The 144,179-nt window shown below is 42.4% G+C and overlaps 1 protein-coding gene and 1 long non-coding RNA gene across 2 annotated transcripts; one reads left to right on the top strand and one right to left on the bottom strand.

The window, feature by feature from the left end:
- Nucleotides 1-635: 635 nt before the first annotated feature.
- On the bottom strand, nucleotides 636-1,804 carry LOC119784040. The gene is made up of 2 exons (XR_005280888.1): nucleotides 1,718-1,804; nucleotides 636-947 (listed from the first exon to the last, which is right to left on the bottom strand). It is a non-coding gene; the product is annotated as an uncharacterized LOC119784040 (long non-coding RNA).
- A 38,988-nt stretch (nucleotides 1,805-40,792) lies between these two features.
- Nucleotides 40,793-139,474, top strand: phf14 (PHD finger protein 14). Its single transcript, XM_038285903.1, has 17 exons — nucleotides 40,793-41,069; nucleotides 43,089-43,199; nucleotides 44,208-44,929; nucleotides 46,981-47,113; nucleotides 72,076-72,235; nucleotides 72,826-72,937; nucleotides 76,966-77,103; nucleotides 79,823-79,969; nucleotides 80,077-80,347; nucleotides 84,455-84,561; nucleotides 88,159-88,254; nucleotides 104,910-105,016; nucleotides 106,402-106,533; nucleotides 112,998-113,163; nucleotides 128,550-128,612; nucleotides 129,153-129,274; nucleotides 138,732-139,474. Coding segments are annotated over exons 1-17 (2,595 nt in total). The 5' UTR covers nucleotides 40,793-41,068; the 3' UTR covers nucleotides 138,739-139,474.
- Nucleotides 139,475-144,179: the final 4,705 nt, after the last annotated feature.

Here is a 144,179-nt window from a genome sequence, read left to right as displayed (position 1 = left end):
ATATAGACCAGGGGTCTGCAACCTGTGGCAAGTGGCTCTTTGGACCTTCCACAGTGGCTCTTAATAACTTTGGCTACACATATTTTTATTGTGGTAATTAAATGTAATAATGATAATAAATACAGGTTTTAGCAGTTTTTTTTTTCTTGGAATAATTGCTATTAATTTTCACAACAGAATGATGGTGAAAGTGCCAGAAATATTTAATTTTAAATCCATATTTTTCCATTATGTTGGAAACTATGATTTATTTTACATCCTTATCCACAAATGTCAGCATCCCATCCATCATCTTTTTTTAAACCTCAAAATAGACATAAAAGGGCGTTTCTTTAACAATGACAACATATTTCCTACAGTAGATCTTTATCTAAAATATAACTTGTCCTTTTTCAAAAGGCCAGGCAACATTTGGGGCTCTGAACAAGTTTAATTCAAGTGGACTGAAGGCAAAATGGCTCTTTAGACTGTAAAGGTTGCGGCCCCTGATATAGACCAATAACAGTACAGTTAAAATTTTGAGTTGAACAATAATTGCTTTGTATTATCTAATCACATTAGGAATAAGGTGTAATTTTATTCATTTATTGAAAAATAAATTATACTGGGGAAAAGCAGATACTGGCAGATAAAAATAAGAAATTATATCTTTATTTATGTAACAGGAATTTCCCAACAGGGAACAACGGTCATATAATGATTACAAGGATACAAAAAAAAAGATTACAAGAAACACTTATATGTTAACTTATTCTTAATATATAAAAATATATATTATATATATGTATTATATAAATATACAGAGTCTTTACTCTGAGAATATTCGAGCCATTTATATCTGCTGTACCACTCTTTAGAAAAACATCTTTTCCTGTCCCCATGACAGGTTCTAGGGAAGATGTTTAGTTGTGGCTGCTTGGGCTGTTCTGCTCTTGACTGGGAGATATCTGCAATGAAACAGGAGCAAAAGTTCGTTATTCTGAAATCAAAATGATGACACTAATAATAAATGATAATAATACCAGAATCTCCACCGTAATGAATAATTATAGCTGTATTAATTGCCTACAGGCATTTTGATTCAGAAAAATGAAAACTAACCCATAAACATTTTTTTTTTATTAATCAAAATTAATAAAAAAAAACTTTAAGTGAGTCCTTATTGATTTGTGATTTAATGGAAACACAAACAAAACATACATTTCTTTCGAGGATATTGTTTTCTAGACAATTCACTAATTTCATTTATTTCATTTTTATGGCCACATGGTCATAACTTCACCTGTTGGTCCAGGAACACCTGCTTTTGCTGAATCCTACCATGTTTCACTGATCAGTGGTGCTGGCTGTTCCTGCTCTGCTGTCTGATGCTTTTCCTCATCACTGTCTACTATCTCTGACTCTGTTTCCTCGTCATGCTGCTCTATCTGTTGCTTCCCTCCATCCACCTCCTCTTTCTCCTCCTTCTCACTCGCTCTCTGTTGATCCCCTGTCATCTCTTTATCTGTTTCCACTGTTATTTTCTTCTTAAAATAAGAAGATATATCTCTGGACTTTCTCTTCATTGTCTGGAAATTGACAAACCATACATAAGCACAAACAACGTTAGCTACGTAACTCTGTCAAAAAGACACTCAAAGTCGCTGTAACAGGAGCTGATACAGTTCATTTATGCCCCTCTTCTTTTACAAACGAACGATTTGACTTATTTACTTACCGTTAGTCTTGTTCGCTTTCTCTATGACTTATTTTAATCACTGTTGAAGGCGGGCACGCGCTAAACTGTAGCTGTCGGAGAACGCAACTGCTGCTCGATGGGACGGAGTGGTGGCGGGAGGGGGAGGGGAGCGGCTGGTGAGCTACGGTGCGTGAGAAGGTCAAGAAGAGCGGCAGTGTTGCTAGCTCTGCATAATGGGATAAACCGCTAAACTGACACTACTACCATTTACACTGGTGAGTGGGGTGGCCAGGGGTGGCCAGGGGTGGCCGTGGCCACCCCTGGCCACCCCCTGGTGGCGCCCCTGTGTTAAAGGAACTTTGAGTTTGAATCCACTGTGTCAGGTCTTGAATTTGAGTCATACTAACATAGCATACCTATTACATTCTGTGAATGCATAGGACCTGGTATTAGTAATATCAGCCATGCACCAACAGACCATTGGCCCAGAAACCACAGATATGTGACAATTAGCCTCCAACATGCATAATTATTAACCTCTGGCATGAGACACATTGATACAGTGTAGAATTCAACTTGAACTACACATTTTGATCTGGGAGGGAGGAACATTCAGTACGGTTCTTTCAGCTCGCATTTTTAGCCAATCACAGTCACTAGAAGAGGAGCAAATCAAGCTGCACATGTATATTGGCAGCCATTGTAAATGGGCCTTCCCAGTCAAATGGCAGCCAAGTCTCACAAACCCATTGGAGGTCCACAAAAATAGAAAATTAGTTTTCTAAAGATCAGCCACCCAAGAAAAGAACAACCAGGTTTACAAGCTAAATCAATGGGAACTACTAGACACATCTGCAATCAACAACAATTATTGAAGATTTCCAGAGGACTTCACCATTGAAATTCACCAGAGCTATAGTGAAACTGACAATGCCCACGTGCATGGCAGCTGGATGCTGGAATACATCGGGTAAAAGTGAAAAAAAGAGTTATTCCACCTTTCTGATTCCTGATCCTCCACGGACGGGTTGGTCGTTGGATCGCCAACTTGAAGAGGGAGGATTTGCCATCGAACTTCTGGCCAGAGAAAAAACCCGTAATATGTAGCCAACATTTGGAAGAAGAATGTTTTCAAGATGACTTGGATAATAGCGCGTTGTGACAAACACCAGATACAGCACTGGGACTTGATCAACAGCCGATACCGCACCGTGACGTCACTAACCAGTAGGTGGCAGTAGTGTTCTTTGACAAACATGGATGCCTCCAGTAAAGCACATTCACATGAAAATTACTCTGAATTAAAAACACTGATCATTTATTGAACAGGATGGAATCATTTCAGATTTAAAGAACTTTCATTTTCATCTCTTCTTATTTTAATTGAATATTAGGGAATAATGTCTTTGTCCATCAGGTCAGGGTGCAGACTGGGTGAGGTATTTAACAGGAATTTAGCAACAGAAAAGCAGATTCTAACAGATGTAGTCATAGTAGTCACTGTTGTTGAACCCCAGCTTTTTTCTTTAGTACCAAATATTTGAAAAGCCTCCTTAACTCCACCTTTTCTCTTTTTACAGAGAATATATCACAATGCTTTGCAGAAGCTAACTCACCATGTCGCAGATACCCTGCCCTGTCTCACCTGCTTTAACATCAATGTAAAATAGCTGTGTTCGAGCGCTTGAGGATATGATTTTTCCATACAATTTTCGAGTACAACAGATCGATTTTCCCTTCCAGGAGCAGAATGAAGCAAAAGATCATTTACTCTGTTATTACCTTCCACAGACACAGACAGAACTGTCAGGAATTCAATATACAAACCATGACGCTGGCATTGTAATGCAAACAGAAATAATGTTTGTTTGGCTTTGTGGCGGAGGGCAAGAAGTACCTCAGCTGTTCATCATAGAAGCATTTTAATCTACTGCTTGATACCCAGAGACGACTCAGTACATCAACAAGTTCCTGCAAACAGCACACACCACACACACTCCTTCAACCAGTCCCTTCTTATGTGGAATTTGTAATGGCTGTGTGACTTTGTCACAATGTATTTTTTTATTCTTATTAACTGCATGGGTGCAATTTATTTTCCTCTGGGGCGATGGAGGTGGTTGTGAGTGAGGGCGACTCTGGCTGGAGCTGATAAGCTGCTGCTTCCACACAGGCCTGCTGGAAGGACCAGATCTACCAGGAAGACAATGTCCACGAGGTCAGGAACACACACGCCCTGACAACACACACGGTAGACGACAGCCCTACGCTCATCTGCTATCTGCACTTAGGAGGACATTTCCAGCTTAACCTCTAACCTTTATGTCTCTGAAATATCTTTTTATAAGAAAAGCTAAGTTGGAATAAATAACAGGCAGTTCCAACTGAACTAGAAGATTTACCCACATGTATATAATATTGTATAGGTAAGATTTAATATTATGAATATTATGTTATATAATACTACTGAAGCCCAGAGCGGTCCTGTTTTTCACAGTAGTTTTCTCGAGAAAACAAGTTAATTTTCTCATTATCTAAAGATAACAAAGACATTTTCTAGTCCTAACGCGATGATTGGTGTTTGTTAAAAAATGATTACACCACAACAGCTGGAGAACATTTATGAGTCATGTCTGCCTGTGTGTAATTCTGTAAATAATCCTGTTTTTAACTTTTAGGTAACGAGACGACGTTGTTGGTTTGCTTCCACTTCTGATTCATAAGCAATCAGCCCTATGCCTCCGGGTGTTTTCTGAACAGCCCAAGTGTTACGCCTGCAACAGCTATAAGATGCATTAACCCCCAAAATGAGTCCAGATCAAAGATTTTCAATAAAAAACAGTCAGATGTGTTTCTACTGTATTCCATGCAATCCAATCATCCACCACCACCTGACAATTAGTGAAAAGAAAAAGGAAACAAAAAAACGGATTATTTGCACACAGGCGGTACCGCGACTGCGCAACTACGGGCCCCACAGGCATGGATGGACTGGTAATCCAGGGCTGATGGCCAGCCTCGTTCATTACTAATACAGGTTAATCAGTTCGTTATCAGTAACTGTTTCCTCGTGATCACAAGAATGTCATGCAACTATTTTTGGCATTTACTTAATCATATTTAGTTAATTTAACATAATTGTTTTATGTCCTACCCTGCTAACATGGAACAATTGTGTTAAAGTAACTAAGTATCATTAAGTAAATGCCAAAAGCTGTTGCATTTGTCAGGACTCCTGTCTGTGTTGTTTGTGTTTTGTGTGTTTGTCTTCCTTCCTCCACCAGGTGGCGCCTGATCCCGATTCACCTCCTCACACACCTGCTCTTAGGCTGCTGACTGCCACTACCTCGACACCAGAGTGTTTGCCAGTTTCGGGTACTCTAGCCAAGCTGAGTTTTGCTGATTTAAACTGAGTTTTTGTCAACCTGAGTTTCAATCTTGCTATTTTTGTCTTTGCTTCTCAGGAAGTAATCCTGCAAACTGGACGTTTCGGACCTTCTCTCCCTGGAAGGATCAACTGAGCCTCAAACTGAGCTGGGGATTCAAACTGGAGGTTTGGATCCACTTTCCTCCAAGGGGTCATTTGAGTTTCACACAGAGCAACGGATTCAGCTGCACCACAGTCTGCATGTGGGTCCGAGCACTTGATAAATTCATGACAGCATTACTTTTTTCAGTGTATCTCAAGAAGGCAAAGGAAAAACACCACCTTGGCTTCCTTATAATACTGTTTATATTATATGAATATTTAAATGTGGTGAAATACTGAAAAAGAGGCCATATTTTATTGATTTGTGCGGAGTTGACCGAAGACTAAAGTAAACAGACAATAGAGAGCACCTTTAAGCCACACCCACTAACTAGAAAAGTAAAATGGAAATGTATATGCTTCTTTTCACAGTCCAAAAACATGACTTTTAGGTTAATTGGCTTTTCTAAATTGTCCTGAGGTGTGAATGTGTGTGATCAAGGTTGTGTTTACTATAGTGTTGCCCTGCGACAGAGTGGCGACCTGTCTAGGGGATATCCCGCCTCTCGCCCATAGACTGCCGGAGATAGGTACTGGATGGGGGGAGCTCTACATCATTCCTCGATCAGGGACGAAGAAGACTGAATGCTCTTGTTAGCTTGTTGGCTTGTGGCATTAAAAGTTGCGCACAGACCAGATGAAGCTACTATGAGAAAAAGCAGAGAGAGCAGAAAGTTAGAGATTGAACTAACAATCTAACTAGAAGCTTTATCAAAAAGGAAAGTTTTAAGCCTAGCCTTAAAAGTAGACAGGGTGTCTGCCTCACGGACTAAAACTGGTAGTTGGTTCCACAGGAGAGGAGCCTGAGAACTAAAAGATCTGCCTCCCATTCTACTTTTAGAAATTCTAGGAACCACTAGTAAACCTGCAGATTGAGAGCGAAGTGCTCTGTTAGGAACATAAGGAACAATCAGATCTCTGATATCAGATGGAGCTTGGCCATTTAAGGCTTTAAAGTAAACTTTTGAAACAGAGGCCTCCTTATTTGCAGTCGATCTGCAATCAGCCAAGCAATTATTATCACTCTTAAGTTAAAGCTACAGTGTGTAATTTTCAGCGACATCTAGCGGTCAGACTGCAGACTGCAGCAACATGAACGTCTCCCCCCCACCGCTTCTCCCCCCCAACAGTACGGCGAGCGTTACGGGACAAAATGTCTTCCACGACGTCCGCATCACCTACCTTCTCAAGTGATGAGGTTTGTTTACATAGATAATTTTACAGATAGTATTTCATTAGTCTGTGTAGGGTATAGATTTCATGTAGACTTAAGATAATAAATATACCCGTTATTTTTTCTACGTCGTTGTGACGTTTTGGTGAGCTGCTTTGCATGGTGATATAAACAGACGAAGTAATTGTAGTCATTAGTTTAACAGCGAGATTGTGTTCGCTGGAAGAATATATATTCCCCGTTTACAGAGTCCAAGTCTTGTTTGTGGCACGGGGGTTACAAGGCAAGGAAGAGGGCAGAGAGGCCGGGGTGAGCGTGCAGCTGGGGCCAGGCGAGAGAGGGGAGCCAGCGGGGTGAGAGCAGAGGAGGAAAGGCTTGAAGATCTCCAAAGGAGCCGGAGAGAAGTAAGGTATATATCCAGAAAATTATTTTACAGAAAATTACTGAATCATTACCTGTGAAACGTCAGGGACGTTGCTGAATAAGTATACTGGAGAGTAACAGCATCATCACGCAGCATGTTATTGTTTTAGACAGGTCTGAGCATCCTGTACTCCAAAAACTGCAGTGATATTAGACAATTGTGTGTATAGGATTAATTACCTGTCCAAGAGAAAACTGGCAACTTGAGCGTCACTTTGAAAACCTTTTTCCTCCATCAGTGACTTCCATCGTGGAAATGCCGTGCCAATGTTAATCCGTGTTTTTTGTCGTTTCTTGTCACTCTTGCGTTTATTCTCGTCGTGTTTCCGCTTCTTAGATGACGGGGGTTCGTTGTCCGCCGCTTTTCGTTGTGATACAGAGTAGGCATGATCCTCCATTCGTCTGATGTTTGGCCACACAGTGCCAAACAGTTTGCAAAGTCACTCACGCCTGCCGCCTTGTTCACCTTTCTTGTTACTGAGGCGCAGTATACCTGCTTCTTCTTCTTCTTTGGTTTCAGGCAGACTAAACGCTTCTCAGGCATAATACTGCCATCTACTGTTCAGTACCGTCTCAGTTCATCTCTCTCAACTTGCCGTAGTTATTTTCGAGCGTCATGGGAGATCTCGCAATCGCTAGTTTGTTGCCTCTGCGCTGCCGTAGCGCAAAGATGTCAGCCTCCATGGCTGCGAGACCCGCTCCTATGTAATTATAAATAACGAATTCTAAGGCAACGCAAATGTTATGGTTAAAAGGCTGAGCTCATAGGTGATGATAAATAACATAGTTATGTATAATATATTAAATTTCTGAATTTATATGCCTGTAATTATTACACACTGTAGCTTTAAAACCTGATGGAGAGCAGAGGGAAAGGTGCACTGATGCCCCAAGGCTTGAAAGAAACAACGGCAGCTGTGGCCGTGTGTATTGGCTGTTTAGTTTTATAGGAAAACAAACTGTGCTCCATCTGTGGGTTGAAAATAGAGCGCACTAATTCCTGTTTGTTCTTAAGCTCGTCTTTTCCCTGAATGGGACGTAGCATTTGGTGCTTCTGTTGTCATATTCTCTGTTTGAGCATGACGAGGTCTGCATTGTTTAGCTGTCTGATCCTGGTATTAACCACCAGTCTCTCATGCATTTGCAAAACTGAAGAGGTCTGGAAGATCTTTTTAGACAGACAGAGACAAATAGGATCTAAACAGAACATTGTGACTTGTATGCATGGCATGGTTAAAAGGGAATGGATAGGAATTTGTTAGTTTAGAAACTCGGGAAGCTGTACAAAAAGCCATACATTTATAACATTCTGAGTAGAATTCCTGTCTTTGTGCTTTTTCTTTCTTTCAGCTGGCGAGACGGGCTTCAGCTTAACTCAGTAAGCCTCAGTAATAGCTGGCTTTTTAATCCAGAATGAGGAATAGTCTCCAACAAACTGCTCCAACGCTAAAAATCGTCCGGCCTCAGAGGGACCGTCACAGCCAGACACCAGAGCTGGGCTCAAATTCCCCCATTTCCAGAGCTGATAAATCTGATAGGAGTCACAGTCAAGGAATGAGCCAATTAGAAAATGCAGAAAAAGTAAAAACAACAAAAGGGGCTGAAACACAGGGCATATTTACAACAGAAAAAATAGTATTAGGCACCTAGTGACTGATACAGTGATACATTCAGACGGCCATTTTTTTTGCCACTCCTGCCGCTTTCAAGTAAAAATAATAATAATACAGATTTAGCATTAATGTAATGTATTTTCATTCATCAACATAATTTGGAGTTCATAAAGCAGTGAAGGAAATGATGTCAAAGCTGCAGTGTGTAATAATTTCAGAGATTTACTGACAGAAAGTAACATTGTAACATAACCACTATGTTGTTTTCTTTTCCTTTATAAATACATTAAAGGAATAGTACACCCAAAACATGATTAGCCTTCATTTTCTACTCACCCCCATGCTGAACAACACTCTGGAGTACTTTTTTGATATCTCAAATGCATCTGGAGATCTGGGAGGCTTCTTGCTGTCTCCTGACATTCAAATAATGGAGGTCTATGGCGCCCAAGGCAGAAAGGTCCATAAAAGTCCACAAAAAACGTGTCAATATTCCTCCATACTGCTCGTCCAATGTATTCCAAGTGTCCTGAGTGGGTAGCATCCAGAATTTACTCGAAACGAAGTCATTTAGAATGTTTTTAGAGCATAAACAGTAGTGTATAGGATTTCCTGAAAGCGAGTTCACGAGTCTACGGAAACCGGCAGACCAAACCAGATGAAAGTGCGCATTCAGCGTCTGCTCTGCCGATAATGCAAGCGTAGAAGAAGAAATGTGCTGTTTACCTGTGCAAAGAAAGAAACAACGAAAGAAAAATGTCTGAGGACTTCAGTGTTGAGGAAGAGCATGAGTTCTTTGCCGAGCTGAATGCGCACTTTCATCTGGTTTGGTCTGCCGCGGTTTCCGCAGACTCGTGAACGCGCTTTTAGGATACTCAGTATTCAAGGTGAGACAGCCAGTAGAAAAATTGAAAATGTTTATTAAAATTAAGCAGGATCCAGACTTCCAGAAATCCACAGAGCTTTCAGGCAGGTTCAGAGTCCAGAGTCAGACAGGTGCAGAAGCGTGCCCACACAGACACGCACAGAATCCGACAGGGAGGCTCAGTGGTAGAGGGAAGCAGAGACGAGATATTTTTCCAGCATTTATGCAGGACTTTAAACTGGTCTCCTCCTAGGAGCCAGGCTTATTGGCGTAAAACCGGCCTTCCTCACGTTCCGAGCCAAAACCTTGTTGGCTCCTCAGAGGAGGACAAGGACAGGATCAGAAGATGAGACAAACACGAAACCTCTCAACCTACTGGCCACCAGGAACCAGGACATGAACTAGAGAATAAAACTGAAATTACCAAACAGGAAAACAAATAATGATCTGGCCCCGATTGCTTGGGCTGAACCGAATATAAAGCAGGAGCTGCAGGTGGATGAGATGAGTGATAATTAGAAATCAGGGCAGAATTAGGCAGGTGAGTGAAATGAACAATTTAAGCTGAGCCATCAGGGCAGATCGTGACAGAAGATGGCCCTGATGAAATGGTTCTTGTATATTTTGGTGAACAATGCATCAGCATAGATAAGAACTTATTTTAGTGGTGAAAAGAACAGAAATTTAGACCATCATTGCTATGCCAAAATCAGTTTCCACAAAATCACCTCCATCTAAAAGTCTCTTTTCAGGCAACATTGTTACAAAGCAGAGCAAGTCTTCCCTCAGAGCCTGTAAACATGCTGATTACTTCACTCCAATGTTTAGGGAAATTGTTTTGCAAGTGAGTAATCATACTGCAGAGAAGTTCAATTTATTTAAAAAACGTGACTTTTACTTGAATACTCTGAATAATGTCCCAGGTTTAGTTAAAAAAAAGTGTCAAATCTGTATTTTACAAAGCAAAACCTGCTGTGCAGGTTTCCCTGACATTGTTTTATTTCTTTTAATTGCAAAATGTGATGCTTTTATTGCTTTTGACTGAATTATTAACATAGGCGGATCTACTGGGGTGGCATAGGGTGGCAACTGCCACCCTAAATGACAGCCTTGCCACCCCTGCTGCCACCCCAGTTAGCTGTAGGGGTGGCGAGGCTTATAAATTATGGATCATTTGAGAATTACAACCGCTAATTTCTAATGTCGGACTGCAGTGAATGCAGCACGAGATGACGCGAGAGCGACTGAAGGCCCATTCATACCTCACGTAAAAGACGGATATGGATACGTGTGGAGTGTTTCATACGTTCTAACCGTCGATTTCGTCCGTACTTTGACACGAAAATTGGGAGCTTACGCTTACGGACGAAACGGATCAATATGGAGCAATACTACCGGAAACGGTGGGGGCGCTATTGAGTTTTTACTACAAAATGTCAACAAAATCACAAAGAAGGCATCGCCATGTTTTGATCAATGACGAATCATTGGCGCCCAGCACTGCCACCTAGAGGAAATACGGGTTATTGCGCACCTCAACGGACGGAGGTATGAAGGAGTCAACGGATAGAACGTACGGACAGAAATACGGATGTGCAGGCCAAACGTGAGGTATGAATGGGCCTTGAGACTGATTAGTTTTGAAAACCGAATGGGGCAAAGCGAGGGAGCCAGGGGTGATGGGGAGAGGAGAAACGGGATGAAACAGGTAAAAACTGATTTATCGAGAAATTAAATCATAATGAAAGCACAATGTTGCTAGCATAGCTGCAATGCTGATTTACAGATGATAAAAATCAGGTTGCAGAACGTTATTTCTCTATCTATGATGTTAGTTAGGCCTGACGTCTCAGCCTCTGAAAGACATATTTGCGGTTAACTATGACAGAAAAGAGACTATCAAGTTTGATTGAACTCAAATCAAAACGCACAAAGGTATTGGATCTAAATAAAGTTGTGAAGCATTTTGCTGAGCAACATGGAAATCACTGCATTCAGCTGTTATAGTCATGTTAACTTTATGTTCTGCTCTCTGGTGAGCCTTTACAGAGCTGCTACATTTTGTTTTGGCACCTGAGAAAATCTGATATTTCCTTTAATAAAACCAAAAGTGTTAAAAGTTAAAAATGTGATACTGGTGTGAATCCTGCTTAACATGAAGCAGTGTTGTTGTTTCCTTTTTGTATATATAGTATGAAATTATCCAGAAATGACCTGTATGAACCTACTCACAAGCAAAATGTATTTTTATTTTGCTTCTTTTCAGATTTGTGGAGATTTTGATGTAACATACAGAATCCGCCTTTTTGTTGATTTGTTGATACAGCAGTATGGAGGACCAACTCTGCCATATTTAAAAATAAATACAGAAATAAATAAATGCTCAATAAATAAATAAGCATACAATTAATTGCCACCAAAAATACAAACAACAAATAAATGTAAGTAGAAATTAAATTATACAGCTAGTCATAAAGGTATATAACTCTTTTTATTTCTTTGCCTTTTTAATATTTACCTTATTTATTTTTTTGTCATTTATTATCTTCAACTTCATTTTTTCATTACTTATATTTTTAAGTATTTATTTATGTGCATGTTATCATATTTTTGTCTGTTTTATTCTTCCTTTGTATTTTTTTACCCTAGTTATTTCTTCGCTGCTATTTCTTTCTGCCTGCCCTTTTTACATTTCTGCCTGCCATTATAATATAATTTCTAATTACATTTATTTGTTGATTGTATTTTTGGTGGCAATTAATTGTATGCTTATTTATTTATTGAGCATTTATTTATTTATGTATTTATTTTTAAATATGGCGGAGTTGGTCCTCCATATACAGCTCTATCTACAGCATATTTACATGCATGAAATGTCCCTTTCATGTTGCCTTAACTGCTGTATGTCAAGTTACTGAGGAACAAATGGGGCAAATGTGTGTTCAGAGTAAACATTACATGGATGTCCAGTACCTTGTTCGGGTGCCTTGACCCATTTATTTCTACTGTGTAGTTCTGCTCACTTTAGTCCAGCTCAGTCCATAGATCTATGATAGGTACGTTTTTCTTTCTATAGTTTCTACTTGGTCAAATGCTGCAAAGCTGCCTCTCTGACAGTCAATCTCACACATCTGCGACTCAGCACCTGTGTCTTACCTTAATACCTTTCCTGTCATAAGGTCCCTCTAGAAGTAGTGTTATCATTCTTCTCTCTCCTATTAAGTGAGATCTCATTGTACGATGTAATATGAACTGTTTCACATGAAACACTAGTACTGTACATACTATTCTCACCAAACTGTGATAACTGTGATTAAATTCAGTGTAAACAAATGTCATATGTTGCCACCCCTAAAAAATTCCTGCCCCCCTCTTGCCACCCCATAAATATTTTTCTAGATCCGCCCCTGATTATTAAATATCTTTTGGTTGAGATTTTACATTTGACTGTAAAAGTTATTTTAAAAACTCTTTGGCCAGTTTGTCGGAAGCATCTTGCTAACCAGTTAGCAACTTAGTGCTAGCAGGTTCCCAATGGGAAATTCCATTGGGACCAAGTAGCACTAAATTGGTGACTTAGAAACGACGCTGTCAAGGAACGCTATGGACAGAGGAAACATGCAAGAGGAGGAGAGTTTAGTGTCGGAGGTCGTGGATGAGTCTCCTCCGTCATCCATTTTTTATTTAAAGGAGGAAAGCGGGGACGAAGATGTTGTGGAAGAGGACGCCAGGGCGGCAGAAGCTTGGTTTGGTGTAGAAGGCTTCCAGCCGTACATGTTTGAGCCCTTGCCTCGCAACGCTGCCAGTTCTGTTAGCTCTACGCCTGCCGAAGACACAGACGTCCATCCCCGTGAACACTGGGACGGAACTCAATGGGAAAGGAAAGGATTCTGGTTTCAACCGTTGCGTATATTAGCTGCGACACATGAATCAAGATGCTATGACCGAAAACATTTGATTGACAGATGACCTTTGATATATGATTGGCCGAATTTAGGTGTTCAGGCTGACGTAGAACTAACTGGCCTGCAGAAGATAACGGAAAAAACACAGATTTTAAGACAGGATTTTTTTTTTAACATAGACATTTTCCAAATATTTGGACAATATCGTCTGATAAAGATAACATTTATGTACATGTTTCAGCCAGAATGATTTCCATCCATCCATCCATTATCTGACACGCTTGTCCCGAGTGGGGTCGCGAGGGGTGGATCTCCAGCAGTCAATGGGCGAGAGGCGGGGTCCACCCGGGACAGTTCACCAGTCCATCGCAGGCCAGAATGATTTGACATTTAAATATGATTTTGTTACAACTTTAACAGAGCTCTGCCTTTTAGTGCACGCTATGCATTTAATAAAACGCCATTGAAGACAATTTTGCAACATTAAAGAATTGTTTTTTTTTTGTTTATTTGTTTTTATTTTGATGGGAAAAAAAATATTTCCAGTACATTTAAAGACGACTAAGCTAAAAAGTAGTCTTTACAGTCCAAAGAATAACCATAAAGTCAACAGAGGAGTAGTTCCCTGACGTTCCCTGAGAGAATCTGACTGTGATCCGGAAGTGTAAAGTTTTCAGGGGGATTTTTTTTTTTCTTCTAGTAGACAGTGTTTGATGGATAGTACAAAAGAGACACCAATGTTCAGTAATTTTTTCTGTCTGTTACACTTGGTAACCTATGAGGATTTAGGATCAAACCATTCTGACCTGAACAAAGAAATGTTTAATTTGTTTTCCTCTCTGTGCTGATCTTTTTTTGGAACAAATTTTGCAATTACAACACTTTTATCAGAAAACAGCCTGTTCTCAGTTTCTTATCAATGTAGAGCTGGGCGATATGAAAAACATCTAACATCACGGTATATTTGGGCTGTAATTGCTATGCACGATATATATCTGTCATGATGGGTTCTCAGGTGGAGACCCAATAATGCAGAACACCACTGACGGACACAAGGGTGAAAGTTTAACACGTTTATTAAACACAAACACTGAATGTACTGTTGACTGGTTCGGGCCTGGGTTCAGGTTTCATCGGAGTCTGCGTGAGAGACAGAGCTGTTATTGACTGCTGACAGGATCTTGATTTGCAAGTGAACTCTGATAGTACCTTGAGGGTTCTTGAGGTTTGCCTTGGGAGAGTCACTGTTGGTTCTGGAGAAGGGTTTATCAGCAGAGTCCGTTTGCTGCTTCAGCGTCTCACGTCTAGCTTGAACAGACCTTGGCTTTGTTTTCTCAGCTCTAGTCCAGAGCTGCTTGAGAAATCTCAGAGAGTCTTCAGGGTTTGGCTCAGAGGGTCGGCTCGGCAGGTTAGCTCTTCCTGAGCTATCACGGAGGAGACTCGGGCTACCTGGGAACACAGAGAGACAGGTTAGAATCCAACCTGGATTCAAAGTCATGGAGATAACACAAGGAGCTAGGCTTTAGCGCTGACCAACTGGAGCAACACTGCGGCGTTGAGGCAAGGTCTGAAGACAGCTTATATAGTGGATCCTCTGATGATCTAGATGAGCTGCAGCTGTGCAGGAGGCTCCCTCAGAGGATCCACGGCGGACTCTGCTGGAGAAAGATGGGATTTTCTCCAGCTCCCAACAGTACCCCCCCTCAACGACCGCCCCTTGGCGGTGCGGAAGAGGTAGATGGGCAGGAACGCTCGTACTCCTCGATAAGTGTAGGGTCGAGGATGTACGAGCCTGGGACCCACTGACGATCCTCCAGTCCGTAGCCCTCCCAGTCGACGAGGTACTGCCATCCGCGACCTCGTCGACGGGAGTCTACAATGCGGCGCACTGTGAAGGCCGGATGGCCATCGACCTCCAGGGCGGGTGGTGGGGAGTCGGACGGTGGGCACAGAGGGCTCGAAGAAACGGGCTTGATCTGGGAGACGTGGAATGTAGGGTGGATTCGGAGGGACTGAGGTAACTTGAGACGAACAGCTGAGGGGTTGATGACTCGTGAGATTTTGAAGGGTCCAATGAATCTCGGGGAGAGTTTTCGAGACATCCCCTTGAGGGGGATGTCTCGAGTAGAGAGCCACACTTCCTGGCCTTCAGAATACTCGGGGGCGGGACGTCTCTTGGCGTCGGCGAAACGTTTCACTGACACGGATGACTGGTTGAGTGTGGCGATGGTCTCCCTCCAAATCCTCTGACAGCGACGGATGTGTTGGTTGACGGACAGCACCGATATCTCTCTCTCATCTGCGGGGAAAAGAGGTGGTTGATATCCGAGACTGACCTGAAATGGGGACTGTCCAGTTGATGCAGAACGGAGTGAGTTGTGGGCATATTCAATCCACGGGAGGTACTGACTCCAATCCACGGGGTTGTTGGAGGTGAGACAGCGGAGGGTGGATTCCAGTTGTTGGTTCATGCGTTCAGTCTGGCCGTTAGATTGAGGGTGGTAACCTGACGTGAGAGATGGTTTGCAGCCGAGAGCAGAACAGAATGCCTTCCATACCTGCGAGATGAATTGTGGTCCTCTGTCCGAGAGGATTTCCTGGGGTATGCCATGAAGCCGGAAGACATGCTTAATGAGTAGCTGGGCTGTCTGGAAGGCCGTGGGGAGTTTCCTGAGGGGAACTAGGTGGCAGGACTTCGAGAAACGATCAACAATGGTAAGAATGGTGGACATACCTCGGGAAACAGGGAGACCGGTGACAAAATCTATGGCTATATGGGACCATGGACGCGAGGGAACAGGTAGTGGTTGAAGCAGGCCTGAAGGAGGTTGGTGTGAGGCCTTGTTGCATGCGCATGTGGGGCAGGCCAACACATACTCCTTAATGTCCTTGTGAAGCGTGGGCCACCAGAAGCGCCTGGAGATGAGAGCAACTGTCCTACTCACTCCAGGATGAGCGGTGAATTTGGCGGCATGCATCCACTGGATAAGACGGGACCTGACAGAAGATGGGACATATGAACGATTAGGCGGACCGGTACCTGGGTCTGGTTCAGTGGCTTGGGCAGAGTTGATTAGATCCGTTATCTCCCAGTTGACCACTCCAATGGTGCATGATGCTGGGAGGACAGGTTCAGGTGTCTCAGGATGATCGACGGAGTAGAGACGAGAGAGAGAATCGGGCTTCACGTTCTTGGATCCGGGCCTGTATGAAATGATGAGATTGAAACGAGAGAAGAATATTGACCACCTGGACTGGCGAGGATTTGCCTGCTTAGTTGACTGGATGTAAGCAAGGTTCTTGTGGTCTGTCCGCACGAGAACCGGATGCTCAGCTCCCTCCAGCCAATGCCTCCATTCCTCCAATGCCAGCTTAATAGCCAGGAGTTCTCGGTCACCCACGTCATAGTTCTGTTCGGCTGGAGAAAGCCTACGGGAGAAGAAAGCACACGGGTGAATTCTTTGATCTGAGTCGAGCCTTTGAGACAGAACCGCTCCAACCCCGGAGTCTGAAGCATCCACCTCTAGGATGAACTGTTTAGTTGGATCTGGTTGAATGAGAACAGGTGCTCTGGAAAACAAGGATTTTAGTTTTTCAAAAGCTGCTTGAGCCTCGGGGGTCCACTGAAAAGATCGTTTGATGGAGGTTAGTGAGGTTAATGGAAGGGCGGTTTGACTGTAATTCCTTATGAACCGGCGATAGAAGTTGGCGAACCCTAAAAACCTCTGTAGCTGCTTTCGGTTCTCAGGAACTGGCCAGTCCAAGACAGCCTTTATTTTGTCCTCTGAAGGTTTTACCTGGCCGCCCTCGAGCACAAACCCCAAAAAGGTGACTGAAGGTTGATGGAACTCGCACTTCTCGGCTTTCACGAACAGTTTGTTTTCCAGTAGTCTCTGTAAGACAAGACGAACATGTCTCTTTTGCTCCTGGAGGTTCTTGGAATAAATGAGAATGTCATCAATGTATACAAAGACAAACACGTTGAGGAAGTCTCTGAGAACATCATTAACTAGGGCCTGGAAGCAGGCAGGAGCGTTTGTTAAACCGAAGGGCATCACTAGGTATTCGAATTGACCCAAGGGTGTCTTAAAGGCAGTTTTCCATTCATCGCCCTCTCGTATCCTAAGGAGATGATAGGCGTTTCTTAAGTCCAGCTTGGAAAACACTGTTGCACCCTGTACCGGTTCAAAGGCAGAGGCGAGAAGAGGCAGTGGGTACTTATTTTTAATAGTTATCTGGTTCAAACCTCGATAATCAATACAAGGTCTCAGGGAACCATCCTTCTTGCCCACGAAGAAGAAACCGGGGCCCAATGGAGAGGATGAAGGGCGAATTATTCCAGCAGCTAGTGATTCGTTGATGTATTTTTCCATAGTTTCTCTTTCGGGCTTGGAAATGTTATACAGTCTGCTACTAGGAAGAGGAGCACCAGGTAAAAGTTCAATGGCGCAATCGTATGGTCTGTGTGGAGGTAGGGACGTCGCACTGACCTTACTGAAGACGGGGGCTAAGTCATGGTACTCAGGAGGAACTGAAGAAAGGTCAGGAGAGTCCATCTCCCCCCCACCTCTAGGAGGCCCCACCATAGGGGCAGCAGAGCGAAGGCAGGTTTCGTGGCAAGTAGTGGACCATGATTCCAAAAGACGTTTAGTCCAATTAATGTGAGGGTTGTGCTTCTCCAGCCACTCGAACCCGAGGACCAGCGGGGAACATGCAGAGGGAAAAACAAAGAAAGTTATTGTCTCTCGGTGGTTACCTGACAGAAGTAGCTCGAGGGGCTGGGTTTGGTGGGTAACACGGTGGAGTCTTTTTCCGTCTATGGCGGACACACTGAGAGGCTGAGAGAGAGGAACGGTTTTAATCTGGAGTTGCTGGACGAGGTTTGAGTCAATTAGGTTACGCTCACAGCCTGAGTCGATGAAAGCGGAGAAAGAGAGACTTTGGTTATCACAGAAGAGCGTGGCAGGCAGCAACAAACGAGGAGATTTAATTGTGTTTATTTGACCCGCCAGACTCCTCAGATCCTCTGGCGGGCCCCGACCTCTTGATCTTGCCGGGCAGGAGGCGATGAAGTGTCCACTCTCACCACAGTAGATACATAATCTACTTAGAAGACGCCTCTGTCTCTCCTCCGGAGTGAGCCTAGTGTGTCCCACCTGCATTAGTTCAAAATCCCTTTCCCCCGAATGAGAGGCTTGAACAGGCAATGGTAGAGACTGGGACTTAGACCTCTGAGTGGGCATCTGCTCTGTAGAGGGAGAACACACAGTCACGTTAAGAGAGGCAGGAGAGATATTACTCTGCTTCTTAGAACTGTTTCTGGCTCGAATCCTATTATCAAGTCTAATGGAGAGGCAAATTAAATCTTCGAGGGAGGCTGGTTCGTCGAGGGTTGCGAGTTTATCCTTGATCTGATCATTTAATGCCATGAAAAAGGCTCCTTTCATGGCGCTTTGGTTCCATCCGGAAGCTGCCGCCTTAACCCGGAAGTTAACTGAGAATTCAGCCACCGAAGAATTTCCCTGTTTTAAGTAGAAAAGAGCTCTGGAATCAATTGTTTGGTCGGTTTCTTGGTTGAATACCTGGTTAAATTCTGAGATGAAGTCGGAGAAAATGCAGTTTAAGCTATCGTCGGAGGCAAATCTGGCCTGAGCCCATTCCAAGGCTCTTCCTGTTAGCTGAGAGAGAACAAAAGTTATTTTCTTGTGGTCCGTGGGAAAACTATCAGGGGAGTTCATAAAAATCAGACGACACTGAAATAAAAATCCTTTGCACTTTTTCATCTCTCCAGAGAATTTTTCTGGTAGACTAGGGCGGAACTCAGATGACGTCACAGCTGGTGACCTCGGAGGGGGAACTGGACCCGGAAATGGTTGTGGAGAAGGGGTAGCATTAGCATTGTTCAAACGACTGGAGAAATTACGGATAAGATGATCTTGGAATTCGATGCGTGAATTTAACTCACTCAGAGTTTGAACTTGTCCGTGGATTTGGGCATCCCGCTCCTCCAGAAGTTGACGGAGATGTTCTGCTGGGCCTTGAGTTTGGCCGCAGTGTTCTGTCATGATGGGTTCTCAGGTGGAGACCCAATAATGCAGAACACCACTAACGGACACAAGGGTGAAAGTTTAACACGTTTATTAAACACAAACACTGAATGTACTGTTGACTGGTTCGGGCCTGGGTTCAGGTTTCATCGGAGTCTGCGTGAGAGACAGAGCAGTTATGGACTGCTGACAGGATCTTGATTTCCAAGTGAACTCTGATAGTACCTTGAGGGTTCTTGAGGTTTGCCTTGGGAGAGTCACTGTTGGTTCTGGAGAGGAGTTTATCAGCAGAGTCCGTTTGCTGCTTCAGCGTCTCACGTCTAGCTTGAACAGACCTTGGCTTTGTTTTCTCAGCTCTAGTCCAGAGCTGCTTGAGAAATCTCAGAGAGTCTTCAGGGTTTGGCTCAGAGGGTCGGCTCGGCAGGTTAGCTCTTCCTGAGCTATCACGGAGGAGACTCGGGCTACCTGGGAACACAGAGAGACAGGTTAGAATCCAACCTGGATTCAAAGTCATGGAGATAACACAAGGAGCTAGGCTTTAGCGCTGACCAACTGGAGCAACACTGCGGCGTTGAGGCAAGGTCTGAAGACAGCTTATATAGTGGATCCTCTGATGATCTAGATGAGCTGCAGCTGTGCAGGAGGCTCCCTCAGAGGATCCACGGCGGACTCTGCTGGAGAAAGATGGGATTTTCTCCAGCTGCCAACAATATCAAAGTATGTTTAAATTAACTTAGTAAACAAAAGAATTCATAAAAGTTTACTGATATACTCCTTCAAACTTTTGGTTTCCAAATTAAGAGATTTTTCAAACTTAAAACAATTGTTTCAGCACCAGCTCCTCTAAGCTCTGCCCTGTTTCCAAACAGCCTCCGTCAAATCCACCTGCTCACCTGGCTGTATAACCGGCTCTCAGGCCAGTCACTAGTGCCAGACTTTATCACAAGCCTTTGGTGAGTATACTCCATCGTTCCTGTCTGCCTGATTCTGACCTGATTCTGCCTCTTGATTCTCTGAGCTTCCCTGAACCCTATCAGAGATGTCGTGGTGCGTTTTTGGATCTCTGAACTGTTTTCTTTGCCCTGACCTCGCTCCATGTCTCTGGATGTCAGATCACCTGGTTCTGACTCTGGATCAGCTCTCGGATTCCGTACTCCGGTTTATCCCCTTGATCCTTCTGCCTGTCTTTACTCTAACTGATGTGACCCTCTGCATTCCCTGGACCAACAATTAAATGACCAAGAAGGATTCCTCCAAACAAACCTGGATGGATTCAGGAATCCTCAGGGATTAACCAGTGATGTCATGTCATACGCCAACCGCTTCCTCAGAAACTCTCACAGTTTGTCGTCAAACACGGAGATGGTTAGTGAACCAGAATCCAACATTGGAGGCATTGATCTCTGTTTCTGTGCGGTTGCTCAACTCTCCAGTCTCTTTCCAGGAACTCCGGTTGCTGACTCCAGTGAATCTCTTTGGACCTGCAGCACTTTCATATCTTAACAAACTGTTTAAAGATCAACGGCTGCATCTGGTTAATTCTGGGTCTTCCATTTTCTGGTGTTTTTCCGTGTTTCCGTTCTTTTTGGTCATTACAAACTGTTTTTTCTTCTAGTTCTTTAAATTGCAAAAGGAGCCTTCTGTAAAAATGCTTTTTACATTTCTAGTATTTTAATATATGTTATATTTTGTGTATTTTTCATGTGTGTCTCTTGTTTCTGTTTTTTTTTCTACTTTTTTTTCTCAATTTGACGATCTTTTCATCCTCCAGCAGTAAATATAAATATTATTTAGTTCTTTCCGGCCTTCCGATCTTGAACAGGAATGTACTGATAATGTTTGGGGTTTTTCAGTTGTAGACAACATTTTAAATGAGTTTTAATGACTTTAAAGTTTATTTATATTGCTTATTATTTGATCTCATTGTTGGAGACTTCAGGCGGTGTTGTCTGAACTTTTAACTCTGTGGGCCACTGTCGAAATGATTCATCATCTTATTTCCCCCTCATCTAAAAACCCAAATCAATCCTGTTGTAAATTATTCCCTTTAAATCTTTAAAGCATGAGATTAAAGATGGAGTGTGTGTCATGATGCTTTGAAGGGTTCTGACCCACATGCAGAAAACCACTTAGAGATCCCATGGAAAGTTTAACAGGTTTATTGATGAGGACAACAGGAGGTGGAATCTTGAACTCAGAGAGAACTGTTGAACCGGAACTAGAAGTGGAAGGGAAGTTCACAGCGGTTAGTTCAATGGCCGTAGGAAACAGAATAGAGTTCTTGAGAATGGAGGAAAAAGGGACTTGCGTAGGAGGGGATGTCAATCAAAGCCTTGAATCCAGAATGTGTGAGTTTTCCAGAGGGAGAGCAACTCGTTGGAGGCTGGACAGGTTGGTGGAGTCAGACCCTGAGGAGTATGAGAACGGACTGCCACTTAGATTTCCGACGGTACTTGAACGGATCATGTGGAACTTTTCCCCAGCTCAGCGTGAACACAAAATATCCTTCCTGGGGGAGAAGGCCAAAACTTCCAGTCAGCGGGAAGGCTTTCTGCCAAAAGGCAAAGACAAAAACACGGTTAGACTCCGAGAAACGAAGCTCAGGTTAGACTCAGCTAATCACGGCTTGGCTAGAGGACCCAAAACTGGCAAACACTCTGGCGCCGAGGTAGTGGCAGTCAGCAGCTCAAATACTCCCCAGTGATGAACCAACGAGCCGCAGGTGTGCAGGAGGGCCAACGAGGACAGGGCACCACCTGGTGGTGGAGAGAGAGACAAACACAAAACAACCCACACAAACGGGAATCCTAACAGTGTCATGAAACAAAGTAGAAAACAAAAGATTTAGAACTTGGAAAATATCTCTGACTTTTTCCACAGAATTATTAAGTTATGTCTTTTCCAGAGTTTCTTATTTCTATTTTAGACTTAAACTGATTTTATTTGTCATTTTGTTTACACAAGTGTAAAACAAAAAGAAATTTCGTTTGGAAACAGCTCACTCGATAACTTCGTCTTTTAAAAGTGCATCCTTGAAAAATAGTAAAAATTACTGTAATTTTACAGTTCTAACATTTTTTTTTAATATATAAATAATGATAAAATATAATAAATATAATAGTAAAATACAATACAATAACCCAGTTTTACACAACTGTTCATCAGTGTGATGGCGGTGGGGAAGAAGCTGCTGCAGAACCTGCTGGACCTGCATTGAATGCTGTGAAGCCTCTTCCCAGAGGGCAGCAGGGAGAACAGTCCGTGGTGGGGGGGTGAGGGGTCACTGATGATGTCACGGGCTCGGGACACGCAGCGCTGGGATGAAATGTCTTTAATGGAGGGAAGAGGAGCCCCCATGATCCTCTCTGCTGTTCTCACCTTCTTCCAGTCTGAGGCGCTGCAGCCTGGAATATAAAAGCCACCTGTTTTTCTCCTACTTGCCGTATTAAATGAAATACTCTGTGTCCTCCCTATCATTTTCCATTTTAGAAGATCTAAAAATATATTGTGTCTTTGCATGAGGTCCATGTGCTGCAGGGCCAAACGTGTCCTTCTCTTGGTGTTACAGTATGATTCTAGCCTGTCAGCCTGCTCTGCTCTCCCTGTGAGCAATCTACTCCAGCTGCTGCCCGCTGCCCTGCAGTGCAATCAGCAGCATGTCTCTCAGCTGTGTCTTATCAGTTATAAGGCAGCCTGTGGCAGGCAGACAGGGCCAGATAATTGCAAGCCAAAAAGCAAGCAGTATCCAGCACTTCAAGTTACCTGACCAAGAGCCTGACCAAGGCCGTTTCTCAATTCACGAGAACGCGAGTACGTACTCGTTTTCTCGTCAAGTCCGTTCTTGGCAAGAACGCAGGAAGAACGGACTTGACGAGAACGCGAGCACGCAAGCACGTATGTGTATTGGAGCAGAAGCGTACTCGTGACGTCATCACATGCAACGTTCTTTAGCATTTCTTTAACAGTCAAAACTATTTATTCCCTACACAAAACATTTTGAAAACAATATCTTTAATTTCTAAAGCTTAAAAAACATTTTTTTTAAATTACCGAACCGTGGATATAAAACCAGCAATCGCGGGCCGAATTAAAGCAAAAAACTGCCATCAGAACGAGCGGTAGTTCACACATAACTAGACACAGAGAAGTGCACTACAGATGGGGTAAATTTAGCCCTGGCTGCGGTTACCCTCGGAGGTCTGCTGGTCACTCTGGTCCGCTCAACGTGGGACTTTTTTTTTTATTTCGCACTAACTCTGTAAACAGGCCACACAGGGAGGCTTCAATGTATAATGTTATCGCCTCAAACGATTTCAAAACGTACTTTTGAAGAACAACAGCAGCAGAAAAGGGAATGTTTAACTTAACACTGTGAGCGCTGTCTGGAATCAAGCTGCGGCCGCGGGGCATTCTGGGGAAGCGGTCAGTCTGAAGAACGCACAAGTCTGCTCTGATGCATGCTCGATAAAGAGGGCGGGGCGAGAACAACATCCGGGGATTTGATGCGTTCTCGAGAATTGGAACGGTACTCGGGCTGAGGCTGATGACGTGTCACGAGTACACGAGCACACGAGAACGCTCAAGAACGCATATTGAGAAACGGCCCAAGTCTTTGCTTCACGGATTTTCCCTCTTGCCTAGCCCTCATCGGATTTCTCTGCCTTCTGGACAACGACGCTGTTTCTGCCCCTTGACTTCTGCCTCCTGTCAAGCCCCCTGATCATCAAGCCTGAGTCTGGCTTCCAGGACTTAGATCCCGCCTCTGTGCTCCAAGCTGTTGGCCACCCAACATCTGTTTAAAGGAGCTGTCCGCTCTGTGCAAGCTGCTGATTCCCGCTGACGGGGGACTCTTATAGATTAGTGGTTTTGTTGGTTTCATGTATTCATTATTTGAACTCCTTAAAGCCACTAACCTACATCTCCCTTCTTGGTCCTCGGTGGATGCGCTCCTGAAGTCCTGAGTTTTGAATAAACTGTTTAAGTCCTTATCCTGTGTTCCGGCTGAAAATTTGGGTCTTCTGTCTGGATCATTACATCTGGACAGCTGTTGGGGCCACAAAATGTTTTCTAATGCTGCTTATTTCTCAGAGAATTAACTTTTGCATTATGTGTCGTATTTATAAAATCTTGTTTTTATTAAATTATCCTCATTCGTTCTTTAAAAACTACCACGTAAAAATCTGTTTTATTGCCTAAATCTTTTTAGCTCCTCAAACAAATGATTTAAACATTACTTTTAGTTTTGGTACTTAATAGAATAATAAAACAGTCTCCAAAGTCAGTTTAATAGTTTGACTGTGTGTCTGTTTGCTGTAAATGAGAGCAGCTTAAGCACCAGTGTCAAGATGAGGGAGAGAATCTACAGGCTGAGAGGAGAGATGTCTAAAAGTGAAAGAAGCAGTGAGCTGTCGTGACATGACAGCCAATCCATCAGTGAAATGGAGACTGTGTCTGAAACTTTTATAAATAGTTATGCCTTTTAAAAGGAAATTGGAAATATTCGGCTGAATGCCATCTGCATTATTTTAGAGAATATCTCCAGTATAAGCACTCTTTGAACATGACTGAAGCGTTCTGGAATAAAAAGCGACGCGGCCAAAAAAGCTCTCTGAAAACAACTGGAGCTTCTGCTGAAATAACGAGTTTATTCCCAGGCTCATGACACTTCCAACGCATCACTGTTAATAAGCCGAGTTTGCATGACATCTATTAACCTGTCTCACCCGCATGCTCTCTATGAACATGAGAGCCACTCGACTCTGGGAGCAAAGTCATAAAAATGTCCGAAATCCATCACATTTAGCAGATATGCTATTAAACCTTTTGGATATAAAGCAGAAATGACTAATTAGCTGCTAACAAAGATCCTGGGTGTTAATTGAGACAATATACTGTCAACGTTACAGCATGATGCAGAAAATACCCAGATACTTCAATAACCTACAGATCATCTGACTGCCTGGAAAAGATGTGTAAAAAAATATTCTTTATTGGCTAGTAGACATCAAAGATCAGAATAATCCAGCATTGTCCAACGTCCAGAAATAAGCCTAAAAATGAAGGTTTTCTGCAAAACGACGTATAGAAATGAATAAATGAGGGACCAAAGCGTTAACCTCTGATCAGTTCTTACAAAGAGCTTCTACTAACAGATGTCAGAATGTCTTTTGTTCATAAGGTACATCTACACCGTATGGACAAAGGACATTCTTTGGAGGACCAGAATGTTCACATTTTGGACAACCGTGGACCCGTTCATCCGTTTCTATTTCTATGTTTTCTAAACTAAAACCAGGCTTTTTTGGGCTGCTGGATAAAACCTGGAACTAAGCGCTATTTCTGACATTTCGGATTGAAAAAGCTTCCTGGATGGAAGAGAAACGTCTTCAAACGTGGAAACAAAGTCCAGTGGATTTTTTTACCTTAAAAGGAATAGTACACCCAAAACATGATTAGCCTTCATTTTCTACTCACCCCCATGCTGAACAACACTCTGGAGAACTTTTTTGATATCTCAAATGCATCTGGAGATCTGGGAGGCTTCTTGCTGTCTGCTGACATTCAAATAATGGAGGTCTATGGTGACCGAGGCAGAAAGGTCCATAAAAGTCCACAAAAAACGTGTCAATATTCCTCCATACTGCTCGTCCAATGTATTCCAAGTGTCCTGAGTGGGTAGCGTCCATAATTTACTCGAAACGAAGTCATTTAGAATGTTTTTAGAGCATAAACAGTAGTGTATAGGATTTCCTAAAAGCGAGTTCACGAGCCTACGGAAACCGCGGCAGACCAAACCAGATGAAAGTGCGCATTCAGCTCGGCAAAGAACTCATGCTCTTCCTCAACACTGAAGTCCTCAGACATTTTTCTTTCGTTGTTTCTTTCTTTGCACAGGTAAACAGCACATTTCTTCTTCTACGCTTGCATTATCTGCAGAGCAGACGCTGAATGCGCACTTTCATCTGGTTTGGTCTGCCGCTGTTTCCGTAGACTCGTGAACTTGCAGGCGCGCGCTTGTAGGAAATCCTATACACTACTGTTTATGCTCTAAAAACATTCTAAATGACTTTGTTTCGAGTAAATTATGGACCCTACCCACTCAGGACACTTGGAATACATTGGACGAGCAGTATGGAGGAATATTGACACGTTTTTTGTGGACTTTTATGGACCTTTCTGTCTCGGGCGCCATAGACCTCCATTATTTGAATGTCAGCAGACAGCAAGAAGCCTCCCAGATCTCCAGATGCATTTGAGATATCAAAAAAGTTCTCCAGAGTGGTGTTCAGCATGGGGGTGAGTAGAAAATGAAGGCTAATCATGTTTTGGGTGTACTATTCCTTTAAGCCTTAACAGTAAATTAAATTTATGTGCCAAAAGAAGACTTTAAAATTTCAAAAATCAATACATAAACCTCCTAACAGGTGAAACCTGCATTAACTTTGCATTAATAACCCTGAGTCCAAGCTAACCAATCAGTTTTAGAGGCAGTCTATCAGTAAATTGAAGCAAAGCGGACCAACTCCACCCCACCCTCAGCACACCATCCACAGACCCTCCCCATCCAAGATCACCTTCAACCAAAGACAGCTGGAGTTTAAAGCATTCTTCTCAAAGATCTTTAAGATTAAATGATCAAATGTATTTTAAAGAGACACGAACATAACACTTCCTAAACTCCAATTTGTTCTGCCTGCTTCAGAAATAATTGGTTAACAGAGAAGATTTCACTGCATTTAGACATCATCAGGCGGTGCCACTGGGATGCTCATTTCATCCACTTCCAACCGATTGGAAATGAAACGTAAAGGCAGTCCGTGAAAGATAAACGGAGAACAGGGAGGCATAAGATTTACGCCATGTGAATGAATAAATATTTCAATTTAAATGCAAAACCCTGAGGTGGAGGGTGGCTGTAGATCACACAGACATTTCGCTACTTTTTACCACCGGACTCATAAATTACACCCAATGCAATTACTCCTCTTCAAATGAGGTTTTAAACTGTACTTGTCAAAGCGCTTCCTTACAGTAATGTTTTTATTTCTTAAAGCGTGTTTTATTTTGGCTCCCTGTGTAATTGCTTCTGTCCTTTGGCCCATCGGGCTGACTGATATCTGCGCTCGGATGCTTTCTCAAGATCTACGCTCCCATTACTGAATCTGCACAACCCAACCGGGCCTGTTGGATCAGGTAAACATGCAGAAGGCTTCACTTTTTCACTTTTACAGATTCATTTTCTCTTCCTTCCTATTTTTGGTTCTGCTCTAATCGTCACGGTGAAGATTTTCAGAACGCCTAAAAGTGATCGATGTGGTTTTCTGGATTTCTGTTATTGTGAAAGTACTGCAGCTTTAATCCTATTTATTGATTGATTGAACAAATGAATTAATTAATGAATGACAGGAATTTATTTCAGGCAATTAACATATAATAAAAACAGAAATACATTTCAGAAAATTCTTCGAACTACCACAAAAAAAAATTAATTGGTTAACATTAGATTATATCACATTTTCAGTTCCATATAAATTACATTCATTTGAACATAAATAGAACCTAATAAGAAAAAAAATTCCCTTAAATAAACTTGTTGGTATATATAGCCTGAGATTTGACATTATTGATTATTTATTCTATTGATTATCCTAAGTATTTGTCTCTGGACATAGTTGTTATCCTCTAAATGTCCTGTGGTGTTTCTCTGGTTTGCTTGTTTGTAAATTTAAGAATTTGATGCCTTTTTATAATGATTGTATGTGAACAGAGAAAAACGGAGAAAATAAAGAAAACTGATGCCTGGTTTCCAAAGATTTTTATAAACCAGTGTGATGTGACTCAATTCTTTGATGGAACCAGCATTCCCATTACAGGTGAAGGTTTGTTTGTTGCATGGGAGGAGATGCCTGTCAGTAAAAATAAAAATGTGTGCATGCTGCATGTCAATAATGTATTTCTTCCTTGTCAGGAAATCATATGTCTCTGATCAGATGTAGTACAAATGACTATGGCCCCGTCCACACGAAGTCAAACCCTGGCCTAAACGCACAAATTTTTCACCAAACCAGCCTCTCATCCATACGAAGCCGGCGTTTCGGGGGTCTGTAAACGATCTTTTTTTAATTCAGCCTTCAGAGTGGGAAGATTCTGAAACGCCGTTTTCTCGTTTCCATCTTTACGCTCTAACCGCATTTTTTTTTCTTACACGGATGCGTCATAGCGTCGCCTCTAAACACGCATGCGCGACATAGTATCACAACAACAATGGCGCTGTACTGTGTTGAATGGTTGCTGCTCATGCTACTCACCCCGCTGTCGGGCTTACAACAGAATCTTCTTCTTCTGGAATATCTCCAGGAAGAACAGAGCAATATCGACCACATAGTTCAGCACCTGAATTTGACTGAACCACCAAAATGGACCCGCTGGGCAACCATGTATAAATATTAGTGCGCATGCCCAACATTTCGTCGCCTATTTTTGCTTTGGCACCACAGCGCCACTTACAGGCCTGGCATACATTTTGCAGCGTTTTCATGCATTCGTGTGGACGCTCACATTTATTTTACGTCTCCGTCTTTACAACAAACGTTCTGGAAAATATTAGCGTTTCGTGTTCGTTTTGACTTCGTGTGGACGGGGCCTATATAATAGAAGAAGCTGTTTCACTCGTTACCAGCTGGTGGCAGTGTTGCACCTGAAGGTTGTTCAAAACCACAGATAAACGAGAAGAGAATGAAAGCAATTCCAAAGGTCAAACAGTTCATCTTTGCTGAATTGTTTTGAGTTTAAATTGATGGTTTTGATCAGATGATATTGCATGTCAGTTTGACGAGCATCTTATTAAATAATGATCGGCATTAAATCACAGACAAATATTTATAGGGAGAGGATCTACAACTCTACTACTTCTACTCTTCACATACAATCATTATAAAATAAGGCACCAAATTCTTAAATTTACAAACAAATAATTCTACTCTCTACTACTTGATAGGATATGAGATTTATTTGTTTTTAGTTTGTTTAATATGAGCAACATTCTGATCATTTTACTTTCATATATTTATTTTTACAGTACATGAACTCACAGAAATAGATTGATTAATTCCGCGGGCAGAAGGAATGACTTAAAGGAATAGTACACCCAAAACATGATTAGCCTTCATTTTCTACTCACCCCCATGCTGAACAACACTCTGGAGTACTTTTTTGATATCTCAAATGCATCTGGAGATCTGGGAGGCTTCTTGCTGTCTGCTGACATTCAAATAATGGAGGTCTATGGCGCCCGAGGCAGAAAGGTCCATAAAAGTCCACAAAAAACGTGTCAATATTTCACATGCGCGCTCACGACGCTACGGAAGCCGGCAGACCAAACCAGCGCATTCAGCTCGGCAAAGAACTCATGCTCTTCCTCAACACTGAAGTCCTCAGACATTTTTCTTTCGTTGTTTCTTTCTTTGCACAGGTAAACAGCACATTTCTTCTTCTACGCTTGCATTATTGGCAGAGCAGACGCTGAATGCGCACTTTCATCTGGTTTGGTCTGCCGGCTTCCGTAGCGTCGTGAGCGCGCTTTCAGGAAATCCTATACACTACTGTTTATGCTCTAAAAACATTCTAAATGACTTCGTTTCGAGTAAATTCTGGATGCTACCCACTCAGGACACTTGGAATACATTGGACGAGCAGTATGGAGGAATATTGACACGTTTTTTGTGGACTTTTATGGACCTTTCTGCCTCGGGCGCCATAGACCTCCATTATTTGAATGTCAGCAGACAGCAAGAAGCCTCCCAGATCTCCAGATGCATTTGAGATATCAAAAAAGTACTCCAGAGTGTTGTTCAGCATGGGGGTGAGTAGAAAATGAAGGCTAATCATGTTTTGGGTGTACTATTCCTTTAAGGGTTGGGATGTCCTGAAACAGATGGACCCAGCATCCAAGGTGAAACAGCCAGTAGGAAAGTTTAAAACATGTATTAAAACAAAACCATAAACAAACAGAACTGAAGCGCAGGGGTGTGGAACTGTGACCGCGGTGACTGTAGGAAGGCGGGCCAAGCCATCTTTGACTCTGGTCTCACTATTCAGTCCATCCTCCCTTAAGACGTGCTGCCAACCAGACGCGGTGTGCGTTTTAAAGAGTGTCCCGGATGCTGCAGCCCAGGAGAACCTGCAGGAAGCCGATCCAGATCAGGGGAAGATAGAGCTGGCAGGAACAGTTCAGGAATCCTGGATCAGAGGTTCCCACAAAACCAGAACAGAGGGATCCAGGCTGCCAGGAATCCTCAGAGTCTGAAGGCAGGTTCGGGTCCAGAAGCGTGCCCAAACAGGGACGCACAGACACAGACAGGCAGAATTGGTTAGGATTCCAAGGATGGTTAAGGCGGACAGATCAGACGGGATAGACGGGCAGTGGGTGAAAGGGAACGGAATCTGGAAACAGAATCACCAGGAAACGCTGAAACGCTCTCACCACTAGTTAGGGAATTAACTCGCCTGAAGACATGGGCTAAGGAATAATCTCCTACTGGAAGTAGGGACACAAACCTTGGAAATAACTAAAACTAACAAAACCAACAGACAGGACACTAGCAGAAGGCGCACAGAGAACAAACTATGATCTGGCCCTGATAGCTGGAACTGAGGCCAATATAAAGGAACAGAAGCAGGTGGATTAGATGAGTGATAATTAGAGACGGGCAGAGCTAGGCAGGTGAGTGAAATGAACTTTTGAAGCAGCTATCAGGGCAGATCATGACATAGGATTAGGATTCACTACGGTGTCAGTCTGGGAGGGTTGAAGTCAGGAGTTTAAAGATGCTTTGAGAATTCAGCATAGATGTTTTTGTTTATGTTTCCTGAATATCCTGATAATCTCGTATCTATGCAGAGTCTCTCCTTCTCTGTATATACAACCCATCCATTTTCCCCATCTTCTTCCCTGCACTCTGAGCCCACTCTGACACTACAGTCAGGGTGGGATGAGACCCCAGCCTGGTCCTTGATTGACAGCATTAGTCTCTTTACTGACAATCATCTGAAACAATCAAACAGCACAGGTCTGATGTCCGTCTTTACGAGGCTCCTTTTTCTAAGATAACTTATTCTCTCTTATTAAACATCTCAGACACACAGAACCTGATGATCATAGAGATGCTTCACTGATATGTTTTATTTGGAGATTTTTATAAAATGTTTGTACACAAATTAATTCTTAAGTCGATTCTCCACTAAAGTGAAAGTCCATTACTACAGCATTGCAATTACTGTTGCATTGATACCGATACGAGTATCGTGCAGGGCCCCGATCCAGCACTAAAATGGTGGTATCGGTATCGGTGAGTACCAACAAATAGGGCACCTTGAGAGCCAAAAGTTTCTTCAACTCTTGTCACCCATTCCAGGAAGGCACTAAAAAGTTCTACTGGATTCACTTTGAATTAGTCTTTCTCCTGCTTCACAAAGGTAGGCAGCAGCTTGACATGAAGCCATGATGGTGATTATTTTACATCCAAGTAGAATGCAGTTCTTCATTTACACACACACATCAATTTCCACAGATGGTATCGGTATGGGCCGATACTGCACAGCCAGATATCGGTATCGGGGTCAAAAAATGGCATCGGCACAAAGCTAATTAGAATCGCTTAACTTATTAAAGACCTTCATGAATCTCTCACAAACGTAAAGAATCAGACGGCCTCAGGCCTGGATGGCCCTGAGGCTGTTTTGAGTCCAACTCCTCAGGATGATTGTTAAAATGTCGGCCTCCTTCACTCTTTTGGCCAACAAAGACAGAAACCCTCCTGACCTTTGACTCTGGGGTTGAGGCAGAGCTTTATGCAAAACTTTAGATTTGATCAGATGATAAAAAATGATAACCTGACAACAGCCAGATGCATGTCTCGCTCCACCTAGCTCCACTCACATACATCTGGGAACCCGCTCATTGAAAGTGATTTCCCCAACCGAATTTATGGTCTGTCCAATCAGGACGCAGGGTGGGTGTGTCCTGGAGTGGAGAAGCGACCGTGAGATTCCAACAACAATGGCGGCTCGCATTGAGGAAGCAAGCGTTAGCATTGATGCTGCTATTTCTTCTGTGTTGTCCAATCTATCTGATATTGTTTCATTAAAAAAACATCAGAGAACGTCTTTGAAGGCTTTTGTTGGTGGAAACGATGTTTTCGCCCTTCTCCCGTCCGGATTTGGCAAGAGCTTGATCTACCAAATGGCTCCTCCTCTCACAGCGTCACGGGTTAGCTTCGGCGTGAGTGGTTGAAATAGCACGTCAATAAAGATGACAGACAAGTGGCTTATCCAATCATATGCAAGGAGTTTTGATAAGGCCCAGCCTTCAGTAAAGGCAATTCCTATGGCAGGTTCCCAGATGTATGTGGGTGGAGCTAGGCGGAGCGAGACATGCATCTGGCTGTTGTCAGGTTAAAAAAATGAATCCTGGTTTCACATTTTGCTCATTTCTAACTTCCTCTTTGTCTCCTTACATCCTTGATCTCATCCACTGACCAGAAGGACTGTTCTGTTTGTATTCATTTTCTAATGCGGCCGCACATTCCCCCTGCTGACCGCAAAACATCCATCCATTTTCCCTCATGCTTTTTCCCTGCTGAGGGTAGTGAGGGGTGCTGGTGACCCTGGACAGGTCTCCAGTCCATCGCAGGGCAACACAGAGACAAACAGGACAAACAACCATTCACACTCACACCTGAGGATGTTTTTGGACTGTGGGAGGAAGCCGGAGTACCTGGAGAGAACCCACTCATGCTCAGGGAGAACATGCAAACTCCATCCAGAAAGACCCCGGGCTGGGAATCGAACCCAGAACCTTCTTGCTGAGCACTCCACCCCAATGAGCAGCCCAACCGCAAAACATTCAATTGAAATAAAGGAGAAAATATTTTGAGTTTTTTCTATTTTGGAAGCAAATGATTGAACAGTATAATTTGTTCTAAAATACCAAAATATGGACTTAGTACATTGTTAGATGTAATAGAATAAATTCTAGGCTTTTCTATTTCAGAGGATTTGGATCCTGATTTGTACTTTTACTCATTTCCTGTGTGTTTCATCTAAATCAGAGTATATCACAGGCTCCATGCAGATATTAAAAAAACAGAAAGCAAAAAGATGAAAACACTTATAGAAATTATGATAAAGACAGGGGCTGTGATTTGATGCAAAGTGATGAAAAAAACCTCCTGGTTTCGCAACAACTCGTTGCCATTTGTCATCAGCCAAGGACAGTCCTAATCATCCCTTTTGCTTGCTTGGCACATCAGTCTTCCCGGTTAGATGTATCGTGATCAATCTCGGCTCATTTGTTTTAATCGTCTCTTATTTGCCAAACTGGCAAAGTCAAAGGATGACAACAAAAAGTCAGATCATTTAGATAATGAGCCGCTGCACATCAAACTGTGTCTTTTTGATGAAGCTTTACAGAAGAAAGAAGATGTTTGGACCCAGAATCAAGTTTAATTGAATTGCTTGATAAACTTACAGAAGATAAACTTTTACACCAATGACTCGTTACTTTTAGGGCACAGCTTGTACGTCAGCCATTTGACTTTATAATACTTCTATATACACTCACCGGCCACTTTATTAAGTACCCCATGCTAGTAACGGGTTGGACCCCCTTTTGCCTTCAGAACTGCCTCAATTCTTGGTGGCATAGATTCAACAAGGTGCTGGAAGCATTCCTCAGGGAGTTTGGTCCATATTGACATGATGGCATCACACAGTTGCCGCAGATTTGTCGGCTGCACATCCATGATGCCAATCTCGCGTTCCACCACATCCCAAAGATGCTCTATTGGATTGAGATCTGGTGACTGTGGAGGCCATTTGAGTACAGTGAACTCATTGTCATGTTCAAGAAACCAGTCTGAGATGATTCCAGCTTTATGACATGGCGCATTATCCTGCTGAAAGTAGCCATTAGAAGTTGGTACATTGTGGTCATAAAGGGATGGACATGCTCAGCAACAATACTCAGGTAGGCTGTGGCGTTGCAACGATGCTCAATTGGTACCAAGGGGCTCAAAGAATGCCAAGAAAATATTCCCCACACCATGACACCACCACCACCAGCCTGAACCGTTGATACAAGGCAGGATGGATCCATGCTTTCATGTTGTAGACGCCAAATTCTGACCCTACCATCCGAATGTCGCAGCAGAAATCGAGACTCATCAGACCAGGCAACGTTTTTTTCCAATCTTCTATTGTCCAATTTCGATGAGCTTGTGCAAATTGTAGCCTCAGTTTCCTGTTCTTAGCTGAAAGGAGTGGCACCCGGTGTGGTCTTCTGCTGCTGTAGCCCATCTGCCTCAAAGTTGGACGTACTGTGCGTTCAGAGATGCTCTTCTGCCCACCTTGGTTGTAACGGGTGGTTATTTGAGTCACTGTTGCCCTTCTATCAGCTCCAACCAGTCTGGCCATTCTCCTCTGACCTCTGGCATCAACAAGGCATTTCCACCCACAGAACTGCCGCTCACTGGATGTTTTTTTCTTTTTCGGACCATTCTCTGTAAACCCTAGAGATGGTTGTGCGTGAAAATCCCAGTAGATCAGCAGTTTCTGAAATACTCAGACCAGCCCTTCTGGCACCAACAATCATGCCACGTTCAAAGTCACTCAAATCACCTTTCTTCCCCATACTGATGCTCGCTTTGAACTGCAGGAGATTGTCTTGACCATGTCTACATGCCTAAATGCACTGAGTTGCCGCCATGTGATTGGCTGCTTAGAAATTGAGTGTTAACGAGCAGTTGGACAGGTGTACCTAATAAAGTGGCCGGTGAGTGTATATCTTAGAGCAGGCTCAGACTGGAAGCGATTTTCGGCCCTGGCATTTTTCCATCAAAAAATTTTCATAAATCGCCTAGATATATGAAATTTCGCCCAATTTGAACCAAAGTCTATTGATCTCTAAGGCCATAAATCTAAAGAAAACATTTTTTACCCATAGACGGCCATCTTAAACTGCCAGGTGGGGAAACATCCCAACCTGGCAACAATTTTTAAACATAAATTCATCAAATATTAGAGGAACATCATGGTTTGGTTTAAAGAAAGCATTTTAGTTTTATTATAATATAGTTTGTTGCAAGGATTTTACGGTTTGAAGAAATAGAAAATTACTCCATATGCCAACCGTCACAAGAAAGGGCTATATATACTGCATGCATCATTTGATTCAGAGGTCTTCAACAGGGGGTCCGTGACCCCTAGGGGATCCACAGAGGTACTGCATGGGGGTCGTGAAAGTTTTGGTTGATTAGACTTTTTTTATATTCCTCCTGCAGTTTTTTCCACTAATTGAAATGTCTTTAAATCCACATGAACATGAATTGAACAGACTGTAGTAAACAGACAAATGAAAGCAGAAGATGTCTTTCAGTCATCAATGGTCACATTCAGCGACACACATTTTAAAAATAGACTCGTTAGTTTTGTTTCATTTAAGCTCATTTTTAATCATGGCCTGTTGATATTTAAGGAATGGCACTATACTATTAAAGAAACATTTTGCCACAATTCTGGATGATAACTTCCTTAGACTTCATTTTCTTAGTTTTATAACTAATGGTTACAGTGTCACATTCAACTTTGCATCATCTTGAAAAAACATTTATTTTGTAATGTGGTGAACAACAAGTTGTTCATCTTGTCTGGATGAAACTAATTCTTTTTTATGTTTTTTATTTATTTATTTTAGTTTTTACGGCCCCAGTGGCTTGTTTTTTCGACAGTAGGCTCACAGGAAAGGGGGTGCGGTATTGGCTGTTGATCAAGTCCCAGTGCTGTATCTGGTGTTTGTCACAACGCGCTATTATCCAAGTCATCTTGAAAACATTCTTCTTCCAAATGTTGGCTACATATTACGGGTTTTTTCTCTGGCCAGAAGTTCGATGGCAAATCCTCCCTCTTCAAGTTGGCGATCCAACGACCAACCCGTCCGTGGAGGATCAGGAATCAGAAAGGTGGAATAACTCTTTTTTCCACTTTTACCCGATGTATTCCAGCATCCAGCTGCCATGCACGTGGGCATTGTCAGTTTCACTATAGCTCTGGTGAATTTCAATGGTGAAGTCCTCTGGAAATCTTCAATAATTGTTGTTGATTGCAGATGTGTCTAGTAGTTCCCATTGATTTAGCTTGGAAAGCGGGGAGAATGGCGCTAGGCTTACCGCACCATGACGTCACTGCTGGAAGATGGCAGGAAGGAGGGGCTACTATATTTGGGCAAAAATGGCCGCTCCCAGACTCAGTTATGGCCACGAAAATTATTGTTTCAATTGTTTTAACTGATTAAGCTAAATTCATTAAATTACTGCGAACTTATTAGTTTTAGGTATAAATAATGATCCATTGATTATTCCTGGCTGATCGGACTTTTCCTTTAATAATGCCTCATAATCCAACAGATCAGAAAGTTCCCTTTTATGCAGCTACATAAATAATTTATTTAGGTATTTTAAACATCTGACATTAAAACATTTAATAATTGTCCGATTAATAAATGTTTTGTTATTATTCATGAAATATTGTAGTAGTTTAAGCCGATTTAGAACGACCCATTCCATTCTTTACTATCAGGAAGTGAATGAAAACCATGAAAGCCTTCAGGTCTCCTGTCATGCTGTAAGAGAGGGAGCTTTGCTGTCAGGCTGCAGGTTTATTGTTGTTTCCCAAACTCCCTTAAAGTAGCATTAGATGCAGACGATTCACATCATTTTATCCTCCGGAGGTGGGAAACATTTATTTAAATTCTGAATTCCTACTGCTGTCTTCAACACTTCATAAGTTCAGCGATACATCGTCAGAAATCTCAGTTTTCCCCCAACTCTTATTTAATCTCAGGCAGTTTTATAGTCTCAATATCGCATTCCTTAAATGCACATGCACATCGGAATATCACGTCGAAAGCTTACTGGAATTCACGTGTGCTGGTCGAAGCCAGAGGTTGCTCTGACACTGGAGAGAATGTTTATACAGACGTTCTCTGTTTATGCCAAAACCTCTTAATATTTCATCTAATTGCGTACAAATCGGCCATTAGAGACCTTATTATTGCTAAGACTCATACTTGACCTTCAGCATGTACTGCTAGGATTATAAGGCCACGAATAAGGATATATAAGGCAGTACAGCTGCTTCTATACTTGGCAAGCCAGCCAGAAATCTACATTCTACAGCCTTTTTATTTTTCTGTAGAACCGGGTTGGTTCTACAAGATGAGTCAGATGGACGGTTCGCTTTTTAGCTTCTTTTTTAAAAGTTCCTTCCACTGTAAAGCCCAGAGGGATCACCCAGACCAAAACTATCGATTCTTCTGAACTTCAAACAGCTCAAAGCTGCTTCATTTGTTTTTATGTCCAGATATTTTCCTGATTTTTGTTCTACTATGGATCAGTTCAATAAGTAAGAAGAATTTATATATACAGTATTTGCTTATTTTCATCATCTAATGTTAAACCTTTTAGGTTTGAAAACCCCAAGTTAATGTTTATGTTCCAATAGTTAATCAAATGTATTAAATATGGATATAAACATCTAACTCTGAGGCACAGGATGGTACAGAGAGAGGTTCTGCTGCAGAGAATCTGATCTCCTCCTCCATCATCTGCTGGAGTGACAGCATCAGAGCTAATGACTGAACGAAGCTGATAAAGAAGGTCAGCCCTGCTTTAGGAACTCCTCTGGAGAAGAAAAACAACATGAAGAACATTATGGACAACAGTGAGCATCCTCTGCATCAGACGCTACAGAGGATCATTTCTGCCTACAGCTACTGTCAACAAATCATTAAAAAAAAAACAACCCCAGGAGTTCCACTGACATTTAATTCCTCTTTGGAATGAGTAAAGTATTTTTATTAAACTGAGTTTGACAATATGGGGCTTACTTCTTATCTAGTTAAGATTTTCTACGTTTGGAGGCTATTTAGTCAAGGAATAAAATGTATTGAAGGAATTATTCTATCTAGCAAAATTAACATAAATAAATAACACAGCTTAATAGTGAATCATCTGTATTTTGTTGGTGGGTTGATAAGTGTTTAAAACACATATCTCAAAGTCAACACTAGGGGTGTAAATCACATCCATCATGGCGATTCGATTCAGTATCGATTTTTCTGACCCAACGATTCGATTATTTTCGATACTCAAGAATACACCACGATTCGATTCGATTCGATTAATCGATTTAAATTTTTTTTTAGCTACTTTTTATTATTATTATTATTTTTTTTACACCTTACAGGCTAAACAAAGTTTCAAGTTTGAAATAAATCAATGAAAGCTGTAATATCATTATGCATTTTCTTTAGAAACAACAACAAATAACAGAAGTAGAAAAGTTGCATCAAAAAATACTGCAAAAATACTGCACAATATCAGTGTAATGAGTTCAATGCAATACCTCGGCTCCAGAGAAACTGTCCAACATATTTTTTTAGAATGTAATAAATATACTCAGGAAAGAGAGATGTTGCGTAGAGAGTTAGACAGGAATAAAAATAAACTACATATAAGGAAATTGTTTCAAAGGTCATCTGGGGATGTAGTTTTTGGTAGTATTTTTAATTTTCTAGAAAGAACGGGTATTTTAGGGAGAATATAATAGTTTGTCTGGTCCATACTCCATTCTGGAAGGTGGCGGTAATGCACCTATAAGTTGTTTGCCAACCGCCATTAAAAAAAAAGAAGAAGAAGGCTCCAGAGTGTTGCGTCACCGCCCCCTTGAGAGACGCTCCGCTGCTCCTCTCCCAGATTGTAGCTGATTGCAAACAGTGCACCAGACAGGAGGCCGGCTTGTTTTGTTTTTATGACCGAAATTGCGGAAAACAACTCGTGAAGTTTGACCCGCTAGATGAGCGAGGTGCGCGAGACCGCTGGGACCCTTTTTCCAGCTGAATCTCCGCCACTTTTGCCCCATTGTCCCTTCGTCGTCGGACTAAACTCGCCCCCACTTCCTCTCCGCCTCGGCCGTATCTAGACCCACAGCGTGTAGCCCAGACCACGCTTCAATACTGAGCATAATTAAAAAATGTCTGTGTGAAGCTTGCTGCAACAAACTGCTGTAAGAGTATAACCAGGAAGCCCGGTAGGAGGGCAAAATAGGTTTAGCGGCACCGCAGCACGGGAGGGAGAATTACGCCCAGGAGTAAATGGATAAAAATAGACCGGAGGAAAAAAACAAACATGAATCGATTATCTTGCGGACGCGTCGATGCATCGGATCGTCGGCTTTTGGATCGATGCATCGATACAAAACGATTATTATTTACACCCCTAGTCAACACCCACCTGCCCCTCCTCTATCACCTGCAGGATCAGCTCCGCCCCTCCCTCCATCCATCCAGGCTCCTTTTATTTTGCCTTCAATCAGCCTCTGCCGACCCCTGCAAGCAGTATGGAACCAAATCGTTACCATATTTAAAAAGGAAAAAGCATTTTCAGAAATGCTTTTTCCTTTTCAAATTTTACATTTCAAATTGAATTTGGTATGTATTTGCTGGGTTACATTTTGAAAAATAAATCTCAAATGTCTTTTTTTTAATTCTAATTAAGTAAAATGATGAGCGGTGTTAAAGAACAGAATGAAAATGCAAATATGATGATTGATTACTAATTTCATTTATGAGCCAAACAATGCAGCCACATTCTTAAAATAGAAAGGCATTTCCAGAAATCCTTTTTCATTTTCAAATTTTACATTTGAAATTGAATTTTGGTATTTATTTGCTGGGGTACATTTTGAAAAATAAATCTCAAATGTCTTTTTCTTTTTCATTTCAATTAAGTAAAAGGATGAGCAGTGTTGAAGAAGAAAATGAAAATGCAAACAGGATTATTGATTACTAATTTTATTTATGAGTCAAACAATGCAGCCACATTCTTAAAATGAAAAAGCATTTCTGAAAATGCTTTTTCATTTTAAATATAGTAACGATTTGCTTCCATACAAGCAGCTGTTAGTGCTCTCAGCCTCCTTCAACCAGCTGCAGCCCAGTGCGTTTGGATTGTTAAAGGCGGTGAACCAAAACAATCCAAACATCATTTACAATGCATGCACTTTCTTTTTTTTTATCTTAATAAATTTATTAATATAATTAAAATGTATTAATAATATTGATATTAATATTTTGTTTTTAAAAACCCAATGTGTTAGGTCTTGGTTCAATAGACTGTGTTTTAATAAACATTTAACCATTCCAGCTCTCAGCTTGTAGAACATTAGTTTGTTTGATCCTCGGTGTGTTTGACTTTGACATCCCTGATTTACAAACTTATACCTGAAAGAAAAGGAACTAGAATGAATAAAAAAATATTAACTCTGAAACCAACACCGGAAGACCTGAGCGCGATATTTCTACTTCCGGGTCATTTTTACTAAACTCGATATCTTTAAAAATATATATTCCACTAAACCCAGAGTTTAATATCAGATGAAATGCAGATATATTAAACTCCATGATTAGAAAGAAAAAATAACCAAACTTCTGCTGTAATTTAATCATCTTTCTAGTCCCACTGTCCCCATGGCAACAACATCACCTAACAACGTCATTCCAAGAACAACGCTAATCCAGACGTTTTGATTTTAGGAAGCTTTCTGGAAGCGAAACGTCATCAAACTTGAAAAGCAAAGTCCAGATGTTTGTTTTTTAACTTTAGAAATAACATGGATGACTGAGAATCAGCAGCACATCTAACAACGTCACTGCTGTTTGCTCCATTGTCCACAGAACATGCTGCTGAGGAAAGACTCGTTCCTTTAACTAACGGAGATCAAAGTAAGTTTATTATCTTTCATCTTATTTTCACATTTAGAGCGACTGAGTGTTACAGTGTAAAGGTTTAATGAGCTAATATGAGCGAAATGAAACAAGCTGAGCCCCTGCTAGCTAGTGATGCTACTATGTTAGCGCGCGTGTTTAGCATCAGATGGAAAACTGATTCCCTAAAATCTCTGGTTTTCATTCCGCTTGTCTGTTTGGAAAGTCTGGTTTTCTACCTCTGCACTTCTGTGCTGACCTGACTGTATATTTAGATTTTTAAGAGGTTCCGGTTATCCGCCGCGGTTGTTAGGTATCGCACAAAGCTAATGCTAATGCTAGGTAGCCTGCTAGGAGGCTAGTTAGGCAGCTAACAGGCTTAGCAGGTAGAATTATGAGCTATATTAGTACCTTTAAAATGGGTGGAGGATACTATTATGAATAAAATAATGTTTTGTAGTGATTCATAGTCTGTTTTGTTAATTATTAAAAAGAAATATACAAATAATCATAAAAATATATGAGATTATGGCTGTTAATAATAGAATAAACATAAATGAACAAAATAAACACATCATATTATTTTGGGCTCCTGCTCATCTCATGGAGGTATTTTGGGAAATGAAAGAGCAGATTAGCCGAGGAGGCTATTAAAAAAGAAGATAATAATATGTCTTTAAAGTTACCAAAAATCTGAAGGCAAAATATAGCTTGGAGAAAAAGCAAGAAGATTTGGAAAATTAGGAGGGATAATGAAATAAATAGAAGGCATTTGTATAGGATATAAAATACAGTTGATGTGGCAAAGATTAGAGGAATAAACTGGAGATAAACAGAATAAGAACAGATCACAGTTTTTTAAGTGGAAATCTTTTCAAGATGGGGAAACATCTTACTGGTTTCTGTAGTTAGTGTGATAATGTAGAAACAATAAAACATATTTTTATTAGTTGTAGAAAATATGTAAATAAAAGAACATTATCAAAAACAGAATTAGGTTTTAATGGGGAATTAAAATGTGAGAAAATGGTTGAAAAGTTAACTAGTAATGAGGGGAAGAACAAGACTTTGCGTTAATGAGAATCTGAGAGATAGATATTAGGATCCGATGGATGGCAGTAGTGCAACGATAACGGATGCAAGCTGCCGTTCAAACCTAAAGAAGAAGAAGCGCGGCCTAGCAGGCGCAGCTAGCTTAAATGTGTCACTGACATGAATGGGCTGATGGGCCAGTGAACATTTTAGTTGTTCAGCTTATTTACGATTCATGTGGTTTTCTGAGCAGTTTCGTTAAAGCTAGCATGTTCCCAGCCCTGTGAGCTAAAACATTTCTACCAGATGCAAACCCAAAGATGACTTCATCACATCAGAGGCTGAACTTCTTTAAAATCCTCTGAATATCTAGCATAATTTTTAAGGATCCAAAATTTACAAATTCTGTGTAAGAGTTTCAAAATCCCGAACTTTATGAAAGTAAAATCGCTGTATAAATCTGTTTTCTAGAAGAAAGTGTCCAAATAACAGCAGTAGCTGCAGATTTGTAGGATTGGCGCATAAAACCTGTCGGTGAGTTGAGGGGATATACATAACATAGATGTTGTCAGCATCATAATAAAACTAACTACAGACAAATAGTAGAATAAACAGCAACTAAATAAAAAAACGCTAAAAAAGCCTGCCTCCACTGCAGCATGAAAGCGTTTGGGACATGACCTTTGACCTACATGCAGATCCACACCAACAGGAGAGAAAATAAATGACGAATATTTCTTCCTAACAATGGAAAAGGTCATTTGTTGCAAAGCCTAAAGCTGATGGTCTAAAGGTAAGACAGTGGCTCTAATGTTAGGATGAAACCTTCTAGTTATTAAGCTGGGTGTTTCATTAGGTCCCAGAAAAAAGACTTTAATAGTGACTCATTGAATAGACCCTGGATAAATGAGAATGTTGCTGGTTAAAGAAAGGTTGAATTAAAACTCCCGCAGCGATTAACAGCTGGAAGCTAACAGCCATCCTCCTGTTGTCTGTCTGTATCAGTGGACCGAAGTCTGAAGAGACGGCAGGTGAAGCCGCTGGCCGCCTCTCTCCTGGATGCCTTGGACTACGACAGTTCAGACGACAGTGACTTTGAAGTGGAAGACGCATCAGGTAAAAAATCTACATGATTTCAGTTGAAATCTTTTCAACCTTTCAGTGAAAAAGCTGCACTGGTTGCTGGCAGCATGTTGAAGCTTGGTCTTTAGGTCTCATGTCCACTACGGGTGTGTGTGTGTGTGGGGTGGGGGTGGGGGTGGGGGGGAATCTATTTGGCAATATATCGTGATATTCGGCTGCCCGATATAGTATCGATCTTTCAGTTCCTAATATCTTTTTTTTTAAATAACACAGAAAACAAACATTTTTAGCTAAAACAATGAGGGGAAAATGGGCTACCTCTGCAGCGCCACTCTGGTAGGTGGCGCTGTGGAGCCTTTTTACAGTACATTACATTTAATTGTTGCTATAGTGATGATACCTCTGTAGAAAGACTGCATTTCACCCCAAAAAGCCTTTTTGGGCAGATTTTCCAGTCCTTCAACAGTTTTTTGATCGGGCCGTCTTTCCGTCAGGAATCTTCTTCTTCTTCTTCCTCTCAGAGGAAAACCCAGCAGCATGGCGGGTGTGCGAGTAAAATGGAGTTCTTTCTGTAAAACTGTCAGACCGTAGTAGCCACGTTAGCTCAGCCATGTCTTTGTCCAAATACGTCGTCTTTTCTTTTTAGGGCTTTCAGCACAAATCGCACAAATATCCAAGGCAGCGCGTTTCACTCTAGTGAGCTTCATGTTCCTCTTGTAGTCGTTTGGCTTCCAGATAGACGAGTCCGAGTAGCGCCATCTCTCTGCGGAGCTGAGTCCCACCTGGTTTTTAGATGTACAGTGTGAGCAGGTAGATCGCATCAGAGCGTCAGATCGCACAGTGTGAGAACAAACATCGTGAGCTGTGAATTTTTAATCGCTGCGGTTTGGTCGTACAGTGTGAGCTGTAGCAGCGTGCAACGATTAAAAACGTGCAAGTTGAAAAAACACTAGTCTGACTTCCATTAAGCAAACTGCTAGGACAGCGTGTCCAGCCTGTTAGCCAGATCAGACCTGTTCTCATTGGCTCTTTCTCTGCCAGGGTCAGACGGCACAGGCAACGGCAGCGATGAAGAGGGGTCCAAGGCGAGCGCCGCAGGCTCCGAAAGTGACTCTGAAAATGCTGCCTCTGGAAACGAGGGTGTCGACGAGGAGCCTAAAGACCTGGCCGTCGACGACAACAACCTAACTGAGGATGAGGAGAAGCCTAAGGAGCAGGCGTCCTCAGACAGCCCCGCCAAAGACACCCCGTCTGCCACTCCATCCAAGAGTAGAAGGAAAACCAAGAAGACCTCAGAGCCAGAGGGGACCGCAGCCGGTGAACCTGAATCTACCTCCACTTCTGCCGCTGGCAGCATCAACACAGAGGAGTCTCTGACCGAGCCGAAGAAGTGGAACTTCCGCAGGAACCGCCCCCTGCTGGACTTCACCACCATGGAGGAGCTGAACGAGATGGACGACTACGACAGCGAAGACGACAACGACTGGAGACCCACGGCGGAGAAGAGGAAAGGCAAAGCGTCGGCTCAGAAAGGGGGGGCGGAGGAAGAGGATGGAGCGAGCATTAGCGAAGACGACGACGAAGATAACGACGACGACGAAGACGATGAAGACGACGAAGGCAAGGACGATGGTGACGACGCGAACAACAGCAGCAGCGATAGCGATAAAGAGGCCAAGAAACCCAAGAAGAAGGTGAAGAGCAGCAACGCGTTTGACGACGAGCTGACCAACGACAGCATGTTTCAAGGAAAGGGCAACGAGGTGAGGATTTACCGCCACACCCGAGATACGACGGTTCATTAGGGCGAGGTTCTTACCACGCCTCTCCTCAGCTTTCTGGAAGGTACTTTACACAACTTTCAAAATAAAAGGTCTGAAGAGCAGCTGCCTCGAACAGCACTTCCTTTAAACCTTCACAATAAGAGCTTCCAGAGTACAGCTGTAAACACCTTTACAGAAACATTTCATTTTTCTGTTTTGTAATGAAATGTTTCCTGCTGTAAATCCGTTTTAATCAGCAGAGCGTCACATGGCAGCTTCATTTCAGTGAAGACACAACCAGAGGTGTGTTCTAACTAGTGCTAATTACTGCAGTAACTAATTAAACAAAGTCCACCTTCAGGAGTACTTAACTGAGTAATATTATTAGAAAAGTATCACTTCTTTTACTTTCAGCTGAAAAAATCATATGAGAATAACTTCATTCATTAAATAAAATTAGTTTTTTCTCCACAAAATTCTATTCAGTTTATTTCTATAGCTCCAATTCACATCATGTCATCTCAGGTCACCAGATCATCCAGTCAGATTGATTCAAAGTTTTCTATCCAAGGAAAACCAGCTGATTGCATCGACTCAGTGACTCTTCAGCAATCCCTCACACTAAGCATGCTTGTAGCGACAGTGGAGAGGAAAAACTCCCTTTGAACAGGAAGAAACCTCCAGCAGAACCAGGCTCAGTGTGAGCGGCCATCTGCCGAGGCCCACTGGGGTTCAAGGAGACAGAAGCAGACATAGAAAAAGAAGCATAGATACAAAAGGCAACTGTCAACCAGCTCCACAGGCGGCCCCGTCCAGGAAACACACAGCCAGGCAGACGAGCTCCGAGCCAGCTCCCATGTCAGAGGATGAAGAGAGCACATCCAGTTAGTCACAGTCGGAGAAACAGGACTACACTGGAATACAGGCCAAGCTCCAACATCTAGAAACAAAGGTGTTGATGGCAGCAGCACAGCTGATATTTCTCTCCAGGATGGAGTCACAGCCAAACAGGAACAGACCAGATGAAGCTACTATGAGAAAAAGCAGAGAGAGCAGAACGTTAGAGATTGAACTAACAGATTCTGCAGAGTGGGAGAATAGAGATAGAATGATGAAAAAGGGGTCCCTATGTCCTCCAGCACTCTAAGCCTATAGCAGCAGAACTATAGAGATAGCTCAGGATAACCTGAGCCACTCTAACTAGAAGAAGGCATCAGGGAGACACAGAAATATAAGTTATGTTGAAGTAGGGCTGGACAATTAATGGAATTTGCAATTTAAGAATATTCAATATTTAAATCACAGGTGCACTCAATTCTGGTCACATTACATTTCACAGCACTATGAAACAAATATTTATTATATTTAAAGTGGGTTTTCTTCCACAGCGTGCCCATCTATGTATGCAAGTAGATGTGAGCACTTTCCAAACAAAGGTTACAGTAAAGTCCTGCAACAACAGACTATTGATTGACAAGCATTCAAGGGAATAAAATAACAAAACCCTGGAGTAAAACACCTACAGGCTGGGGTTAGTGCAAAGAAAAATCGAAATAAAATCACCATATTGGTTGAAAATAATCACTATTTAGATTTTTTTTTTTTATTGTTGAGCCCTATGTTGAAGTGAGACTTTCAGTTTGATAAAAGCTTTACTGTTTTACTGCTGAGGACATTAAACCCATTTTTAGCTGAACATACAATAAACATCAGGTATATTTCTCCCTCTTCTAACAGCCACCATGTTCCTCAGTGATTGTTGATGCCATCATATCAATAGATGCAAGTTTGCCCTTCTCTTGCTTGGCTGAAGGAGGATAAAGTCTGCCTGGCCTTCACAGAACGCTGTCCTCAGCCTTATAGCCCACATTTAGGAGGAACCAGGGCGCAGCATTGCATTCTGGGGAACTGCTTTGGCAAAAAATGTTTACAGACGCGTTAAAGATGCTCTGGTCGTAGTGGAGAAACTCTTTTATATTCAATTTTGATTTCTTAACTTTCATGTTAAAAACAGTGTGTATATATGAATATAGATGTCTGTTATCTCCCAGGATGCTTCACTGGACCGCTCCCAGACCTGGAACACTCAGCACATCCTCATATGCTGCGTTTGCCTGGGAGACAACAGCGAAGACGCAGATGAGATCATCCAGTGTGACAACTGTGGGGTCACCGTGCATGAAGGTGAGCCGCCGTTAGGGCCAAGGCTAAACCAGCATCAGGACTATTTACCTTGGACTGCTTCGTTTAAAACTTTATTGCAAACAAAGAAAAGTTTGGAAGCTTCTGCCATAAAGCATCATAACACCTGGTAAGTGACTGAGCAAAACATGCACCAAGGTAGCGTCTTCCAATGTTCCATAATTAACCTTTAGAGCTCATATACCCAATTAGTTTTCAGCAGCAGAAACAAGCCAAAAGCAACAGACTTTAATTGGACCTGCTTCCTCACAGGTTTTATTCCGGTAATTAAAACAAACTCAGATTTGTTGGTGAACACATCTCCTCTGGTTTTCTCGCCATTGCTGCAAAATAATAGTGTCTTCATTTGATTAAAACAAAATGACAGAACCCTCCACTGCATTGAAGACGTAGAAGGGAAAACAATATTATTTAATGGTCTGACCTAACTGGATCCAGATAGTCTTTAATATAACCTCAGGTTTAAAAATGCAAACACACACACACATACTTGTTCTGCTATATGTAGTGAGGACCATGTGTTGACTCCCATTGACTTCCACTGATTTTCACTCATTTTCAACCCTTTCTATGCCCTAACCCTAAACCTAACCGTTACTAGGGGTGTAAATCACATCCATCATGGCGATTCGATTCAGTATCGATTTCCTGACCCAACGATTTGATTATTTCAGATACTCAAGAATACACCACCATACGATTCAATTCGATAATTTTTTTTTTTTTTAAACACCTTACAGGCTAGACAATGTTTCAATTTTGAAATAAATCAATGAAAGCTGTAATATTGTTATGAATTTTTTTTTTTTAGAAACAACAGCAAATAACAGAAGTAGAAAAGTTGCATCAAAAAATACTGCATAAAATCAGTGCAATGAGTGCAATGCAATACCTGGGCTCCAGACGTCCCGCCCCCTCCACAGACGCTCCGCTGCTCCTCTCCCAGATTGTAGCCGACCGCAGACAGTGCTGCAGACAGGAGGCCGGCTTGTTTTGATTTTATGACCGAAATTGTGGAAAAAAACTCGTGAAGTTTGACCCGCTAGAAGAGCGAGGTGCGCGAGAACGCTGGGACCCTTTTTTCACCTGGATCTCTGCTCTTTTTGGCCCTCATGTCCCTCCGTCGTCGGACTAAACTCGCCGCCTCGGCCGTATCTAGACCCACAGCGTGTAGCACAGACCACGCTTCAATATTAAGCATAAATCAAAAATGTCTGCATCAAGCTCCCTGCAACACACTGCTGTAAGAGTATAACCAGGAAGCGAGGTAGGAGGGCAAAATAGGTTTAGCGCCACCGCAGCACGGGAGGGAGAATTACGCCCAGAAGCAAATGGATAAAAATAGACCGGAGGAAAAAAACATGAATCGATTCTCTTGCGGACGTGTCGATGCATCGGATCGTCGGCTATTGGATCGATGCATCGATACCAAACGATTATTATTTACACCCCTAACCCTTACCAATGCATACCTCACCCTAACCTTAAACCATCTCACACCTTGGTCCTAAACCAGACCATTAGCTTGTGAGGACCAGCAAAATGTCCTCACTTTGCAACAACTGGTCCTCAATGTGATGGTGAAATCGGAAAAATGGTCCTCATTCTGAGGGCTACACCCCCCCCACCCCACCCCCCCACCACACACACACACACACACTCGCCGTGTCTCCCTGTTGTAATTGGACATTTCTGCAGTCTAAGCCCCTCCCTGAATTCACACCGTAGACCTCACCCCAAACCAGGAAGAAAACCTTTCCCCATTGGGAACAGTTGAGTGGTCCCCACAAGTACCTAACGTCCACAGAAACGGATCCTCAAGCTGTTTGTTTTAATAACATGAAAACTAAATAGAAACGGTTCCTGAAAAGAACTGTATGCCATAAAAACACGTGAAAGTTGATAAAGATACAGATAATTATAAAAAAAAACTATGAAATTAATAAATGTTGGAGTAATTCATTGAAATCTACAGCTGTCTTTAAATCAGCTTAAATAAAAGAGCTTCATACATTTATGACTCGCTGTATAAAATAATCACTGCCTACATTTAATTTTTTTGCATATTTAATTCTAGGCGTATTTGTTTATTGAGTGTTTCTAAGCATCACATCCTGAGGGGTTAGGAGCTTCATGGCTCCGGTTTGACCAGCTTCTCTGGTGACTGCTCTGGTCACACACAGAAAAAACACATTTTTCTTTGTCTCCTGCCATTAAAAGGCTAATCTGAGCCAGCATGTCTTCCACAGTTGGAATTTTATTCAGTAAATAACAAAATGTTTAAGTTAATAGTGGTTTATCCGCTGTTCTTGAGGATTACTGATAAAAAGTGGAGCCTTTCCCCTCATTTAGGAGCAGAAGCGTCCTCAGCAGATGGTAGGAAGGCTGAATGGCCTTCATTAACGTTGGAACATGATGAACATTACAGACATTCAACCATAAGAGGCTATTGGAGTTTCCAGGAAATGAAATTTCATTTAGAGACACTCAGCATCCGTACAGCTCAGTTTATTTCAAAAATACTTCAGCTATTTTAAAAGGACATATAATGACCTCACTTAGCATCATTACCACACTAATAATAAGGATTATTTGTTATAAAAGATTGAGTTTGATTCTTTTTTAAACCGTCATTTCTAAATAAACTGCAAGTTAAATAATATTTTAGATGTTTGTGATTAGAAAACACCTTAAGGTGGGAATAAGGTGTTTGTTTTCCACCATCTCCATGTGCTTCAAAAGACCCAGAAGGCATTTCCAAGAAGAAGAGTGAGAAATAGAATAGAATAGAAAATTCCTTTATTGTCCCACAAGGCGGAAATTTGCAGCAGCAAAAAGATTATAGAAAAAAAATGGTCAAACAAATGTGGACCTTAGAAAAATGTGTAAAAATAACTTAATAGTGAAGTTAAAATATAAATAATAAAATCCTGTACTGTAAAGTGTTCTAACAACATCAGAGATGTGCAGAATGACAGCAGCAGGTTATTTAACTCACTAAGGTAGAAACTGAGCAGAAGCAGCATGAATGTAACAACTGGTTGAGGTTGTTGGGAACAGTGGAGGTTCTAGAGTCTTCTAGCTGCTGGGAGGAAGGATCTGTGATAACGCTCCCTGGTGCATTTAGGGTGCAGAAGTCTGTCACTGAAGGAGCTGTCCAGTTCAGCACCACCTTCATGCATGGAGGGGGGACATTATCTAACAGAGATGTTCATTTAGTTAGGATCTGTGTGTTTCCCACCTCCTGCACTGAGTCCAGAGGGCATCCAATCACAGAGCTGGCCTTCCTGATCAGCTGATCCAGCCGCTTCCTCTCAGCTACAGATCAGCCACTGATAAGGAAGCGGCACTAATGACAAACTTTGATCCAGACTCAGATGCTATGAGCAGAGCTGATAATAGCTGACATCCCACGCTGGGTTCTCATCTGAAATGAATGGACAAACCTCCATGCATCTGGTTACTGTTACCTACGCTGCGTTTAACCTCACAGACTTTTATATGGTTTAAATGTACAGACCACCTCCAGGATGACTTCATATTAAACAGTTTGTGTGATCCAACCCTAAATCTAACCTTTAAATAGCTACATGGATAAATTTAAACTGAGGAAGGACAATCAAAGTTTTGTTTTTCCTGCAGAGACGTCAAGTAACAACCTTACTGAAGTAGAAATGTCTTTACTGGCGTTATTATTCTTTAGATCAGCGGTCCCCAACCTTTTTTGCACCACGGACCGCTATATGTCAGACAATATTTTCACGGACCGGCCGAGGGGGGGGTCGGGGGGTTAAAATACAATGAAGTAAAATTGTATTGTACTGCCATAAAATCAAATACAAACAGCAAAAAAGTGAAACAACAAGCTGGTCCCATCTAGGCGTAATCGGAGAAAATGCCAGACGAAGTGTGCTCCTGATCCAGTCTGCTCCGTAGCTTTGTTTTGGTCGCTGTAACCTTTGGTCTCTGTGCTGCCCGGTACCAAATGACCGGCAGACCGGTACCGGTCCGTGGCCCGGTGGTTGGGGACCGCTGCTTTAGATATCTTTTTACTTCTACTCCATACATTTTGAAAATAATCATTTAAGCTCATTCTTCTTTTGGCCTGTTGGTATTTAAAAAAATAAAACCCATCCAAATAATTAATTTCATCCAGACAATTAATTCCTTTGTGGTTGGACTCGGTGCTGCCCCAACTTGTTGTTCACCACAAACCAAAAGAAATATAAAAAGTTAAATTTGACACATGCTGGTGAAGATTCCCAGTCATCCAGGTCAGGTCTTTCCAAAAAAGTAAAATCAATTTGCATGTTTTCTAGGCCAAAACAAGGCTTTGTTTGGGCTATTCTATAAAGCCTGGAACTCAACGGTAATTCAGACATTTTGAATTGAAAAAGTTTCCTGGATGGGAAGCGAAACGTCTTCAAATACTGTAACCATTAGTTATAAAACTAAGAAAATTAAGTCTAAGGAAGTTATCATCCAGAATTGTAGAAAAATGTTCCTTTAATAGGGTAGAGCAGTAAAGCTTCTGGCATTAACAGTTTTTCCTGCATTACTTTTACTTTATACTTTAAGTAGTTTTGAAAAATCTTACTATTACAGTTTTTCTGGAGTAAAATGATAAAGTTGATCCTCTAACTTTTACAAAATAGTTAAACATCAGGATTTATACTTCTACTGGAGTAATAAATACTACTCTGCTTTACTAGTGAAATATGAAAGCTATGCTCTGATTTGCTGTAAGTAGAAGTACCAACATAGACAGAAGTATTGGCAGGAGGAAGCCGTCCTCTCCTCAAAGTTTCCATAGGCAGATATGATATTAGGAGGAGGTTTTGAGTTTATCTGGCTCGTTAGGCTGGTTGATATTTCCTTCCTCTGAGACCCGTTTAATCTGCCGGAAACGACACTAAAGGGAAAGTAGCTGAGGTGAGGGAGAAAGGCTCTGGGTGCTCCTACGGACGCCTCTTATCTCCTTGGACATTAATGGGGCTCTTCGTTGGGCCGTGATTAAATGCTGTCAGTCATTTAGAGACTTAGACTTAGAGACTTAGACAGATTTATTTTCTCATTTTGTATACACCAGTGTATATTACCGTATTTTCACGACCATAAGGCGCACCGTACTAAAAGGCGCACTCTCAGTTATGTGTCCCATTTCTGTATTTAACACACACATAAGGCGCACCGGACTATAGGGCGCGTTTTTTATATACAGGTACATGTCCTCTACTACCTTTAAATACCTCTACTGCGTATTTAAAAATACAGCGGGGGCAAAACTGAGTATGACTGTGCTTTATTCATGTATTTATTACAAAGTATTAATCAAACCTGGCAGCTGGCCGTGAGACAGACACATCGCAGATGACACAGCGCTGTGGTCACTCCTAAATCAACTTAAAATCCTGAAACCTGCCGACGGAATATGTTCGCTTTTATTGCCGGTATTCTGGTGCCTGCAGCTAAAATTATTTGGATGAAAAACACCTGCCAGCCACTGCATGAACCCGGAGGCTGCCCAGCCTAGAGGCTGCTGATGAAAGGATTTCTACTGTCGGCGCACCGCTGGTATGTGGGGGTCTGAGCGCCTCCGACAGAAATAGATAATCTGGATGAACTGACTGCAATTATTACGTTTTCAGGTGGCCTTTCTCACTTAAAAACATATTAAAACTACTTTATTCCCACTGATCACAGCAAATATAGCTGCAAGATTTAGATTATTTAGATGAAAAAACACCTGCCAGCCACCGCGCTGAAGAGGAGGAGACGCGCCCAGAGGCTGCTGTTGAATTAAGTTTTCAGGTAGAAAAATAGAGCGGGAGCAAAACTGAGTATGATTGTGCTTTATTCATGTATTTATTACAAAGTATTAATCCAACCCATCAAAGTCATCATCCTCTGTTTCTGAATTAAACAGCTGCGCTAAATCAGACATGCCAGTTTCCCCTTCTTCGCTGTCAGAGTCACTTTCCGTGCAGCGCAGCTCCTCAGAAATAATGCCGGCTTTTGCAAAAGCTTGAAGAACAGAGCCAGCAACACGTTAGTCCAAGCATCTACAATCCATCCGCAAACGGTGGCGTAACTTGCCCGGCGCTGCCTTCCACTTATCCTGAAACTGTGGTCTCCGTCTGTCATCCATCGCTCCCACGCCGCTCGCAGCCTTACTATGAACGGCCGCTTCACACCGATGTCGAGCGGTGGAAGTTCCTTTGTCAGACCCCCGGGATAACAGCGAGCACAGCGTTCATTTGATTCATCTTTTTTTCACATCGGCTGTGAGATGGGCACGCAGCGATGGTGATGCGTGGAAAAAAACACCTGTTCTCCTCACATACACCTCCCTCAGCCACGCTTTCATCATCTCATCATCCATCCAGCCTTTTCCATTTGCGTTAATATCATATGTCATCAGAGCGCTGTCTGTCTCACTGTCAGCTCCCAGATCAGCTTCTCTGATTGGTTGATGCGGCGCGTCCAGCAGCAAAACTTTTCCATCTCGAGCAGCAGCAGCGCGTTGGCGGTGCGTCAGATGCTTAAACGCTCCCGACGTGCTGCACCAAAACGCGCTGCGGGACCTTTTGCTGCACATATACGCGCGTCAACCATTGACTTTGCATGTAAACTCGCTGCTTCTGCTGCACCTGCTGGGTCCGGTTCACACCGATGTCGAGCGGTTGAACAGCGAGCACAGCGTTAATTTGTTTCCCCATGTTTTTCACATCAGCTGTGAGATGCGCACGCATGGAGTTACATATTAACAGCGATGGTGATGAGTGGAAAAAAAAAACACCTGGTCTCCTTACATTCAGCCACTCTTTCATCATCTCCTCAATGAGGTGGTCTCAAAAGTCGCAGTTACAACACACATAAGGCGCACCGCACCAAAGGGCGCACCGCACATTTTGAGGGAAAAAAAAGACGTCTAAGTGCGCCTTATAGTCGTGAAAATACGGTAAGTCAAAAATGTCAGTATTTAAAACATTTTGTGACCGTAGCTCCAGCAGGCGTTGGCGATCATACATGCAGGTTTTAAAGTCTAGTTTTTATCATTTTTTATAATTTTATGCGGTATATTCTGTGAAATTGTCAAGAGGAGCAGTTCTTGGCCGCTGCCTTGGAGTGCCGCCATGGTAATCAGACAGAAGTCAGAATCAGTCAACATTTCAGAGGAAATCTGCTTTACCAATTATCTGTTTTACCAATTTATGTCGCTATCATTGCTTTGGCATTTTTTAAACAACACAATATTATTTGGCATAAACTGAGCTAACCATTGAATTCCCTACATGTTCAGTTTTTGTTGAGGTTTTTTTGCAACACCCAATATTTGGAGACTGATTTAAAATGAGGGTGACTAGAAACTCAAAAAAATAAAACTGTGCTGTAAACCTGACACTATTTCCTTTAGTGTTTTTATCCTGAATCTTTAAAAAATTAACATCCATATTTTCCTTGTAAATATGCCATTACAGGTACAAGTTTTACCTTTCAGAAATAGGTTCTAACTTACACACTAACCAATACTTCAGAGTGGGAGAATAGAGACAGAATGATGAAAAAGGGGTCCCTATGTCCTCCAGCAGTCTAAGCCTATAGCAGCAGAACTATAGAGATAGATCAGGATAACCTGAGCCACTCTAACTAGAAGCTTTATCAAAAAGGAAAGTTTTAAGCCTAGCCTTAAAAGTAGACAGGGTGTCTGCCTCACGGACTAAAACTGGTAGTTGGTTCCACAGGAGAGGAGCCTGAGAACTAAAAGATCTGCCTCCCATTCTACTTTTAGAAATTCTAGGAACCACTAGTAAACCTGCAGATTGAGAGCGAAGTGCTCTGTTAGGAACATAAGGAACAATCAGATCTCTGATATCAGATGGAGCTTGGCCATTTAAGGCTTTATATGTGAGAAGGAGGATTTTAAATTCTATTCTGGATTTAACAGGAAGCCAATGAAGAGAAGCCAGGATAGGAGAAACCAGCACCAATCAGTTTGGTCCTTTTTCCACAGCCTCCTAAAACACTAGGCTTTTCAGAATCTTTTAGTCGTAGTTTCTCTTTGCTGTGGCTTCTGTTCGGTCCTAGAAGGTTTTGGTTTGGATCTTTAAAGGAGCATGGTGTCATGTGGCGTATTGTGCCACCAGCAGCAGCAGTAACTGTAGAAAATATTGTCTTAATTTGTCTCAAAAGTAGTTTTACGATGTTTCTACCTTGAAACTTCATCTCTGCCAGTTTATCATGAATCAAGATGGTTTAAAATGTTCTGAGTTTTTCAGAACCGACTGCTGCCTCTGTGGGGGGGGGTTAGAGTGGGCTTTTCCCTCTGAGCCTCTTCGCTATCATCACCTGCTACCTGTTATCAGTCTGTAGGGCCTGTAGGCAGTGAGATGGATGTATTTAGTATGTGTGACAAATAACTGAACGTGCAAATGTTTGACATGTAAGCTGATTTCGGTATTTTAGAAACTGTCGCCGTATTATTTTGTTTTATTCTTTTAGAAATGACGCATTTCTCCTGTTTTTCTTTCTAGCATCTTTTGACATATAGAATAATGGGAATGAAATGATCCCTTAATGAGCACACAGAGCCCTTTTTTTAAATAAAAAAAATCCCATTTATCATAGATTGCCTTTTCATGTAATCCAAATCTCTATTGTTCATTTTAATGGTTTTCTGTCATTTGGTTATGATTAAACAATAGAGGCATCAAGGTCCTTTATCTTAGGTTTAATCACCCAAACACTTCTCAATTAACCTGGGGAAGAAGGAGAAGAGACTTAAGCATGTTTTTAACCGTGGGGAGAGACCCAGCAGAGATGACATCAGTTAATACTGGATAAGATAAAATAGAATATGTCCAACACTTTACTTCCCAACTAATTATATTTTATTATTCGTTTTTGGCCAATTTTTCAAAAAATATATATTTCACACATTTATTCTCTGCTTGTGCTGTAGATTCTGAAATAAAAAATCTATATTATAGATCTGGAGGATAAACCCTTGGCTTTTGAGTTTAGAGGGTTTTTTTTATCAGCTGTCTAACAGGATTTGAATACGTTGAAACTAAAACATTTTCATTACATGCTGCTGGATGTTTGCTTTGGCATGACGAGCCTCTTCCACTGCTACAGAACCGCCTTTAGGTCAGTTTTGGTGCTTGGAGGTTGCACCAAGGCTTGGTTTGGACTTAAACTAGACGTCTCTTTGGTCCTGCTTTTTGTTTGCATTAAGGTTTGGGATTTCCATATCAATTGGAAGAATGGCTGAAGCAGAAGATAGTTGGAGTTCCCAACCACTTTGCTTCTTTATTATCAGTTTATGCATTTCATTTCTGAATGCTGCAGTTTAGTTATCTTAAAGGAAAAGTCGCTCATATTCAGAATTCAAACTTCTGAAAGTTCTTTAAATCTGAAATGATTCCATCCTGTTCAATAAATGATCAGTGTTTTTAATTCAGAGTAATTTTCATGTGAATGTGCTTTACTGGAGGCATCCATGTTTGTCAAAGAACACTACTGCCACCTACTGGTTAGTGACGTCACGGTGCGTTATCGGCTGTTGATCAAGTCCCAGTGCTGTATCTGGTGTTTGTCACAACGCGCTATTATCCAAGTCATCTTGAAAACATTCTTCTTCCAAATGTTGGCTACATATTACGGGTTTTTTCTCTGGCCAGAAGTTCGATGGCAAATCCTCCCTCTTCAAGTTGGCGATCCAACGACCAACCCGTCCGTGGAGGATCAGGAATCAGAAAGGTGGAATAACTCTTTTTTTCACTTTTACCCGATGTATTCCAGCATCCAGCTGCCATGCACGTGGGCATTGTCAGTTTCACTATAGCTCTGGTGAATTTCAATGGTGAAGTCCTCTGGAAATCTTCAATAATTGTTGTTGATTGCAGATGTGTCTAGTAGTTCCCATTGATTTAGCTTGTAAAGCGGGGAGAATGGCGCTAGGCTTACTGCACCGTGACGTCACTGCTGGAAGATGGCAGGAGGGAGGGGCTACTATATTTGGGCAAAAACGGCCGCTCCCAGACTCAGTGAACGCGACGAAGATTATGGTTTTTATTTATTTATTTTTTTTTTTACTGATTAACGCTAAATTCATTAAATCACTGCAAACGTATTAGTTTTAGGTATAAATAATGATCCATTGGTTATTCCTGGCTGAGCTGACTTTTCCTTTAGAAAGTATTTTATGTCTGCCTTTTTAAGACAGATAGTTGGAGCTCAATTATTGTCAATAATATAAATTTAAATATTATGTAATTAAATACTCCTGTTTTCTACAGTGAGCTGTCAGAGAGGCACCTGCCACCAGGCTTAGCCTGTTTCCTCTGGGAAACCATGGAATGAAAACAAAAGACTTCGCCTTCCACGGCAGCAAGGCTTCAGACACTGCGTCCCTGGACGGGCTGTACTGAACTGAATTTACCTTTGGGGATTAATAAAGTATAATTGAAATGAATTTACAAATTATATTTATTGGCACAGTAAGCCACAGTATGAGTACTGCTGGTTTGGTCACATCATTATTGCTTAAAGACGGGCGTACGCTGTACGATATTTTGCTTTTTTAGGGCCGATTCTTCAGTCGTGCGAGATTTTTTTCGATGGGGCTGACTTTCAGCCTGATGGTGCATGGTGTAGTGTAGAGGGGGTAATGAGGGACTATCAGCCTCCCAATCAGGAATCGTAAGGTCGGGAGAAAATCAAAGATGTGAAATGAAGTCGGCCGTCGTAAGGTGGTCGTAGGCAAATCGCTCAGTGGGCAAACAAGGATTCTTCTTCTTCTTTTTTCTCTTAGAGGAAAACCCAGCAGCATGGCGGGGGGGTGCAATGAGTGAAATGTAGTCCTTTCTGTAAAACTGACAGACCGTAGTAGCCATGTTTGCTCAGCCATGTCTTTGTCCAAATACGTTGTCGCCTTTCCTCCGAGAGCGTTAAGTCTGACAGTGTGAGAACAAACATGGTGAGCTGTGAACTTTTAAACCCTGCGGCTCCGTCGTACAGAGGGAGGTTTAGCTGCGTGCAACGATTGTGAAAGTCGTACAGTGTATCGGCATACACTCTACGATTTTACACTTCAAGGAAAAGTCATGAGGAATCTGTCAAAACTGTGTCACCATTGTTTTTCAGAAACAAATGGACATCTTTAACAGCTAGCTGAGAATCCAAATGGATCCCAAAGTTTATTTCTCTCCTGTAAAGAAAGTAACATTCATTCATTCCATGACCTGTGAACTACCTGACTAAAAATATGTTTAGGAAAGTAGAATCTAAGGCCTGAAATAAATCATTTCAACAACTTTTAACTTACTTTGATGTTCTGCTTTCAAAAAATACGGCAAACCAGATGTTTCTTCATCAATCAAATCCCAAATCATTTCTCTATTTTTACAAATGTTCATGTTTTTTCATGAAAATAATCCCTTTATGCCCCAGAGTTACTCAGTTATAGCGCTACACCTTGGTCTCAGTGTGGATGGAATATGAATATGCTAATTGGTCCCAGCCTTCTTATCTGCAGCCTCTCCCTCTGCTGCCCGCCTGCAGCAGCTGCTGCTCCTCATCCTCCTCCTCTTCCTCCTTCCGTGCTTAAACTGCTCCCTATTACACAATATCAGATTAGAATATTTTTGAATTATTTAGCTGAGCATTTCATTGCTCCTGGCTCCCCAATCCAGTGACTGGACTTATTGTTTAAACATTTTGTTGTTTTAAAGCCTCTTATAGAGCTTTAGCTTTAGCATCGTCTTTTAATTAATATCTTCTCACTAATGGCAGCATGACTGCAGTAAAAGAACTCAAACCCGAACGCCGGAATATTATGTATTATCATTTTATTTCTTTAGCTCCAATTCACATCCTGTCATCTCAGGTCACTTTCCAGTTCACCAGATCATCCAGTCAGATTGATTCAAAGTTTTCTATCTAAGGAAAACCAGCTGATTGCATCGACTCATTGACTCTTCAGCAATCCCTCACACTAAGCATGCTTGTAGCGACAGTGGAGAGGAAAAACTCCCTTTGAACAGGAAGAAACCTCCAGCAGAACCAGGCTCAGTGTGAGCGGCCATCTGCTGAGGCCCACTGGGGTTCAAGGAGACAGAAGCAGATTTAGAAGAAGAAAATAATAATTTTCTGAGGAATTTGCAAAAACCTAAATGACAAATGTAACCTCTATTTTATTATTAGAATAAGATAACTATACATCACTGTGCTGCCTCCAAACTTGAGGATAAACAGATAACTTCTCTGGATCAGACTACAACTCTTACATTGGGAAAATAGGCCAAACTTTATTTTTGGAGATTTATTCATCGTTATTATAAGCATATCATAGCCAATAATTACACTATAGATCAGGGGTCTTCAACGTTTTCAATGCCAAGGACCCAAGAACTGATTGGGAGATGGAGCAGGGACCCCCTAATTATATATATTGTATGAAATTGTGTTCTATCAAACTGGTCCTATAGTCACTCTATTACAGATGGAGTAATGTAACGAAAGTAACTTCTCCCTGGGATTATTAAAGTATTTCTGATTCCTGGTTGATGGGACAGGTGTTGTGAATGAAACGGTGCCCAGCTTGAAAGAGCTCCTGTGTGTCGCTGAATGTGAGCATTGATGACTGAAAGACATCTTCTGCTTCCATTTATCTGTTTACTACAGTCTGTTGAATTCCTGTTAATGAGTATTTAAAGACATTTTAATTAGTGCAAAAAAATTGCAGGAGGGAATATAAACAAAATTAATCAACCGAGACTTTCGCAACCCCCATGCAGTACGGTCCGCGGACCCCCTGTTGAAGACCTCTGCTATAGATCACTGTAGTGCCTCCAAACTTGTAGCACACATAGATAATCCCATCTAATTCAGACTACAACTCTTACTTTGGGAATATGTGCTAAACTCTATTTTTCTAGATTTTTTCATTTTTATTCTAAGCAGGCCAGGTGTGCAATCTCTGCAACAGGAACCACAGCACTGAGCGTTGTGTGCACCTAAAGTATACCTGTCACACATGCAGGAAGGACTCACCTTGGGTTTGTAGAAACTGCTAAATGGGATGATTGTAGCTTCATATGTAGAGCTTTTCCTGGGTGGAATAAATGTTACTGCTATACTGAAATCATTCTGTTTGTCATTCTCTAAGCTGAGAACAGACAAAATTCAATTATTCTCTACGTTTCTTTCTCACAGTGAGCTTTGCAATGTAAATGAGTCTGTTGGTGAACGGACAATATAAATAGGCTCTGCCTTGCCTTGCTGGAAAAGCATGGTTATGACCTGTTCTCCGCTCAGGAACTAGGACCCGTATGATATCTGGATGTTCAATAGGTTTGCCTAAATAAAAGATTTAGATCTGACTTATCAATATAGTCCTGCACAGAGGTCTGATGTTGCAGGAGCAGGTAATACTGGGAGTGCTGGGAAAAATGCTCTTGTTCTGATGCCAGTTTGTTTAAACCTTTATCCAGTCTCATGTAGAAGGACTGGTCCTATCACAGGTCATTAGCATTACAACAAGGACAGTTAGCAAGGTAGAGTGAAAACACAAACTAGAAGAGGGGAGGGGGGCTTGCAGGAAAACTGAAATTCTCCGGGACATCTAGTGTTAAAGCAAGATGCCATTAAAGATAAAAATACAAGAGTAAAGTGGAAATGGGGAAAAAAAACTTTCTTCCGCTTGTCTGAGAGAACCCTGTTTGTTTCTGATGGGCACTGTCATCATTTAGCTGATAGTATACTAGTTTGTTAGTTAGTTTGTCTGAAGTCGTTCCTGCCTGATTTAAAGAATTAAAATGCCTTTGAGGATGAGAAAGGTGGAAACTCTGAATTGTTTTAAATCAGAGATGAAAGATGAGCTGTCAGCATCTGCAGCGCAGACAAGACAGTCTTTTGCTGCTTCTCTACTCCTGTAGTCTCAGTGTCTGGACTCCATCACTCTCTCAGATTAAAAAAACAGGGGCTGACATGAAAGAGGGGGAGAAACCTGGGTGACAGATCAAAAGCTGGCGTGGGCTGTCCTCACTGAGTCGATCAAGGAGTCCACTTCCTGCTGCAACATCTTTGATTTTCCTATTCCTGTTAGTCCTCTGAGCAGCCAGAGTTGCCTCAGTAGCTTTTATTTTTCTAACACGTAGTTCTTTACCTCCTACTCCGTTATTTCAGTGCTGTTTAAAGAAAGTCAAATTCTTACTCATGATGAATTTAGTTTGCTGATCTGTGTTAACATGTCGTTTTTGTGTGAAACTCTGTTCTACCCTTTATAGAGAACAGCAGTCATCGCTGTCTGGTTACGGCGCCATGCTGGACACCATAAAACCATCTGCGTGCGCCGTAATAATACAGCCAGATGTTTACTACAGAGATGATGGAGAATTTGCCAACCTGACATGTCTGCATTCAGTGAATATTTAGACTGGGAGTTAAATCAGCGCTATGTAGCAGAACATTCTCTCATTGGAGTGCAGGATCCCTATAATTTGCCTGCTGTTCGTCATCCCCTACTTCACCTAACACGACATGTACATTAAGCCGTTTTCCTACTGAAAATAGCGGGTTAACGTGTATTTTTTTTAAACCTGCTAACAATCAGCATTTGGCTCCCTTCCTGTTAGCCTAAAAAGTTGGTCTAACCCCTCGCTGTCAGCTATGTGGCCTCTGATTAGTCCGAGTGGTACACTGTATAAAATCTCAGCTATTATCTCAGTTTAATGGTGCACTAAAATGCACCTTAAAGCCTCTTTTTGCACTGAAAATGGCGGGTTAGCGCATTTTTTTTTCAAACATGGGTCAACCCGCTAATAATCAGCATCTGGATCCCTTCCCATTGGCTAATAAAGCTGGTCTAACCACCTAACTGGCAACTGTGTGTTTGGTGACATCATCCCGCTGAGTTGACAGAAATCAGGGAAGTAAACAATTGAGAGCAGCATGGAAGGAAGCCAGGGCGTAGTCGGTGTGCTATATTGTTTCTCTCTATTATCTGTCTGAATCCCTCTCACCAGAGCTGCTCCATGTTGATCCAATGGAAACAGAGCTGGTTCTGCTTGTTAAATCAGAAGCGTCTGGCGCGGTTTATTGACGTCCATACGTTACGTTCAATGGTATCACGTAATTTAGCAGGTCAAACCGGCTCTCGTGTTCCCACAGCATGCCGATCAGAGCCAAAGCGATTTTAACACTGGTCGGTTTCTAAATCATTTGACCCGGGAAGACACGCGTCAGTGAGCTGTTCCCACTGCCACTAAAAGCCCATTGTTTACTGGTTTAAACGGGTTTTTCGGCCAGTAGGAAAGGGTTATGATTTACGGAATTGCCAGCCTTAAATTCCAGAAAGTCCCTTAAGATGCGCTGTAAAATCTTAACAGCAGATTATTAATCTATAAATAACCGAACTGCAAATTTTATTTAATTAGTTGGTCATTTAAATTAAGAGTAAAACTAAGTTCTGATCATTAGTTTAATGATTATAACTGAGACTGTGCAGAGTTACCAAGTGTTATTAACGCCTTACCTTTGTTGTTGGACGTTCTGGTCCGGCTTTTAAAATTAAAAATGTCTTCACCATCAGTACATGTCAATAATTTTGTTTATTATTCAAGCTGAGTTATTAATCATTAACCATCATTAGTTTGTTGTCCATGGTGGAGGAGTTGTTGTCATGTGAATGGCTGATGGATCTATAGTGTAAGGATGGGCGTAGAGGAAGGTGATCTTACTGAGGATGGTTCTGGTTCTGCTAGAGCTTTCTTCCTGTTTCTAGCTTGGATAGAAAGCTTTGAATCAATCTGACGAGATGATCGGGTGAACTGGAAAGTTCCTTGAGATGACATGTGTTGTGAATTGGAGCTATAGAAATAAACTGAATTAAATTGAACTGAATATTCGCCAAAGTCCCTGAGACTGGATCTACTGGTCAGTAGCTGATTAACGATTAAGTGTTTTCAAAATCAGGAATACAATACAACTTTCCACACTATAAATATCAATATATACATATGTAACTATATATTTGAAAATAAAAAAAGATAATACAATGTGCGAAAGAATGAATAATTCTGTAGTCTAAGTCTGAATTACAGAGGGGGTGTGTGTGACTTTCTGTTACGGAGGCGGGTCTTAATGTCTTTCTTAAAGATAAAAATCACTGTTTTTGTTTTTAATTTTGATGCTAAATCTGTGTCTGAAAAATAAGCCTTTTAACTGTCGGGCAGATCCCAGTGCTCTAAAACAGACGACTACAAACCCCAGGAATGACTTACAATACCTTTCAACTCTCATTTGGAGGGATGCTTGGCCTCATGGCTCGTAGTTGTCTGGAAGCTTGGAGTAAACTGTTAATTTGGTCCAGGACGCCTCGGTGGTTTAACTGCAGGTGCATGAAGGGAAAAAACGCAGCTTGTTGGGAACAATGCCTGCTCAAAAAAACACAATCACTTTTCTACTGAACATACAGGTACCCGTATGTTCCCAGGGCTGGAAATGCATTACTTCTCGTTCAAAGTGTTTTATCTTCATTTGCAGGGAGTATTGTTTAATAATGAAAGATAATAATAATACATTTTATTTGTAATGTGCTTTACATTTAAGAAAAATCTCAAAGTACTACAGGTAAAATCATCATTAAAAATATAAAAGCATAGAAACTAAACATCATTAAGTACATATGAATAAATAATTAGGTGGGGTATTTAGAAAAGGTTAACAGTCAGGTTCTGCTAAAAAGAAATGTTTTTAATCCTTTTATAAAAGTCTGGATAGTCTGTGGTTCCTCGGGGAGAGCGATCCAGGTGTTCGGAGTGGCGGAGCAGAAGGCACGGCCGCGCCTTACCCATGGTGCTCAGCTTAGTCTCTGGGAGGAGGATCTGAGGAAAGGGCCTAAGAAGTTCTGGAAAACTCTCAGCAGCAACAGATTCCTCCAGTTTACCGTCTACCAGCAGAAATAGGAAAAAAATGATGTACTGACATACCTGTAGTTCATCATAACAGATACCATCTCTCCTGGGGCGTCATAGATACAGACCCCGTCATGACGGATGCCTTTTTTAAAGTGTGCTTCTGTGTGTAGCCAGTTTTTCATGTCTTTCTGCTTCACTGTGTCGCTGGTTTATTTTCTAAATGCAAATCTTATTCTTGTACAGCATACCCATAGATTTTGCTTCATAATCAGAGACAAATGAACATGAATTAGCAAATGAACTGAGTAAATAACATTTATCCTCATTATGCAGAGCTGCGTTGGTACGCCAACGAGCCCACACTCCTTACAGATAGAAAACATTTCTCATTATTGCTTGATGGGTCCTTGGCTGGTCCCCTAAGGTTTTTTTTTTTTAACATCTTTGTACTAAAATATTCTTTCCGTCATGATTGGTGGACATTAAATGCTGGTTTATACTCAGAAACCAGGTCGTCACAGTGAATGCAAACGTACTGGTCTCCTCAGACCCTGTAATTCAGTGAAAGGGCGGAGTCAGAGTAAAAAATATGCAAGAGCAGGTCACTCCAGTGGCTGGAAGTTGGAGGAGATTCTGCTGGGTTTTGCAGGGAAGTGGGCAGCCATTTGGCTGGCATCTGACTGGGAAGGGCCATTTTGAATGGCTGCTGCTTTACAATGTTTACCATCATTTTTTAACTGCATTACCTGCCAGTTTTGTTGCCTGTAAAGCAACTAATAAAACACTTTATAATTGATCAACTCGCATTTCTGAAGCAAAAGGAAAAGATGTTTATAGTGACGGATTAAAAGTGACCCGGCAGATAAATGATCTGTCTTATAATGTGGTTAAAGAGCTAAGATGATGGAGTTAATTAAAGCAATGCTCTCATTATGAGCCAATGACGGAGTTGTGGCCGAGCAGTTACAGCTGGGAAGGCTTGAAGTTTGCTGGTTTGGATCCCACAGACTGTCTCTGTGGGTCCATGAGCAACTCTCATCCCCAGGAGGCTCCCCTGATGCTACGCTGTGTTAAATGCAGAGGATGAATTTCATTTGAATATAAAAATGATGTTATCAATTATATTGGGGCTGAGAATGACCAGCAGGTTGGAGCAAAGTCAGCGCTCTTCTTAAACATACTGCCTTCCTTAGTGAAAAACCATGTGTTCTGATACCTTTAATTATCTCCCCCATGCATTAAAACGCTTTAAAACTCACATTAAACTGATAAAAATGGCACAGATAACTTGTGGCTGTAAATGAAATGGTGACTGCTGATATCAGGATATGTTTGGCCTAGAAAATCATTTCCAACCTCCTGCTGAGCTCTTATCCAGGGATCATTGGCCAATCAGGAGGAGACTGCTTCTGCAAAAACACCAAAAAGCTTTTTCTTTATACATCATTCTTAGAAAAGTTTTGAGGAACAGATCTTTTTGAAGCAAATACCGCTTGAAGTACTTGCTGTCCGGTTTCCTCTGCTGCTCACATGGATGCATTGTTGCATCCTCAACAAAATGGGTGGAGCAAAAAAAATAATGCAAACGCTTAGAGAGTACTTGCCTTAATGGGTGCTTAGAAGTGGCTTCAACCTGGTGATGCTTTACAACAGAACTATTATGATCTGCTGAACCAGAAATTAGGGTAAATCCTCCCCTATACAGTAGCAGCCATTTAAAATTTCCTCACTCTCCCTGATGGGTCCATGGCTGGTTATTGGCTGGTTCCCTATGATTCCTTTTTAAACATCAATCTTTGTACTAAAATATTCTTTCTGTCATGATTTGTGGACATTAAGATCTAAAGAGAAGCGTCATCTCTTGGTCAGACCCTGTAATTCAGTTAAAGGGTTGCATCAGAGTAAAAACAATATGCAAGAGGGGGTCACTCCAGTGGCTGGAAGTTGGAAGGATTTCGCTGGGAGTTGCAGGGAAGTGGACTGGTGTTTGACTGGGAAGGGCCATTTAGAATGGCTGCTACTGTACCTTTAATCCTCAAATCCAATTTTTTAATGAAATCAGATTTTTTTGCGTGGTCGTTCATATTTCCAAATATTTCCGACTTATATGTGATCTCCTGTGTGAGCTGCATTCATACAGCTTAAGTGTCCCGCATGCGCAGTAGAGGACATAATGACGTAACAAGCCAGCGTGCTCTGTCTTTACGCAAGTAAACATGGATGGTAGCGCTGGAGAACATCTAGTGACCTTTCATTTCTTTCCCAACCTCAGCCATTACTGTAACAACACAATGTTTTCAAGATAGGGGTGGAACGGTTCACAAAATCCACGGTTCGGTTCGGTTCACGGTTTCGTGGTCATGGTTTTCGGTTCAGTATATGTTTATTGTTAGCATGACATGTTGGTCATGTTGCTGTTAGCATAAACAAAACGTGTTGCACAATGCTTGCACACTGTTGCACTTTTATCCACAGCTTTCTTTCCGCCGTCATCGTAGGTCACTCTAAATGCAAAGTGGTCCCATACAGCAGACCTATAAAGTGCTGCTGGCGCGTCTTCCAACTCCTGTTCTTTCCCACTCGCCATACCCACACAATTCTCCACAACAACTGATTTTTTTCTGCTTCGCTTCTTCTTTTTGTTTACTACTGGTGGTTGGCTTTGGTCGCAGTACCGCCACCTTCTGCTCTGGAGTGTAATCGCTTCGCCTATTAGAAAATGGAGCAGCGCATGACCGAACGAAGACACGCAAACCAACAGAGACAGTCGAACCGAACGGTTCGGACAGTTTTCATAAACCGTTCCATCCCTATTTCAAGATGGTTGAAAGGAAAGGCTGCTCTCTGCGTTATGGTCCTCCATGGTTGTTGGTTTCCTTCCCATTTCTGCGTTACAAGACGCTGTAACCTTTAAGTATTAATGATTTTCAGGTCGGATGAATGCGATCTGACCATTCAGACACAGGTCGCATTTAAGATCAGATTCGTATTGGATTCAGGACCACGGAGCAAAGTGGATTAGAGAAAAATCTGATCTGTGCTTTTTAGACATGAAAAGATCAGCTCCGGGTCGCATATGGGCAAAAAAAAAATCAGATTTGGGTCCCTTCAGTGTGAATGTAGCCTTATTTAGCCTTTAGAGGGCAGCAGAGAGTCAACGGCCCGTCTACCCATGACCCTAACCCACCCCCACCATGGCCTGTGCTGCCTGCTGCCTTCTGGCAAGATGTTCCCTACCTTTATATGGAGAACTACCAGATTCTACCAAAGCCTCATCCTCTAGCAATAAACACACTAGCTATCGGGCAAAAATTGGTTGAAAAGACGTCCAGTTGAGAAGTGAAAGGTTTTCAGATTGTTGAAAAGATGTTTAAAACTCAGATTGTAATGTCTTTATAACGTCTATTATTGGACTAAAGTTGGACAAAATCAGAGCAACCAAACACAGCCCTATTTTTCAACAACTACGACTAAGACTAAGACTATGATGGACCGCAGACATGGGCAATGTGGAGTCAACAAGTCATCTCCATGTCATGTATTTGTTTCTACCCAGCCACTGAAGCAGTCCAATCTTCACCGTGAATTAACCCGTGCAGATTGGACTCACCTGTTTAATTGGCTGGGTAGATTAAATACATGACATGGAGATGACTTGTTGACTCCACATTGCCCATGTCTGATGGACCGACCAGATTTACCCTACAAACCAAAGTCTGAGAGACGTCTGGTGTTTGGGGAGTAAACTGTGTCTGCTGTTCGTTTGGAAGCTGCTCTTTGTTTTTCTAATCCAGCTGTGTGTCATTCCTGACATTAGATTAGTCTCAGTTCCAGCTAGATTCAGGAACTGCTCAGTCTTTGTCGAACACATGAAGACAGCTTTCTGTTCAATCCCATCCCAGGTAAAGAAAATGTTTCAGCTCTATTTTTTCTCCTCTAAGCTCATCATTTCTGACATGGATAAACCTTCTCTTAGGGATTATGAAGTTATCCAGTAGTCATCACTTTTTGGCAGCTTAGCTCATATTAGCCAGCAAGCTGCGGCTTTACGACGTTCCTGAGTTCAAAAGGAACACCACAGATCTGTGCCTCTGTTAATCTGTTAAACCAGAATCAGTGGTCATTTCCATCAGTCTGAGCTCAGACAGTAAAGAGGAGGTTAAACGATCCTTCAGTTACTCCAAATAAAGATGGAGAAGCATGAACACGGCTGTCCTTCCACATCCCCTCTGGGAGCCATTGGATCGGAGCCACAGGTGTCAATAACAAATGACAAAATACTCATTACTTAAATACAAATATTGGCTATCTATACTTTATTATTTTTACTTTCTACTCCTTACTTTTTAACAATAGACTTGTTAGTTTTGTTTCATTTAAGGTCATTTTCATTATAAAACTGTTGGTATTTAAAAAATAATAAAAACCATGAAAATAATTAGTTTCATCCAGATGATTAATTTCTTTGTTGGTCGGTGCTGCCCCAACTTGTTGCTCACCACAAACCAAAATAAATAGTTTTTCAAGATGATGCAAAGTTAAATTTGACTTTGTTTCCATTAGTTATAAAACTAAGGAAATTAACTCTAAAGCCGATAAAGCCGATGGGGGCCAATTTTCCAGTTGTGCGAGAATTTTTTGATCACGCCGACTTTCAGCCTGATGGTGCGTGGCGTAGTATACAGGGGGTAACGAGGGGCGATCAGCCTCTAACGACCGCCTCCCCATCAGGAATCGTAAGTTTGGGAGAAAATCAAACATGTTTGAAATTCAGTCGGCGGTCGTAAGGTGGTTGTGGACAAATCGCTCAGTGGACAAACAAGAATTGTTCTTCTTCCTTTTAGACTAAAACCCAGCAGCATGTCGGGGGTTCATAGAGTGAAAAAGAGTTCTTTCTGGAAAACTGACAGACCTTAGTAGCAATGTTTACTCAGCCATGTCTTTGTCCAAATAGCCAAGGCAGCGCGTTTTAATCTAATGAGCTTCATCTTCCTTTTCTACTCGTTTGGCCTCCGAATAGATGAGTCCGAGAAGCGCAATTTCACTGCAGACTAGAGACTGACACGGGAGTGGATTTTCACTCCTGTCCCGTCCCACTCCCACAGAAAAAAATGGTGTCCCGTCCCGATCCCGGGCCAGAGTAGAAATCTAAATCCTGTCCCGTCCCACTCCTGGTGAAATTACTCCCACTCCCATCCCGCTCCCATTCAGAATGACTCCCGCTCCTGCACCACTCCCATTCTTGGTCCCTCCATTGCTGTTTTTGAGCGCGGGTGAAAAGCTCAGAGCAGAAGCACTGTTGGTTTTTGGGTCGTGTAGTTTTTTTTTGACTCGCATTATAGTGTAGACATCAAGGGAAAAAAAATTACAAAATGGCGGCGCCAATACTGGATTTTTTTTCTTTCTATTTTATTTTATTTTTTTGTCATCGATCCTAGTTTTTTTTAGTTACTATTGGTTTGCTCCCGCTCCCGTGTGCTCCCGTTAATGTTTAATCCTGTACCGTCCCAATCACGTGATCGTTACTAATACTGACTCCCATCCCACGGGAATCCCACGGGAATCCCTTGACCCGTGGGATTCCTGAAAAAATGTCGGGTCACACAGTGTGAGCCGTGAACTCGCACTGTACGATGAAACCTTTGCAGTTTCATTGTACAGCGTAAGCTGTAGTTGTGTGTAACGATTGAAATAATTGTACAGTGTATGCCTTAAGGAAGTTATCATTCAGAATTATAGAAAAATGTTCCTTTAATAGGGTAGAGCAGTAAAGCGTCTGTCCTTAACATTTTTTTCCAGCATTACTTTAACTTTTATACTATAAGTAGTTTTAAAAATTGTACTTTTACACTTTTACTGGAGTAAAAATCTGAAGTTGATCCTCTAACTTCTACAAAGGTGTTTTTAAACAGCAGGATTTATTCTTCTACTGGAGTAATAAATGCTCTGATTGGAGCACACGCCTTTTTCATGCGTGGACTAACTCAGGTGTTTCTTGCTGCATTAATCGCTCCAGCAAGTTGATCTCTGGAAGACATCAAAGATCTGCAGAAAACAGAAAATATAACCACAGCTTCTTACAAGCAGAGGTCAGAAGGAAAAATTCGCCGAGACACGCATCAAACCGCCTTTCAATCAGAAGACTCACAGCCACCAAACAAAGTGAAGAGCTGAATAAACAACTCCGTCTGCAGCATTGTTTGCTTTTGATGGGCTGCCCGACTCCCCTGTGAGGAATCCAGTGACAGGGCTGCAGAACAGCGAGCTTTTGATTTGTGAGTCTCTCCCGTTGCTCAAAAAGCCCGAAGGCTTCTCGACTGAATTAGGAGCCGGAGCGTTATCTCCCCAGCAGAGGCAGAGGACTGATTGCCGCCCTCATTGGAAGTGAGGAGCACGTTTGCCCCGTGTAATAGCTGCCATAGAAACCACATCAGCCAAGTAATTGTTTAGGCAACCTTAGAAAATTAAGAGGACAACATAAAAATGTGTTTCCTTGACTTCTTCTTGATTCTCCGGGGCTATGTTTTTTGATTAAATATTCAATTTCCGCTGCTGCTGCGGCGCCGCTGCAGATTGACAGCTTTGGACCAGACCGTACAGTGACTTTTCTACTTGTCTGTTGAAGTGTGAATTGGACCTGACTCTGCTGCAGGTTAAGAAGCTCCAACTGCAGGTAACTCTCCATTGATTAGATCAAAGCACCAAACTTTAAAGGTCCAATATCCAGCTTTTTTTAAGCCATCCAAAGCCAACTATAGACCTATATCTAATGAAACGCTGCCTTTGGCATGAAGAAAGTCATCATTTCTTATATTAGTTGTTTTCTGTTGCTGCGGTTGTTCCAACCAGGAATAAAGATCCTTACCTTTACTACTTCCAGCCACTGCTGTATAGGTACCGCTAACACACAGCATCATCGCGGCATGTAGAAGTTCAGTAAAAGGTGGACAGGAATGTCTCACATCTTGGTGTGAAACAACTTTAGGCCCCGTGAATGGAGCATTTTAGGGGTCCGGGGGTATCGGAAAATGTTGAAATGTAGACTCTCTGAAACGTTGAGAGAAACAGACAATATTATGTTTCATAGGTAAATTCAAACAATCAGAAAGTGAAACTGGATTGGCGCGTCCAACTTCAAACAAAACCAGCCGGTAAGGTACCAAACAGGAAATACACATAGTGTAGAGCGATGTAGAGTTGGCCAATCAGAGGCCTTCCGTCCGTCCGTCCGTCCGTCCGTCCGTCCATCCATTAAACTTTCCTCCCCAGGATCTCTCATTCTCCACCTTGTCATGTTCTTCATTGTTTTCTAAAATGTTTGTTTTTTTTAATGATCAATGCTGAAACAATTGAGCCAATTAGTAGCAATTAATCGATTGTTGAAAGAATTGTCAACTAATTTAGTAATCAGTTAATCTTGCAGGCCAACAAAGGATCCAAACGACCCCCATTCCAAAGGGGGGGACCCGTTCATCCGTTTCTATTTGCATGTTTTCTAAACTGAAACCAGGCTTTGTTGGGCTGCTGGATAAAACCTGGAACTAAACGCTATTTCTGACATTTTGGATTGAAAAATCTTCCTGGATGGAAGAGAAACGTCTTCAAACTTGGAAACAAAGTCCAGAGGATTGATTTTTAACTTGTTTGAAATAATTAGTCATTAACTGGAGAATAGAGACGATAAAACATGCTTTTAGCTAACAAAGCGACCCACTTAGAGCAGGAATTATACCAAGATTGTAAGATAATATAGAAACTTTGAAGATTTGAAGATTTGAAAAACATTTTCGCCTTTCATTGTGCTCTATCCAAAACTCCTCAAGTGGAAAAGTTTTAGTTTCACCAAAATGCTCTTTAAGAAACCTTTGGCTATATGATGTTATTTGATCAACAGATGAATGGATTAGCTAAATAAAGCTTAGTTGCAGCTCTAGTCTGTTGCTTGGTGACTGAATCAGGCCTGCTGCTGCTGTTTGCTGGAGAACGGTGCTCCTAATAAAGACCCGACTCCTTTGATTCCAGGGTGCTACGGCGTGGACGGTGAGAGCGACTCCATCATGAGCTCAGCCTCAGAGAACTCCACCGAACCTTGGTTCTGTGACGCCTGCAAGAACGGAGTGGCCCCCAGCTGCGAGCTCTGCCCCAACCAGGACGGCATCTTCAAAGAGACGGACGCCGGGAGGTGAGACTCCGAGACAAACGGCGGCTAATAGCCTGAGCCGGGCGAGCTGCGGCAGGCGGCGAAAGGAGATCTGAATTCTGCTCATTGTTTATTCGCGGCTGAGAAGAAGAGGAAGTTGGATTAGAGAGAGAGAGAGAGGAGTGATGGAAGGAGGAGAGGAGATAGAGAAGAAAAAAGGAGCGAGAGAAAAGAGTGTGTTTTGTGAAGCATGGAGACTTCAGCCACGTTATCGCTGATAGTGCTCCTCAGCCAGGCTGCACCCGAATTTACTACTTCACTAGAGCATGAAAAACACAGCAAATTAAACTGTGAAGCGCTTGCTTGCTAGAGATGGATATCTTTATATTGGACTTCGGATTCTCTTCTCTAAGGTCTGCATTTGAAATTGTGTCACACATAAGTGTCACCAGCAACATTAATCTATGAGCTCATTTCTTTTTGAAGTCTCTGAGCAACTGACTGCAGCCAATTTCACCACATCAGCTCCCTTATTGTCTGCAGAACGGAAAGAAGCCGCCGCCATGTTTTTAATTGCTCCCCGTAACGATGGCTCATCTAAACATGTATGTTCCTCCTCTTCCTGCTTCCAGGTGGGTGCATGTGGTGTGTGCGCTTTACGTCCCCGGAGTGGCGTTTGGAGACATCGATAAACTGCGACCAGTGACGCTCACCGAGATGAATTATTCAAAATACGGAGCCAAGGCAAGTCATGGGTTCACACCCCGCCTCGTGTGGAGGTGGATTTTCTAAACCATTAGGAATACGTTCAGCGCCTCTAAAGGCTGAACCACAGCCCAGGAGATTAGATGCTCCCAGCAGCACCAGTCTAGGCATCAAACTGGTGGATAAGATGATCAGAATACAAACAGCGGCAAGAAATTTGAAAGATTTCCTAAACTGGGTCAAAGTTTGAAATCTAAACATGATCTGTGGCTAACGGTCTGTCAGCGCGTCGCTTATAATAAGCTCTAGCATAATTCTACCACTAATGTCCGCTCCATTCCGGGCTAAACGGTCAGCATGATGCTGCCACCACTGTGCCTCACTGCTGCTAGAATGCACTAAGGTTTCAAACTGATTTGCTCACTTTTTAGCAGCAGCATCAGCCAGCTGCCATGTTGGCTGGAAGGTGTTCCAGCCAGATGACGTCCTTTCTCTGTCATCAGAATCTCATGCTGCATTCAGAGCCGCTGCACACAGAGCTGCTCTCTGTTCCATAATATTCCACTCTACCTGCTCTTTATTTAACCTTTACAGTTTAACTCCTTGATATTTATTTATTTTTCATCTGCAGAATGTCTGCAAAAGGGATGACAGCTTGTAGGTAGAGTCCGTCTCCCTGAAAAAAACTCCTGGATCAGGTTTTCTGATTGGCTGAAGCTCGGACGGCAAAAGTTAAAATTGAACTCCAGCATTGAAACCTTGGATTCTCAACGGCTCTGCCGTCCCTCTCAATGCCGCTGTAGGTACCAGATCTGCTCAGGGCCCCGGCCCTTCTTATGACGTCACAATATGGCAACTCCACTCGGACAAACTATTGCACCCGTTTCTTAAGGATCAAATCTCTTCTGGATTCTCAACATATTATTCCCTATATTTGCAATTATTTTCCATTTCATCGGCGATCTAAAGTAGCCGAAGCAGAAAACAATCATTCTAAGTCTTGAAGGAAATCACTGCCTTCTAAGACAGACTGAGCTCTGCTATTTAACAAGGAGACAAATTCTATTCTTTTTATCAAGGACAAATGGGACATCCAAAAAAATAACTTTCATTGCAATTTTAGAGAAAACAGTTATTCTATTTGTAGTAAACAAACGGTTGTTGTTGACACAAATTTAAAAGTAGTGGAGCTTAATGTGGCTAACTGGCTGAGCTAAAAGAGGCTAACCTGTTAGCTACTGAGCACAGCTAGCCACAGCGCTACCCAGCTCTCCCCCTTTATATCTAACAGTTACTTTGTTCAGTCCTGTTATTGATCAGGTAAATCTTCATCGGTCATTAGACATGCTAACGGACGCTGAGTGATGTTATTATCGTTGTCTAGGCAACCACAATGTTTTACATCACGTGGCAATGTTTAGCCATTCATGTAGCGCAGAGGTCACTGATCCGGACCTGGATAATCCGGACCCAACCTGATTTAAAACATTTATAAATTACCGCATGTTGTCTGAGGACAGTGTCTAAACGTCACTTGCGCCGCTTCTCCTGTTACCCTGAAATCCCACATCCTCCATCACCGCTCCGGCCGGCTGCGCTCCAGACCTGCTGCTCAAAGCAAAGCCTATAGCCTCCGCTGTTCCTTCCATATCGCTGTGCTCCAACTTCTTCGGAGCTCGAGGAAAGCGTGCGCCATATAATCATTAAATTCGTAGGAGCAAAAGATACAGAAATGATTGGATAATTTAATATGACAGATTAAAAAAATCCCCATCGGCATCCAGCAGATGTTCAATTTCTGATGGAGATGAGAAATCTGCTTCCTGGTCTGTTGAAGGACCAATAGTTTGCATCTATTTTTTTAAATAAACGGTGTTAGTTATAACACTCAGTTCCAGCTAGATTCCAATCTGTTATTACTAATGTTTTAATCTGACAAACCGGATCTCCTCGCCGTTCTTTTTCTCCTGTTTGGTGCGATGAAATAGCGGATCTGGACCTGGCCGGACCGGAGCGGAGCCTGCACATTTAGAGGATGTTTGGCTCAACCTGCTGCTGTGAAGCAGGATTCTCCACCATGAACAGAATCAACAATGAATCTGGATCCAGGCTCAAAATGAGCTCCTTGATATGTGCTTGAGAATGGCTTAGTCTCCATTAAACCCAGGTTTAAAGCCTTGCAGGGCAGCCTAAAGCCCACTGCCAACATTAAGACAGAAAAAAGAAAGAAAATAACAAACGATCAGTTCAGGGGTTTGAGAAAATATGGGAATCAGGAAATTATCTATAAACCAAACTGAATGATTGTTGTTCTCTACTTCAAAAAACACTTTAGATTTTAAAATATATTTTTTACTTTAAAAATTCAATGTATAACATTGATCTATAAATAACCTCATTTTATTTCAGTGTTAAATTCTGTTTGAAGTAACGGATCATTAAAAAGTCTTCCGGACCTTTACTGGTTGATGATTTTCTTTATTCAGACCCGCTGATTTTTAATTGGTTACCCGTGGTTTGGCGTAATGTCACTGGCATGAAGCAGGACTCGAGCAGATCTGGTCCCTACAGCGTCCCCCGTAGACTTTATATCTAAATCAGACGCTTTGACACCCAGAAGGTTCCCGGTCTGAACCGATATCATCGCTTCACAAACGTCTTGGAGCTCAGTTGCTCTGGATTTATTCTTCTGAAGGTTTTGGTTAGGTTGGTCAAACTTGGATCTGTTAATGATGATAAACGTCTTAAACGACTGTGAACAGACTTAAAAAGTTTCTTAGATAAAATATCTTCCATCTGATCTATGCAGAGCTTCCGCTTAATATTTTCTTTAATCGCTGTAATGTCCTGTCCTCTAGAGGGCGCCCTGGTCTCTAATAATTAAAGAAAAAGTCTGTCAGCAAGGAATAATTAATGGATCATTATCTATAAAATAAAAACAATAATTTTCATTGTGACCACCGAGGATTGACAACGGACGGGTTGGTCGTTGGATCGCCAACTTGAAGAGGGAGGATTTGCCATCGAACTTCTGGCCAGAGAAAAAACCCGTAATATGTAGCCAACATTTGGAAGAAGAATGTTTTCAAGATGACTTGGATAATAGCGCGTTGTGATAAACACCAGATACAGCACTGGGACTTGATCAACAGCCGATACCGCACCGTGACGTCACTAACCAGTAGGTGGCAGTAGTGTTCTTTGACAAACATGGATGCCTCCAGTAAAGCACACTCACATGAAAATTACTCTGAATTAACAATATGTAATCATTATATATTTAAATTGCTTTCAGAAGTTTGAACTCTGAATATGAGCGACTTTCCTTAAAACGAGAAAAAAATACTAGAGGAAAAGGATGAGAATCCGATTCCTTATCATTTCTTCTGTTTAGCGGCAACAAGGAGCCAGAATAATGTTTTTGTGGTTCTGTTCTTTAGCTGCTTCAGTTTCCACATGACTAGCAGCCATTTGTGCTGCATGGAAGAGCAGCAGAACCTCTGCTCTGTCCACAGTGTGAGAGGAACACATGGTGGTCACCAGCAGCGTAGAAGGAGAAGCTTTAGTCACTCAATGATCTTCTAAGAGGAACCAGAACCAGAACCTCCTGTTTAAAAGCCCTGCTAACAGCATAAAGGCTAACATTGCTGAAAACAGAGAGCGATGTCACAGTTCACTGTCATCATATCAGAGCCACTAAACCTGCCTTTACATGTTGGTTTTATATTTCTCTACATTGTTTCATGTACTTTAGAAATGTTTTCTTTAATCAATAATCCAACATATATGTTATAAACACGTCTGCATCTATTAATATGAAAGAAAACATGCTTTGGTTGATTCACTCTTATTTATTACAGCAGGAACAATAAATAGTTTAGGTACGATGATAAACATTTTTTTTATGTCAGCATTTGATAAAAACAATTTAGCCCTAAATGTAAAAATGAAAAGTGGTGTTTAGGGTTTAGCTGCTTTAGAAGTTTCAGATAAAAATGACTGGAACTCCTAATGAAGTTATAATGTTTCAGGAAAATAAAGCTGATTAAGAAGCTTTTGTGTTGCAGGAGTGCAGTTTCTGTGAGGACGCCCGCTTTGCCAGGACCGGCGTTTGCATCAGCTGTGATGCCGGCATGTGTCGCTCCTACTTCCACGTTACCTGCGCTCAGAGGGAGGGGCTTCTGTCTGAGGCTGCGGCCGAGGAGGTAGGACCTCAACGTGAGGGGACGGTTAGCGACGGACCACAGCTCTGGTACCGCAGAGCTCAGGCTGTCGGACCAAAGAGCAGTGCTGCCAACTTAGTAGCTAAACTGAGTGTCTTTTCAGACCCTCTATGGCCTTTATTTCAAAAAGTTCCTAGCACCAACACTAAGGATTTTTTTTCTGTTAATTATAACTTTGGTGACATAAAAGCACCAAACACTGTCCTCTCTCTCTCTCTCTCTCTCTCTCTCTCTCTCTCTCTCTCTCTCTCTCTCTCTCTCTCTCTCTCTCTCTCTCTCTCTCTCTCTCTCTCTCTCTCTCTCTCTCTGTCTGCTGTCGTCATGCAGAGCAGCTGCCTGCGCTGCTGCAGAGAAAGTAAACCTTTCCAATTCAAATCCAGATTGCAAATGAAATGTGAAAAGTTGCTGCTAAACTGCAAAATTAAATCATGAAAAAAACTTTTTTTTAACCGACAGTTTTGTGTCAGATAAATTAACTGCATTTTTCAGCTACAGCCTCTTTCTCTCCCCTTCTGCTCCTCCACTCCCCTCCTGGCTTTGCACTGCTGCTACTTTCTTCTTCTTTTGTTTTACTAGGTGTCAAACAGCTGATTGATTGACTTTATTGATATGAAAGTTGAGAAATTTAATTGTTACATCGGCTCAATAGCCAAAAAGAAGGAAAAGGTGCATGGGGTATTTCCAGTATATATATATATATATATATATATATATATATATATATATATATATATATATATATATATATATATATATATATATATATATATTAGTGCTGTCAAACTATTAAAAATGTTAGACAAAAAATGTTTAATAGCAGACAAAATTAAAATTATGCGATTAAAAATTGTATTGCATAATCTTAATTTTAATCGTATATTATCAACGGTTAATCGCAAATTTTATCTTTTTATTTTATTTGGGCATTTTAAGAATGCAAATGTGCAGTAATGTAAAAAAAACATGCTTATACAAAAAGTTTTTTATTATCATTATTTTTCAAGCACTTTTAAGAAACTAGAATAAAAAATTGTAAAAAAAATTACAAAACTACTGAACAGTAACAGTCCTTCAAAGTACTCCATAAACTTAAGTTTTTTTCTCAAACATAGGACAAAAATAAAAGATGTACTGTTAAAATAATTTGCACATTCTGCTATGAAATTCAGACTTAATTAAAATAAAATGAAGTTACTCACAAAATAATAAATAAATCAAATGAAATTACAATAATTGGGCTTTGCAGACATCTCAGCAACATAACATTTTAAATGTAGAACATTTTCAAAATGCTTTAATATTCCTTTGTTCTGAACAGGAAGTGCAGCAGCAGCGCCTTCCACATGACTTAGCTCATTAGTTTGTCTTGTTGGCACTAAGCCAGTCAGACGCTCGTTTCTTCTGGACAACAGAGACAGGCGACTCTGGTTTTGTCAAGAGAGCCTTCTGGCACAACTTTAAAAAGAAACTTATCATTCAGGATGCCTTGTCTGTTGGCCATTTTTGCCCAATCAAAGCACAGGTCTGTTACGCTGCGGACTCTCCCGCAAACTTAGCATTCCTTAAGCTACGGAAAGCGCTGAGGGTAAAACAAACAGTACAGAGAGAGCTGCGGAAAAAAAAGAACAAAAATGAACGGTGCATTTGTTTTGATGCACAAATAACGTGCGTTAATAACATTTCGGCGTTATTTTCTTAAGCAGTTAATGCGTTAATAATGCTTTTAAACTGAAAGCCCTTATATGTATATATATATATGTATGTATATATATATATATATATATATATATATATATATATATATATATATATATATATATATGTAAATACTAATAGCTCATTCTTCATAGCAGCACCTGCAGTAGCGCTCCTCTGACTAAAGGAGCTGCTCAGCTCCTCTCCAGTCTGCTGCAGAGGGTAGAAGGTGTTCTCCATGATGGATGGAAGCTTGGACAGCTCCCTCCTCTCAGCCACTGAGTCCAGAGTGCAGCCTAGGACAGAAACGGCCTTCCTCACCAGTTTGTTCAGTCTCTTTCTGTCCCGCTCTGCGCTGCCAGTGGCCCAGCAGACGACAGCATAGAGGAGGGCTGATGCCACCACAGAGTCAGAGCAGGTTTGAAGTAGGGACCTGCTCACTGCAAAGGATCTCATCCTCCTCAGGAGGTGGAGGGAGGCGGCTCTGGCCCTTCTTATACAGGGCGTTGCAGTTTATTATTAACGTGAACAAGCAGGGATTTGAAACTCTCCACAGTTTCTATGTCCTTCCCCTGGTTGTTCATGGTAGAGTTAGGTGGGGGTCTTCTGAAGTCCATCACCATCTCCTTGATCTTACTGGTGTTCAGACACAGGTGGTTATTCTCACACCTGTCCACAAAGTTCATGATGGCCGATCGATCCTCCAGCTCCTTCCCCCTTTAGAAACACCGCCTACAATGGCCGAGTCATGGGAGAACTTCTGGAGATGGCAGCTGTCCATGTTGGAGGTGAAGTCAGAGGTGTAGAGGTGGAAGAGGAGCAAAGCTGGGGGGCCCCAGAGCTGCAGACCTCTGACTGACAGCCGTGCAGACGCATGTGCTAAGGGGGGGGTGCTTCTTGTCTTTGGTTGTTCGACTTTGCTTTGATAATAACTGGGTATGAACTAATGAGCTGCATTTGTTTCTGTTATTAATGACTCAGTGTTTGTGTCCTTGTGTCTCCTCAGGACATTGCTGATCCTTTTTTCGCCTACTGCAAACAGCATGCGGATCGCTTCGACAGGAAGTGGAAAAGGAAGAACTATTTGGCCCTGCAGTCCTACTGTAAGGTGTCTCTGCAGGAGAGGGAGAGACAGCTGACCCCTGAGGCTCAGGTGACCTTTTCATGTCAAACTGAAGCTGTTTGTTTCTACTGTGGAGTTATTTCAGTAAAGAGCAGCAGGCTCAGTGGTTTATGGTTGCACGGTTGGTTCCCCTTCAGGGCCGGATCATGACCCGCCTGCAGCAGTACCGAGACAAAGCTGAGCTGTCCCGGAACACTCGGCCTCAGGCCTGGGTGCCCCGAGAGAAGCTGCCCCGACCTCTGACCTCCAGCGCCTCGGCCATCAGGAAGTTGATGAGGAAGGCGGAGCTGATGGGCATCAGCACCGACATTTTCCCCGTGGACACGTCCGACGCCAACGCCAGCCTGGATGGACGCAGGAAGCACAAGCAGCCCGCCCTCACCGCAGACTTCGTCAACTACTACCTAGGTGAGCAGCCGTTTGTTTTCCTCCGCCATACAGGAAGGAAGACCTGGAGTCTCAGTGCCGCTAACGGACCACGCTATAAGATCCATTAGACGGAGCGGTTCTAATGAAGACCGGCTCCAGGTTCTCTATCTGAGGAAGTCTAGCTGACTGCGTCTTCTTACTGTTAATGATGCTAACATTTACCCATTAAACTCATCTGAACTTTGACCCCACATTCAACTTTTCTGGAGTCGAATATAAGCTGTGGATGGGTTAGCAGGTCGGTGCCACCAAATCAAGGAGGAACCTGCAGGAGCGACCTGATGGTTCCAGTTAAAGTTCAAATAGGAAACGCAGACTGAAAGTTTCCCATTTCATAGTACGTATCGGCTTGGACACCACAGCATCTGGTGGATGTAAATCTATTTACTTTCTGGATCGAAACTTGAAGCAAAACCGGGTCGTTCAGATAATTAAACATTTCTTTTCCCGACCCAACGCCATTCCTACAATTTTAATGACGTTTTAAAAATCTTTTATAGTGATTAAAGTCGTAGGGAAGCGGCTGTTCCAACCATTGCATTTCTGAATTCTCCCAGTGGTGCCCGACTTTACACAAGTGAATAAAGTGAATGTGATTGGTAGTTTATCAAGGGGGCGGGATTGTTGTGGTGGAAGGTTCGGAAGCAGGTTTGGTTGTCGCCGGTTTATTGGAAGCATGTTGCTAACCAGTTAGCATCTTAGTGCTAGCAGGTTCCCAATGGGAAATTCCATTGGGACCAAGTAGCACTAAATTGGTGACTTAGAAACGACGCTGTCAAGGAACGCTATGGACTTCGGAAACATGCAAGAGGAGGAGAGTTTAGTGTCGGAGGTCGTGGATGAGTCTCCTCCGTCATCCATTTTTTATTTAGAGGAGGAAAGTGGGGACGAAGATGTTGTGGAAGAGGACGCCAGGGCGGCAGAAGCTTGGTTTGGTGTAGAAGGCTTCCAGCCGTACATGTTTGAGCCCTTGCCTCGCAACGCTGCCAGTTCTGTTAGCTCTACGCCTGCCGAAGACACAGACGTCCATCCCCGTGAACACTGGGACGCAACTCAATGGGAAAGGAAAGGATTCTGATTTCAACCGTTGCGTATATTAGCTGCGACAGATGAATCAAGATGCTATGACTGAAAACATTTGATTGACAGATGACCGTTGATATATGATTGGCTGAATTTAGGTGTTCAGGCTGACGTAGAACTAACTGGCCTGCAGAAGATAACGGAGAAAAAAAAAAAAAAAGATTTTAAAACAGGATTTTTTTTTTTAAATAGAAATTTTCTAACTTTTGGGACAATATGATCTGATAAAGAGAACATTTAGATACATGTTTAAGCCAGAATGATTTCCCTCCGACTTTAACAGTGCATGAAGTAGTGTTTCTATACAGGGACGTTTGACTACACTAACGCCATAGCTGGGTTTCGTCACGTGACTGCTCTCACCGAACTCTGACTGCTAGAGGCGCCCAGCGTACTGTACAATTCTCTTGATTTTTATTACGATTTAGACCAGCCACATAGAGAAAGGATAATCTACCATCACACACCCTAAAACTGCTCTAGACGCACTTTTGTTTAAAATTGGAACTGTGTTATTAGCAATGAATCAAACCAGTTTGACCAGTGTAAACAAAAAATCAAAGCTTTATGTTCGTTAAAAAACAAGCAGGAAAAACACAGGAAATTAAACTAAATCAGCAGAACTGTCAGGAATGAGCAGGAGATTTGATTGAGTCCACCTTCACTTCCTGCCTCATTTTGACAGGCACCAGTTCACCCAATCAGTCCCAGTATAGGACCAGTTAGAGGGCTGAGGACAGCAGCTGTCCTATAAACCTGCCAGCATCCCAGACTGATTAGATCAGAGCTTCAGGTTCTGCCCAGAGGCTACAGGTGACAGCTCTGTTAACAGGGGGATGGGAAACGATGTTCTATGTCTCCTCAGAATAACAGCATCTCTGTCTGAGCTGCAGGAGGAAGCTGTTAGAAGAGCCTGGAAGGTTCCACAGACATCTGAGTTCAGTCAAACCTGGCCAGCCCTCCTCTGCAGGTGTTTCATTGGCTGGAGGCCTAAGCAGGAGCGACTCCATCGAGTCGGACTGGAGTAGTGACAGGCAGGCCGGGCCACAGGCGGCTACGCTCTACCCCTTCTATTCATTCTAGCTAATCTGAATCGTTCATCTGGAGAGCGAGATCATCTGTGGTAGCAGCAGTAGACATCTTCCAGGCATGGGAGGAAAACTAGCTGCAGTTCAGCAGACAGGAAGAAGGAACGGTAGCCGGCGCGCGGATGACGTCATAGACACTCCACTTTGTTTAAAAAACACATAAATATAAAAAATATAACGCGGATGTGTGGGGGACAGTGATTGGCCTCCATGTTCTGAATGCTGGCGTACCATAAAGAATAAATGATGAACAGTTTAGTTTGTGCCTTCAAGTCGTTGCCCAGAGGAAGACGTTACTGGATATAACCTAACGGAATATCTTCAGAACGGCTGCAAATGACACTAAACTCATATGGGTGATAGAACATGATGGAATAACGGAAAATCAAGGACCCAATGGAAAAAAAACGACGTTCCCCTTTAAGTGGGATACACAAGCAGATGACCTGGCTTCTAGGTATAAATCAGCCTTAAATGAATTGGCTTGTTGCACTAGGCAGCGTAAATGTACTTCTGCATTCCTTGGTGTGATGTTCAACACCCGCTGTCTTTAGGTCAGGCTTAAAGTGTCAATCAACGATGTTCTTCACTTGATTCAGGGTCTGTCATCTCAACACAGATCGTAAACTTTAATTTTAATGCACTCTTGTGAAGATCCTGGCAACTCAGCTGTGAGCTCATCACGCAAAAAATTAAAAATAAAAATAACATGCATACACTGTGAGCAGAATTATTAGGCAAATGAGTATTTCCACCACATCATCCTTTCATACATGTTGTTCTACTCCAAGCTGAACAGGCTTGAAAGCCAACTTCCAATTATTTTATCAAAGTAAATCAGGGGGTGTGCATCTCTGTAATGAGAAGGGGTGTGGCCTAATGACATTACACCCTATATAAGGTGTGCTTAATTATTAGGCATTATTATGTTAATTGTGTTAGACAACTTCCTTTCCTTTGGCAAAATGGTCAGAAAAGACATTTAACAGACTCTGAAAAGTCAGAAATTGTCAGATGTCTCTCAGAGGGGAGCAGCAGTTTGGAAATTGCCGAGCTTTTTGGGCTTAAATCTAAATTACCTGCGACAAGTTGACTGCGACACACTGTTGCTGTAGTATAACCAGCCCTTAAGACTCATGAATTGTACTGTGAAGAACACGTACGTTTCGATAAACAACAACGTAGTCATGATCCTCCAACCCATTGGTAGGCCAGTCTCTTTTTTTTGGACCCAGAACAAACTAATTTTATATCAGATCGCTAGCTTTCTCTGACAACATTCCAGATTGATTGGCTGGAGCGGGAAGCCACAGGAAGTACCAGGCATCACATCCTGGGACAGAAAGTTAGTGGCCGCCATATTGTGCACTTGGCCAACTCATAACATTTGGTTGAAGTGTCCATTATTCACTATGCACTGTAAGCTAATGAGCTCCCAGCTCGCTGTAAACCTTAGAAAGCTGCTGGACTCTGGATGTATGAGGCAGATCAAACTCCTGGAAGCCATTTTTACTGGATTAACTTCTCAGGGAGTTCAAGAGGAATAAATCAAGTTTTAGTTTAGCTTCCACATCATAAGTGTAGCAAATAGACGGGTTATCCCTTTAATACAGTTATATATTTATGTTGATAACTGATTAAACTGCAGATGAGATAAATATGTTTACTTAAACAGAAGCTGAAAAAAGCTCCTTTTTCTGTTTTTGGATTTTATTAAAGGCTTGTGATTTTCATCAGTCAGATCCGGTTTAGTATCAGACGGCATTCATAGGTTTTATATTTACCAATGGCAGCGTTTGGAGATGACCTTGAGAACTCGCAGAGGGCCTATCGGCCATCAGGGCTCTGTCTCCTGCCTCTCCTCCTGTACATAGATTGGGATCGTGCTATTGATCTTTGTCCCATTGTTATTCAGAGCGCAACATGCGAATGATCCAGATCCAGGACAACATCTCCGAGCAGAAGAACTTGAAAGACAAACTGGAAAGTGAGCAAGAAAAACTACATGTGGATTACAACAAGGTGAGCAGCACACAAACCGCCCCGTCTACGGAGCATCGTTATCCTTTTGACCGATACTTATGGTTCACTTTATTTATTTAGTGCCAATTTCCAACACGTCATCTCAGGTCACTCTCCACATGATTCAGTCCAATCATTCAGACAGATTTAAGGTTCAAAGGTTGTTATCTAAGCTACCCAGCTGCTTGCTTCCACTCATGGACAAGCAGACAGCGAGAGACGCTACACTGCAGAAACTATCTAAGAAGAAAAATAATCTTAAAATAATTTTATTTACCCTTTATTTGAGTAGATAGAAGGTGATCAGCCAATGGAATGAGTACTTTACTTAAAATTAAATAATATATATATTATGCTCTTAAAATAGAAAAATGCAAATGTTATTATTATTTTAAATGTAAATAGTCTTTTCCATTGGCAAAGTGTCTCACCTGCCTGATTCAAGAAAAATGCTCTTATTTTAATAAGAATTAACTTATTTAGATTTCTTTTTTTTTTCATTGTAGACATTAAACACACTTAGAATACATGCAGAGACAGTGGAGAGGAACAACTCCTTTTTGAAAAGAAAAACCTTCTTTAGAACCAGATCCAGGCTCAATTTGAGCGGCTTCTACTGAGGCCGACCCGGGTTCAAGGAGACAGAAGCAGACATAGAAGTAGGGCTGCAACTAACGATTATTTTAAAAATCGATGAATCGGCCGATTATTTTTTTGATTAATCGATGAATCGGACAAAAAATATTTTTTATACTAACCTCTTTATTCCAAAATAAACATTTTAGACAGAACAAACAAGCACACAAGTACAGGTTGCTCATTAACTGTACTGGTGCAATATGAAAAATAAATGTTTGTGTTAAAACTACGCAAACTTACATGAGAAATGTAGCTGTACATCCACAAAATATAGGCTACTTTGTTTCATAAAGCGCAAAAAAAGACATTTTTGTTTTTAAAGCCCCTAAGGGGTTCAAACAACAGGCCCCCCCATTTCAACAAATGAGGTTTTTTAGACTAGAAGAGTTCTGCCTTTTAAGACAGGAAAGTATAGCAGTTAAAGTTGCTACTTGAGAAAATACTGAACCATAGAGATAAAAATAGCCTGTGATTCAAATTATAAATTGTATTTGGAATAAAAATGAGAGAACTAGGGGTGCTAAAAAACACATCCTCCAAAGACAGATATTTACATGGGAATGTGGCAGATAATTAATTGACATATTACTGATCTTGCTGGATTTTATTCTGCTTTACTTTCATAAATTGCAGGATCTTCTTTACTTTATCTTTGCCAGAAGATTTAAACTTTAAAAGCCTTGCCCTCATAATTTGCAAGTTAATTTATTTATAAAGTAAATATAAACGCTGCTTAAGCTAATTCAAATGAAATTAAAAGTAAAATAAGTAGCCAACCTTATCACTGTCTGTAACCTACTAACACGGTAAGGAAAGCATCAGATGAGCTACCTGAGAAACTAACGTTACGTTTCCCCACTTTAAAACCAAACAAACATGGCCGCTCACCCTGCTGATCAGCTCTCTTCACTGCCATCGAAGGCTCCAACATGTTTCTTTTCAGGTGCTGCGTCATAACAGTGGTGCTTCCGTGCCATGTTCATTTGTTTTGACAAAAGTTGCATGTTACGACTTTTTTCACTTTACAAAGCGCAGGCTGTCTGCGAATTGAGATGCAGCTTGCGTTTGCGGTATCGGTCATTAGAACAGTTGACGTTACTACCTTTTGAAAACAGCCTTTGCTCATCTGCGGCGCTGGCTCTCTCTGCCGTATTTTTTCTTCTTCCCGCGTTTCAATCAAGTGGCAGTGATGACGGCGGCGGATGACGCATTAATCGCGCGACACAACTAATCGATGATGAAATTCGTTGCCAACGCTTTTAAAAGTCGATTTTTATCGATTTCGATTCGTTGTTGCAGCCCTACATAGAAACGAAACATAGAAGCACTGGTCTATAAACACTTTCTATGTTAAAGAAGCTAAAAGTAAACTAGCTTCACAGGTGTGCTTCCCACACTCTGGGAGTGGGAGAATAGAGATAGAATGAAGCAGAATGATGAAAAAGGGGTCCCTATGTCCTCCAGCAGTCTAAGCCTATAGCAGCAGAACTATAGAGATAGATCAGGATAACCTGAGCCACTCTAACTAGAAGCTTTATCAAAAAGGAAAGTTTTAAGTCTAGCCTTAAAAGTAGGCAGTGTGTCTGCCTCACGGACTAAAACTGGTAGTTGGTTCCACAGGAGAGGAGCCTGCATGTTGATTTAGACACAAAGAAAAGTCACTTTTTAAACACCTGAGCGAAAATGAAAGAACTTTGTGATGATTGATAAGAAAATGTGAAACTTTATTTCTTGTTAATCAGATTTTTTCCTAAACTGTTTATTGGATAAATTAGTTTTTTGGCAGAATATGATCTTGCCTAAGAGCAGATGAGTTCGAGGGGGGAAGCTCTGCAAAAAGTGGAAAAATATTAAGTTAAAATGTAAAATAGTTCTTTTATTGTTTGTGTTTATGCAGGTTTTTGTTGTATTTTAACCCTTTATAGGGCAAGTTAGGGTTTTGTGATCCATTGCATACCCCTTACAAATATAGTTTTTCTTAGTTTAAATGTTGACATGGAGCCTGATGGAAGGAATCAGCTCCTATCTTCTGTTTTTCAGGATTCTTTATTTTTCCATATCATATTTCTATGATGCGTTTTCTTATAGTTAGTGGAAGATTTCTGTTTCTTTTAGAAACTGTGAAACTAGAAGCGTCTGCAGCCTGATGGGAGTACTTTATTAACCTGCTCTTGTCCAGATCCAGTGATGCCAACGTTGCTTTTCTGCCTCTGGAATCAAAATGTCAGCCTTGTAGCCCTGGGAGCTCCATGAAAGCGGCTCTTCTCCTGCTAACTGTAGCGTTATTACTTTCCCTCCGACACGTGACCTCTGCGGGGTGAGCGCCACTCCATCCGTCAGGAGGAAGGGAATCCAGCGCGGAGCAGAAGTCACCGGAGTTAATGTTGCATAGAGGGAGGCGCTGGGTGTGTGCTGAGCGTTATTGATGGAGTGTGTGTTGCTAATGAGTCGCTCCTACATGCTTCGGCCTTGGAGAGCAGAAAAGTTCACTTCTTAAGTTTTCCTGACGGTGATTCATGTGCAGAAACATCTAAACCAGTTCACTGTTTTTTTTTCAGTCATATGAAACTCAATTAGTGGAAAACTAGAAAATAATGAAGGACTGTGCCTCAGAAAACTCTGATTGAAACAGGATCAACAGCAGAAGGATGTTTAGCCTCTCTGTGCACAGAGTTCTCTATCTGTGCAGGACTTCCTGGTTCTGCTGGAGGTCCAGCTTCCTTTAGCAGCCATCACTGTTGGTTCTGCTGTCTCTTATCTTCCTGTTCTGGGTTTTAAAGCTTTCTAACATTTTTCCACTTCTCTGATCATCTTCTCATCATTTTCCCCCATAATGTGAAATATTTCCCTCTGTGACCTTCGGTTCTCTAGTTCTACCTGTGGAACCTGAACTACATGATCTATTGAGCTCCTGCTAGCTGCAGTGATCCTCATGTTGCGTTTCCTGTCCCGCTGCAGCTCTGCGAGTTTCTGGAGGAGCTGCTGACTGTGAATGGAACCCTGCGGACTGAAGGCCAGGCTCTCTGGACCCTCCTGGGGGGCATCGTGGGTCAGGTATGCTCCCACTCATCTTCCTCGTGACTGACTGACAGCCCACTCACCTGGCAGTCAGCTTCAGCAGGCGCTTTGGTTCCTATGGTGACTAAATGCTAACATGTATTCTATGTATTCCAAAAAAGTTAAAAACAATTCCAGGATTGAAGACGTTTCTCTCCCATTCAGGAAGCTTTTTCAATTCAAAATGAATTCAAAACGTCTCCAAACTTGGAAACAAAGTCCAGTGGATTGTTTTTGACGATGACCTGGATGACTGAGGATCTTAACCAGCATAATGTGGCCGAGTAGCCTTCAGGCATTCTGACTAAATGTCTCCAGGCAGCGTGATCCTCAGAGAACCAGGAGAGCTGCTTATCTGGGAAGATGCTGCATCACAGGAACAGATGCAGGATGAGGGGAATCAGTTTTAATCACTCTTTCAGGATCTTCTTCTTGTTAAAGGATAAAAACGGATTAGTAAGAACAAAGAAAAGTTCTAGTAAAGACTTTAACCAATGATTTTTTAATAAACCAGCGTCCCGATGGGTCTGAAAGGGGTCATAGAATGCAAAACCCAGTTTCCATTGTCATAGATGAATAAGGATAGTTCAGTTAGTGAAATGGACGTACGGAGAAGTTCAAACACCATCAGCACCTCGCTGATGAAGGTTCTCAGTCATCCAGGTCATAGTCATTCCGTAAAAATTCAAAAAATATCCACTGGACTTTGTTTTCAAGATTTGAAGACGTTTCGCCACCTCTCCAGGAAGCTTTCTCAATTCAAATGTCATCAGCACCTCCTTTCTCTGCATATCTCACTATTGACATACAATAAATGCAGCGTTCCAGGCTGAAAGGGGAAAGGGGAACATTTTCAGTCTTCCTAAGGATCCCAAGACTCTACAGGCATGGATTATTTTAGTCTATCAGAAGATCCCTGCAAAGTTTGATGCTCAGCTGTTCATTTTCTCTAAGCATTTTACTGAATACAGCATCAAAATGGACAGTTCAGAGCAGGAACTGCTAAACTTCTTTTACTGAAACCAGGGGCTGTAAACCGTAAGGCCAACACAAGCGCAGGCTGGAAGGTATGATTCTGTCGCTAAGCTGTTGATACAATGCTAGCATATTCATCTAAGAAATGTGTATGATCAGAATGTGGCCTATTTACCGTAAATCCTTCCTGCCATGCAGGGTTGGTGCAGCTCTGGGGTCGGGGAATGGCCCCTCTGGTACCTCTGCAGATCCCACACATTCTGGACAGTAACCGTTAACCTTCAGGCTGTCGGTTTCCACCCCCACCATCTCTCTGATGCTTATATTCACTACAGTTAGACTACTCATATCTTTGAAAGTCATATTTGCTCTCTAACTCAGCTTAAAAATGCGTATCTTATTTGTGTTTATGATTAAAATGTCTTTATTGATGTGGAGGACCTGAACTGAAGCCAGATTCCTTCTCTTAGAAAGGACCTGAACACTGGCCTTCCAGAACATCTCTGTCATGCTGTCCACTAAACCTCATAAAGAGCAGGTTTGGTACTGGGTTTGACAACTGGGACCATTTTAATCTTCTAACTGGAGTGAGAGCGATGAAAGGATATCATTGGACAGTGAGGGTTGGATATAGTGAGGCGGTTGTGTGACGTTAGCTCCCTGTCAATCCCAGCTGCTCCGCAGCCCTCTGGGCGTCAGAAGTCTCTTCTTTTCACCACTTTTTCTGGAGGTATTGAACTGATGAACCTTTTATTTTAAGAAGAGCCGGTAACTGCAGAAGGTTTTTCATTTCTAAAAACTTTGACATCTATGGGACATTTTTCTCTCTAAATCAAAAGTGCAGCTGCAGAAAGGACGGCTGTTGAAGATAAATGGTCAGACGATGTTAATACGGTTGCAGGACAGATAAATGGAGCGGAATGTGGAAGACTGGCGCTGGTTCTGCAACGACCGGCATAAATCACCTAATTATGACCATCCACAGTATAAGTTGGAGCATCAGTCATAGTGCTGCATGCTTGTGTGTCATCTGTCTGCCACATTTTCATCTGCTATTTGTCATTCTGCCTGCGCATTTGCAGAAATAATTTATGTCCCCGACCGGGACTGGAATCAGTCATTTAGTACTCAGTCGGAGCTTTTGTTTCTCCAACATTTACCACCCCTGGTAGCTTTACATGGAAACAATCAAATGTTACTTTCCACATGCTGCTGGAGGGAGGGAGGGAGGGAGGGGGGGGGCTCACAGAGCTAATGCACATCAATATTCTCCCACAAACATGTTGGAAAATAAACTTTTGCTCCTTCTGTTGAGAGTTCTAAAATAGTTCATTGAGAGCTTCATTTTCCACAATATGCTGCATGAAAAAGAAAAGGTGCAGCTTATTGGTCATCTGGATTAGAGGAGGAGGAAATGTAATCCTCCATGAGCCGGGGACGTCACTCTGACACACTGCCTGGCTTTACTGCCACTCGCCGTCCAGGAGATCCAACCATCAGCAGTGGGAGCGACGCTTTGCTGTTAGCTGAGGTTGTAAATAGGCGGTTCTGGTTCTGGTTCTGGTTCCACTCAGAGGAATGGTAGAACTGGGCTCCATGACTCACCATCATTGGTGTTCTGTCATTTTCTGGCACCAGCCTGGTGTGCTCCATGGTTTTGTCATCCCTTCCTCCTCTTCCTCACAGATCTGGGATTGGTGGACGCCAGAGGTGTCCGAAGTATTAATTCAGTTCTATTCAGTTTATTTCTATAGCTCCAGTTCACATCATGTCATCTCAGCTCACTTTACAGTTCATCAGATCATCCAGTCAGATTGATTCAAAGTTTTCTATCTAAGGAAAACCAGCTGATTGCATCGACTCATTGACTCTTCAGCAATCCCTCACACTAAGCATGCTTGTAGCGACAGGGGAGAGGAAAAACTTGTGCTTTGCATCATTTCATGGGCATTACTCTGCCGTGTGTTATGCATCAGTTAGGCTGTCGTTTGACATCAGTTCTGGATTCGTGAATGCTCTTTGTATACGCCCAAAATAAAAATAAGAATCCATAGAAAGTTCAGCGTATGGAAGCATTTTAGAAGGTTCTGGGATGTCGGGCAGACGCTGGATAAATCGGTGAGGTGTGACAGGACCAAAACCAGCGGATGGCAGCAGTGATACAATCAGTGGAATGATCTAGTTCATTGGAACTGTTGCTATTTTAACCATAAACTACGTATAAAAATGCTTTGAATTATTCCCATCAACACACTCACCTTAAAGCTTTGTTGTTTCATGGAAGAACATTGAACGCCTTGTTTCTCTGCAGATTAAGAATAACTGCTCAGCCATTTAAAGCAGAACCAGAGATTATTAATTAGGCAGCGTAGCTCTTGGTTCTATTAAAACAAAGGGCTTCATGGACCTTCAGGGATTTCTTTGGGAAATCTTCCACTTTCCTGTTTGTACTTTATGTTTAGTGCAGAATTACCTGCTAGTCGGTTTTCAGCCCCCCTCAGTCCACATTGCTCCCTGCTGGGCCACCCCCATTAGCCTCGTGAGACCATCCTGATCTCGCGAGCTTTCAGGGTTTCACTCGCAGATCAGTCTGGAGACTGATCTGCGAGTGAAAGAAAATTTAGAGCCGTTCACCAAACGAACGTCCAATCAGCGTTGGCTTTGAGGCGGGTTGAGGTGTGACGCAACGAGAAGCGCGACAGTTCAGTCTAAAGAACATGGCGGCTTCAGCCGATGAAACTAGCGTTAGCGTGGCGATCGAGCAAGTTTTATCGGAATTACAGAGTATTTCTTCACTGAAAGACGAGCAAAACACTGCTCTGGAGGCGTTTCTCAGAGGAAAAGATGTTTTTGCTCTTCTCCCGACTGGTTTCGGCAAGAGTAGCCTGGCTGTTAGTACGTCATATGCTTCGTTGATCTGATTGGTTTATTTGGCCTGTCTATCACCAACATAGGCCAATCAGCTAACCAGTATTTTCACCCCTTCCCAAAATCACTTAAACGGAAGGTTTCTAGATGGATATGCGGAGTCAGGTTACACCCCCATGGCCCCATGCCCCAAACTAACCCTAAAACGCCCACTGATGTCAGTGTCAGACCTACCAGATGGGAACTGAGAGAAGGAAATGAGTCCAAGCTCCTTTAGCTGCTGCTGAGGATGATTAAAGCTGTTCGTGACTCTTCTGTGTCTCTGGTCCTCTGCTAAGATTCAGCTCGCTCAGGTTACCAGCTTGATCACCCCACATCCTTCAGCGTGACATGTCGGCACACTCCGAAGGCCCTGACCTGTCCCTGACATGTCCCTGACATGTCCCTGACCTGTCCTCTTCATGCACAACCGGACATGAGATCCAATTTTAGCTCAGTTTAACGTCAGCGTTCCTCTCAGAGACACAGGCTTTCTCTACAGCGAGTATTCAACGTTAACTCATTGGAGGAAGAAAAGAAGAAAATCAAAGCATCATTTTCATCCTCATCCCAGATAAGGGATCCTGACCCCCCCCTCCCTTCCCATCACCACTTGAAACATGAATCTAATGGAAAATACCAGAGAATGCTTGTTGTTAAAGGACGCATTGGCTCAGCTTTACTTAAGGTGGTTTATTTTCCACGTTCTTTGCTGAATGTTTAGTGGAAACCAGTCCTTGATTGATAGTAGGATTAGTAAAAATGGTGGAAATGCTTTGAGGCCGTGGGGGGTGGGGGGGGGGCTGCTTTATGTCTGTCTTTAAATGACTGAGAGCAAAGCTGGAGGTTTCCCCGTAAGGAAACATAAGCCCCCCTCAAAGAACCAATAGGCTAAGCTTATGCACAAAGCGCTCTGTGGAAAACACTCCTGGAAGATCTGAGCAGAAACTGACCCAAATGCCCCCCCCCCCCCCCCCCCCCCCCACCGCAGCTCTTTTACAGGAAACCTAGACCTGCGCTCTATCAACGTCAGATGGATGTTTGCCCTACAGAAACATCTGGCTGTGCAGCAGAGAGCAGATTCTAACACTGATGCTAAAACTTGACTCAATCATGTTCATAAAAAAAAACAAACATCTTTTCTTGCGTAAATCTTCTAGAAATCAGCAGATTTTCACAACATAACCAGGTAAGCAGTGTTTCAGTGTCATAGCTCTGATTGAAAGTAGCTCTGTCTTCTTTAAATGCATTTTTTCCATCTATTTCAGGTTTTAATGAATGAACAGAGCAGCATATATTGAATAGAATAGAATAAACTTTATAGTTGTTGTGATTCTATAGTTAAATTCTATTCCCAGCCCGCTGGGAATTTATGTTTCTGATACTTTAAGATGCTTATTGCCCTCCCCTGTAGGGGTGGTAAAATATCTTATTTAATCAGATATTATTTCAGCTGTTATATACTGTTTATGACACATAGTCCTACTAACTGTGTTAGAACAATAGATGAAAGAGTGATTCGAGCTCTAATCATGGTCAAACAGTTATTTTTGCACATACATGGAATAAATTCACCACAACTTCTGTTCAAAATATAAGATTTTATTAACAAAAATCATTCAGCTCCAAGTCAAACATATTTCAGTTTAACACTCTCAACTAAGGCTACGTTCACACCGCAGCCTGAAGTGACCCAATTCCGATTTTTTTGCCCATATGTGACCTGTACCTGATCTTTTTATGACAGTCTGAACGACACAGATCGGATTTTTTCAAATGCGACCCAGGCCACTTGGATATGTGGTCCTGAATCCGATACGTATCTGATCTTTTCAAATGCGACCTGTGTCTGTACGGCCAGGTCGCATTCATCCGACCTACACGTCATTGATACTTGACAAATATTACTAAACGTTACTAATCTGCGTCCTACTAAGCGGAGGCGGGAAAAACTAACAACCATGGCGGAAGATAACACAGAGAGCAGTCAATGGAGAGAAAGTGAGGTTGCTGACTTAATTCATATTTAGAAAGCTCGATTCAGACCAAACTCGAAGGGTCTTACCGGAACCGGGGGAGGGTCTTTCTTTTTGATCTTCTTAAAAAGATTTCGTTCGTAATGTGCCTGCTCCTGTTGGAGAAGAACTTAAAGAACGCAATATACGCTGCGGTATTACGAGTCATGTTTACTTCCGCAAACACTGAGGACGCTTGCTACGTGTGACGTCATCGCGTCCTCGAGTGCGCATGCGGGACACTTCGGTTGGACGCATTCAGTTCACACAGTAGATCACATACAAGTCGCATATACTTGGAAGTGTGAACGGACACGCAAAAAAATCAGATTTCACAAAAAAATCGGAATTGAGCATTAAGGCCTGCAGTGTGAACGTAGCCTTAGACTAGTAAACCTCAACTAAACTAAACTAACTACTATGTACAAAGAGGAAGGGGAAAACGGTTGAAAAACATATTACAGTTTAAGATGGATTCTGTGTTTGAAACCAAAGTTTATCTGGAATAATTTGGGATCTGATCAAATTAGCTTTTCACTAATTTTAAAGAAATTGGAATGTTTTCAGACCAATTCACAATGCAAATCCATGAGGTGAATAAAACATTATTTGGCCAAATAATGTTTTATTGAATGATTTGCTTAATCAAGAACCAATAACCTTTAGCTAAATGATTCTTTACCCTCTTTGAAATAGCTAGCAGCGAATAGACATCAGGATTCCACTAAATGACTCTTGGTCAGACTTGGTAATGGAAATGTAACGAGCATTTGAGGAACACATGAACACTAATGTTATATCAGTGTTTAAATCCTTAGTGAATAAAGCTTGTCTAAGCTTTAGCAACAGCTCAACACATATTCCTGTAGCATAGCGTAGCATGCAGTCCATTCTTTAGCATCAATTAGCGTTGTCTTTACTCAGCAGTAAACACACGATATGATTAGCATCATCAAAGGACACATTGCTTGTTCTGTCCCTAATCATGCCAGACCTGCAAACCTTTTTCCATGTCCATTTGGAAAGCTTGAGTTTCATCCAGTTTTGCAGCTCTGCAGTCAGGGATTCTTTGTCTCAGTCTCACAGCAGGGGTCCTCTCAGTCTCACACCAGGGCATGCTCCTCATCCAGTTTGGCTCTGTAAGTTCTGAAACTCAAGAGAAATGTGTTGCAAAAGTTCTGTTTGCAGCAGTTTCGTTCTGAAGGGTTCGACTTATCCTCAATGGTTCCCCTGGGGCCCGCATCTCCACTGTGGGCCACAGTGGGCCCCAGCTTTGAGTGCAGGAGCAGAAGGGAGCAAAAGAGAGAAAGAGGCAGAATCCTGTGTGCTCTGTGGTTTTCTCTGGCTTCACAGGGAGGGGGGTAGGTTTTCACACCTCTGGTGGCTCCCATGTGACTTGCCTGTGACTTTGGCTGAAAAAGGGGGGCTGCAGAAGTCCCCCAGCTGTTATCCACCAAAGCTGCGTTCTCTCCTCTGGTCATCCTATCAGGATGAAATATGGACACTGCTTCCCAATGTCCAAAAAGTATGATCATGGCATATGGCACAACATAGTCATTCCACTGTCACAAGTGCAAAGCAACAAAGTATAGTTTGCATCCATCCAGAAGCTATCCACCTTTAGGTCATCAGTTTTCTCTATCGTCATGAAAAAAAGGAATGTTACTGAAAAGATTTCGTCATCCTTATCGTTGACGAAAACAACACCAGGCCCAACGCTCTAATGCGATCTAACTGCTCACACTGTACGTCCAGAAACCACACGTCGGGCTCAGCGCTGACAGATGGCGCTTATCTGGAAAAAGAAGAAGAAGAACTTGTTTGCATATACACAGTTCGTGAGGTTCTGGTAAATCGGTTAGTAGCTCTGCTTCAACACCAGGATTTGCCCACAACCACCTTACGACGGCCGACTGAATTTCAAACGTTTGATTTTCTCCCGACCTTCAGATTCCTGATTGGGAGGTGGTCGTGAGGGGCTGATCGTTACCTCCTGTACACTACACCACGCAGGACGCATCATGAGGCAGAAACTAGGCCTTATCAAAAAAATTCTTGCACAAAAAGGTCGAAAACTCGTTAAGTTTATGCCCGGCTTAAGATCGCTATATGCTAATTTACTTTTTGCATTTTATTTCCTTCCTTGTAATTCCATGGCAATAGAAACCTAAATTAAATATGCTAACTAAAGTGTGGAAACAGAGAAAATGTTTTAATGACAATACAAGGACACGTTTTCATCATATTTAAATGGATAGAAACGAGGACAATGAGAGAGAAATATTCAAAGATCTATGTACCTTCTCATCTCGATCTTTATCCAAAAATAAACATCTTTGGATATAGTTTAGGGATTCCTTTTGGTAGACATGAAAAAATGTTTAGTATCACCTCTTGTGAGCTGGAAGAAATAAAATCTTGATAGTAAAGGGATTTACTGATTACAACCGTTGCGTATATTAGCTGCCACATATGAATCTAGATTTTATGACCGAAAACATTTGATTGACAGATGACCGTTGATATATGATTGGCTGAATCAAGGAGTTCAGGCTGACGTAGAACTAACTGGCCTGCAGAAGATAACGGGAAAAAAAAACAGACTTTAAGACAGGATTTTTTTTTTTTTTTATAGAAAGCATTTACATTTTGGGACAATATGGTTTAATAAAGAGAAAATTCATATACATGTTTAAGCCAGAATGATTTGACATTGAAATATTACTTCCCTACGGCTTTAAAAGAAGAAGATTAGAACAGAACCATTGATCGAATGCTGCTTCTTTGCTGCATGGCTTGTTTTCAACACATGCGCAGCATAACGTCCAGTCAAGGACTGTTTCATTTTTCTTCTCATTAAAATACTGTGTGCAAACACACTTCAGGTGAATTAGCGCCACCAAATGGTAAGGAGTGCAACAGCTTCATCAGAGGTTGTAGTTTCGTTAATTAGGAATTTCTACTCATAGTTTTCACCAATTAAACATCTGATGTCACATATCTAAAGATGACGGTAAGGACCAAGCAAAAATCGTAGGTTTATTCAGGTGTATTGGCTTATATTTACACATCAACACTCCTTAGATCGTTTTTATTGACAGTTATCTGAACCCGAGGCTAAAGAGGTGAAACAATACCAGCAGTTGAAAATCATCATCTGCAGGAAAGAGAAATCACTCCAAATATGTTAAATAAAAACAATCTGTAAGAAATAACTTAAGTCTCCACTGAAAATAGCGGGCCAATTCATTTTTTCCAAACTTGGATTGACCCGCTAGCAATTGGCATCTGGCTCCCTTCCCACTAGCAAAAAAAGCTGGTCTAAAAAGCTGGTCTGTGGCAGCTGTGTGGCCCTTTCTCCCTTACAGCTATGTGTTTGGTGACATCATCACGCTGGGTCGGGTGGGATGATGTCACCAGTAAGACAGAAATCAGGGACGCAAACAATGGAGAGCAACATGGAAGGAAGCCAAGGCGTAGTCAGTGTGCTTTATTGTTTCTCTCTATTATCTGTCTGAATCCCTCTCACCAGAGCAATGGATAAACATGGAGCGGTGTGTTTATGTTTATTTATGTATTTGTTTATTTCTCAGGGACAGTACACATGGATGAACATTTCTGTAAATGTGTCAATGTTAGCTATGAAGCTAATTTTCAGCTGTTGTCCCTGGGCACGGTTTATAATGCGAACAACAATTACAAAAAATTATAAAACAAACTTAGAAAATGTAAAAAAATTGAGGCTATATACTTTTAAGGGCAGGTGTTACAGTTCAAACAGAGACATTATCATAAATATGGACAGATATTTACAGGGTAACACCCCATACTGACCTTATGCTGAGTCATGCACCAGGATTACTTTATTTTAACCAGTTTTATAACTTAGTTCTGAATGTTTTTAAAGTGGAGGATTCTCTGATAGTGAGAGGGATGCTGCTCTAGATGTTACAGCCGCTGACTGAAAGAAGAGTCTGACCAAAGGGGGTCCATCTGATGGGTATGTCACAGTCTCCTCTAACCGTGCAGGAAAGTTTAATGAATTCCCTTAATGGCGGTGGTGTAAGTTCATTGAGTACTTTATAAACCACGCAAGTAATTCTCAACGGTATGCTGACATTGTACGTTGCGTTCAATGGCGTCATGTAGTTTAGTGGGTCAACCCGGCTCAGGTGTTCCCACAGCATGCCGATCAGAGCCGAGGCGATTATAACGCAGGTCGCTTGCCGAGTCGTTTGATCCCGGTAGAAACGCGTCAGTGAGCTGTTCCCACTGCCACTAAAAAAACATTTTAAACGGTTTAAACAGGTTTTTCAGCCAATGGGAAAGGGGTATTAGTTGGCAACATGTTTAGCCGCATGTCGTCATTCAACCGCTGGTTGTCTAGGTGGTGTCCTGAAAACAACGTGGGCTACATTAATAATTGGCAATCCTTTTGGGGAAAGCCTGGTCTGATTCGGAGAGACGACATTCATCCCACTTTGGATGGTGCAGCTCTTCTTTCTAGGAATCTGGCCACATTTATTAGTCCTCCAAAACCCTGACCACCCAGGGTGCAGACCAGGAAGCAGAGTTGTAGTTTAACACACATCTCTGCAGCTTCTCTACTGTTACCCACTCTTTACTCCATCCAGACAGTGTCTTGCCCACGACCAAAATCTAATAAATTTGCAAATATTCCTAAAGGAGTAAATCATGATAATCTAATTAAAATCAAAATAACTCCAATTGGGGAAAAAGTTAAAACAATTAAATGCGGTCTGTTTAACATAAGATCTCTTTCCTCTAAAAGTCTGCTAGTTAATGACTTGATTTGTGATAATCACATTGACTTGTGTTGCCTTACAGAAACCTGGCTGCAGCAAGAGGATTATGTGAGCATAAATGAGGCAACTCCTTCAAGCTATTTAAATTTTCACATACCCAGAAGTTCTGGGCGAGGAGGAGGAGTAGCAGCAATCTTCCAGTCTGACTTACTGATTACTCCCAAAACAGTTAATACCTACAACTCTTTTGAACATTTAACCCTTAATTTCCCTGATCCAAATTTCAAGGCAAGAAAACCTCTTCTTTTTGTAACTTTGTATCGTCCACCAGGTCCTTACTCTGAATTTTTAGATGAGTTTTCAGAGTTCCTTTCTGATTTGGTATTAAAAACTGACAGGGTCATCATAGTGGGAGATTTTAACATCCATGCTGACATTGAAGGCGATAGCTTAAGAGCAGCCTTTAATGCTATCTTAGACACTATTGGCTTTGTTCAAAATGTGAATAGTCCCACACATTCTCATCTTCATACTTTGGATCTTGTGCTGACATACGGCATAGAATGTGAAGAAATAACAGTATTTCCTCACAACCCTGTCCTCTCTGACCAATTTCTAATAACCTTCAGGATTACTTTAACAGAGTTCTCCTCCCCCAAAAGAAGGTTACATTTTAGTAGATCTTTATCAGATAGTGCAGTTATAAATTTTAAAGAATCTGCTTCACTTTCTCTCTCCTCTTTGTCGCTGAGCAGTGCTGCAGAATGCAAAAGCATAGCTTATTCCCCTTCACAGGTTGATGATTTTGTTGATGGGGTTGCTAGTTCTCTGCGTGCTGCCTTAGACAATGCAGCTCCTTTGAAAATGAAAACTGTTAAAAATAGAAAGCTTGCTCCTTGGTTTAATGCAGGGCTGCGTACTTTGAAGCAAAATGCTAGGAAACTGGAGAGAAAATATCGCTCCACAGGCCTGCGGGAGTCCTTCCTAGTCTGGAAAAATGGTTTACTGCTGTATAAGAGGACCCTTTGTAAAGCAAGAGCAGCATACTTCTCCTCATTAATAGAGGAGAATAAGAATAATCCTAGATTTCTTTTTAATACAGTTGCCAAACTCACCCAGAGCCATAGCTCTGTTGAACCGTCCATTCCACCTGCTCTTAGCAGCAATGATTTTATGGGATTCTTTATAAATAAGATTGATCTTATTAAAAATAAGATCATAAGCACTCCTCTATCCGCGATTGTACCTGAGGTAGTCATGGAATCTGAACCGGGTTTAGACTGCTTTGATCCAGTTGAACTCTCTGAATTAGCAAAATTATTGTCTTCATCTAAGCCTTCAACTTGTATGTTAGATCCAGTTCCAACCAGGTTATTTAAGGAGGTATTCCCTTTGATCTCCTCCTCCATTTTAGATGTGATTAATCTATCTCTGTTACAGGGATATGTACCTAAAGCTTTTAAGGTTGCTGTAATTAAACCTCTGCTTAAGAAACCGTCTCTTGACCCAGATGACTTGGTTAATTATAGACCTATATCCAATCTTCCTTTCTTATCCAAAATTCTTGAGAAAGTAGTTGCCAAGCAAGTTTGCGATCACTTACACCATAATGAACTTTTTGAAGAGTTTCAGTCTGGCTTTAGAGCTCATCATAGCACTGAAACAGCTCTGGTGAAAGTCACTAATGATATTCTCATGGCCTCAGATAATGGACTTGTATCTGTGCTCGTCCTGTTGGATCTTAGTGCTGCATTTGATACAGTTGACCATAATATTCTTTTAGAAAGACTTGAACATTTTGTTGGAATTAAAGGAACAGCACTAGACTGGTTTAAATCTTATCTATCTGATCGATTTCAGTTTGTTCATGTTAATGATAGATCTTCAACATGCTCAAAGGTTACCTGTGGAGTACCACAGGGATCAGTGCTAGGACCAATTCTATTTACTTTATACATGCTCCCAATTGGTAGAATTATTAGACAGCATGGGATTAATTTTCACTGTTATGCTGATGATACCCAGCTATATCTGTCTATAAATCCAGATGAAGCTAACCCATTACATAGATTACAGGCATGTCTTGAAGACATAAAAACCTGGATGACTCTTAACTTTCTGCTTCTGAATGCAGACAAAACAGAAGTTATAGTCTTTGGACCAGAGTCTTTGAAAAATAAGCTGATTAGTCAGTCACTTCATTTGGATGGGATTAAACTGATTTCAGATAATAAAGTAAAAAATCTTGGTGTTGTTTTTGATCAGGACCTGTCATTTAAATCCCATATCAAAGAGGTTTCTAGAATTTCCTTCTTTCATCTGAGGAACATTGCAAAAATTAGAAATCTCCTGTCCAGGGGTGATGCTGAGAAACTAGTCCATGCATTTGTTACTTCAAGGCTGGACTATTGTAATTCTTTACTATCAGGAAGTCCACAAACTGTAGTTAAGAGCCTTCAGCTGATCCAAAATGCTGCAGCCAGAGTTCTGATGAAAATTAAAAAGAGAGATCACATCTCTCCTATCCTGGCTTCTCTTCATTGGCTTCCTGTTAAATCAAGAATAGAATTTAAAATCCTCCTTCTCACATATAAAGCCTTAAATGGCCAAGCTCCATCTTATATCAGAGATCTGATTGTTCCTTATGTTCCTAACAGAGCACTTCGCTCTCAATCTGCAGGTTTACTAGTGGTTCCTAGAATTTCTAAAAGTAGAATGGGAGGCAGATCTTTTAGTTATTAGGCTCCTCTCCTGTGGAACCAACTACCAGTTTTAGTCCGTGAGGCAGACACCCTGTCTACTTTTAAGGCTAGGCTTAAAACTTTCCTTTTTGATAAAGCTTATAGTTAGAGTGGCTCAGGTTATCCTGAGCTATCTCTATAGTTATGCTGCTATAGGCTTAGACTGCTGGAGGACATAGGGACCCCCATTTCATCATTCTGCTTCATTCTCTCTCTGTTCTCCTATTCTGCAGAATCTGTTAGTTCAATCTCTAACCTTCTGCTCTATCTGCTTTTCCTCAGAGTAGCTTTGCCTTGTCTGTTCCTGTTTGGCTGTGACGTCATCCTGGAAAGAAACATCAGCTGTGCTGTGACTGGGTGGATGTGCTTTCTTCGTCCTCTGACATGGGAGCTGGCTCTGAGCTCGTCTGCCTAGCTGTGTGTTTCCTGGACGGGGCCGCCTATTACAGCTGCTTTTGTGTCTCTGCTTCCGTCTTCTTGAACCCAGTCGGCCTCGGCAGATGGCCGCTCACACTGAGCCTGGTTCTGCTGGAGGTTTCTTCCTGTTTAAAGGGAGTTTTTCCTCTCCACTGTCGCTACAAGCATGCTTAGTGTGAGGGATTGTATTGAGTCAATGAGTCGATGCAATCAACTGGTTTTCCTTAGATGGAGAACTTTGTATCAATTTGACTTTATGATCTGGTTGAACTGTGAAGTGCCTTGAGATGACATGTGTTGTGAATTTGGCGCTATATAAATAAACTGAATTGAATTGAACATTACGTAGCTGTCACCAGGGTCACCAGACAAGGTGTCCTTCAAGATTAAATCCAAATAAAATCATTAGATATTCAGAAACAAACTAAATAATCAGGTCCTTTCTGACTGGTCAAACTGGTGTCCAGTTGGCTGATAAAAAGTCGACATATCGTTCCACACCTACAGCACTTCATTCTCAAACACAGAAAAATGCAAACAAACATTTCATATTTAAAGCTTTTCCTTCTGTTAGGTGAAGAAGGATTTCCTTTAAAGTGTGAAGGACGGCTTTGGATTGATGGATAATTTAGACAAACTGAATAAGAGGAGAGTATTCATTGCCTCTGCGTTCAATTACATGTCAGATTATAAGTGAGACCTGCTGTGTGAGGCCAATGAAAGACGACAGCAGAAAGTCTGATTATTTTCATGTAGATCTCAGCTGTGGTGCTACCGTGAAGGTTAATTAGAAAACGTATCTTATAGGGACCGAGTGTGTCACTAAACAGACAAGGTTTCCCCAGAGGAGCTCCTAATCTGAGGCGGCCTGCTCTGCCGGGAGCCCTGCTGCAGGGGAGGCCTGATAGAGGCCCAGGTGACCCAAACATCAGGCATTGATAAGACCTGCAATAAGGTCCCAGCTTCTGGCCTCCTTTCCCCTCAGTTTCTGCTGGTTTTGTTTTACAGACAGATACTGAAGTTTGCAGTAAAAGTGAGTCGAGGCCAAACAGAGAAAGTCACCGTCTGACTTCTTGGCAGATTTTTTAATTAAAAAGCAATTTAGCATATAGCCATCTTGAGGCAGGCATACACTAAACAAGTTTTTGCCTTTTTGCCCTACGTGCAAACAAGGGAGTCCTCCTTCTTGTTTTTCAAGATTGACGAGTCCGCCTAGCGCCATCTGTCGGGGCTGAGCCTGACGTGTGGTTTCTGGACGTACAGTGAGAGCAGTTAGATCGCATCAGAGCGTCGGGCCCAGTGTTGTTGATCGGGCCCAGGGCGACGAAATCTTTTCGTTGATGCTCCTTTTATTAATGACAATAATGAAAACTGAGCTAAAGGTGGATCTTTGATGGCTAAAACATTAATAGTCATGGGTTTGAGTTTGAGTTTTCGTCAACGAGACAAGACTATATAAAAATTAGCAGGTCATCGGTCAGACATTTTAAAGTCGTAGGGAAGTTATATTTAAATTTCAAATCATTCTGCCTTGAATACGTGTATATAAATACTCTATCAGATCATATTTTAGACTTCTAGACTTTAGACAGATTTTATTTGTCATTTTGTTTACACAACTGTAAAACAAAAAGACGGAGGAGACTCATCCACGACCTCTGACACTAAACTCTCCTCCTCTTGCATGTTTCCTCTGTCCATAGCGTTCCTTGACAGCGTCGTTTCTAAGTCACCAATTTAGTGCTACTTGGTCCCAATGGAATTTCCCATTGGGAACCTGCTAGCACTAAGATGCTAACTGGTTAGCAAGATGCTTCCCACAAACCGGCGACAACCAAAATGCTTGTGAACCTTCTGCCACAACAATCCCGCCCCCTTGATAATCAACCAATCACATTCACTTTATTCACTGGTGTAAAGTCGGGCACCACTCTGGAGAATTCGGAAATGCAACGGTTGGAAAAGCCGCTTCACTACGACTTTAAAGCCCCGTCCACACGAAGTCAAAACGAACACGAAACGCTGATATTTTCCAAAACGTTTGCCGTAAAGACGGAGACGTAAAATAAATGTGAGCGTCCACACGAATGCATGAAAACGCTGCAAAATGTATGCCAGGCCTGTAAGTGGCGCTGTGGTGCCAAAGCAAAAATAGGCGACGAAATGTTGGGCGTGCGCACTAATATTTATACATGGTTGCCCTGCGGGTCCATTTTCGTGGTTCAGTCAAATTCAGGTGCTGAACTATGTGGTCGATATTGCTCTGTTCTTCCTGGAGATATTCCAGAAGAAGAAGATTCTGTTGTAAGCCTGACAGCAGGGTGAGGAGCATGAGCAGCAACCATTCAACACAGTACGGCGCCATTGTTGTTGTGATAGTGTGTCGCTCATGCGTGTTTAGAGGCGACGCTATGACGCAGGCGTGTAAGAAAAAAATGCGGTTAGAGCGTAAAGATGGAAACGCGAAAACGGCGTTTCGAAATCTTCCCACTCTGAAGGCTGAATAAAAAAAAGATCGTTTACAGACCCCCGAAACGCCGGCTTCGTGTGGATGAGAGGCTGGTTTGGTGAAAAATTTGTGCGTTTAGGCCAGGGTTCATCTTCGTGTGGACGGGGCCTAAATGTATTCCTTTTTATTTGCTGAAATGATTTCCAGTCATCCTGACACCTAAAGCACTCGACTCTAGAGCTGCATTCACAGCTGACACTCTTTCATGCACAGCAGATTAAAGTGCCTTGCTAATCGGCATGTCGACAGAAGGAAGAACTGAAGCCACACACTGTTGGCCTGTATGAATGAATGGTAGTGTTTTTTTTCTTCCTTTATATAGAAGCTGAACACTCCGGCCATCCTGAAAGCTCCAAAGGAGAGGAAGCCAAGCAAGAAGGAAGGAGGAACTCCAGGGAAGTCCTCAAGCCTTCCAGCAATTCTCTACAGGTGAAGAAAACAAACATTCTCTCTGATCGCCTATAAGGAAAAAACAGAAATCTGAGCTATAGGAAAAGAGCCGTTCCAGATGTCGTCATTGAAAATTGATCACACCGCCCTTTTTTCAGAAACTACGATATTTTCAATCGTTGCACACAGCTACAGCTCACACTGTATGGTGAAAACGCAGGGTTTAAAAGTTAACTGCTCACCGTGTTTGTTCTCAACCTGTGCGACACAACGCCCTGATGCGATCTACCTGCTTTGGTGTTTTTTTGAACAATGTTAAATATTTTTTGTTGTACATGACTAAAGGAATACACGCCCGTCGAGGTACTTTAGAGTCTTTTTTTTGACAAAACTAAAGAAGTAAAGGCAAATCTGGCGTCTTGCACATGCTAATTGACTATAAGTACACTGGTCTGACGAGGTATGCTGATCTGACAGAACAACGCTACATCACGGAGCATCGCAGAAATGCCATTTTTCAAATCGCAGAAGCTCTCAGTTTTAGTCCAATCATGTTTAACAAGAGTAAGACATTAAAGCTGTCACTCCAGACCATTAGCTTCTTGTTAGCTCGCTTCGTTCAACAGTAAAACGTATGAAATGAACAAAAATCATCAAGAACACAAACAGTTTAGCTGGAAACTCTTTCCCTAATCGGTAATCTCTGTTTATCTCCACTTATGAAAGACGAGGCGCCTCAGAGGTTCAGGAAAACTCGGCCCAGGCCAGGCCCAGATGGCTAAGCTAAAAGGCTGTCGTCCTTTCAGGTCGCCATTTTCTAAAATGAGCGTTACGCCATAGCATCACACAGCAGATTCACTGAAAACTCTTCTATATTCTATTTAAAGCCGTTATTTCAGTTTACAGTTTTTACTTCTCCTGTAACATTGTATGAATTTCCTCAATTTAAACCCGGCCTGAAACCATTAATCAGATGAAGCCATTATTGAAATCATCATCAACTAATTCAGTAATCGATTCATCATTATCCGGAATATAGAGACTGTAAAACACGCCTTTAGCTGACAGAGCGACCCACTTAGAGCAGGAATTATATCAAAATTGTAAAAAATTTATAAATAAAAAAGTTTGCATTTAAGATAAAAAAACAAAAAACAAAATGTTTTTGTGTCTTAATCTGCTCCATCCAGAACTCAACTGGAAAAGTTTGATTTTCACCTGGTTTGTTTCCATTACAAGTCTTCTTTAAAGAACCTTTGGCTATCTTTTCGAATAATTGATTAATCAGTTAGTTGCAGCCCTAATTTAAGACAAAGTTTAGTTTTTAAAAAGTAGTTTTTAAGCTCGACTGAAGGTTGGGTTAAGTTCTGCTATCTTTGGGCAATAATGTGCTCTTTGATCTAGCTGCTGTTTTATTCTTGCAGCTGTGGGATCTGTAAGAAAAACCAGGACCAACATCTGCTGGTCCTGTGCGACACGTGTAAACTCTACTATCACCTGGGCTGCCTGGAGCCTCCTCTGACACGGATGCCCAAAAAGACCAAGAACAGCTACTGGTGAGGCTCAGTCAGACGCTGCAGGTTGGATCCACACGTCAATTCTGTTCTGTTCGGGCTGGTTAAACAAGAACATGCAGAGATTATAATGATGGATTAGAGGTGGGGATGTCAGATTGTCCAAAGCGTGGTCAGACTCGTCTCTTGGATTAAAATGATCCAAAATGTCTCCTAACTTTGTTCAATTCAATTCAGTTTATTTCTTTAGCGCCAATTCAAAACACGTCATCTCAGTTTATCACCTTATAGTTCACCAGATCATCCAGTCAGATTGATTCAAAGTTTTCTATCTAAGGAAAACCAGCTGATTGCATCGACTCATTGACTCTTCAGCAATCCCTCACACTTAGCATGCTTGTAGCGACAGTGGAGAGGAAAAACTCCCTTTGAACAGGAAGAAACCTCCAGCAGAACCAGGCTCAGTGTGAGCGGCTATCTGCTGAGGCCCACTGGGGTTCAAGGAGACAGAAGCAGACATAGAAAAAGAAGCATAGACACAAAAGGCAACTGTCAACCAGCTCCACAGGCGGCCCCGTCCAGGAAACACACAGCCAGGCAGACGAGCTCCGAGCCAGCTCCCATGTCAGAGGATGAAGAGAGCACATCTAGTTAGTCACAGTCAGAGAAACAGGACTACACTGGAAAACAGGCCAAGCTCCAACATCTAGAAACAAAGGTGTTGATGGCAGCAGCACAGCTGATATTTCTCTCCAGGATGGAGTCACAGCCAAACAGGAACAGACCAGATGAAGCTACTATGAGAAAAAGCAGAGAGAGCAGAACGTTAGAGATTGAACTAACAGATTCTGCAGAGTGGGAGAATAGAGATAGAATGAAGCAGAATGATGAAAAAGGGGGTCCCTATGTCCTCCAGCAGTCTAAGCCTATAGCAGCAGAACTATAGAGATAGCTCAGGATAACCTGAGCCACTCTAACTAGAAGCTTTATCAAAAAGGAAAGTTTTAAGCCTAGCCTTAAAAGTAGACAGGGTGTCTGCCTCACGGACTAAAACTGGTAGTTGGTTCCACAGGAGAGGAGCCTGATAACTAAAAGCCAGTACGCGCCGGCTACCGTTCATTCTTCCTGTCCGCTGAACTGCTGCTAGTTTTCCTCACATGCCTGGAAGATGTCTAGTGCTGCTACCACAGATGATCTCGCTCTCCAAATGAACGATTCAGATTAGCTAGAATGAATAGAAGGGGTAGAGCGTAGCCGCCTGTGGCCCAGGCTGCCTGTCACAACTCCAGTCCGGCGCGCTGATGATGTCATACACACTCCGCTTTGTTTTAAAAAAAATATAAAAAATCTAACGCGGATGTCTGGGGGACAGTGATTGGCCTCCATGTTCTGAATGCTGGCGTACCATAAATGATAAATGATGAACAGTTTAGTTTGTGCCTTCAAGTCGTTGCCCATAGGAAGACGTTACTGGATATAACCTAACTGAATATCTTCAGAACAGCTCCAAATGACACTAAACTCATATGGGTGAGTAGAACATGATGGAATAACGGAAAATCAAGGACCCAATGTAAAAAAAAGGGTGTCCCCTTTTAAGTGGGATACACCACGCTTAAAAATGTACACACATGAAAACCCTCGAGGGTCAGAGACTCTCCCACCAAAGTCTTCTAAACACTGTAATAACGTAAAATCAAGGGCCCAACATAAAAAAAACGGCGTTTAAACCCCTTCAAGGCCAGAAAATACAGAATCCGATGCAGAAAGTCTTGCCGTAGAGGTCGTGGTATTTAGCGCTCATTGAAAGTCAATGGGGATGATCACACCCGACATGATTTCAGACTGAGATAGACCCCAGGTCTGTTTTAGTCGGACTACGCAGCAATTCAGCAGCAATTTCATGGGTCTGACAGGAAGAGAGACGCGGTTACAAAGTAAAACACCTCCACTTTGAGGGAAAATATGAAATAAAATCTGTTAATCTCACGGGGAAAGAGTCAGTTTGGAGTCGCACATCGCGTTTATAGTGAGCAGGACAGACTGGAGCAAAAACAGTGAATGAAACATTAAATAGAAAACTTGTCCCATGATAGGAGTTCATGAGGACAGAAAACAGATAAAGTAGTGATCCTCTTTGAGCCTCACAGAAACCAGAATAAGGAGGAGCAGACAGAGTAGGTCAGAGCAGCGTATCTGCTCATCCTGCCTAGTCGGAGCCTCTCTATATGCAGCCAGTCAGTGTGAGATGGAAAATAAAGCAGATCAGAGATTAAGAAGTTGTTCCAGTCGGTGTGTTCAGGCCTTGAAGCTTCCAGCCTGGCAGCGTCTGTGCTGAAACGCGCTGCGGAGGACACCCAGGTGAAGGGTCGACATCAGCAGAACGGGGACCTTTCTCACTCTGCAGAGAACGCTGATGTGTTTACATCCTCTGGAAAGGGAGACCAGCTATAACTGACAGGGAAATAAACCCTCTGCTTACACTCTGCCATCAGGCAGACTTTATTCACGGTCCAGCGCTCAACTAGAGGCGCAGCTGCTGCTGTGGGCCCTCAGTCGTAAGGCTGGTTTATGCTCAGAAACCAGGTCGTCTGCATGAAGAGGCATAGCCCAGTATCGGGTACTGCAGGCTAACAAAGAACCCAAACGACTCCCCGTTCCTGAGGGGTGGACCCGTTCTCCTGGTTCCATCTGAATGTTTTCTAAGCCATAGCCAGTTTTTGGGCTGCAGTATAAAGCTTCGAACCCAATGCTGATTCTGACGTTTTGAATTTAGGATGACCGTCTAAAGCTGTAACCATCCCTGGTGAAAAGCAGCTGAGAACCTTGATGTAACAGAACTCCTTCATTCTGTGAACAGAATCAGTGTTTTCCTGAAGGAGCAGCTTACAGTGGCTTCTGCAGAGCATTTTTCTGGTATTATTCCTGACATTTTTCTTCCGTCTTATCAGATAGAGATGCAGAGATGGTAGAAATGTCAGCGGCTCTCTTCCCCCTCCACAGTCTGCTGCACTTTATCTCAGGAAGACATTAAATGCCTCTGCTTCTCCACTTTTAACAACCCAGAGCCATTAGAGAGCAGCTAGAACTATGCTAAAAAGATGGAAAAGTGTTTTCCTTCCACTTGTTCTTCAGGATGTCCTCAGGGTTCGGATGATGCTGGCCTGAGAAACGGATTCTTTTTTGGTTTGAACCCATTTGATTGATGAGCCATGAGTGAATGAAGAGTCAGAGGCAATCATGAAGATTGCTTCCTGCTAGAACATAGAAGTCTGCCGATGAGGTTCGTCTGCCTGACGTTTCTCAACCTCTCACGGTCGAGCTTCTAGGCCAGAGGTCTGCAACCTTTCCTATCTAAAGAGCCATTTTGCCCCGCAGATGGTTAATTAAAGGAGCTTAGCATCGCAAAATATTCTATGACTTTTTCCATAAAACACAACCTACTATTTTTGTTAAATAGGAAATTTGTTGCCATTTAAAACAACATGCTGGGGGAGATTCTCAGTCATCCAGGTCAGAGTCATTCCAAAGAAAGATTTTTAAAAAATCCACTGGACTTTGTTTCCAAGTTCAAAGACTTTTCGCTTCCCATCCAGGAAGCTTTTTCAATTCAAAATGTCTGGATTAGCGTTGAGTTCCAGACTTTTACAGAGTAGCCCAACAAAGGCCTTGTTATGGCTACGGACAAAGGCTTTAGGACAGAACTTTAGGACAAAGCTTTAGGACAAAGGCTTTAGGACAAAGGCTTTAGGACAGAACTTTAGGACAAAGCTTTAGGACAAAGGCTTTAGGACAAAGGCTTTAGGACAAAGGCTTTGGGACAAAGGCTTTGGGACAAAGGCTTTGGGACAAAAGCTTTAGGACAAAGGCTTTAGGACAAAGGCTTTAGGACAGAAGGTTTAGGACAAAGGCTTTAGGGCAAAAGCTTTAGGACAAAGGCTTTAGGACAAAGGCTTTAGGACAGAAGGTTTAGGACAAAGGCTTTAGGACAAAGGCTTTAGGACAGAAGGTTTAGGACAAAGGCTTTAGGACAAAGGCTTTAGGACAAAGGCTTTAGGACAGAAGGTTTAGGACAAAGGCTTTAGGACAAAGGCTTTAGGACAGAAGGATTGGGACAAAGGCTTTAGGACAAAGGCTTTAGGACAAAGGCTTTAGGACGGAAGGTTTAGGACAAAGGCTTTAGGGCAGAAGGTTTAGGACAAAGGCTTTAGGACAAAGGCTTTAGGGCAAAAGCTTTAGGACAAAGGCTTTAGGACAAAGGCTTTAGGACAAAAGCTTTAGGACAGGGGGTTTAGGACAAAGGCTTTAGGACAAAAGCTTTAGGACAAAGCTTTAGGACAAAGGCTTTAAGACAAAGCTTTAGGACAAAGGCTTTGGGACAAAGGCTTTGGGACAAAAGCTTTAGGACAAAGGCTTTAGGACAAAGGCTTTAGGACAGAAGGTTTAGGACAGAAAGTTTAGGACAAAGGCTTTAGGACAAAGGCTTTAGGGCAAAAGCTTTACGACAAAGGCTTTACGACAAAGGCTTTAGGACAAAGGCTTTAGGACAGAAGGTTTAGGACAAAGGCTTTAGGACAGACGGTTTAGGACAAAGGCTTTAGGACAAAGGCTTTAGGACAGAAGGTTTAGGACAAAGGCTTTAGGACAAAAGCTTTAGGACAGAAGGTTTAGGACAAAGGCTTTAGGACAAAGGCTTTAGGACAGAAGGTTTAGGACAAAGGCTTTAGGACAAAGGCTTTAGGACAAAGGCTTTAGAACAAAGGCTTTAGGACAAAGGCTTTAGGGCAAAAGCTTTAGGACAAAGGCTTTAGGACAAAGGTTTTAGGACAAAAGCTTTAGGACAAAAGCTTTAGGACAGGGGGTTTAGGACAAAGGCTTTAGGACAAAAGCTTTAGGACAAAGCTTTAGGACAAAGGCTTTAAGACAAAGCTTTAGGACAAAGGCTTTAAGACAAAGCTTTAGGACAAAGGCTTTAGGACAAAGGCTTTAGGACAAAGGCTTTAGGACAAAAGCTTTAGGACAAAGGTTTTAGGACAGAGGCTTTAGGACAAAGGCTTTAGGACAAAGGCTTTAGGACAGAGGCTTTAGGACAAAGGCTTTAGGACAAAAGCTTTAGGACAGAAGGTTTAGGACAAAGGCTTTAGGACAAAAGCTTTAGGACAGAAGCTTTAGGACAAAAGCTTTAGGACAGAAGCTTTAGGACAAAGGCTTTAGGACAAAAGCTTTAGGACAGTAGCTTTAGGACAAAGGCTTTAGGGCAAAGGCTTTAGGACAAAGGCTTTAGGACGAAAGCTTTAGGACAAAGGCTTTAGGACAAAGGCTTTAGGACAAAAGCTTTAGGACAGAAGCTTTAGGACAAAGGCTTTAGGACAAAAGCTTTAGGACAGAAGCTTTAGGACAGAAGCTTTAGGACAAAGGCTTTAGGACAAAGGCTTTAGGACAAAGGCTTTAGGACGAAAGCTTTAGGACAAAAAGTTTAAGACAAAAAGTTTAAGACAAAGGCTTTAGGACAAAGGACACTCGTTTTAAGACCAGAATGTTCACATTTTGGACAAAGGAGACGGGTGGTTTGAGAGAGGCGTGAAGGAAGCCATCTATGTTCAGAAAGAAAAACCAACCTTAAACAGAGGGGTGTGGGCTCTAGAAAACCTATAATACAGTGATGGAGCTGATTCCTTCCCACTACCATCTCAACCCTTATCGCCATGCAGGTGGTCAAACATGGCGCCTGTGAAGCCAGGCGTGGCAAGGGCCCCTTGCGGGTCAATTTGCAGCCCAACAACGACCTCAGTGACTCCCCATTCGAAGGGGTGGACCTGTTTTCTAAGCCATAACAAGGCTTTATGAGCTACTCCATAAAGCCTGGAACTCAACGATAATCCCGACAAAGTTTTCAGACTGGGAAGCGAAACGTCTTTGAAACTTTGAAAACCAAGTCCAGTGGTTTGTTATTAACTTTTAATTTTTTGAACATCTAAAACATGCAATTTATTAATATTTTTAGCTTTTGAAATCATTGTAAAACATGATTTCTAAGTTTATTAAAAAAAATTTTTTGTTCTTTACACGTCACTCTGTTGTGAAAATTCAATTCAAATATTCTTTATCAAAACATCTAAGCCTTCTAAGACAGGTATTTTTCATAATACGTTAGTTTTTGGTATCACTTTTAGCCACTATTATGAGCCATTGGAGACGGTGCAAAGAGCCACGTGGCTCTGGAGCCGCAGGCTTCATCATTTTTCTTCCATTGAGTCAAAGCCAGAAGAATTCAACTTTAATTTGAATTTAACTTACAGATGTTTTAAAGTTTAGTTTCTTTTATGAAAACCATAAATAACAGAACTACGGTAGTGGGATTATTTGGTCCAAAATTGGACGAAAAGTTGGCCGGAGGGATCAATTTATTTCCAGCTAAAACACTGTTAGTCCAATAAAATCTAGAATATATGGATCTGGACAGTAACTCAAACACCAGTGCGGTGACAGTTTGTGTTTTTCTCCAGGCAATGCTCCGAGTGCGATCAGGCTAGCAGCGACGAAGCTGACATCGCCATGGAGACGCTGCCCGACGGCACCAAGAGATCCAGGAGACAGATCAAAGGGCCCATCAAGTTCATCCCACAGGAGATGTCTCCTGAGCCCAAGAAGCAGCAAGTGAGAGGAGGCACGGTGAGTCCAGGCCAGCAGCCCTTCATCCTGAGCGCCGCTCCTCTTCCTCCTCTCTCCGTTCATTAGAACTAACGGCTGAGTGATTAGGGGTGCTTCACCTGTCTACTCACGCTGATTGCTCATTTTCTGCACATGGATGAAAAAAAGGGAATCTGATGAATTTACTTTGAAGTGGCATCAGTTCAAACAGGCGGCGTTGATGAGTGGAAGGCAGAGAAGGGGCCGGAGGTCACGATCTGGTTGGTTTTAAGATTTTCATACATTAATTTTGCATCTTTAATAGAAAAACGACTCATCTTCATGTTTAAACCTGTTTCTATCAAACTTTCAGACACAATATGGTTCAACTTCTCTTAATACTACAAATTAATCACATTTGCTTGTAAAATAAATAAATAAAAAAGTGGTTAAACGATCCTCCTTCAGTCTGAGGAAAGGTCATCTCCTTTCAGATTTTTAGGAAGCATTTGTTTCTTTATAGGAGGCATTCAGTTCTATATTCATATATTTCTACTTTTTCTTCCTCTTCTTTTTCTTTATTTCCTCATCATACCAGCTATAAATGTGCTTCAAAGCTGGTATGTTTTTCTGTGCAGTCAGTGAGGATGATTCAGTTCAGCGTAATTCAGCCTGATTCCAAGTTTTAGTTCAACATAATGTGAACAAAGCAGAGGATGAGGGAAGTAAGCTTTAAGATTCATTAATTAGAACGATTACGTTATTAAACCGAGCTTACATCCTGTAGATTAGCTGCTGAGTCCAGACAGATTACAAACACCTGAAGACAGTGGTTTAACTTTTCCAGCAGTAAACTACTTATTTTCTGACCATGCAAACAGGTTTAAACTTTGCGTTAAACAAAATGCCTCTGAGAAAGGTTGATCTATTTGATTCGTTTCTACCTTCCCTCTTCCTGCTGTGACACTGACTCACTTCATACATGGCCTTCTGTGTTTGGTCAGAGAAAAAAAAGCTCCAATAACCCAGAAAACCTCAGGTTTCATCTGAATATGCAGGGAGAACGGATCGCAGTAGTCGGTCCTGTTGATCGGGATAAGGCGTATTTTCAGTCCCATCTCAAACACCATCAGTGACTCGGCACCGCGGCGCTGAAGCTCCACCAGCCTGAGCGCCGTTCACCAGAACCAGGCTTCTCACACACATTAACTGTCTGACTGTATCTAAAGCCGGCATACACTGTACGATATTTCCAATCGTTGCACGCAGCTGCAGCTCACACTGTACGGTGAAACCGCAGGGTTTAAAAGTTCTCAGCTCACCATGTTTGCTCTCACACTGTGACCCGACGCTCTGATGCAATCTACCTGCTCACACTGTACGTCTGACAAAGACATGGCTGAGCAAACATGGCTACTACGGTCTGTCAATTTTACAGAAAGAACTCCATTTCACTCATTGTCCCCCCCGCCATGATGCTGGGTTTTCATCTGAGAGGAAAAAGAAGAATCCTTGTTTACCCACTGAGCGACTGAATTTCAAACATCTTGATTTTCTCCTGACCTTACGATTCCTGATGGGGAGGTGGTCGTTAGCGGCGAATCGCCCCTCGTTACCCCCTGTACACTACGCCACGCACCATCAGTCTGAAAGGTGGCCCGATCGAAAATTTCTCGCACAACTGGGGGATCGGCCGCAAAAGGGCAAAACATCATACAGCGTACGCCCGGCGTAAGGCTCTAGATTTATCTGGGCAGATCAAATCATCTAACAGGAACATTTCAGCTCTGTTCAAATCATTGGTCCTTCATAAACGTCTTAAACCAGTAGTAGCTGATAAAACCTTTATTATTTGTTTACATTTAGGTCCTTTTATCCAAATCAGCCCTCATGCAGCTGAAGTTTAAGAAAATTATGTGAAAATGTTTGCTAATGAACAGAAATATAAAAAATTTTTGGTAGAAATTTTAGCACGTACATTTTTTCCTCCACGTTTGCGATTTGCATCCTTCTAACAAATGAAGGGACACCCTTTACAACCCAATCCCACCCGAAGCCATGCAACGCTTTCAGGTCCGAGTCAGAAGCTACAGGTATGGAGGACGGTCCGAGTCAGAATCTACAGGCACGGCTGATGGTCTTTGCTCTCTGGATGCTGCTTGCCTCGGTCGTTGGTACTTGGATCCTCTCATACAGCTTTCTCTTTAGATCAATATCGGGCGGCTCGGGGGGTTGGGCTTCCAACAGGACTCGGTCAGAGCAATAAATGAATCTCTGTGACCGCTTCTCCTCCAAGTCGTTCCAGAGAGTTCCTCCTATGAGCTCGACACTCTGCTGGGGTTCTCAGGGATGGTCTGTTTTCTCAGACAGCAGCGACTCCTCAGAGCAGCATTTATCATCCAATGCAGGGCGGCAGCAGCTAAAAGGATCCTGCTTTGCATTTTTAATGCTTTTACCAGGGCACTTCTCTAAAGCGCTGTTTCCATTTATCAGGCCTCGCTAATCGACGTCCTCTTGGCCTCCGTATGCCTGTCTGCTTGGAGGAGTTCATTTTTCAGGAAGGAGCTTTTGTTTTAATAAATAGACACGTTTCCCTTCATTGAAAGGCTCTAAACAGCCAGTGGAGGATCTATGGGAACTTATTCATGGTTTTTAATGTGTAGATGATGGAGGAGAGGCTTGGTCAGTGTGGGGATCAGTTAGAGCCGTTCAACTAGATTTACATCCATCAGCCTCTCTATGCTTCACTGTAATAACAGTAGGCTGGCTGTCTTCACTCTGAGTTTAAGGTCTGACCTGCAGGATTCATGCAGATTGTTTTCTCACATAATGAATCAAAGAACCAATGTTTGGCTGATTGATCTGGAATATTTAACTTTTCTTTTTTTATTCATGTTTAAGATCAATTACCTCTTTTTAAAAAATCTCTTTTCTCTTAATCCTCCATGCTGTTGTAATTCATGGTTTCTTTTCATGTGAGAGTATCTTTTAGGCATCTCTGCGGTTTTCCAGAAGGTCCTGGTGCTGAAACGTTCAGGATGGAAAGCAGCTTTCAGATTTTTAGGTCCCTCTTCTTATGTTTGTTCACGCCAAACTCCAAACCTGAGAAAACATCAGCAGCTTCCTGTTTGTCTGACATTTTGCCAGAAATTCTCTGGTGGGCAGCAGCACCTGGAACCTGCTGATCGTCTGTTTCACCTCATAATGGAGATGGATTTCACTGAACGGCTTCCGGTACTTAATTTACTTTTTAAAGCTGAACAAAGCTGTCCAGCAGCTCAAGCTAGATCATCTTGAGGAAGATTAGACGGCATTCTAAATCAGACAGGAACAGCAGGGAAATCAGAGCGAGAACCTTGGCAGAGAGAGAGAACCAGAACCGCTTCAAAGCTGCCTGCGACACCCCTATTAAGCAAAGGAACCATTCCATTGGTTAGAGAGGGGAAGAGGCCGTGATGCTAGGCCGGCTCTTGATGCTAGGTCACGAGGCCGACTCTTGATTCTAGGTAATGAGGCCGGCTCTGGAGGGTGGCTCTTGATGCTAGGTCATGAGGCCGGCTCTGGAGGGTGGCTCTTGATGCTAGGTCATGAGGCCGGCTCTGGAGGGTGGCTCTTGATGCTAGGTCATGAGGCCGGCTCTGGAGGGTGGCTCTTGATGCTAGGTCATGAGGCCGGCTCTGGAGGGTGGCTCTTGATGCTAGGTCATGAGGCCGGCTCTGGAGGGTGGCTCTTGATGCTAGGTCATGAGGCCGGCTCTGGAGGGTGGCTCTTGATGCTAGGTCATGAGGCCGGCTCTGGAGGGTGGCTCTTGATGCTAGGTCACGAGGCCGGCTCTGGAGGGTGGCTCTTGATGCTAGGTCATGAGGCCGGCTCTTGATGCTAGGTCACGAGGCCGACTCTTGATGCTAGGTCACGAGGCCGACTCTTGATGCTAGGTCATGAGGCCGGCTCTGGAGGGTGGCTCTTGATGCTAGGTCATGAGGCCGGCTCTGGAGGGTGGCTCTTGATGCTAGGTCACGAGGCCGGCTCTGGAGGGTGGCTCTTGATGCTAGGTCATGAGGCCGGCTCTTGATGCTAGGTCACGAGGCCGACTCTTGATGCTAGGTTACGAGGCCAGCTCTGGAGGGTGGCTCTTGATGCTAGGTCATGAGGCCGACTCTTGATGCTAGGTCATGAGGCCGGCTCTTGATGCTAGGTCACGAGGCCAGCTCTGGAGGGTGGCTCTTGATGCTAGGTCATGAGGCCGGCTCTTGATGCTAGGTCACGAGGCCGACTCTTGATGCTAGGTCACGAGGCCGACTCTTGATGCTAGGTCACGAGGCCGGCTCTTGATGCTAGGTCATGAGGCCGGCTCTTGATGCTAGGTCACGAGGCCAGCTCTGGAGGCCGGCTCTTGATGCTAGTTCACGAGGCCGGCTCTGGAGGGCGGCTCTTGATGCTAGGTCACGAGGCCGGCTCTTGATGCTAGGTCACGAGGTCGGCTCTTGATGCTAGCTCTGGAGGCGGGCTTTTGATGCTAGGTCATGGAACCGACTCTTGATGCTAGCTCTGGAGGCCGGCTCTGGAGGGTGGCTCTTGATGCTAGGTCACGAGGCCGACTCTTGATGCTAGGTCATGAGGCCAGCTCTGGAGGGTGGCTCTTGATGCTAGGTCACGAGACCGGCTCTTGATTCTAGGTCATGAGGCCGGCTCTGGAGGGTGGCTCTTGATGCTAGGTCACGAGGCCGACTCTTGATGCTAGGTCACGAGGCCGACTCTTGATGCTAGGTCATGAGGCCGGCTCTTGATGCTAGGTCACGAGGCCAGCTCTGGAGGGTGGCTCTTGATGCTAGGTCATGAGGCCGGCTCTTGATGCTAGGTCACGAGGCCGACTCTTGATGCTAGGTCACGAGGCCGACTCTTGATGCTAGGTCACGAGGCCGGCTCTTGATGCTAGGTCATGAGGCCGGCTCTTGATGCTAGGTCACGAGGCCAGCTCTTGATGCTAGTTCACGAGGCCGGCTCTGGAGGGCGGCTCTTGATGCTAGGTCACGAGGCCGGCTCTTGATGCTAGGTCACGAGGTCGGCTCTTGATGCTAGCTCTGGAGGCGGGCTTTTGATGCTAGGTCATGGAACCGACTCTTGATGCTAGCTCTGGAGGCCGGCTCTGGAGGGTGGCTCTTGATGCTAGGTCACGAGGCCGACTCTTGATGCTAGGTCATGAGGCCAGCTCTGGAGGGTGGCTCTTGATGCTAGGTCACGAGACCGGCTCTTGATTCTAGGTCATGAGGCCGGCTCTGGAGGGTGGCTCTTGATGCTAGGTCACGAGGCCGACTCTTGATGCTAGGTCACGAGGCCGACTCTTGATGCTAGGTCACGAGGCCGACTCTTGATGCTAGGTCATGAGGCCGGCTCTTGATGCTAGGTCACGAGGCCAGCTCTGGAGGGTGGCTCTTGATGCTAGGTCATGAGGCCGGCTCTTGATGCTAGGTCACGAGGCCGACTCTTGATGCTAGGTCACGAGGCCGGCTCTTGATGCTAGGTCATGAGGCCGGCTCTTGATGCTAGGTCACGAGGCCGGCTCTGGAGGCCGGCTCTTGATGCTAGTTCACGAGGCCGGCTCTGGAGGGCGGCTCTTGATGCTAGGTCACGAGGCCGGCTCTTGATGCTAGGTCACGAGGTCGGCTCTTGATGCTAGCTCTGGAGGCGGGCTTTTGATGCTAGGTCATGGAACCGACTCTTGATGCTAGCTCTGGAGGCCGGCTCTGGAGGGTGGCTCTTGATGCTAGGTCACGAGGCCGACTCTTGATGCTAGGTCATGAGGCCAGCTCTGGAGGGTGGCTCTTGATGCTAGGTCACGAGACCGGCTCTTGATTCTAGGTCATGAGGCCGGCTCTGGAGGGTGGCTCTTGATGCTAGGTCACGAGGCCGACTCTTGATGCTAGGTCATGAGGCCGGCTCTTGATGCTAGGTCACGAGGCAAGCTCTGGAGGGCGGCTCTTGATGCTAGGTCACGAGGCCAGCTCTGGAGGCCGGCTCTTGATGCTAGGTCACGAGACCGGCTCTTGATGCTAGGTCACGAGGCCAGCTCTGGAGGCCGGCTCTTGATGCTAGGTCACGAGGCCGGCTCTTGATGCTAGGTCACGAGGTCGGCTCTTGATGCTAGCTCTGGAGGCGGGCTTTTGATGCTAGGTCATGGAACCGACTCTTGATGCTAGGTCATGAGGCCGGCTCTTGATGCTAGCTCTGGAGGCCGGCTCTGGAGACCGGCTCTTTATGCTGTTGGTAGACAGCTGTTGGTGGTAGATGTCGACAGGCAGAGAGCGGCAGAGCGAGGAGAGATGGTGATCCAGGCCTTTGCTGCGTTGGATCTAAGGGGCTGAATTAAAATGCTCAGTCACCCTCCATCAGCCAGTAATTCTTGAAAATAGAGAAAAGTTAAAATTTTTCAGCTTCTTTGAATTTGGTCGTGGTTGAATTTAAATGTGGTTTACTTGTTCTGCAACCGCAGATGAATCCAACAGATTTGGTAACCATGTCAACAGTATCCATGGGGCAATGCAGAACATGACACCATCAACACAGTATGCTAATTTAGCATCTTTAGCTAATAGCCACAGGTAGCATAATTGCTACCGTTACCCCTTTAGTATGGTTACCTGATGCTTTTACTTAAAGGTGAAACAATTATTGAAATAATCATCGATTAATCATTAACTGGAGTATAGAGACTGTAAAACATCCCTTTAGCTGACAGAGTGACCCGCTAAGAGCAGGAATTATACCAAGATTGTAAAAGAAAAAAAAATTCGATTTAAGATAAAATAAATTTTTTTTCATCAGTCAACATGCTCTATCCAGAACTCCTCCAGTGGAAAAGTTTGGTTTTCATCTGGTTTAATTACATAAAAATTTTCTTTAAGAAATGTTTGGCTATCAGATTATAAATCGGGGGAAAAATCAACAGATTAATCGATTGGTAAAATGAACGTTAGTTGCGGAACTAAACGGTTCATTTTCTGCTTATAATTCCTGAACCAACAGGACAGCTGGTCTGAAAGGCTCAGATATAAACTAACTTCTTCTTTTGATCAAATAGCTTTAGAATCTGGCCTGCAGCCATCTTTTAGTCATCTATTCATTATTGATTAGTAAATTAACATTTCTAAATAAAAAAATATTTAGAATGTAGAAAAATAGAACCTTTTTGCCGATGTTAAAATTGTAAAAGCCAAACATTTAAAAAATATACAGTAAATAGTTTGTTTGTAAAGTCTTAGTCTGTAAAGTTTTTATATTTCTTGTAGGGTTTTGTCCTAATTGCTGCTATTAGCATGTTTTAAGGTCTATCTACTATAGTTCTAGGTAACGATTCAATTTGATAACTAAATTAGTTAAAGATTATTTCTATAGTCCCAATTAATGTGATTAATGGTTCAGGGATTCACATCTAATCCAAATGTTTGCCTTTCTTGTTTTAAACTTACTATTCACTGACGTCATTGAGGCTGAGAACAGGAAGCATTGATGCTTTTCCTGAATCTGCTGATGTGGCCTCTGATTGCGCTATATGTTTTATTTCTGTGATCGTTCTTCTGCTTCAACATTTCTATTTCAGTTACTGCAGCATTTAATTTTTGAATTAACTTCTCTTCAGCCAATCCTACTTCTTACACATCTGCAGCAGAAGCTGGTGTTTTATCTGGGGAATCAAACTGAACTCATCCATTTTAATTCACTTCTATTGGGATGAATATAACTGTTAGTTTCTGATCTGGATGTATTGAAAATGATAAGAACTTATTGTAAATAAACCTGAGCAACTTTTTGATTTCCTCTGCTGCAGATCTACTTTGATTTTCCAGCCTCTCCACCTTGGTGGGCTCTAAACCTTTGAAATGAGAGACTCCACTGAGTTTACTGAATTATCTGCACATCCTGACAGCGGCTGTCTGGCTGCAGAACTGCTTAGTCCATTGTGCACGGCTGGAGGATTAATGATTAGCCAATCAGTGCCATGTGTGAGACCAAAGCTGTTGACAAGTTGGTGTCAAGCATCATCAAATGGTGCCGCGTTGATTGCTTATTGGAACCCCCCCCCCCCAACCACACACACACACACACGCACAGAAATCAGTTAGAGTGAAGGCAGTCTCCTAGTTGCTAATTAATACGCTGCTCCTGTATTGTATCTGCTAACAACACACTTTCTTTGGGCTGAAGCTAAACACACTAACAGCCCTCTCTTTACCTGTCTCTCTTCATGACCTTATAGATGCAGATAAATCAGCGTTGTTTCTTCCAGACTAGTGGAAGAAACTGGAAGAATGTTATTTTCTTTTTTTTTTCCCATTTCTTCCAGAGGAAAGTCCTGGTTTTGGAGAACTTGGATAGTTCTATTAACAAGTTAACTCATTATATCCACCAGGATAAATGAAAAGGGATCTTTATGAGAATAAACACAGTGACACAAATAAAGAATTTATATAACTTATTAAGTGGATACAAATCTAGATCAATGAATAACTATTTGTCACAAAACTTGCAAAGTAGCAATCATGTGGAAACACTGTTTTAATGCTGCGTTCACATTAAAGGTGCTTTAAGCATCAATAAAGCTTCTGCTGCTTAATTTCTGATCCTCATTAAGGTCAGACGTCCAGTAAAGTGAGTCCAGATGCTTCTGCTGCTCCTGTGTTCAATGCCAGAGAGCAGCTTTGTTATATTAGCTGTGATCAGCGGGTAGAAAGTAGTTAGAATCTATGTTGAAGTGAGAAAGTCCTCCTGAAAACATGGTCTGTGCAGTCAGTTCATCCAGATTACCATCCTGCCTTCAAAGATTATTTCTCTGTGGGAGCCGCTCAGACCCCCACATACCGGCGCTGCGCTGTCACTGGGAATCCCCAGCAGCAGCTGCCTCAGGCCCGCTCGCCTCTTGGGGGTTTTCCCCTCCTGTTGGTGGCGGCTGGAAGTTAATAGCGTTTTTCAGGTCTGTGCTACAAACTGCAGGCAGCAGGATAATAAAAGCGAACATATTCTGCCGGCAGGTTTCTACATTTGAAGTTAATTTAGGCGTTAATAAACTGTTTCAGAGGAGTGATCATAGCGCTCTGCATCAGCAGTGCTGTGTCTGACTCCCTGCCAGCTCCCAGATCAGCTGCTCTCATTGGTTGATGTGGCGCGTCCAGCAGCTAAAGTTACATTTTTCAAGCTGTAACAGGCTCTAGCCAGAGTAGAAAAAGATTTGGGAGGCCGCGTTGCACAACTGAGCAAGAAGATAAGCACATTAGAGTCGCTAGTTTGAGAAACAGACGCCTCACAGGTCCCCAACTGGCATCTTCATTAAAAGGTACCCGCAGTAGCCTGTTTGTGCTGTCCTCTGAAGGGAGTAGTACACATCGTTGTAGGAAATCTTAAATTTCTCGCATGGAATAGCCTTCATTTCTAAGAACAGGAATAGACTGTCGAGTTTCAGATGAAAGTTCTCTTTTTCTGGCCATTTTAGCATTTAATTAACACCACAAATGTGATGCTCCAGAAACTCAATCTGCTCAAAGGAAGGTCAGTTTTGTAGCTTCTGTAACGAGCTAAACTGTTTTCAGATGTGTGAACATGATTGCACAAGGGTTTTCTGATCATCAATTAGCCTTCTGAGCTAATGAGCAAACACATTGTACCATTAGAACACTGGAGTGATAGTTGCTGGAAATGGGCCTCTATACACCTACAGTATGTAGTTATTGCACCAAAAACCAGACATTTGCAGCTAGAATAGTCATTTACCACATTAGATATGTATAGAGTGTATTACTTTAAAGTTAAGACTACTTTAAAGTTATCTTCATTGAAAAGTACAGCGCTTTTCCTTAAAAAATAAGGACATTTGATGGTGACCCCAAACTTTTGAACGGTAATGTAGATATATATATATATATGTGTGTGTGTATGAATGCGAGTCATTGGTACTTGTTGATGGCATTAAAATGATTTTTGTGAGTATTAAAAGAGCATTATAAACATTAGAGTTACTTATTCCTGTATAAAGCCTGCATAGACTTTGCATGTAAACCGGCTGTTTCTGCTGCTCAAAGTGCGTATGGTGTGAACGTAACATTACACACTCAGAACTGCAGCAATATAGCAGCAAACTACAGTCCAGTAATCCAACTGGATACAGAAGTAATCATTTACTGAAAGCCTTTAAATGGCAGGAAAATGCTTCCTTATTTACTCAGATTCCACCAGCTGGCTTTATTTTTCTTTAATGTCTTCTGCTCTTCATGCCTCCAACCCCCCCTGGTTTATAGATAATGACCCCCACCTCCAGGTTATTGCTGGGTCTGGGTCTGCTTAAGACAGAATATTCACCAAAAGAAACATTTTCCAATAAGTTCGACCTTCCAAGTTACTTCCAAGAACCGTCCAACTCTGATATAGGGTTGTTCCAAAAGCTGTTCACGTTTTGCTAATTTTCAAAATGCTCTCACTTACGGTATTTTTATTTAAAAAGAAATGGAAATAAATTTAATTTGTTCATGTAGTTACTATGAAAACAACACGGTGGCAGCGGCATATGTGAACACGTGACTTAAATGTCCTGCTGTCTAGAAGTCTCAAACTTCTAGACAGCAGAGTCGCTGGACCGGTAACTTCTAAATCCACCCCAAACCCCCCCACCCCCTACAGGTTCCTTAATCTTTCCTAACAAACTTTTTGGCCCAATTTAGCTCCATATAAAATGTTCACGTGGCATCGAAATGAGTTCAGTCAGTGAGCTACAAATACAGAACATAAATGCCGTTATGTCATTTAGTTTAAATTTCTTTTAAATCATTTCAGTGTCAAAGTAAAATCCAGATTGTAACTTAGCTGCAGTGTTGTGCATGAATGCGTTCGCTGAATACGTTCCTATTTTTAGTGAACTATAAACGGATCAGTTTTAAAGTAATGAATGATTTTCACTCTGAGATAAATGAGCGACGCACACGGCTCACGTTGGCGTTCAACTGATAAAGACACTTTTCATTGGATAACATCAGATTTTATGGCAAACAGCCTGACAGAACAGCATGTGTCCTGCTAGTACCAGTCTGATCCATTCAGACTCATCTGCTGGGATCTTTGATGCCAGTTTAGTAGAGCGCTAAGCAGAGTTTGATCAACTAAGAAAGGAAAAAACTCACTTTTTAGTGCAAACTGTTCCCAGCGAGACTTAACAAACAAGTTCGTGTGTCAGACACGTTCACTTCACATTTAGTCCGGGCAGGAAGGAATAATCAATGGATCATTATTTATACCTAAAACTAATACATTCGTGGTGATTTCATGACTTTAGCGTTAATCAGTAAAAGAATAAAAAATAAATAAAAATTAAATGCGACCACTGAGTCTGGGAGCAGCCATTTTTGCCCAAATATAGTAGCCCCTCCCTCCTGCCATCTTCCGGCAGTGACGTCACGGTGCGGTAAGCCTAGCGCCATTCTCCCCGCTTTCCAAGCTAAATCAATGGGAACTACTAGACACATCTGCAATCAACAACAATTATTGAAGATTTCCAGAGGACTTCACCATTGAAATTCACCAGAGCTATAGTGAAACTGACAATGCCCACGTGCATGGCAGCTGGATGCTGGAATACATCGGGTAAAAGTGAAAAAAAGAGTTATTCCACCTTTCTGATTCCTGATCCTCCACGGACGGGTTGGTCGTTGGATCGCCAACTTGAAGAGGGAGGATTTGCCATCGAACTTCTGGCCAGAGAAAAAACCCGTAATATGTAGCCAACATTTGGAAGAAGAATGTTTTCAAGATGACTTGGATAATAGCGCGTTGTGACAAACACCAGATACAGCACTGGGACTTGATCAACAGCCGATACCGCACCGTGACGTCACTAACCAGTAGGTGGCAGTAGTGTTCTTTGACAAACATGGATGCCTCCAGTAAAGCACATTCACATGAAAATTACTCTGAATTAAAAACACTGATCATTTATTGAACAGGATGGAATCATTTCATATTTAAAGGACTTTAAGGAGTTTGAATTCTGAATATGAGCGACTTTTCCTTTAAAGCCACACCTGAAATTAAAGCTTTTCGAGCTATCTTGGGAAATATCTGCTACTGAATGAGGAACAGTAGAAATCATTTAGATCCAGATCTTTTCAGCAGAACCTGAATGTTCCTGAATGTTTCTGAAGTTCTGTGTAATTTGGTTAAATAAAAGACTTCACTGCACATCCAGTAAACCTGGACTGCATCCAGTATTTTCCGTGTCTTTCTATATATTATGATCACACAGTTAAAGGTTCTATTGTGGAGGATTGTGGCTTCATTTACCAAATGAACTTGAACTGGTTAATTTATAGGTTGGTGAACTTAGTGAGCTATAAAGGCAAGCTAGTTCATTTTCATCTATGGAAACTGAACTTTGAGCTCGTTCTTTTAAACTATGAACTGGAGCAACATTGTTGGTTTGTTTCAGGGAATTTGGTAATTTCTTGTCCTTAAAGCATCTGAAAAGCAGCAGCTTTAGGTGGAGATCAATGTCCCAATAAGTGGACGTAGCTTTGTGCTGGAACTCCAAACTTCTCCATATGAACATGTGTAATTAATCAGCCGAAAATGATATCAAGTTAATGTCTGGTTACTAACTGCCCCATGCTCCGGTAATTTCTCTAATCCTCTGTGAAATGATTCATGCTTGTTAAAGATGCACTGATGTACTTAATTAAAAGATTGATTTTGCGTGGGACATGAAAAGCGGCTGCAGATTTAATTTCCTCACCTGAGCAAAGCCTAAGATTAGCGGCGCTGTGCAGCCGAGCATTTTCCAGCTGATCCAGCTCCTCTGATGCCCCCCCCCACCGCTGCCTGGGTCCTTCTTTCAGACCAGACCCAGGAGTAATGGCGTTCCAAAGACGCCAGTTGGCAGCTTTCTTGCAGTTAGCCTTCTTAAGGATAACTCCTCCATCTGGTGAGAAGGGACGAGCCAAAGGCAACAGATGGAATTGTTTTCACAAGCTGTTTAAATATGTTGTTGATTTTTCTTTCCCTTTTAAACTTTCCAAGCAGCGATGCTGCTGGATCTGTGCTTCCTGCAGCACTGAGCCTTCTGTGAAGTGGTGCACACTTCAGACCAGTGTAATGCTGTGTGTGTTTACTCACTGATGGTGAAAAACTACTTTACTTAAATAATCGGAGTCACATTTGTCCCACAGCACCACTAGAAAACATGGCTGCTTTCTGAGCTGTGATAAAGTTCTATGAATAAACATGGTTATCCCTCCTGGATGGTGATGTCGGAGTGACTAGCTGATAAAAAGTGCTGACTAATCCTCCTTGACTTCCAAATGTTATGGAGGTGTGTGTGTAGTCCAGCTCTGTCGCTCTTTGGCATAAAGGGGGAAAGGAGTTTTTATTCAGTTTCTGAGCTGAGATATGTTGCAGGTGAAAGGCCTGTCCTGCAGGGGGAGCCTTTCCGAAACTTTGTGAGGATGTTCTGTTCAGGCTAGAGATTTGTCCCTACCCGATCCGTACCAGTGAGTACCATCTACTCAATTGCGCAACCAGATATACATCTGGGTCGCCTGAATTATAATTTTCCCTCCCTAAAAACAGTAAGCCTACTAAACTATAATGTTTTGAAGGTTAATAATGTATTTCCTGAGAAAATAAATGCCCTGAAATGCTTCATTTTCTTTATCATTTGTCTGTTTGTGATCCGTGTCGAACATTTAATCATACGCTATTTCCAGGAGCTAACTTTTTCAACTTTGGATTTTAACATAAATTTAGTCTTTTTGAGTTTTGTTTTTTCCCTTTCATGTTAACAATGCTGTGTATAGTGCGTAATCTAAAGAAAAAATAAAAAATAAAATGCAGATAAATATGATGTAATCATATTGTGTCAGACCGCTCTGAGCATGTCCCATGATGATGTCAGACAAGCAGTTTAACAGAGAAAATGTAAAAAGCATCAAATTATCACAGAAAAGTCATAACATTTTTTTTTAAAGATTTGTATTAGCGTTCTTTTGTGATTTAAGGATAGAAATAAGTACTTTTAGGACTATAATTACATTATTTATGGCAACCTGGGTGAATATCTGCCTGCACATGCCCAAATGAGCAGATGGTACGCATTGTGCTTCCGGTACAGATCGGGTAGTGACAGAATAATTCTCCTAGGAATCTGACAAGAAGTTATCTACTTAAACTACGACGTATTCATTTGTTGGTGTATTGATGGTTCCGTCTTGAACAGTTGGGAGGAACCAACCCAAACCCAGCAACAAAAGCGGTTAACCCGACCATCATCCATTAATCAGTTTAGTTCTCATAACAACTAAACAGGAAGAGAGGAGACAACTGACCCTGATTCAATTTTTAACATCAGAAGAGAAAGGATAAAATCATTGAAAATTAAATCAATAGTTTAATTTATTTGCTCTAGACCCAGAAATGTGAGTTACAGCAAAAGCCAAAAGTGGTATCTGTCATGCCAGTTTTGAAAAATTGTATATGCCAGTTGGCAACAGGCTTATGCCAGCTAGGAAACGGCTAATGCCAGTTGGAAACCACTGTATGCAGCTGGGAACTGGCTTATGCCTGTTGGGAACCGGCTTATACCAGTTGGGAACTGGCATATGCCAGTTTAGAACAGGCTTATGCCATTTGGGAACAGGCTCATGCCAGTTGGGAACCGGCTTATGCCAGTTGAAAAATGGCACATTATCCTAATGTAGTTTTATTAACAATATATTATTGGAGTCATGAAAATGTCATGTTTTATTTGTAGTTGTAAATATGTCTGTGTTGAAAAACCCAGTAAACAGTCAGACCACCAAATCTTGTCTTTGTATTTCCTTTGATAATATGACGAGATTTTCAGACAATGGCAGCATATGGTCAGAATTATAGAATGAAGTGGATTGCGAGTTATCTGCTAAGCATTAGCCTAGCCACCATCCGTACAATTCTTTGTCGTCTCTGGTTGCAAACAACAGTTTTTTTACCGCCACCTGCTGTACACACAATGCGTGTGGCTTCAGATCAATGACAATACCATTTTCATACAGTTGAAATAATGATTTTTTTTAAATCCAAACTGGCTTGGGGCTTTTGCCGGTTCCCAACTGGCATATGCCATATACCACTTTTGGCTCTAGGTGCTGATGAGATTTCACATGATAAACTTGGAAAAAGTTCAACGGCTGTAAGCTTTTCATTAATTCTCAGAAACCGTCTGTGTGTTTCATCTGGTTTCACGATTCAAATTCTAAACGTGTGAATTGTTTTTCCAGTCTGTCTTGGTTTGGAGGGTTAGTTTTTGAATATTTACATTATGAAGACTTTAGAAAGAAAAAAAGAAGTTGATATTTTCCAGTCTTAAACGAAGCATACAGGAGAGGATGCCGCTGCTAAAGGGAAATGTTTGTGCTTCACAGAGAACAAGAGGGCAGAAGAGGAAGAGAATTCCTCTGACTGAAGAACGAGAAGAGAAAGTGGAGGTGAGTCGCTTCTTCATACTGCAGGAAATGGTTTGGAAAGCCCAGTAGAGATAACCTTTTCCGATTCTATCTCTTTCTATTTGTTTTTGCATCAGACTCACTTTAAAATGGTTTCTCCCATTCATCTAATCCTCTATGTCTGCTTTCCTTTGGTGGATCTAATGGGATTGATTCCCACTGTGTCAGAAAATCGGGTTAAATACTTCACTTTTCATTCCACCTGCTCCAAGGATGTTGTTTGTTGTATTCTGAGACTCACGCCTCAATTCTTAGTGTCAACTCTGGTTCAGTAGACTCCCAGAGCAGAGGCACGGCTCGGCTGACCCTGAGGAACCGCTCCCTGCATGTCCTTGAAAAGCTGAAAGACGGAGTCAGAAAGGAGAACCATTATGAGGCTGGGATGTTCTGGAACAGTTTTTAACCCTAGTTATCCCTCAGTGCATTTTATCCCCCCACCCCCAGATCCAGATCACATTTTACTGCAGAGGCTCCAACCAGCATCCATCCAGCTCTCATTTCTAATAAGCTATGTTTCCATAGGAACCATTGCCACGGGAACGCAGACAACGCCAGACTGCAGTGCAGAAAAAGCCCAAAGCTGATGATACCAGAACCGAGTGCACGACTTGCAAAGGACCCGGCGACAATGAGAACCTAGTCAGGTAAGGTCCAACAGAACTGAAGTTTTCTAACACAACCAAAATGTTCTACTCCACAGTAAGTGGGCCTGACAGAACAAAAATGTTCTAGTCTAACAGAACCGGAATGTTCTATTAGAACCGGGTGTTCTAGTCCACAGTGAGCGGGTCTGACAGAACCGGAATGTTCTAACAGAACCGGAATGTTCTAACAAAACCCAATTGTTCTAGACTAGCAGAACCGGAATATTCTATCAGAACCGGAATGTTCTAACAGAACTGGAATGTTCTATTAGAACCAGAATGTTCTAACAAAACCCAATTGTTCTAGACTAGCAGAACCGGAATGTTCTATCAAAACCGGAATGTTCTATCAGAAACGGAATGTTCTAGTCTACAGTAAGTGGGTCTGACAAAACCAGAATGTTCTGTCAGAACCAGAATGTTCTAACAGAACCAGATTGTTCTAGTCTATCAGAACCGGAATGTTCTATCAGAACCTTAATGTTCTAATAGAACCGGAGTGTTCTAGTCCACAGTGAGTGGGTCTGACAGAACCGGAATGTTCTATCAGAACCAGAATGTTCTAACAGAACCGGATTGTTCTAGTCTAGCAGAAGCGGAATGTTCTATCAGAACCGGAATGTTCTATCAGAACCTTAATGTTCTAATAGAACTGAAGTGTTCTAGTCCACACTGAGTGGGTCTGGCAGAACCAGAATGTTCTAACAGAACCAGATTGTTCTAGTCTAGCAGAACCGGATTGTTCTAGTCTAGCAGAACTGGAATGTTCTATCAGAACCAGAATGTTCGATCAGAACCGGATTGTTCTATCGAACCGGTGTGTTGTAGTCCACAGTGAGTGGGTCTGACAGAACCGGAATGTTCTATCAGAACCAGATTGTTCTAGTCTAGCAGAACCGGATTGTTCTAGTCTAGCAGAACCGGAATGTTCTATCAGAACCAGAATGTTCGATCAGAACCGGATTGTTCTATCGAACCGGTGTGTTGTAGTCCACAGTGAGTGGGTCTGACAGAACCGGAATGTTCTATCAGAACCAGAATGTTCGATCAGAACCGGATTGTTCTATCGAACCGGTGTGTTGTAGTCCACAGTGAGTGGGTCTGACAGAACCGGAATGTTCTATCAGAACCAGAATGTTCGATCAGAACCGGATTGTTCTATCGAACCGGTGTGTTGTAGTCCACAGTGAGTGGGTCTGACAGAACCGGAATGTTCTATCAGAACCAGAATGTTCGATCAGAACCGGATTGTTCTATCGAACCGGTGTGTTGTAGTCCACAGTGAGTGGGACTGACAGAACCGGAATGTTCTATGAGAACCAGAATGTTCTGGTCCACGGTGTGTAGTGGGTAATGTGTATCTATTCATTAGTCCGTAGTTCTGCAGGTGGAGCCATGTCCTCCTGATGATTAAAGTTCAGTTTTCATTAGACTCTGGCTGCTCGGGCTGATCAGACGGGGGGGCTGAGGTCGTCCTCTCCTCAGGCCCCTATATTGACCTGCCACATATATTTGCTCACTTCAGTAGGCTGTAATGAAAAGCACAATTAATTTCCCTCCTTTCTTTGGGTTTTAGGCGCCTGGCATCTAATCAACACGATTCCTCTTTGTGTCCTTTGAGAGGCAGCAGATGCCTTGATAGCGCATTGTCATGTAATGACCGTTTTAGATCCCAAACCTAACAGCAGACTCTGGGCTGAGCAGACGCAGTCTTTCACCAGCTAAAGTGTTGCACAGATCATTGTGTGTTTTTCTTTTTATTACCACCATTTGTTTCCTTTATCAAACGGCAGCAGAGCCTTCTAATGACCAGCTCGTACTTCCCAAAGTTTTCCGTGCACCCTACTTGGTTCTAGCTTCTGCTCCTTTGATTAAGAACCAATCAAGCTGATTTAACGTCTCTTTAGGTTTGAAATGTATGTAAATAATTTCCATTCAATTCCAACAAAATTGAAAAGACAATCAAGTGACAGTAAACAAAGGGTTTCAGGTCTCAGAACATATCCAAATCATTTAATCTAATGTCAAGGGTTCTTCAAAACTAATGCGCTTGATTTATTCATTCAGTACTAAGGCAAAAGCTCTGACATTAGTAAACAAAACATGATCTAAAAAACCAATTTACCTTTAAAAGTAGAATGACATGTTTTTTGTTAGCATGATCTGATTCTATTTAAAATCGAATTGACATAAAATGTAGTATACGAAAACTCAAAGGAGCCTGAGCTGGTGCAGGAGGTGAAGTGATACCAGTTAGTAACAGTCGGGCTTTCCTCCACACGTTACCTGGTCTCTGGAAACGAGCTCCTTGAGAGGCTGGGCTCTTCTATTCCGGAGTGGCCCATGGAGAGAGTGAGGCTGGGGGTGGATCTTGGTTTACCCCGCTGGACGAGAGGGTCACAATCATTCGGATGGGTGAGAGGTCAAACGGAGGAAGCTGGACAGACTGGCAAGCCCAAGCAAGTACTGAGGGTCTGCTGGGAATATCTGGTTAACCCCTCGGTCAGAGACGTATTCAACTCTCACCTCCAGGAAAGCTTCTCCCAGATTCTGGGGGAAGCTTCAGATATGGGGTCTGAGGCCATAAGGTCTGCACTGCCCATCATGGTGCCAATCCCCTAACCTGGTGGTGAGCACCAAATGTAAGGGATGCTGTCAAGCTGAGGAAGGAGTCTTATCAAGCCTGGTTTGCTAGTAGGACTCCTGTAGCAGCAATCAGGTATCCTGAGGCCAAGCTTGCCACTGCCTGGGCGGTTGCCGGGGCAAAAACTCAAGCTTGGGAGGATTTTGAAGAGGCCATGGAGAAAGAGTATCGGCTGGCCTCAAAGTGATTGTGGTAATCTCTGGAGGGGGAGGCGGTGCTTTGCTAACACTGTTGTCAGTGGGAATAAGGAGCTGCAGACTTTGAAAGAGGACATTGTTTGGCAGTGGAAGGAATAGTTTGAGGATCTCCAGCTGGCACGCCCTCTGTGGTGAAAGAAGAAATGGGTTGTTCGGCTGGATTCATTCATCACACTGAAATCACAGAGGTGGTCACAAACATCTAGGATGGCAAGGCTTCGGGGATGGATGAGATCCACCCAGAGTACCTCAGGACTCTGGATGTTGCCAGGCTGTCATGCCTGACATGCCTCTTAAAGAGTCCACGGTCATGGACAGTGCCACTGAATTTGCAGACTGGGCCTGTAAGTTAGAGTTAGTTCCCCTACATAAGAAGGGCCACTGGAGGGTGCGTTCCTACTATAGGGGAATCACACCCCAGCCTCCCCGGGAAGGCCTAGGCCTTCAGGGTGCTGGAGAGGAGAGTCCGGCTGATGATCGAACCTTGTCTTCAGAAGGAGCAGTGCGGTTTTTGTCCTTGGAACAGTGGACCAGCTCTACACTCTCCGCAGGTTTCTTGAGGATGCTTTGGAGTTTGGGAACAGCCTTGTGTTTTGAAGGCATTCAACCATGTCCCTCGTGATGCTGCGGGGTGCACTTCAGGAGTACGGTGTTGGGGGCCCTTTAAAAGGGGCCATGCAGTCTCTTTGCAAGCAGAGCAGGAGTTTGGTTAGCATTGCCACCATTAAGTCAGACCTGATCTTGGTGCATGTTGGAACCCAGCAAGGCTGCCCTCTGTTACAGGTCCTGTTCATAACTTCTATGGACAGGATTTCCCGATGGGGTATAGTTTGTGGACCGGCAGATATCGTCCCTGCCATTTTTAGATGATGTGCTCCTGCTTGCTCCCTTCTGCCAAGACCCACAGCAGTGCAATGGGTTGGTTCACAGCCAAGTATGAAGCAGCCAGGATGAGAATCAGCTCCTCCAACTCAGAGGCCATGGGTTTGGTTCTTGACCGGAATAATGTGACTTGTCCTATTCAGGTTGGAGGAGAGTTCTTGCCTGCTCACAGCTGATAGACGGATCGATGCGGCTGCTGCTATAATGCAGGCCCTGCACTAGTCTGTCGTGGTGAGTGGAAAGGCAAAGCTCTCAATTTACCGGTGGTTTATGTTTCTTACCTCACCTACGGTCATGAAATCTGGATCATGATCGAAAGAATGAGATCCTTGATCCAGGTGCCTGAAATAAGCTTTCTCAGCAAGTTTGCTGGCCCCTCCTTTAGATATAGGATGAGGAGCTCAGTCATTGGGGAGAGGCTCATAGTAGAGCCACTTCTCCATGGAGATAAGACACCTTAGTAGGCTCAGACATCTTTGTCGGATTTCCACGGGACGCCTCCCTCGGGAGGTGTTCTAGGCACTCCCCACTGCGAGGAGACTCAGAGGACCATGGAGGGACTGTACAGGTGCTGGTCATAAAATTAGAATATCATGAAAAAGTAGATTGATTTCAGTAATTCCATTTAAAAAGTGAAACTTGTATATTATATTCATACATTACATACAAACTCATATATTTCAGATGTTTATTTTGTTTAATTTTGATGATTACAAATGACAACAAATGAAAATCTCAAATTCATCATATCAGAAAATTAGAATATTACTGAAGACCAATAAAAACAAAGGATTTATAGAAATGTTGGCCAACTGAAAAGTATGAACATGAAAAGTATGAGCATGTACAGCACTCAGTATTTAGTTGGGCCTCCTTTGGCCTGTATTACTGCAGCAATGCGGCGTGGCATGGAGTCGATCAGTCTGTGGCACTGCTCAGGTGTTATGATAGCCCAGGTTGCTCTAATAGTGGCTTTTAGCTCTTCTGAATTGTTGGGTCTGGTGTATTGCATCTTCTTCTTCACAATACCCCATAGATTTTCTATGGGGTTAAGGTCAGGAGAGTTTGCTGGCCAATTAAGAACAGGGATACCATGGTCCTTCAACCAGGTACTGGTAGCTTTGGCACTGTGTGCAGGTGCCAAGTCCTGTTGGAAAATGAAATCTGCATCTCCAAAAAGTTGGTCAGCTGCAGGAAGCATGAAGTGCTCTAAAACTTCCTGGTATGTGGCTGCGTTGACCCTGGACCTCAGAAAACACAATGGACCAACACCAGCAGATGACATGGCACCCCAAACCATCACTGACTGTGGAAACTTTACACTGGACTTCAAGCAACGTGGATGAAGTGCCTCTCTTCTTTTCCTCCAGACTCTGGGACCTTGATTTCCAAAGGAAATGCAAAATTTACTTTCATCAGAGAACATGACTTTGGACCACTCACCAGCAGTCCAGTCCTGTTTCTCTTTAGCCCAGGCAAGACGCTTCTGACGCTGTCTGTGGTTCAAGAGTGGCTTGACACAAGGAATGCGACAGCAGAAACCCATGTCTTTCATACGTCTGTGTGTGGTGGTTCTTGAAGCACTCACTCCAGCTGCAGTCCACTCTTTGTGAATCTCCCCCACATTTTTGAATGGGTTTTGTTTCACAATCCTCTCCAGGGTGCGGTTATCTCTCTTGCTTGTACACTTTTTTCGACCACATCTTTTCCTTCCCTTCGCCTCTCTATTAATGTGCTTGGACACTGAGCTCTGTGAACAGCCAGCCTCTTTAGCGATGACCTTTTGTGTCTTGCCCTCCTTGTGCAAGGTGTCGATGGTCGTCTTTTGGACAACTGTCAAGTCAGCAGTCTTCCCCATGATTGTGTAGCCTATAGAACTAGACTGAAAGACCATTTAAAGGCTTTTGCAGGTGGTTTGAGTTAATTAGCTGATTAGAGTGTGGCACCAGGGGCCATCAATTTTGAACCTTTTCACAATATTCTAATTTTCTGATATGATGAATTTGAGATTTTCATTTGTTGTCATTTGTAATCATCAAAATTAAACAAAATAAACATCTGAAATATATGAGTTTGTATGTAATGTATGAATATAATATACAAGTTTCACTTTTTAAATGGAATTACTGAAATCAATCTACTTTTTCATGATATTCTAATTTTATGACCAGCACCTGTATCTCTAGGATAGCCTTAAGGCATGTCTGGCTTCTCCCTGTAGAGCTGGAGACGCTGTCTGGGGAGAGGAGGATTTAGGAGTGTCTGCTGAGAGTCACATGAAGTGCACTTTAATGGCCAGTTGTTACAAATGTCAACATCAAGACTAAAAAACTAAACTGTTAAAAAAGTAATCCATGCCACTTGAGTAAAACTTATAAACAACACCTGATAGCCTCTTCATAGCATAGCTGTCTGCAGTGTAATGCAAAGTTCCCCCTCTGCCTGGTGATTTATGTTAAGTGATTTTGATTCAGGATTAATAAAATTCAGGGTGCTAAGACACTTTTAGGACAGATTCATGCTCCCTCAGAACGGCATGGTTCAGTTAACAGACTTGGTGCGCTAGCTATAGCGGCTAATGGGGGATGTCCTATGCAGTTATATATAGCCGGTGGTTAAAGGTACACTATGCAACCGGTGTTGATTTTCCAGCAAGGCTCCCCCCAGAGGGCGAAAGTAAAAGTGCACTGTCGTAAATATGCTCAGCTGTTCTCCTGGTTTCTCCGTCAAACCAGGCGCGGTTGTTTTGAGCTTAGCAGACAGGCGAACGCAACGATGTCTACTGCGGTATGTGACTAGCCATCGCTTATAACTTCAGCAAAGAGAAATAAATGTTCATATACAAAGTCATAATACTAACAATGACACTTTTTTGGTCGGGGACTCATTTAGATAAAGGAAGAGGGACCATGCATTCCGTGGTTGACAATATATCACAGTCAGAAAAAAACGCTTCTAGGATCGTCAGTAAACGCTAGTTTATACATAACGTTACTAGCTTCGTGAGGTTTATGGCTAACAAACGCGACTACATTTTGTACTGGTTTCAGATTTATGCAGCTCATTGCAAAAAGCGATTCAAACCCAATCTGCGCAAAATAAGGAATTCAGTAAAGTAAATACACAGTCTTAGGATACTTCACATGTGAAGCAAGTTTGCCAAATAGCAAGCAATGCAGTTATCACCTACCACAAAAACAATGTTTAGGCAGCAAGCTAACTAACTTGCTAAACATCCCGCTAGCTACTTAGCTACTCAGCAACAGACCACGATCATACAAAAGTTGAAAAAAAGGCAGTACAAACAATGACTAACGCAGTGAAAGTATGAACATGCACACAGAGAGAGAGAAACCATTCCAAAGTTACTTACAATCGCATCAGCAGAAACGCGAGGTCGGCGTCACACTTACAGCCCTCTTTTTCTTTTAGCTCTCGCCATTCGGAAAAAGCTTGCCCGATGTTCACCCGTGTACGACTCCTCTCTCTGTCCAGAGCCCTTTCCTCTTTCTTGACTGCTCCGACATGGGCTTTCGCTGTTTCCTCGCTGGTTCCGACATGATAACTGCACAAATATCGCCACTGTGCTAGCAACGAGCATGCTTTTAACTGGGGGCGTGTAGCAGTTCTCGCCGTAAAGCAAGACCGACTCTCGCGAGACTTCTGAGCCTGTGGGTGCGGGCCGAGGGCTCCTGCAATTGCAAGTGCGGTATTTCCCCCACAGACCACCAGGGCGGCCGAGAATACCTTTGTTCGACCTGAAATTACTCATTTAATCATCCAAAACGTTATGGAACACATTAATTAACTGAAAAATGTTGCATAGTGTGCCTTTAAAGTACAAAATGTATTCAAATTCTAGATTGGAACAAATGTCAGTGAAGGCTGCACCAGCAATGTATATCAACTGTCGGCGATGGTGGTGCTCTTGAGGCTCTGGGCTGGCTTAGTGAGGGTCACTACCCGATCTGTCCCGGAAGCATGAGCTGTCCTGCGCAAACAGATATATATCTGGGTGTCTATAAACAATGTAAGCAACTCACTAAAGAATGCTAATGTACTTTAAAAAGGGTTTTATGACTTTGTGAGAGAATTTTGATGCTTTTTCCATTTTCTTTGTTAAACTGCTTCTCTGACGTCATCATGGGTCATGCTCAGAGCAGTCCGGCTAAATTTGACTAAATCGTGTTTAGCTGTATTTTAGTTGTTTCTTTCTCTAGATTATGCACTATATACCATAATGTTAGCACGAAAGGAAAACAAAACTAAAAAAAAAACTAGATTTATGTTTAAACCCAAAGCTAAACGTTAGCTCCCGGAAGTAGCGTAGGATCCTATTTCTGGTGCAGATCGGGAAAATTACTCTCCTAATAAGATAATTTCATAATATGCACTAAGAGCAGGCAGATAATTTTTTTTTTCTTGTTTTAAATATAAATCATCTTTTTCATTTGGCAAAGTGTCTCACTTTGATGCACTTATTTTAAAAGAAAATGAATTATTCAATTTCGCCTTTATGCAGTGAACCGAATATTTGGCACTTGCAGGCTGTCCTCAAAAACGGTCATGTGACCCAGAGCGTCGCTCTCCGTCAGTCTGAGCTCTCCTTAAACATCAGAGCTAGCTAAGCTAACAGCTGTTGTTAGCTCTTAGCTAACATCTTCCAACCAGAGCTAGCTAAGCTAACAGCTTTTGTTAGCTCTTAGCTAACATCTTCCAACCAGGAAGCACGATCCTTCCTGCGCGAACAGAATAACTTCCGGATAGGCAATACTTCCTTTTCGTACTTTTTGATTCTTTTGTCTTTTCCGGTGGGGGTTTCTTTTTGAACATTTTTGTATTTGCGTAAATATTGCATATTCTAAAAACAAAAAAAGGGCATACATAAATAAACAGTTAAATAGCCTTTGGAACGTTACTGTGACCGCTCTGAGCATGTCTAATGATGACGTCACGCAATGCAATGTAGAGAAGGTAAAACGTTTCCATTACTTCCAGAAAAGTCTTCAATATATTCTATTTGATTGTAGTTTAGCATTCTTTAATGTTTTAAGTCCATAAATAAGTGTTTTCAGTACCGCTATTACTTAGTTTTCAGCAACCCGGATCTTATTATTCTGGTCCCGCATGCGCAGGACGGATCGGGTAGTGACGGTCCTTTAGCAGAAACTCCAGGGCTTGTAGACCGGCCGGTCCAAACTGCTCTGATAGCAGAACCAGAACACTGAATGGTTCATTTAGACAGTGCAGGGCAGCCATAGGCCTGCCAGGGGGCGCTAACTCTGGAGGTTACAGGTATAGCACCCCTAGTGGCTAATCGTAATGCTGTGAAATAACGTGAAGAAAGTTCTGTCGTATATTTCCTGTCGGGAAAAGGACTATTTATCTGACATCAGTAGCACATATCGTGTTTTACGTTTACCACACAACGCTTCAACGCTGCAAAACATGAGAATCCTCCCTGCAAAGGAAGCAGAACCAGAAGTAGCTCCTCCATTCAGATGTTTTATTCTAAACTTTTTTCCATCGCCAACCATCTTTTCTTTTTCATGTTCTGTGTTCCATCATTTGGCTCATGGTTTAAAGATGGAAGCGAAGAAGACGACGCTCCTTCCATCCAAACCAGCAGATGTTCTGGTGTCTGATTGTGTGTTGATGAATGCTCCGGGGTTCTGGGTTCTGGTCGGGGTGTGAGGTGTGCTGCCCTGACTCTTTCTATCTTTGCATTGCACAGGTTGTGAGAGCCGGGGCAGCCACCTCACCTCCCTCCCATAAAATGTCGGGCCTGACGACCGTTGGCTTAGAGACAAATCGGAGAACGACATCTTCTCATCGCTCGGCAGCCAAGTCAGAACCCAACGGGACGGCAGCCGTCCAACCGACTGTTTGGACGCTTGTTTTTCCTCTGAACCTTTAACATACGGACTGTTCATTGGTGGATTATTGTGTGCATCACTAGGTAGTTCTTTCTGTACAGTTTATGTCCAAATAAGTTTTTTTTATTGATTTACTTCATTCTGTTTATAAAAGACAGCAGGAAAATCTGGTATGTTTTGGAAGTTGGTGGTGTATTTTTCCAGGTTCTCCATGTTTCCCCTTCAAACTGATCGTCTTCCAGGTTTTTCTGCCTTTCTTTCCGTCTGACCTGCTAATCAGTTCTAATCACGACCATTGATTGAACTCAGACGCCAATCACCCGTAGCAACCCAGCACGAGTGATTGGACGGCCTTAGGGAGGCTTTCAGACGTCTGGTTTGAAGTGTGAAGACCAGAAGTAATGAGGAAACATCCCTGTTTGCTAAAGCACTGAAATAATGCTCCTGTAATAGAAACTGACTTGTTGTTCTTAGATCTTAGCCTGAATGTGTTTACACTGAAAAAAAAGGACGTCAGCTGTTCGTTTCTTTACCTTGTGTTTAGCAGATAGGTCAGTTTGCATGTGGAAACGAAGATTTATGATTAAAATAAGAAAAAAAATTGAATTATCTCATTTTAAAGGCAACCAAAATCCTTGGATTGGTGCATCGTCTTTTTTACTGCTCAGATTTGGGGAAAATAAATATTTGAAGAAATCTATACTTATCTGTAGATCAAGTTTTTTGCAGTGTAGAGTAATAAAACCAGAACTCTGCAAAAATCAAAGAGAGAAGTGAAGATTTGTGAAATGAGTCCTAAATGTGAGCAGTTAGATGGATGATCTGCCCCTAGAGTGATGAAGATATGAAGCACTTCAAACCGGAGTTCTTTTTTTTTTATTTGAAACATAAATAATTGATTTATGGAAAATCTGCCTTTATTTGGATCCTGTTGATTTTCTGCAGTGAAGAAGTCTTCCGTTGTCTCGGTGTGTTGATGTGATGCTTTAACTGACGCGTCCCCGCTGCGCCGCGGTCTGCCCGCTGCCCTGACCTCCGTCACATCTTGGCCTCTCATGTCAGGCGGCTGCCCGTCCCGGAGCCGCCAGGGAGCCGCCCCCAGTCCGCGGAGCGGAAGGACGCTGTCATGTTTCAGCTTTAACCTGCATGGCCACGTGTTTGCATAGTTTAGGTGGATGTTAGACTCAGTGACGTGTTCTCCTGAATGTGTGACGATGTGTACAGTATTTATTGAAGCGTCTCAGTCCTGTGCAGCTTATTAAACGGTGACGGTACCCGCTGCTGTGATGTTACTCACTTTTATTTGCCAAATGTTGGTTTGCGGCGACGCCTCCTGATTTCTGCTCCACCGTGCATCAAACGTTGCTTCTGTGTCTTTGTTTCTGGCCTTTAGCTCTTGGAAATGAAGTGCAGCTTTAATAAACTCTTGATTTTTTTTCACCTTATTGCTGCGGTGATAAATGAGTGTCAGACAGCTAATTAATTGTTCTAAAGGTGCGGCAGCGGCGGTCCGTTTGTGCGTGTAATGCCCCCTGTCAGCAGTGATTTATCACCTGGGAAGTGGCCCCTCTTGTTTTCACATGGACGGGGGGGGGGGGGGGGGGGGGGGGGGGGGGGGGGCTTCTTCTCAACCCACAGAGTGGAGTCTGGAATAAATCTGCAAACAAGAAGCTGTGTTTGAAATAAAGGGGAATAAGTTCAATGCATTTCTGCCTTCATTTACCATGAAGTCCATCTGGGATCATTCCTGTTTCCAACGAGAACGCAGAACCACTGGGGGTGGGGTGGGGGGGGGGATGCGCACAGTGTGGGCAGCAGCATCAGCTGCACTTTTTAAGCCTCTGGTCAGAATGAACAGCTGCAGGAAGGAAATGATCTTGGAAGAAATTATAAATGATCTGAGTTGCTTTGTAAGTAACTTAGAACTTGGTAAATAATTCCAAAAAAGTAAGAAAAAAAAAAAAAAATCAATCCTCTGGACTTTGTCTCCAAGTTTGTAGACGTTTCTCTTCCATCCAGGAAGCTTTTTCAATTCAAAATGTCAGAAATAGCGTTTAGTTCCAGGTTTTATCCAGCAGCCCAACAAAGCCTGGTTTTAGTTTAGAAAACATGCTTCTGAAAATAACAGAAACAAAACTACTACAATATAAAGAATAATTTTACTTTGCAGGCCAATATGCTCCGCTCTCACTTTCTGCTCAAATGAATCCCAGTTTATTACAGGATGTTAGAAAAGCCGCAGCAGAAGTAAAATCTCGCTCACCAGGTGGCCCCTGACCCAAATCCCATTATTTTGCCCATATTGACCTGGATCTGATCTTTTCATGGCAGTCTGAACGACACAGATCTGATTCTTTCCAATGCGACCCAGGCTGCTTGGCTCTGTGGTCCTGAATCCGATCCAAATCTGATCTTTTCAAATGTGACCTGTGTCTGAACAGCCAGATCGTATTCATCTGACCTCAATGTCATTAGTAACTGACAGTGGTCACTCTTCTGCTTCTTGATATGCAGAAGTGGCAAGAAAAACAACAGCAATGGTGGACGATGATGTGGAGAGCAGTATTTCAGTATTTATTTTTAAGCATCTTAGAAAGTTTGAGTTTTTAAGGTTGGCTAAGATCACTAGATGAGCTCCAACGCTACCATCCATGTTTACTTCTTTAAACACAGACCACGCTGGCTTCTGACATCATGGCGTCCTCTACTGCGCATGCGGGACACTTAGGTTGTATAAATGCAGTTCACACAGGAGATCACATACAAGACGCATACAGGTGCTGGTCATAAAATTAGAATATCATGAAAAAGTAGATTGATTTCAGTAATTCCATTTAAAAAGTGAAACTTGTATATTATATTCATACATTACATACAAACTCATATATTTCAGATGTTTATTTTGTTTAATTTTGATGATTACAAATGACAACAAATGAAAATCTCAAATTCATCATATCAGAAAATTAGAATATTGTGAAAAGGTTCAAAATTGATGGCCCCTGGTGCCACACTCTAATCAGCTAATTAACTCAAACCACCTGCAAAAGCCTTTAAATGGTCTTTCAGTCTAGTTCTATAGGCTACACAATCATGGGGAAGACTGCTGACTTGACAGTTGTCCAAAAGACGACCATCGACACCTTGCACAAGGAGGGCAAGACACAAAAGGTCATCGCTAAAGAGGCTGGCTGTTCACAGAGCTCAGTGTCCAAGCACATTAATAGAGAGGCGAAGGGAAGGAAAAGATGTGGTCGAAAAAAGTGTACAAGCAAGAGAGATAACCGCACCCTGGAGAGGATTGTGAAACAAAACCCATTCAAAAATGTGGGGGAGATTCACAAAGAGTGGACTGCAGCTGGAGTGAGTGCTTCAAGAACCACCACACACAGACGTATGAAAGACATGGGTTTCTGCTGTCGCATTCCTTGTGTCAAGCCACTCTTGAACCACAGACAGCGTCAGAAGCGTCTTGCCTGGGCTAAAGAGAAACAGGACTGGACTGCTGGTGAGTGGTCCAAAGTCATGTTCTCTGATGAAAGTAAATTTAGCATTTCCTTTGGAAATCAAGGTCCCAGAGTCTGGAGGAAAAGAAGAGAGGCACTTCATCCACGTTGCTTGAAGTCCAGTGTAAAGTTTCCACAGTCAGTGATGGTTTGGGGTGCCATGTCATCTGCTGGTGTTGGTCCATTGTGTTTTCTGAGGTCCAGGGTCAACGCAGCCACATACCAGGAAGTTTTAGAGCACTTCATGCTTCCTGCAGCTGACCAACTTTTTGGAGATGCAGATTTCATTTTCCAACAGGACTTGGCACCTGCACACAGTGCCAAAGCTACCAGTACCTGGTTGAAGGACCATGGTATCCCTGTTCTTAATTGGCCAGCAAACTCTCCTGACCTTAACCCCATAGAAAATCTATGGGGTATTGTGAAGAAGAAGATGCAATACACCAGACCCAACAATTCAGAAGAGCTAAAAGCCACTATTAGAGCAACCTGGGCTATCATAACACCTGAGCAGTGCCACAGACTGATCGACTCCATGCCACGCCGCATTGCTGCAGTAATACAGGCCAAAGGAGGCCCAACTAAATACTGAGTGCTGTACATGCTCATACTTTTCATGTTCATACTTTTCAGTTGGCCAACATTTCTATAAATCCTTTGTTTTTATTGGTCTTCAGTAATATTCTAATTTTCTGATATGATGAATTTGAGATTTTCATTTGTTGTCATTTGTAATCATCAAAATTAAACAAAATAAACATCTGAAATATATGAGTTTGTATGTAATGTATGAATATAATATACAAGTTTCACTTTTTAAATGGAATTACTGAAATCAATCTACTTTTTCATGATATTCTAATTTTATGACCAGCACCTGTATATTTGGAAATATGAACGGCAACGCAAAGAAATGGGAATTGAGCATCAAGGCCTGCAGTTTGAACATAGCCTAAACATCAGCATAGAAAATCCAGAATAGATCAAACATCCAAATAGGAGGCAGAAGAGTCTGATTCAGCAGAACCAAAAGTTATCAATGTTTTCAAGCACGGGCGGATTGAGGAAATGTGGGGCCCTAGGCAAAGACAGGCAGGGGGCCCTCTGAATGGAGAAGACAACCAATAAAACAGCCCCATTCTCCAGATAGAGAAATGTTAATAGAATAGACATCCATTATCTGTTCTAGGTTGTGTCCCTCTCTTCTTGTCCCTTTTCTTCTTGTTTTCCTCTCTATGTTTTGTACTCAGCTGACTTTTCATGCTGTCTCTAAAGGAATGAAAGATTTTTTCCAAGCACTAAGCTCACTTAGCTGATTGCTCCTTCCTGTGTTTCCAAAAAGGCCAAAGTAAATAACTCAGTCCTTCTTTTCACTGTAGACAAGCCATGATCTGCTTTTCTGTTCTCCATTTTTCATTTGGATGAAATAATAGCTGCATGAATCATGACAGCAGACAAGATAGAGGAGAGCAGGAGGCGGGGTTACCAATCTACTCGCTCTGGAGAGCAGAGTTCGCTGCTTTTAGATGTTGTCTCCAAAGTCTCCAGTAGCAGAAAAAAAGTCTCTAGATTTGGCGCTAGGAGCTTTTTAGAAATCAAAGTGCTAGAGGGGTCTGAAAAGTGGCTAAATATAGCGACTAAAGCGCTAAGTTGGCAACACTGCTCTTTGCATGGTTTGTTTTCAAATGGTTTGCTGCTGTCTGTTTGGACCTTTCTGAACATGTGCAGCAAATGGACTGATCCAATATGGTGGACACTGAAGGGGGGGGGGGGGGATGAGACACACTTAATATTATCAGT

This window comes from Cyprinodon tularosa, unplaced genomic scaffold, assembly GCF_016077235.1.
Source record: "Cyprinodon tularosa strain WSP-4 unplaced genomic scaffold, ASM1607723v1 ctg217, whole genome shotgun sequence".
NCBI lineage: Eukaryota > Metazoa > Chordata > Actinopteri > Cyprinodontiformes > Cyprinodontidae > Cyprinodon > Cyprinodon tularosa.
This window is presented reverse-complemented; position numbering and strand designations above follow the sequence as displayed.

Coding starts and splice junctions, on each gene's coding strand:
- phf14 (XM_038285903.1), top strand. Junction 47,114..72,075: donor TGGGGTCACCGTGCATGAAG/GTGAGCCGCCGT, acceptor CTTTGATTCCAG/GGTGCTACGGCGTGGACGGT. Junction 105,017..106,401: donor CTTCCAGCAATTCTCTACAG/GTGAAGAAAACA, acceptor TTATTCTTGCAG/CTGTGGGATCTGTAAGAAAA.